At 35.8% G+C, this 121,014-nt stretch overlaps 2 protein-coding genes across 18 annotated transcripts; one reads left to right on the forward strand and one right to left on the reverse strand.

The window, feature by feature from the left end:
- The first annotated feature begins 2,104 nt into the window (after window positions 1-2,104).
- Window positions 2,105-31,654, forward strand: LOC128205521 (uncharacterized). Its single transcript, XM_052907249.1, has 7 exons — window positions 2,105-2,231; window positions 8,711-8,778; window positions 14,996-16,611; window positions 17,823-17,956; window positions 18,836-18,992; window positions 22,205-22,432; window positions 27,223-31,654. The coding sequence occupies exons 3-7, from the start codon at window positions 15,276-15,278 to the stop codon at window positions 27,456-27,458; spliced, it is 2,091 nt and encodes a 696-aa protein (XP_052763209.1). The 5' UTR covers window positions 2,105-2,231; window positions 8,711-8,778; window positions 14,996-15,275; the 3' UTR covers window positions 27,459-31,654.
- Window positions 31,655-34,705: 3,051 nt separating this feature from the next.
- Window positions 34,706-117,565, reverse strand: LOC128205520 (protein scribble homolog). Of its 17 annotated transcripts, XM_052907231.1 has the most exons (42): window positions 117,256-117,565; window positions 117,042-117,159; window positions 112,853-112,934; window positions 109,649-109,738; window positions 105,646-105,766; window positions 96,541-96,615; window positions 93,199-93,343; window positions 92,691-92,763; window positions 91,788-91,833; window positions 90,017-90,100; window positions 88,536-88,651; window positions 87,559-87,731; window positions 86,447-86,548; window positions 81,098-81,246; window positions 80,181-80,297; window positions 78,105-78,240; window positions 77,421-77,713; window positions 76,229-76,429; window positions 75,675-75,791; window positions 75,215-75,292; window positions 74,400-74,567; window positions 73,586-73,786; window positions 72,332-72,352; window positions 71,325-71,405; window positions 69,896-70,954; window positions 68,418-68,594; window positions 66,314-66,424; window positions 63,126-63,224; window positions 62,675-62,866; window positions 61,118-61,174; window positions 60,000-60,077; window positions 58,419-58,814; window positions 56,640-56,918; window positions 52,918-53,029; window positions 50,227-50,256; window positions 47,697-47,781; window positions 46,175-46,186; window positions 43,162-43,320; window positions 41,618-41,729; window positions 40,769-40,975; window positions 39,797-39,864; window positions 34,706-39,435 (listed from the first exon to the last, which is right to left on the reverse strand). In XM_052907231.1, exons 1-42 carry the CDS (start codon window positions 117,415-117,417, stop codon window positions 39,432-39,434), a joined length of 6,186 nt encoding a protein of 2,061 aa, XP_052763191.1. In that variant the 5' UTR covers window positions 117,418-117,565; the 3' UTR covers window positions 34,706-39,431. The 17 variants fall into 17 exon arrangements, with proteins under 17 accessions (XP_052763191.1, XP_052763197.1, XP_052763193.1 ...); XM_052907237.1 differs by lacking the exon at window positions 86,447-86,548; XM_052907233.1 differs by lacking the exon at window positions 72,332-72,352.
- Window positions 117,566-121,014: the final 3,449 nt, after the last annotated feature.

Genomic DNA, 121,014 nt, shown 5'->3' on the forward strand with positions numbered 1-121,014 from the left:
TCACTTAAAGGTGCCCTTTTAAAATGTGTGGGTTTTCCAAGTTCAATTTTGATAGTAGAAAGAAGAAACTATTTATGATATCTGAAACCCTGCTCTAGAAAGTTATTTCGACATAAGTTTACTGATCTAGCGAATGTTATCAACTGTGCAATAAAAACACCATATGATGGTGAACTAGGAACATCTTCATCTAAAGAAGGGTAATTAATTATTAAAAATTAAAATCATAACGTTTAACCAATTATTAAATACACCCGATAGTTTGCATTGCCACTTGAAGGGATGAATAAAGTTACGAATTGTATTCATTTTAATTCTTCATATTTTTTTGCGAACAAATATTGACATTTCATTGTGCGTGATTTTTTTAATTTTGATTATGGGTGATAATACAACAAATCGTTAGTGTCTGACTGTGAAAGAACGTATCGAGTGTATTCAGTTATTAGATGACGGCAGGACATTTTTATTTTATGGACACTAGTTAAAACATTTGCCTTACAACGCTCACAGAGTGAAATGCTGAAAACGATAATGTCGGCATAGGTTCTTTTAAATTCATGCACTTTAGATTAGGGACTGGTTTGAAGCAAATGAAAATGACGGAATACTTTAAAAAGTGAACTTGTTGATGTAGTTGTGCTTGTATTCGTGGGCTAAATTAGTGATTTTTTGTTATCAATTGCGTATAAACATTTATCTACTACATCCTACTTTTATAATTTTGGACTAAAGTTATTTTTGTCTACATTTGACTTGGTTTACATTTTATTGACCGCTCCAAGGCGGCACCTAAACTCCTTAATAAACATACATAGTTTTTTTAATATAATATATATGCACTGTGTTGTTTGTGGAGTTTTGTGCTTTTGTTCCATGTTTCTTGTTTGTGATTTTTTTGTTCTTGTGTTCTATGTCTTTGGCGTTTACCCGGTGGCATTAAATGGGGTTTATGTTTAAACATTTGGCTACTGAGTTTGTTTCTGTATTTGTTCACATAAATGTTGGATATAAACAGCTATCATGATAATGATCATCAGATGGTGGTGTGGGGTGGTTGTTAAGATATATGATCGACCTCCAGTGTTAAAACAAAGCCTCGGTGGCGGAAAATTCCCACCTGGACTAAGTGGTCACCTGTCTTAAGGAGCCACTTCGACCTTCTCCCGCAGGTGGCCACTTAATACAATGCACATACACTTGAACTATTTCATATAATATATATTATAATTTATATGGTGTTGAAGACTTTCAAGTCGGAAATTACGGTCTTTCTTAACCATTTGTATGATCAAGATAAATACGGTTATCGGCTCAGAATGTTTGATGATGCATAAATATATAGATGGCACCTACATTTGTAGGAGTAGGAGTATTTGTTATTGATCCAAGATAGCACCAGTCCCTCGACCACCTTTATGAACAAGATCAGTATGTTTCTGTCTACGCTAGTTTTGGAGTCGGGGCAGTTTCAGTTTGGCAAGCATCTTTGATTCCCCGCCCGGCTCCCATTTTCATTCATCATAGGTTTCATGCTTCTGTCGAGCTAAGTTATGAATATTACGGCTTGTCTCTGGACACATTCAGGGTTTGCCTAGATATGGGTCCCAGGTGATGGATATACTGCCCAAGAATGATCTACCTAGAGGTTTATATGCTGTCTTCATGCAGTCGAATAGGCAAGTATTCCTTCTAAAAACATGGTCAAATTAACCCTTTGGATGAATTAATTGATATAAGATGGCTATTTGGGATCTTGGGAAATGTTTATTTCTAGATCTGGATGTTTTTTTTTCTAACTTATTTCAATATCATGTTCACACAAGTTATGTTAACTAGTGCGACCTGGGACCAATTTACGACCACCAATTTATCCTACTCCCTGGTGGGACGATTTGAAGTTCAATGGCCTAATAAGAATGGAATTTGTATGGCACGGTAAGTGTAATTCATTTCAACTTTCTTAAATTTCCTTTTACAAAATTTCTGGGATAATTTGAATTCTTGCACATGTTTGTTTTCTAAGCTCGGCCTGCGTCGTATTCGAGTTTGGGGATAAAGAAAATGAGACACGCCGTCTGTAAAGTGTCCGTTTTGACTATATCGAAAATTCATGTCACACTCGAAAGGTAAACATCAACAAATATTTATGTAAATTTCCAATATTTAAACCTTTTGAATGATACTGCCACGGACTGTGATACTGCGATGGAACTTTAAACAAAAACATGGTATGTCACAGAACATGTCTATCTTAAATTTAAAAGTTATCTTCAATTATGTAGTACAATTTACATGCTTGCACAAGCCACATTGATAACAGGTATCTGTGCATTTATGACAGTGGCTCGATTTATGTAAATAAAATAATATTATTGACTATAAATGTGGTGTAACCATGATCGAAGTAATTTTTCACCATTTCATCAACAAATAAATGAGTATTTATGCAATATCAAAATGTATGTGCCGGGTTAGTCTAAAATAATAGACGTGTTGTATACGGGATTCTTCCAATCCCTAACGTCTGAACGGGAATGTGCAAAAAACGGGGGTGTTTTAAAAATATTGAAATTGTTTTAAGTGAAGTATTTTATGGTTGAAATTGATCATAAAGAGTTATATTCATATTTTACTATGTAAGTGAAATGTTATTTTGCACTAAACAAGCATTTAGTGCATTAAAACAAGTTGTTTACCTTTCCAATAAAACGAAAGTTGACTGACACAGACAACAATTATGCGAAGGGGAACAACTCGATACAATCGTAATAGCTCGGCCTCCTCCAACAAAGCTTCGACATAGACCTCGTTATACAATCATAACAACTCGGCCATGGCCGAAATGTTCCGAGCGATTTAAAACTGTGCCCTAAAGCCTTGCAGGTACCCTTCATGTATACCCTATTATATCATGTATAGGACGCTAGCATAGATAGGACGCAGGCAAAAAAATAGTTGAGAAAACGGGTAAAAACCCTTAATATATAAGATAGGACGCAGCGGAAAAATGTCAAAATTGGAGCCGAAAAATTCAGGTTGGTCAAGTATTTATAACATATATATTGAAGTAAAAAACAAACAAAAAATTGTATATAAGGCATATTTTGATAACTGTCTTGTGTATTTCGATAATTATCGTCGTATTTTGGTAATTTAGCGTACACAACAATGATATATGTTTTGACATTTTGAGAACATTTACGCATATTATAAGACTTATACAAATGCCGTAATAGTCCCGACTGACAGTCAACCGTTGCAACCGTTGCAATAGTCTCGACATGCCTTCTGAATGACAGTCAACAGTTGCAACCGTTGCAATCGCAACAAAACTGATGATTGTTTTGATAAGGCTTGTCGCTGTGCGGATTAAAGCATGTCGGCATAATTAAGTGTCGGTAATTAGCCTTGCCAGCGGAAGGCACATCGGGTAAAGTGCGAACAAACAACCATAAGGTATTACCATCACAATAGTTTGTTCTATTGATGTTTTTCTAATGACAGACAGCGGGTGTTTTTCACACCTTCGCACATTTGAAAAGATTTGATAGTGACAATAATGCTACTTTGCGTTATGCACATTCCTTTATCAATTTTTTAAAACAGTTACATACAAAATGTTTTGTAAAATATCGAAACATTAAAATCATAAACAACGATTAATTGATATTTACCTCCTTTCCCGATTTCCGTTACCGTTATAACTCAATCCAGTTAAAGTGCTGACTCACATCGAGATTTTGTGAGTAGCGTCCCTTTTATAAAAAAGTAAACACTCGTGTTTTTTTCAATTTATTTCTCAATAAATCATTTTAAAGTAAACATTCAATATATTTCTGCGTGTGTTCACTTGCGTGATTTTACCTATGTCAGTTGTTCTTTTCGGTGACGCAGTACAGATACTTACTATTACCGCGTTCTTCCCTGGTCCGATATTTTCGACCTGAAATGGACTTGGAAAAAAACAGATGAAATTCTAATAGCATAGAAAGGACGCAGGCAATTTTTAAGACGAGAATTGGGGGTAAAAAAGTGCGTCCTATGCATGATATAATACGGTATATCGTTATGTTTTGTCAAAATGAAATGAAAAAAAGCCGTCAAACTCATAATTATAAGTTGGATTTTTATTTTTTTGTGTACGGAACTAATATAAAATAACATTATCTGGTAATATTTCTTGTTTTTATGATATTTTATAGACGCTATATGCTTTAACCCGGAATCCTGATCGGAACAACTACCCACTTTTGATACTAAACAATTTGTATGTGAAGGATTTGCCATATCAAAAATCTAAAAAAAATCTGTCAACGTACAATTATTTGGACTATGTGCCGGGTATGCAGTCATCGAAATTAGACTTTTAGATGAACAAGCCCGAATTCTTATACTATTGCATGGAATCATATTTTTGAACAAGCCCTGCTATATAAAATTCAGAATTTGAGCAAGCCCGCAAGACATTTTACCAGTGAAGGGCTTGTGCTAATTTCGATCACTGGGTATGAACAGAATGCATACTCTTTTTACCCTAATATGCTCGTTAAAGGAACTTTTTTAACATTCAGACATTCATTATGTTACCTCCTAAACTAAAACAAAAAATTGTCCAAGACTCTGAAGCAGCTTTTTATATAGACTACCCTTTCACCAGAAAATAGTTTTCCTCCAATACAGATCGCAAACACTCTGAAAATTTGACCATTTCAGTCATGAAAAATATGGATCTTTATAATTGAAATTAAATACCTCTTGATTTTGATATATACCAGCATGCTATATGAGTTTTTATGTTTCATTTGTTATATTAACCATATGCAATCGGTAATCATTTCTAGTGGTTTAAATATTGTGACAAAATCACCAACCTTGAATTGGTTTATACAAATGTAGGTCTGTGACAAAATGAATCATTGATTAGTATTTATTTGTAGTATCATCTAATTATTTTGCGCCAAACATCATTGTTTACATCTCTAAAATTCTTTTAAAGTCATGTTTCCACATTTACACATCATTAATGAATACATTTATAGTGAATTTATAATTATACATTGTGGTGTTCATTGCTTTGTTATGTCAATTTCTCTACTTATCTTTAATCTTACTGGTGACCTTTCTTAGTCTTAGATCAAATTATGTTTGCACATTCATTTACATATTGAAGGATGAAAGGAAGTAAGTACTTGTTACATGCCATTGTTAAAGATAAATCATTTCTGGTTAAGTCGATACCAGAATGGTGTACATGTATGTTGCATCCCACATACTCGTGGTGTATGACTCTTCTTAAAATCTTGCATGACTCTTTTATGTGTTTACATTTTAGTTAGAAGATTCTCTCTCAAATTTATCATAACATTAACCATTATTTCGCTGAACTTCTTTACATCAATAAAACAAAAAAAAATCGATGCAACATGTTATGTGCAGAATTAAGTGTTCACACAATATGCTAACTATGGGTCTTGGAAAGGCTTTTTTCCACACTAAGGCATGTATATATTTATGTTTGGTACACATTTTTATACAGTCTAAAATAATAGACGATTTGCCATAAAAAATATTCATAATTTAAATTCCTTCCATGTACAGTTAGAAAGACTAATTTTTATATTGCTTAAACTTATATATTCAAGTTCTTATACAATAAAGAATGGTACTTAATTCCTCTTGTTTAAAAAGACTTCTTGTCTTGTACCTGCAAAAACATCATTTGACCACATTGTTTTTCAGCACAATCAACATTCAAACAAAAAAGCTGTATTAAAGCAAATATTTTCGGTTAAAGGGAATCCCTCATGTTTTCGCACCGAAAACAATTTTCCTGGTAATGCATCTGTATATTATAATAATTTTACTTTGATACCGAAATTGCAGAAAAAAATACAATCAAGTATAAAAAACAACAACCTGGTTGAAGTGGGGTGTGATCTCAAGCCGGTACAGTCAATATTTCTTTTAGAAAACTGATCCACTCGCCAACAGAGACTGTTACTAAGCAGACGGATATTTTAAACCTTTATTGAAATCATTGGTAGCATCACGTGATAATCATTGGTAGTATCACGTGATAATCATTGGTAGTATCACATGATAATCATTGGTAGTATCACGTGATAATCATTGGTAGTATCATGTGATAATCATTGCTAGCATCATGTGATAATCATTGGTAGCATCATGTGATAATCATTGGTAGTATCACGTGATAATCATTGCTAGCATCATGTGATAATCATTGGTAGTATCACATGATAATCATTGGTAGCATCACGTGATAATCATTGGTAGTATCACGTGATAATCATTGGTAGTATCACATTATAATCATTGCTAGCATCATGTGATAATCATTGGTAGTATCACATGATAATCATTGGTAGTATCACGTGATAATCATTGCTAGCATCATGTGATAATCATTGGTAGTATCACATGATAATCATTGGTAGCATCACGTGATAATCATTGGTAGTATCACGTGATAATCATTGGTAGTATCTTATAATAATTATTGGAAGCATCACATGATAATCATTGGTACATCAGTGATAATCATTGGTAGTATCATGTGATAATCATTGGTAGCATCATGTGATAATCATTGGTAGTATCACATGATAATCATTGGAAGCATCACGTGATGATCATTGCTAGCATCATGTGATAATCATTGGTACATCACATGATTATCATTGGTACATCACATGATAATCATTGGTAGTATCACGTGATAATGATTGGTTGTATCACATGATAATCATTGGTAGTATCCCGTGATAATCATTGGTAGCATCACGTGATAATCATTGGTACATCACATGATAATCATTGGTAACATCACGTGATAATGTCAATCAACCAATCAACCTACAGCCTATTGTTGAGAAGTGTTTGTTACATATTTTGAAGTTGTTGACAATATTTGAGCATATATAGATGTGAGACAGAGTTTAAGCTGCCAAGCTTCCTTCTCAATTCTGTTTGTTTTGTTTATTATTACCACTTGTCTAGTTTTCACGTATAATTACCACAGTAAAACCTTTGATCATGCTTTGAAGTTGTCATTCTTTCTAAAGGATTGATCAAAATAAATATTTTTTTCAATTTATACTAAAAACCAGCTATTTCAAAATGGACATTTGCACGTTGGAATCCAGTCATTTATTTAACATACTTGCCAACATCACCCCTTCAAATGATAACAAATTAACAGTGGGTCTACAGGTATCAAATTTTAACATAATGGTTAATGGACCTACCAGAGAATTAGCTTATTGGCACTCCCTGGAAAGGGGCAACCTCTATTTAAGACCTTTTACGCGCTGGATATAGGAGGCCGGTTCATTAATAAATTTTGTAGAAATTTATTTAATTAATTGTACATTATATTTGTTAAAGTTTATTGATGACAATTTTTGAAACATGACTAGAAAATTGTAAAGAAAGAAACTAAATGTTTGTTAATGTCTGTTGGTTACATAAAAATGAACTACTAAGTCATCTTATTAAGATGATATGAAACATTTTACATTTCCTTTTTGTTAAACGTATTTAGCCTGATACCAAAAGCTGAAGATGATCAATATTATTTCTGGACAAATAAGATCGCATCAGCTATCTTCACATAACTTCTTTCAGTGTAACAAACAGTGAATGGGGATGACTGAATATCAAAAACTGATGATGGTCGATATTATTTCTGGACGGATCAGAGGCAGTATTTTTTACAATACTTAGTTCAATGTACCAAACAGTGAATGGAAATGACTTAATATCAAAAACACATGATGGTCAATATTTTTTCTGGACTGATGAGAGGCAGTATTTTTTACAATACTTACATGTAGTTCAATGTACCAGACTGTGAATGGAAATAACTCAATTCCGAAAACAGTGGCTGGTCAATATTATTTCTGGACTGATGAGAGGCAGTTTTTTTTTACAATACTTAGTTCAATGTACCAAACTGTGAATGGAAATGACTAAATACCGAAAACTGTGGCTGGTCGATATTATCGACATTAAATGTTTATGGACTGATAGAGGCAGTGTTTTTCACAATACGTAGTTCAGTGTACCAAACTGTGAATGTGGCTGTCACTCTACATCCCTAAATGCATTTTTGTACAAATTGTATCACACAAAATACTTGTATAACAAATGAAAACCATTACTGAACAATTGGAAGGCATGTATTTGAAAATTATGGCTGCTTTTTATATAAATATGTGACATTGTAGTACTATCTACGTGCGTTTGCATTCCTGGATATTCATCTCGAAGTGTTCTCGGAAACTATGAAAAACATGAATGGTGATCAATACAGCCATCGAAAGACTAAGCAATGCATTCCTTTTTGTGTTACATTAGTAAATTCTCGTGTATATATATCAAAATTGGTAAGAAACTTACATGAGTTGACAATCAATCGGGCAAAAATACAACTGGCTTTTGCATTTGTAGTCACATGACTTTTTTGTTTATCACACGTGACAACTAATTCTTGCTTTCAGACTACATGTCTGGTATCACATCTTAGTCATTTTACCTTTATGTTTCCCATGTTTTGTTTTCAAAAGGTCTTAGCAATTAATTCCATAAAACATGGACCTATACAGTTTACACATATTAGAATTCCATTTTCTGGAAGATGTATAACAGTACCTAATTACCCATAACTGTTTTGTTGTATTTTCAGACCTGAAGTCCTGAATGGTTGAGTTCCTTGAACAGAATCTGAACGATTTGAAACTTTAGCCTGCATCGGTAATAAATGATATAGTATGTCTTAAAAGAATTAATAGTATGTGAGTTGGAATTTGATGTGTAACACAAATAAGCATTACATCATAGAGTGATATATTTCTTAAAATAATTAATAGTATGTGAGTTGGAATTTGATGTGTAACACAAATAAGCATTACATCATGTAGTGATATATGTCTTAAAAAGAATTAATAGTATGTGAGTTGGAATTTGATGTGTAACACAAATAAGCATTACATCTTAGAGTGATATATATGTCTTAAAAATAATTAATAGTATGTGAGTTGGAATTTGATGTGTAATACAAATAAGCATTACATCAAAGAGTGATATATGTCTTAAAAAGAATTAATAGTATGTGAGTTGAAATTTGATCTGTAATACAAATAAGCATTACATCTTAGAGTGATATATATGTCGTAAAAAGAATTAATAGTATGTGAGTTGGAATTTGATGTGTAACACAAATAAGCATTGCATAATAGAGTGATATATGTCTTTAAAGAATTAATAGTATGTGAGTTGGAATTTGATGTGTAACACAAATAAGCATTACATCATAGAGTGATATATGTCTTAAAAAGAATTAATAGTATGTGAGTTGGTATTTTATGTGTAACACAAATAAGCATTACATCATAGAGTGATATATGTCTTAAAAATAATTAATAGTATGTGAGTTGGAATTTGATGTGTAACACAAATAAGCATTACATCATAGAGTGATATATGTCTTTAAAAGAATTAATAGTATGTGAGTTGGAATTTGATGTGTAACACAAATAAGCATTACATCATGTAGTGATATATGTCTTAAAAAGAATTAATAGTATGTGAGTTGGAATTTGATGTGTAACACAAATAAGCATTACATCTTAGAGTGATATATATGTCTTAAAAATAATTAATAGTATGTGAGTTGGAATTTGATGTGTAATACAAATAAGCATTACATCAAAGAGTGATATATGTCTTAAAAAGAATTAATAGTATGTGAGTTGAAATTTGATCTGTAATACAAATAAGCATTACATCTTAGAGTGATATATATGTCGTAAAAAGAATTAATAGTATGTGAGTTGGAATTTGATGTGTAACACAAATAAGCATTGCATAATAGAGTGATATATGTCTTTAAAAGAATTAATAGTATGTGAGTTGGAATTTGATGTGTAACACAAATAAGCATTACATCATAGAGTGATATATGTCTTAAAAAGAATTAATAGTATGTGAGTTGGTATTTTATGTGTAACACAAATAAGCATTACATCATAGAGTGATATATGTCTTAAAAATAATTAATAGTATGTGAGTTGGAATTTGATGTGTAACACAAATAAGCATTACATGATAGAGTGATATATGTCTTTAAAAGAATTAATAGTATGTGAGTTGGAATTTGATGTGTAACACAAATAAGCATTACATCAAAGAGTGATATATGTCTTAAAAAGAATTAATAGTATGTGAGTTGGAATTTGATGTGTAACACAAATAAGCATTACATCATAGAGTGATATATGTCTTAAAAAGAATTAATAGTATGTGAGTTGGAATTTGATGTGTAACACAAATAAGCATTACATGATAGAGTGATATATGTCTTAAAAAGAATTAATAGTATGTTAGTTGGAATTTGATGTGTAACACAAATAAGCATTACATAATAGAGTGATATATGTCTTAAAAAGAATTAATAGTATGTGAGTTGGAATTTGATGTGTAACACAAATAAGCATTACATCATAGAGTGATATATGTCTTAAAAAGAATTAATAGTATGTGAGTTGGAATTTGATGTGTAACACAAATAAGCATTACATCATAGAGTGATATATGTCTTAAAAAGAATTAATAGTATGTGAGTTGGAATTTGATGTGTAACACAAATAAGCATTACATCATAGAGTGATATATGTCTTAAAAAGAATTAATAGTATGTGAGTTGGAATTTGATGTGTAACACAAATAAGCATTACATGATAGAGTGATATATGTCTTAAAAAGAATTAATAGTATGTGAGTTGGAATTTGATGTGTAACACAAATAAGCATTACATCATAGAGTGATTTATGTCTTAAAAAGAATTAATAGTATGTGAGTTGGAATTTGATGTGTAACACAAATAAGCATTACATCATAGAGTGATATATGTCTTAAAAAGAATTAATAGTATGTGAGTTGGAATTTGATGTGTAACACAAATAAGCATTACATAATAGAGTGATATATGTCTTAAAAAGAATTAATAGTATGTGAGTTGGAATTTGATGTGTAACACAAATAAGCATTACATCATAGAGTGATTTATGTCTTAAAAAGAATTAATAGTATGTGAGTTGGAATTTGATGTGTAACACAAATAAGCATTACATCATAGAGTGATTTATGTCTTAAAAAGAATTAATAGTATGTGAGTTGGAATTTGATGTGTAACACAAATAAGCATTACATCATAGAGTGATATATGTCTTAAAAAGAATTAATAGTATGTGAGTTGGAATTTGATGTGTAACACAAATAAGCATTACATAATAGAGTGATATATGTCTTAAAAAGAATTAATAGTATGTGAGTTGGAATTTGATGTGTAACACAAATAAGCATTACATGATAGAGTGATATATGTCTTAAAAAGAATTAATAGTATGTGAGTTGGAATTTGATGTGTAACACAAATAAGCATTACATAATAGAGTGATATATGTCTTAAAAAGAATTAATAGTATGTGAGTTGGAATTTGATGTGTAACACAAATAAGCATTACATGATAGAGTGATATATGTCTTAAAAAGAATTAATAGTATGTGAGTTGGAATTTGATGTGTAACACAAATAAGCATTACATAATAGAGTGATATATGTCTTAAAAAGAATTAATAGTATGTGAGTTGGAATTTGATGTGTAACACAAATAAGCATTACATCATAGAGTGATATATGTCTTAAAAAGAATTAATAGTATGTGAGTTGGAATTTGATGTGTAACACAAATAAGCATTACATCATAGAGTGATATATGTCTTAAAAAGAATTAATAGTATGTGAGTTGGAATTTGATGTGTAACACAAATAAGCATTACATAATAGAGTGATATATGTCTTAAAAAGAATTAATAGTATGTGAGTTGGAATTTGATGTGTAACACAAATAAGCATTACATCATAGAGTGATATATGTCTTAAAAAGAATAAATAGTATGTGAGTTGGAATTTGATGTGTAACACAAATAAGCATTACATAATAGAGTGATATATGTCTTAAAAAGAATTAATAGTATGTGAGTTGGAATTTGATGTGTAACACAAATAAGCATTACATGATAGAGTGATATATGTCTTAAAAAGAATTAATAGTATGTGAGTTGGAATTTGATGTGTAACACAAATAAGCATTACATAATAGAGTGATATATGTCTTAAAAAGAATTAATAGTATGTGAGTTGGAATTTGATGTGTAACACAAATAAGCATTACATAATAGAGTGATATATGTCTTAAAAAGAATTAATAGTATGTGAGTTGGAATTTGATGTGTAACACAAATAAGCATTACATCATAGAGTGATATATGTCTTAAAAAGAATTAATAGTATGTGAGTTGGAATTTGATGTGTAACACAAATAAGCATTACATAATAGAGTGATATATGTCTTAAAAAGAATTAATAGTATGTGAGTTGGAATTTGATGTGTAACACAAATAAGCATTACATGATAGAGTGATATATGTCTTAAAAAGAATTAATAGTATGTGAGTTGGAATTTGATGTGTAACACAAATAAGCATTACATGATAGAGTGATATATGTCTTAAAAAGAATTAATAGTATGTGAGTTGGAATTTGATGTGTAACACAAATAAGCATTACATGATAGAGTGATATATGTCTTAAAAAGAATTAATAGTATGTGAGTTGGAATTTGATGTGTAACACAAATAAGCATTACATGATAGAGTGATATATGTCTTAAAAAGAATTAATAGTATGTGAGTTGGAATTTGATGTGTAACACAAATAAGCATTACATAATAGAGTGATATATGTCTTAAAAAGAATTAATAGTATGTGAGTTGAAATTTGATGTGTAACACAAATAAGCATTACATCATAGAGTGATATATGTCTTAAAAAGAATTAATAGTATGTGAGTTGGAATTTGATGTGTAACACAAATAAGCATTACATAATAGAGTGATATATGTCTTAAAAAGAATTAATAGTATGTGAGTTGGAATTTGATGTGTAACACAAATAAGCATTACATGATAGAGTGATATATGTCTTAAAAAGAATTAATAGTATGTGAGTTGGAATTTGATGTGTAACACAAATAAGCATTACATGATAGAGTGATATATGTCTTAAAAAGAATTAATAGTATGTGAGTTGGAATTTGATGTGTAACACAAATAAGCATTACATGATAGAGTGATATATGTCTTAAAAAGAATTAATAGTATGTGAGTTGGAATTTGATGTGTAACACAAATAAGCATTACATGATAGAGTGATATATGTCTTAAAAAGAATTAATAGTATGTGAGTTGGAATTTGATGTGTAACACAAATAAGCATTACATGATAGAGTGATATATGTCTTAAAAAGAATTAATAGTATGTGAGTTGGAATTTGATGTGTAACACAAATAAGCATTACATAATAGAGTGATATATGTCTTAAAAAGAATTAATAGTATGTGAGTTGGAATTTGATGTGTAACACAAATAAGCATTACATGATAGAGTGATATATGTCTTAAAAAGAATTAATAGTATGTGAGTTGGAATTTGATGTGTAACACAAATAAGCATTACATAATAGAGTGATATATGTCTTAAAAAGAATTAATAGTATGTGAGTTGGAATTTGATGTGTAACACAAATAAGCATTACATGATAGAGTGATATATGTCTTAAAAAGAATTAATAGTATGTGAGTTGGAATTTGATGTGTAACACAAATAAGCATTACATGATAGAGTGATATATGTCTTAAAAAGAATTAATAGTATGTGAGTTGGAATTTGATGTGTAACACAAATAAGCATTACATGATAGAGTGATATATGTCTTAAAAAGAATTAATAGTATGTGAGTTGGAATTTGATGTGTAACACAAATAAGCATTACATGATAGAGTGATATATGTCTTAAAAAGAATTAATAGTATGTGAGTTGGAATTTGATGTGTAACACAAATAAGCATTACATGATAGAGTGATATATGTCTTAAAAAGAATTAATAGTATGTGAGTTGGAATTTGATGTGTAACACAAATAAGCATTACATGATAGAGTGATATATGTCTTAAAAGAATTAATGGTATGTGAGTTGGAATTTGATGTGTAACACAAATAAGCATTACATGATAGAGTGATATATGTCTTAAAAAGAATTAATAGTATGTGTGTTGGAATTTGATGTGTAATACAAATAAGCATTACATGATAGAGTGAAGAATTATCCAAACCATGGTTGAATCAAGTGTACTTTTGCTTTGAAAGTTGCATATTGGAAGCCATTGTAAAAACTGTAAATTCTTAGTGTAAACAGGGGATCTAAAGTTCAGGACTAATCCTTAAACCAGGATTGAGAGCTTTTAATTTCAGACTATTGTACAGTTGTAACGATTGTTGTTTTTTCTCTTAGACATTTGCATTAAAAAAAACTGTATGAACCAACTTGAAATGAAAATATAAATGACTTTGGAAACAATTAAAAAAGGTTCAATTAGCCCTTTTTCCCTTTTTTTTTTGTGGGGGGGGGGGGGGGGGGTCATGAATCCCTCATCCTCAAGCATACCCCAACTTTTTTTCATTAGCAACAATTATCAGCTGCTAGAACTTCTGTGAAAAAGACATAGTATTGTGTTTTCGAGCAAGAGACATTTAGCTACTTGTAATAAACGGACTTGCGTATTGAACATGTACTTAAAAGTAATTAAATACAATTACCGGTACTAAAATAACATCAATAAACTTTAATCAATTTTTTTTAGAATTACAGACACACTTAAAATGTGACTCCTTGCTTAGAAACAATAACATTTTACTGTCTGGTTATTGATCAAAAGTTTATTTACTGTCAGCAAGTCTGTTGATAGCAATAGCTTGATAAGAATGTAGGTATGAACCTCCCTCATATATGAAGTTACATAAAATATGGATGTTGGACGTTAATGTGATATATATCTTTCTATTTCAGAGCCATAGTTGCTATTCCAGGTGACAGTTGGTGATAGACTCACAGAGACCAGATTCTATACAAAAATATAAGAAAGTAAAACAATCACCTGAATTTGTAGAGATCTTTCAAGTTATGAAATACCTTCATTGTTATTAAAAGTAATGCCAGTTTTAATTGGCTCAGTTGCATTTGAATGTCGCGGACAAGACAATTTTCTATTCAAAAGCAAGCCAGTTTAGTTCACAGTTGACAATTGAAATCAAAAGTCTCTGTCAGAGACAATATTTCTATAAAGGAAATGGAATACTCGGATTTTTTCATATTGCTAAATTCTAGGCGGATTTTTGTGGACGAAGAAGTAGATTTGGACAGAATAATTCTTGATCGTCTCATAAAAGACAATGTTCCACACTCTCGAACATTCACCAGTATGGTCGACAGATGTTTTCTTCCTAGCCCACAGAATCAGTTTGAAATAAAAAATAGACAGATGTCAATTAACCAGTCAAAGCATGGTGAATCACACGTAGGAAAGAACAAGTCTGGTGTCACTCAATATGATGATGTTCCCAACAGAAGTGGAGGACAACCAGGTCGGAGTAGCTTTCAAGAGTCCAAAGAGGCTACATTTTCACAAGGTCCAAGAAACTTTTGTAATAAGCTTTCTATGGAAGGAAACACTAGCTCCCTTGATCCTAACACTGGAACTTTTACCAAAGCTTCTATCAAACATGAGACTAATGGCTTTGATAACAATGATCAAATGCATGGAACTTCATCCATGCACGCAAATGGTACACTGGAAGCATCATGTAACATTTCAAATGTGTCTGACCAAAAATTACTGAAGTCACGACATCAAAGTCATAAAAAAATGAGCGGTAGCCATACTGGCGATGGCTTGAACACGTTACTGTATGGGGGACCGAAATATACTGGTACATTGAAAGAACATTCACTTCAAGAGAATCTGCATGGACAAAACGATCAAAAATACTTCACTTCCTCATCAGCCCACTATCCCTCTTCCTCCTTGGCTGGGGTCAATCCATCAAAACCTCATACGCGAGGTTTGAAAAGTGAAAAATTACTTAAATTGCTTTCAACGAGCCCATCTGAAATGAGGCAGTGTAGTAAAAACCCTGAGATACAGCAGGACACTGAGAGAAAGAAAGAGAAACAACACCTGATTGATAATAATGAACTATCTGGACATATTCAAAGTGATGATGTTAAAACAAATAATTTCCAGAGTACTAGTTCTTTTCAAGGAGAAGCTGATTTAACAACATTTAAACATGCTGGTGCTGAGACAATGACTAACAATCGGGCTGAAAAAATGACTAATGCTGTTGCTAAGATAATGACTAATGTTGGTGTTAAGACAATGATTAATGTTGATGCTAAGACAACGACTCATGTTAGTGCTGAGACAAACAGGAAAGAACATGCTCAGAAAGGTGTGAGCCAGGATACTAGATATCATGTAGGACCGGCTTCTTGCAAGGACACAAACATTGTCATATCAAAACGTCCTCTTCAAAGGGAGGATCAAAGTGAACATGGACACTCATCTCTTGGTACAGACATGTGCTCAGAGGCAAAAAATGTCCGCCGAACCCAGCCTGTCTATGGTAAGAAAATTTTCTTAATATGTACATGTGAACAAGTATTTTAAAGTAATAAGCTATTCATGTTGTGTACGTATAAAAAGTGTGAAATGTTCATATTGTTGACATTGGTACATGATTTGAGAGGTTTTATCAGACTATTAATAAGCAATGTATTTTTTCACGACAACTACCACTGTGACACTGTTATATGGCTGGTTTCTTTACAGATTTTTGGTTTTAAACCTTTTTTTAGTCCTTTCTCAATAAAGGAATCCAATCTCCTTGTACAAAATTGACATTGGTCATATGAATAAGGCAATTTACATTGGTCATATGAATAAGGCAATTTACATTGGTTAGATGAATAAGGCAATTTACTTTGGTCAGATGAATAAGGCAATTTACATTGGTCAGATGAATAAGGCAATTTACATTGGTCAGATGAATAAGGCAATTTACATTGGTCATATGAATAAGGCAATTTACATTGGTCAGATGAATAAGGCAATTTACATTGGTCATATGAATAAGGCAATTTACATTGGTCAGATGAATAAGGCAATTTACTTTGGTCAGATGAATAAGGCAATTTACTTTGGTCAGATGAATAAGGCAATTTACATTGGTCATATGAATAAGGCAATTTACTTTGGTCATATGAATATGGCAATTTACATAGGTCAGATGAATAAGGCAATTTACATAGGTCATATGAATAAGGCAATTTACATTGGTCATATGAATAAGGCAATTTACATAGGTCATATGAATAAGGCAATTTACATTGGTCAGATGAATAAGGCAATTTACATAGGTCATATGAATAAGGCAATTTACATTGGTCAGATGAATAAGGCAATTTACATAGGTCATATGAATAAGGCAATTTACATTGGTCAGATGAATAAGGCAATTTACATAGGTCATATGAATAAGGCAATTTACATTGGTCATATGAATAAGGCAATTTACATAGGTCATATGAATAAGGCAATTTACATTGGTCAGATGAATAAGGCAATTTACATTGGTCTTCTGAATAAGGCAATTTACCTTTCCAACAAACCGGTTGACAATTGTGCTTATGAAACATATTCTCATTCAAAGTCGGAGACACGAGTCTGCGATGAGGAAAGAAATCAGCCATTATATTAAAATGGTCTGATACAGTGGTAGCTAAGTAAGAATCAATGTACGATAATGCAGATCCAACATGTTCTTGTCTCTTTCAGGGGATCCAGACGAATTGGAGAAGATTGTTCACAGTCTTACTCAAGCGAATGATATCTACACAGAATTTCCATTCCAGAAACAGTCGAGTGGAATGCCAGAGGGTTCAACATCCATGACCAATGCGTCGGGAGAGGTGATACTTCAGTTCAATTTCAGCTTACAACTTTGTTGTGTTTTTTTTCACCTCCAAAATTAGAATCCAATCATCACAATATTTCCAAATTTTCTCCTCAAAATTGAGCTTATTTGTTGAAAAGATGATGGAAAGTATTAGGATTTCATTTTATGTGGTCTAAATAGAATTTTAAAAAATGCAAGGATACAAGAATGAAAGCAATGATTTTTTTCTTAATTTTTCCACTTTAATACATAAGAAGATTTTTCAAATGCCCTATTTCCTGTTAAATGATAATTATATTAATAATGACCCCCATAATATTATATTTAATTCAACAACTCTTGTCATGTATTTTGAGCAGAGTATATTGTCACGTTTTCTTTCAAATTAGGTCATACATATGACATCACATAAATTGTTATGTCATTAATATTATATATAATAATATAGGGTTTTACCAGGTTTTCAAAAGGACAGGGTGCTGCAGAAAAAGGACAGGATGCTAAGGGAAAAAAGAGCACATTTGTGTCTGTCAGTGAAAAAATAGAACATTATTAATTTCATAAAAAAATTGTAGAAATCATGCCTAATGACAGTAATAGCAAGTCTATACTACCAAAAGAGTCTGTTTGTATGAATTTATAATAAAATTTAAAGCTTCAATCAAAACAAAAGAAATATTTGATTATCGTAAGCATTTAACTCTTTGAAGGCAGGAGGGTGCACATTCTAGTCTCCACGAGGGCAGAAGGTTGTTACCAAAATAGGACATTATGCAACACACTTCCATAACTCTTTTAACTAAAAGCCTATATAGCATTAAACATCCAAAATTATGAAAATGATTTTTTTACTCATACGTGTGTGTGTATTAAAATATAATTTTCATTACAGCCAAACTTCGAAATGGACGTCAATGAAATGCGGCGACAGATCCTTGAAAAAAGTGTTGGATACATCCACTTGAAAATTGTGGAGACTGTGAAATTCTCAAAACATATTCCAGGATTTCGAGATCTTGAAATTGATGACCAGTCAACCTTGATTCGAGGCAAGTTTACCTGCAATTTGGTATGGTCCCAAGACAAATTGCAATTTTAGCTTTTTAATTCTTGAATTTAAACATGTATTATAAATTTTTGAACTGAAACCATTGACTGTCATACTAGACTATTGTTTTTTAGCAAAATAACTTTTGGAGAAAAGAAATTATCATGTTCATGTTTATTTTAGTTTGATTTATCAGTTAGTCTTTCAAACAAAAACGTATGCATGGTTAAAGTGGTCTCATGGGATAGGTGTCCACCTCTCATGCAAGATGAGGTTGGTTTGATCCCCACCGGAGTGAGACCAGTCTGGCTATAGGTGTCCCCCCTCTCACCCAAGAATTTGTGGGTTTGATCCCCACCAGAGTGAGACTAATCTGGCTTTAGGTGTCCACCTCTCACGCAAGATGTTGTGGGTTTGATCCCCACCGGAGTGAGACCAGTCTGGCTTTAGGTGTCCACCTCTCACCCAAGAATTTGTGGGTTTGATTCCCACCAGAGTGAGACCAGTCTGGCTTTAGGTGTCCACCTCTCACGCAATATGTTGTTGGTTTGATCCCCCCGGAGTGAGACCAGTCTGGCTATAGGTGTCCACCTCTCACGCAAGATGTTATTGGTTTGATCCCCACCAGAGTGAGACCAGTCTGGGTATAGGTGTCCACCTCTCACGCAAGATGTTATTGTTTTGATCCCCACCAGAGTGAGACCAGTCTGGCTATAGGTGTCCACCTCTCACGCAATATGTTGTTGGTTTGATCCCCACCGGAGTGAGACCAGTCTGGCTATAGGTGTCCACCTCTCACGCAAGATGTTGTTGGTTTGATCCCCACCAGAGTGAGACCAGTCTGGCTATAGGTGTCCACCTCTCACGCAATATGTTGTTGGTTTGATCCCCACCGGAGTGAGACCAGTCTGGCTATAGGTGTCCCCCCCTCTCACCCAAGATGTTGTTGGTTTGATCCCCATTAGAATGGCAGCAGTTTTGTGGTATAGGTGTCCACCTCTCATGCAAGATGTTGTGAGTTTGATCCCCACTAGGATGGCAGCAGTTTTGTGGTATAAGTGTCCACCTCTCACCCAAGAATTTGTTGGTTTGATCCCCACCAGAGTGAGACCAGTCTGGCTATAGGTGTCCCCCCTCTCACCCAAGAATTTGTGGGTTTGATCCCCACCAGAGTGAAACCAGTCTGGCTATAGGTGTCCACCTCTCACGCAATATGTTGTTGGTTTGATCCCCACCGGAGTAAGACCAGTCTGGCTATAGGTGTCCACCTCTCACGCAATATGTTGTTGGTTTGATCCCCACCGGAGTGAGACCAATCTGGCTATGGGTGTCCCCCCTCTCACCCAAGATGTTGTTGGTTTGATCCCCATTAGAATGGCAGCAGTTTTGTGGTATAGGTGTCCACCTCTCATTCAAGATGTTGTGAGTTTGATCCCCACTAGGATGGCAGCAGTTTTGTGGTATAAGTGTCCACCTCTCACCCAAGAATTTGTAGGTTTGATCCCCACCAGAGTGAGACCAGTATGGCTATAGGTGTCCCCCCTCTCACCCAAGAATTTGTGGGTTTGATCCCCACCAGGGTGAGACCAGTCTGGCTATAGGTGTCCCCCCTCTCACCCGAGAATTTGTGGGTTTGATCCCCACCAGAGTGAGACCAGTCTGGCTATAGGTGTCCCCCCTCTCACCCAAGAATTTGTGGGTTTGATCCCCACCAGAGTGATACCAGTCTGGCTATAGGTGTCCCCCCTCTCACCCAAGAATTTGTGGGTTTGATCCCCACCAGAGTGAGACCAGTCTGGCTATAGGTGTCCCCCCTCTCACCCAAGAATTTGTGGGTTTGATCCCCACCAGAGTGAGACCAGTCTGGCTATAGGTGTCCCCCCTCTCACCCAAGAATTTGTGGGTTTGATCTCCACTAGGGATACTTCCTCACGACCTCTCAAATGGACACAGTACTGGTTTCTACCCAGGCCCCAATTTCTAGAGATCTAAGCTTAACAGGCTTAAGTAGCTTATTGCAATTAGCCAAAATACACTTGAATTGAATCTTGATCAATGAAAAACGGTTTAACGTGATTTTCGTAATGATAATTCCTATCCAAAGTATGAAAACTCTTAAAGAAGTTAATATTATGCAATTTATAGTAAACCAAAAATAGTGAGCTTAATTAACTTAATCCTGTTATAAGGGACTTAAGAAGTTTCAAGAAATCAGGGCCAGGAAGCGGACTTGTACATGTATCAGCTTTCCTCACAGTCAAGGCAATAGAAATCGTATAACCTAAACTGTAGGAAAATGTTGAGGTAATTTTATATCCCATATCTCTGGCTTCATCACTTGGCTATGTGTTCATTTATTTGGCTTCTGTTGACAGTTTTTAGCTTGAAGAATAAGGAGAGCTATACTACTCACCCTAGCGAGCGTCACACATTGGTTAAGGTTTTGCATGTAAGCACTTTTAAGTAAAAATCTCAGCTAATGCTTAATGTATTGCTTTGGAACTTAGGGCAAGTATTCCAATCATCCAACCTATTTAATTGAGTTAGATAACTCTAAAATATGCAAATTATGGCCTTTTATTATTTGACTTGAAAATTCTGATAAGGATTTTGCATGAAGCACACAAAAGTATATATCTTTGACAAGTGTCAATATTACACTACTCAGTCATCTAACCTACTTAAATAATCAAGTTAGCTTACTTTATTTTGCATTTAAGGCAAGTTATTACCCTTCATTTTGATTTGGAAATTATTTTTAAGGTTTTACATGTTACCACATTTAAATCAATATCCCAGCAAATAATTCATGTATTACAATGAAACTTTAGACATGTGTTCCATCTACCCAACCTTCTTATTAAATCAAAGATAACTCGATTTTGAATATAATGCAAATGATGGCCCTTTATTCTATGACTTAGAGATTCTTGTTAAGGTTTTATATGTAAGCTTGCATAATTCAATATCACAGCAACAACTTGATGTATTGTATTGAAACTTCATACAAGAGCTCCAAACGATTCAAACTACGGTACCTAACTTATCAAGTCAGATAATTATCTTGCATGCAATAAAAATGATTGCCCATTTTATTTGACTTACGAATTTGGGTTAAAAGTGGTGAAATAGTAGAGTATGCCGTCTCTGTAACAGATTTTATTTCACTTCTAAATATTACATAAAATATAGAAAATTGTGTGTGAATTGCAGAATCACGAACTGAGACTGGTCTTATCGGAGGAATGCGGAGTCTTAACCACGGAGCTAAGACATTCACGCTGCGAGATTCCAAACAAAGCATCAACTTTCAAGCCATGCGGCTAGTCTACAGTGAAGATTTGCTTATGTCCAAATTTAAGCTGTCAAAGAAAATACTCACACTGAAATTGAGCAAATGTGAGGAAGCGTTACTCCGGGCTATTGCAATAATTTCCCCTGGTAGGTGTTATATTTAAAGGATTGATAGTTTCCATATAAATTTCTTGAAATTTAATTGTTTTTGAGAAGCATTTATACTTTTTATAATTACTTATTTAAGGTTCAAAATATTTTTATATGAAAATCTCCTCACCTATAAATGCAGACATATTGTTTTTTTTGTCCAAGTTGTTCTGTCTATCTGTCCAGTCCTACCCTGCCCTGCCCTACCCTGCCCTTCCCTGCCCTGCCTTCAAAAAGTAGGCATTATGTATAACAAAACAGTTGAAGATTACAACTCATAGTTTGTTTAGCCTTTTACTTGACTGACACACAAACATACCACCTTTTTAACCTGAGTTTTTGTCCCTACCTATTTGTCTATCAAAAACCCACTCACCCTTCCTACATGCTATTCCATCAAAACCCCACTCACCCTCCCTACATGCCCATCTATTAAATCCCCACTCACTCCCGTAACATGCCCATCTATCAAAAACACACTCACTGTCCCTATATGCCCATCTATCATAAACACACTCACCCTCCCTAAAAAAACACTCACCCTCCCTACATGCCCATCTATCAAATACCAACTCACCCTCCCTTCATGCCAATCCATCAAAAACCCACTCACCCTCCCTACATGCACATCATTCAAAAACCCACTTACCCTTCGTACATGTCCATCTATCAAAAAAACACTTACCCTCCCTACATGCCCATCTATCAAAACCCCACACACCCTCCCTTCATGCCCATCTATCAACAACCCACTCACCCTCGCTACATGCCCATCTATCAAAACCCCACACACCCTCCCTTCATGCCCATCTATCAACAACCCACTCACCCTCCCTTCATGCCCATCTATCAACAACCCACTCACCCTCCCTACATGCCCATCTATCAAAACCCCACTCACCCTCGCTACATGCCCATCAATCATAAACCCACTCACCCTCCCTACATGCCCATCTATTAAAAACCCATTCACCCTTCCTACATGTCCATCCATCAAATTCACAACTCACCTTCCTTACATTCCCATCTATCAAAAACCAACTCACACTCCCTACATGCCCATCTATCAAAAACCCACTCACCCTCCCTACATGCGCATCTATCAAAACCCCACTCACCCTCCCTACATGCGCATCTACCAAAACACCACTCACCCTCCCTACATGCCCATCAATCATAAACCCACTCACCCTCCCTACATGCCCATCTATCAAAAACCCATTCACCCTTCCTACATGTCCATCCATCAAATTCACAACTCACCCTTCCTACATGCCCATATATCAAATCCCCTCACTCTCTCAACATGCCCATCCATCAAAAACTCTCACTCTCCCAAAATGGCCATCCATCAAAAACCCACTCACCCTTCGTACATGCCCATCAATCAAAAACCCTCACTCTTCCAACATGGCCATCCATCAAAAACCCACTCACCCTTCGTACATGCCCATCAATCAAATCCCTTCACTCTCCCAACATGGCCATCCATCAAAAACCCACTCACCCTTCGTACATGCCCATCAATCAAAAACCCTCACTCTCCCAACATGGCCATCCATCAAAAACCTACTCACCCTTCCTACATGCCCATCAATCAAATCCCTTCACTCTCCCAACATGGCCATCCATCAAAAACCCACTCACCCTTCGTACATGCCCATCAATCAAATCCCTTCACTCTCCCAACATGCCCATCCATCAAAAACCCACTCACCCTTCGTACATGCCCATCATTCAAATCCCCTCACTCTCCCAACATGGCCATCCATCAAAAACCCACTCACCCTTCGTACATGCCCATCAATCAAATCCCTTCACTCTCCCAACATGGCCATCCATCAAAAACCCACTCACCCTTCGTACATGCCCATCAATCAAATCCCTTCACTCTCCCAACATGCCCATCCATCAAAAACCCACTCATCCTTCGTACATGCCAATCAATCAAATCCCTTCACTCTCCCAACATGCCCATCCATCAAAAACCCACTCACCCTTCGTACATGCCCATCAATCAAATCCCCTCACTCTCCCAACATGGCCATCCATCAAAAACCCACTCACCCTTCGTACATGCCCATCAATCAAATCCCTTCACTCTCCCAACATGGCCATCCATCAAAAACCCACTCACTCTTCGTACATGCCCATCAATCAAATCCCTTCACTCTCCCAACATGCCCATCCATCAAAAACCCACTCACCCTTCCTACATGCCCATTAATCAAATCCCTTCACTCTCCCAACATGGCCATCCATCAAAAACCCACTCACCCTTTGTACATGCCCATCAATCAAAAACCCTCACTCTCCCAACATGGCCATCCATCAAAAACCCACTCACCCTTCCTACATGCCCATCAGATTAATCCCCTCACCCTTCCTACATGCCCATCCATCAAAAACCCACTCAACCTCCCTACATGCCAATCAATCAAATCCCCCCACTCTCCCTACATGTCCATCTATCAAAAACCCACTCACCCTCCCTACATGCTCATCTATCAAACCCCTCACTCTCCCTACATGCCCATCCATCAAAACCCCACTTACCCTCCCTACATGACCATCAATCAAACCCCTTACTCTCCCTACATGCCCATCCATCAAACCCCCACTTACCCTCCCTACATGCCCATCAATCAAATCCCCTCACTCTCCCTACATGCCCATCAATCAAATCCCCTTACTCTCCCTACATGCCCATCCATCAAAAACCCACTCACCCTCCCTACATGCTCATCTATCAAATCCCCTCACTCTCCCTACATGCCAATCCATCAAAAACCCACTCACCCTCCCTACATGCTCATCTATCAAATCCCCTCACTCTCCCTACATGCCCATCCATCAAAAACCCACTCACCCTCCCTACATGCCCATCAATCAAATCCCCTCACTCTCCCTACATGCCCATCCATCAAAAACCCACTCACCTTTCCTACATGCCCATCTATCAAATCCCCTCACTCTCCCTACATGCCCATCAATCAAATCCCCTCACTCTCCCTACATGCCCATCAATCAAATCCTCTCACTCTCCCTACATGCCCATCAATCAAATCCCCTTACTCTCCCTACATGCCCATCCATCAAAAACCCACTCACCTTTCCTTCATGCCCATCTATCAAATCCCCTCACTCTCCCTACATGCCCATCCATCAAAAACCCACTCACCCTACCTACATGCTCATCTATCAAATCCCCTTACTCTCCCTACATGCCCATCCATCAAAAACCCACTCACCCTCCCTACATGCCCATCAATCAAATCCCCTCACTCTCCCTACATGCCCATCCATCAAAAACCCACTCACCTTTCGTACATGCCCATCTATCAAATCCCCTCACTCTCCCTACATGCCCATCAATCAAATCCTCTCACTCTCCCTACATGCCCAACAATCAAATCCCCTCACTCTCCCTACATGCCCATCCATCAAAAACCCACTCACCCTACCTACATGCTCATCTATCAAATCCCCTCACTCTCACTACATGCCCATCCATCAAAAATCCACTCACTCTCCTTACATGCCCATCTATCAAAAACCCACTCACCCTCCCTACATGCTCATCTATCAAATCCCCGCTCACTCTCCCAACATGCAAATCATTTAAAACCCCACTCACCCTCCCTACCAAAATCCACTCACTCTTCCTACATGTCCATCTATCAAAAACCCACTCACTCTTCCTCCATGCCCATCAATCAAATCCGCGCTCACCCTTCCTACATGCCAATCCATCAAAACCCACTCACTCTCCCAACATGCTCATCTATCATCAATCAAATCCGCGCTCACCCTTCCTACATGCCAATCCATCAAAAACCCACTCACTCTCCCAACATGCTTATCTATCAAATCCCCACTCACCCTCCCTACCAAAACCCAATCACCCTCGCTACATGCCCATCTATCAAATACCCACTCACCCTTCTTACATGCCCATCCATCAAAAACCCACTCACTCTCCCAACATGCTCATCTATCAAATCCCCACTCACCCTCCCTACCAAAACCCACTCACTCTTCCTACATGCTCATCTATCAAATTCCCACTCACCCTCCCTACCAAAACCCACTCACTCTCGCAACATGCTCATCTATCAAATCCCCACTCATTCTCCCTACCAAAACCCACTCACTCTCCCAACATGCTCATCTATCAAATTCCCACTCACCCTCCCTACCAAAACCCACTCACTCTTCCTACATGCCCATCAATCAAATCCGCGCTCACCCTTCCTACATGCCAATCCATCAAAAACCCACTCACTCTCCCAACATGCTTATCTATCAAATCCCCACTCACCCTCCCTACCAAAACCTAATCACCCTCGCTACATGCCCATCTATCAAATACCCACTCACCCTTCTTACATGCCCATCCATCAAATACCCACTCACTCTCCCTACATGCTCATCTATCAAATCCCCACTCACTCTCCCTACATGCCCATCCATCAAATACCCACTCACTCTCCCAACATGCCCATCATTCAAAAACCCACTCACCCTTTCTACCAGAACCCACTCACCCTTCCTACATGCCCATCTATCAAATACCCACTCACCCTTCCTACATGCCCATCTATCAAATACCCACTCACCCTCTCTACATGCCCATCCATCAAAACCCCACTCACCCTTCCTACATGTACCTACCCATCTATCAAAATGTGTTTGCCGGTCTGTCCTATTTGTGTCCAGTCCATACCTTTCTCATTCATGGTCAGATTTTATTATTTTGTGGCCTTATTGTTTTTATTTGTTTTCAGATCGGTGTACTCTCAAAGACCCAGAAGCAGTGGAGCGAATACATAACAAGTTGGTTTCCTGTCTGGTCTATGTGATAAACAGAGATACCCCTGGCTGTTTGAAAAGATTAGGACATCTTGTTGACATCCTTATTGCTCTGCGAGATGTCACAGAAATTGATATGAATGAAGTTAAAAACATTTTTATGAAGTGGCCAGAAATTTCCAACTATGACCTTGTGAAAGAGTTCTTGTGATTTAGTCATTATTTTGTCTTGGACTTTGAGCAGTTTGTTTTTAGTGGCTACATGCTTTTTGTCTTTCATTCTGAATTGCATTACTTTTGTGTAATAAAGTAAAAATAAAAATAAATGTCATTAATGCTTTTGAAGAAACAAGGATACCGGTTATACTTATTTCAATTTTCAAAATGATGCCAAAATTCACCAGATAGTCAGGATAAATCTTATTTTCAAGTTTTTTTTCAGATTATGTTTTAAAATACTGTCAATTTTCAAGCGTAATACGATAAAATTGGCCCTCGCTGTGTATTGTGTTACCACGGTGTTTTAACCTCTCATTCTGTTTTTATCATTTTATCTTAAAGGGACTAGACACCAGATGCCAAAGCAGCAAAATCAGTATTTCCTCAAAACAAGCATAGAGCTGTCAATATAAGCTAGCATGAGGCCGATACTACACCATTTTACATGATAAAAAGAATATTTTGTTGCTGTTTCAGTTGACCCATTTTGAAATGGTGCATAATGGTTTTCCAGTTCATAGTGTTTATTCTTAACATGTATAAGTCAAGTGATAGTACAGTTACTTATACCATCATGCTAGCTTTGAATTTACTGCTATATTTATACGTGGTAGACAACCCAGTAAATTTCGAGTTGGAAAAATTTGCAAAATCTGTGAAAGATACAAAAGTCTTAAGAGACGTGATGAATCAGTAAGTAAGATTAAATGCATTGTGCACAACATTATCAATTTTATTTACGTTTTTGACAATTTTCTTTTTTTCTTGCAATTGTAGCATTTGGTGTCTAGTTCCTTTAAAACTCTTTATCAGTCTTATGTATAAAGGTTCCAGTTTGCAATTTGGAAGAGTACTATTATTATTCCTCAGTAATTAAAATGTGTTTTTTGTTGGAAAACATTATCTTGGATTACCCGTCCTTTTTATTTTTTTGTATTTTTTTGCACTGAACAAGGAAGTATCAAGTTAGAAGTTAAAATGGAAGATGAAAAACCACTTCTTATAAAACAAGGTTTGTAGTAACAAGTGATCTTAATTCAAAAACATGCTGTTTATGAAGCAGAAAACATGGCAAAGAATGAAAGAATTCTCCACTTTGACCTCTATTGGACTCATTATGGCCTTTTGCTGGGGATATCACATATACTATGCTATACATATCAACTGTCAACTGAATCATGTATAGGTCACATGTTTATTGTGTCATTTTAAATCACTAGTTTTCCAATAGAATGATGATTGATTCACACAGGTTGTGTTGTGGAGTGTCTCATTTTTTATTGCACACACACGCAACAAAATTTGAAGGCAGGTGTATTGGAGTCACCATACAGTTACAAAAAGTTTTTGGAGCTTATTTCTACTACTGATTTTGACGGATTATTCTGAAACTTGGTACACATTATCACCTTGACGTGATTTGAACATGTTTTATCAGTTTTTCAAGAGTTATGGCCCTTTTACTACAAAAGTACATTGGGTATGTATGTGGACGCCTTCCACAGTTTATGAGAGAATGATCTGAAACTTAACAGGTATGATCAGAATAAGAGAACTAGTGACTAATGTATTTGTCATCAGTTAGAGCAATTTGCTTCAAGAATTATGAGCCCTTTAACTAAGATCTACTCTGTTGGTGTATTGAAGTTAATAGGGATTGTTTTGAAACTTTATTCTTATTGTCACCATAAAGTTTATCAATGCTTGTCATATTTTTTTTTGTTCAGCGACATATTCATAATTGTTAGTGTTGTGTGCCCCCATACTTCAATTTTACTTTACCTATATTGGACTTTGTGGCACAAACTTCTCCCACAATTTTAGAGACTACACTTGGACACCAATGGATTACACATCTTAGAGTTAACTGCCCTTGGTACACATTATCACCATCATGTGTTGTAGTGCCTGACATACTTAATGTGACTAATGGATTACACATCTTAGAGTTACCTGCCCTTGGTACACATTAGCACCATGATGTTTGTAATGCCTGACATACTTTTCATAAGAAATGACCATCTCCTCATAGAGCTATGTGCCTTATCATGATGTGTTTTATAATAAAGTGTATTTAGAGGCATGTCGCTGCTCTGAAAAAAATTCTTGTGTCAGATTATGCCTTACCAAATTGTTTCTATGTTAGGCATCCCCGGACGGATAGGTGTTGGGCTTCATATTTGGGGAAAAAACACCAACATTTTATATGATAAACGCTTTTAAGGAATATTTTTTATTTCCTTTAACTATGATTTCAACTACAAAACACTAGTGTAAGGAACATGTTTAATACTTTGAACTTGTATTCTTGGCATTTTGATATCAGAAAATGATTCACTCTGTCTGATTCCCATGATCAACACACTTGAGTACAAGTTTTATTTGAACTCACTTTGCAGTGGAAATCTATATAACAAATGAGAATGGTCCAGAATGGAATAAGGAGGCTCTGGTGTATATGGTTTTAATAGGATGCCACTCATTTAGTATTTCAGGGGTTTGTTTGTATTTTTGGGATAGCTAGATAGGGTTTCATAAAGTGTTGATGCTAAACACGAAAACAATTATTTATGGCCTGAGCTTGGAAACATTTTTAGGTTAGTCTTATTGATTATGTATGAATGTATACCCTGATACATATTCAAATATGTTATTGAACTCTCAAATGCGTATTTTTCATGTTAAAGTGGGAATGTTTGTTATAAACACGGTTTTATTGTAAAGTTGTGTGTTTAATGTTGTATATTATTTATATTGTGCCTCTGTGTACATTGTTATGGGCCGGTGGCCCTACTGCCAAAGCAAATAAATGCTTAAAAAACAAGAGAATGAATACAAATGTGATAATCTCTAATGTTAAATATCTGAATTATGATTTGGGTTGTTCTAATTTTTGAATGTTTAAAATTATGGTTTGTTTTATAATTTATTTAAATACAAATCACACTTTGAAATGATATTGATATCACAATAGGACTGCACATAATAAAAATATGACATTATGGTTAATGGGATGCCCTTAGCAACACATCAACAATTCGTTGGTCAGACTTCTATGGGGTAAAAAAATTAAAAACTTTTATATCTGTTTTTCAGAGTTACAGACCTTTTATATTTTTTTAACATGCAGTGCACATAGAGATTCTTGTCTAAATGCAGTCACCAGAACATAATTGCATTGCTTTCTTTTACCTTGCCTCACTCACATAACAGTTAATAAACCCTAGACTGTTCATTTTTTTTGGAGTTTGTGTTGCATCTTTACACTATTTGGCACTTATAGTCATGAGCACTTGTGGTGCTTGACATTAATAATTTTCCAATCGGATTCAAAATGGCTGACTGGCAGCCATATTGGATTTTCTCTTATTTTTGCTTAAAAAAACAAAACAAAAAGAAATATTCATCATTTCTTACATTACGCAAGTCATATTTCACACACTTTTTAGCATTCACATTTTGCCACCAATTGATCATGAATGATCTCCTTTTTTCTGTTGTACCATCTCAGTAACCACTGGCCAGGATCACTTCGTTTTTTATTCATTGATTCTTAGTGAATTAATTTGTAACTTTATTTTAAACACATTTGTTTTTTTAACTCTGTTTCAAAGGGGTTTTTGCATGTGAAAAGTAATAAAAAAAATGTGATATATGTGTTCTCTATGTATTTTTTGGCTGTATAATAAAATATGTTGTTGTATTGTGGTTTATTTTTAGTTCTTAGTTTTGTGCTCGGGGTATTTTCTGTTATTTGGTGTTCCAAATATTTCACAATCTAGACTACAGGGGCCATGATTATGAACAATCTCATGTCTGAGTTCAGATTCAAGCAGCAAAACTGCAGATCTTCATTTTATTGTAACTTTGCTTCTAGATGGGTATTGATGTTGAAATTTGCTGAATTTAATTTCTAGTGATGTAATTAAACAAATGGAATAAAAATGATTCTTTGTAATTTAAATAAGTGCTTTTCTGTGTCTTAATCTAGAATCAGACTTGTGGCTGTTTATAATAAAGGACCTGGAACAACAGAAAACATGGCTTAAATAGCAATGTTGTATGTCAAAGAGCCTTAAATATGATGTTTTTAATCCATTGTTAAAAATAGAATAATCGGCACAATAATTCCAGTTACCCCTAAACATACTGTCTTTATCTTTTTAATGTGCGCCAACAATAAATACTCCCAAAGTGTACTTGAATTGTTTTCTGTTGTATGCTTGGTGAACAGGAATAACAACAAGGTCATATAACATATTGCTAGGTCACCTGAACACAGATTTTGTTTCCATGCGGAAATCTGGTTGCCATGACAAAGAAAGGAAAAATATTTTTCTCAGAAACTGCTGCCCTGATTTCAAAATTATTTCTCATAATGTTCCTTAAGTGACCCTGTATCAAATTCCTTTAATTTATTTTGGTTTGGAAAACAAGAAAGAAAACTCTTCTCAGAAACTGCGGGCCCAATTATAAAATAGGGCTACTTTTCACGTTTTATGTCTTCATAGAAACTTTGAAAAACTTCTCTTCCTGATTCCTTCAATTAAAATGATTCCAAGCAGAAGTCTGGCAACCAAAAAGAAAATCTCAGAAACTGCTGATCTGTTTTCAAAATTATTTCACATAAATGATTCTATGGTGACCCTCTATCAAATTTCTTTATGTTGATTTGAAAATAAACAATCTGGCCGCCAAGGGAGCAGAGCTACTTTTCACTAAATATATCTAGAATTTGGAAAGCTTTCAAAATCTTCTCAGAATCTGCTGGGCTAATTTTAAAAAAAAAATCACAAAAAAGATCCTTAGGTGACCCTCTATCAAATTTCAACCTCATGTTGACTTATAAAAAACATGGCCTCCAGGGTGTGTGGCTTCTTTTCACTATATGTATGTCGAGGGGTGAAAGCGAAAAGGTTCTATCTGCTTCTTTATTTAATGTCACTTAGAACCTTTTCGCATTCACCCCTCGATGTATATATGTGGAAAACTTTGAAAATCTTCTCCTCAGAATAGGCAGTTCCAATTTTAAAATAATTTTACTGCATGTTCCTTAGGTGACCTATCAAATTCCTCACCCATGTTGATTTGTGGAACATGGCCGCCAGGGGCTGGGCTACTTTTCACTAAAAGTCCTTATATAGAACTTCTTAGTGTTCCTAAGGTGGTCCTCTTGCCAAATTCAGCATCCAGTATGTTATCTGATAAATAACCTTATAACCCTTTGTCCAATCATGACCGAATTATATGGGCATAATATATTTGACAAGTTCAATAACCAGCCATATCGCTCGAGTTTCTCCATAGTTAGTGGCCTTTAATTACAGTCCACTCGCTATGTCAACATCTGATATCTCTATTTTCCAGTTGTGTCAAACTTTTTCCCTGGTCCTGAATTTATTCCTTCTTATTCTATATAAAACAATTCTGACGGTTTGCTGCATGGCACTAAATTACTGTGCATGTCAAAATAACAAACTGTCATAATTGGAGGATAGTTGGTTAAGTGTGAATATTGAAAGTTGTTTGTTTAGGTTTTTATTAAAGAGACATTTATTGCCAGCTTGTGTGTTTTTCATTCTTGTATAAAACATAGATTTAATTGATTTGATAACAATCTGAAATAGACACAGAAAGTTCCACTGCACTGGTCGACCTTTTCATAGAAGTTACCGGTATACAACACAAATAATTCATTTTTTTAAATAAAAAGACCATTGAATTGCAGACGAAACATTAGACATTAACCAGACTCAAATGTGTTTGGTGCTATTGTTTGTACTTTGGATATGTCGAATATTCGTTATCTCGAACTTTTTTCCTAGGTCCTGACGACTTGAACATATCAAGTTTAGACTGTATAGAAATTACCTAAAATTGGTCTTATGCGAACAATCACTTTATAAGCATTTTTCCAATCATCTCCAAAATTTGGTCAGAACATATATGGGCATAAAACCTCAGAAGAGTTCAGTAACTAGCCAAATTGCTTAAGTCTCCAAAGAGTTATTGCCCTTTAATTATAGAATTGCCTAAAATTGCTCTTGTCCAGTCAATAACTCTACAAGCATTAGTCCAATCATCACCAAATTTGTCCAGAATGTGAATGGAGATATTATCTTGGTAAGGTTTGATAACCAGTCATGTGTTATGATCCTTGAATCGGCAGAAACTGTATTTACAATGGCTGGTATGTTTCTTATCAATTACTAAGAACACTGGGGCCCAAGGACCTCAACTTAGTAGGCAGGTTGAGCCTGACCAGCAGTTGAACACTATTGATTTTGTAGTCAGTGGGTCAAAAGTCAAGTTTGTGGAGTCCTTAAGGTGAAAATGTGTTTCTGATCAACAGCTAAAGTGCCAGGGCCTAGGGACTTCAAACTTGGTAGGCAGGTTGGTCATGAGCAGTAGATGAACCCTAACATTTTTGAGGTCAGTGGGTCAAAGGTTAAGGTCAATAACTGATAAAAACTTGGGCCTATGAACCTCATACTTGGTAGGCAGTTTGAACACTAACAGGGGATGATCCCTTTTATAATGGATACAAGGATTTCAATACGGTAAACATGATAAAGCCATTCACCTACATCATTCAATTGAAAGATATCTAGTGCTCGTTATTCTCTTGCAGTGACTATCTCCTGTTTATACCACACTCTTTATAAATGGTAGCAATTAATATTTCCAAACTGCATGGGGAGGTTGTTATGAAAATGTTATATACTAAAGGCTATCTAACTCACGCCTCCATCATAAATGACACAGCGCAATTGGTCAAGGACTGGTTACATGGTGACCCAATATTTTTCCATATTGGGTCATTAAACCTAAATGGTACCAAAATGGCATCTCTTTTCCAATTTGATGTGATCTATATAGTGTTACACGGTTAGTAGGCGAGACGATATGGGAAATACTGGCACAGGAAACCATATTTAATATGCCCCATATATCCCATATCGAGTCACTTACTAAACCCATATTTAGTACCCACTTATAGTATAGGCCCAAATAATGGCTATATGTCGAATTCCTTTGACAGCTCTTGTTTTCAAGAGCTTTTACTTCTTAACAATTGATGAACAATGGCTAGGCATGTTATTTGTTCTATAGCATGTAAGAACGTCTTCCTTTCCGTTAAGTGTCCTCTGAAGCCATTTTTTAAAGTGTCAAGGAGAGATGAAATTAGAATGGTTTCTTTCTGGATACAAAACCAGGACCATATATACAACAACATGCTTGGATCATAATATTTTATTGATTTTAACTGTACAGATCTACATGTATTATAATAGTAATCATCATGATAATAGAGCATAACATATGGCCACACCCGAGCATGTCAATGACAAACAAGAACAGGCCCCAGTTTCTCGAAACTTCTCAAGTCCCTTATAACAGGATTAAGCTAAGCTCGCTATTTTGGGTTTCTATTATTTGTGTAATATTTACTTGGTTAAGAGTTTTGGGACAATACACCATTTTTATTATCAGAATCAAATGCATTTAGCTAATTGAACAAAGTTACTTAAATTCTTTAAGCTTAGGAAGCTTCGAGAAATTGGGGCCAGGGGTTAAATCCTCTAAAAATCTTGAAAACAACCAGTTTAAACCCTTTCAAAAAATCTATTTTAAACCCAATTTCTCTGAACATAATTAAGTTGGCTGCAATTATCTTAACAGTAAAATGGCTTAAAGGTACATGTTAAAAACATTTTGGGATTAGTTTAACCAAGCCATCTAACAGTACTATAACAGATTTAAGATTATTCGAGAAATCAGCCCAAGACCAGATTGAAGTAACACATGGAAATGTTCCGACATGCTACATGTTTTTAGGGCACAGAACATGCACTCATGATGTACATGGATCAGACATTGTATTTTAAGTATATTTTTTCTGAATTATATAATCCTCATTACAAAGTAAAACATGATTTATATATGGGTAAAATATTGCATCTTCAGAGCTTTGAATTTTATAATCTTTTTCAGAAAAAAACATGATTTAAATAATAAGAAATGTTATGTATTTTTTTTTTTTCTATTCTGTTTAAAAACAATATGATTACTGAAATGATGAAACGAATTGATGTATATCATATGATTTTTTAATAAATGCCAATTAAATGTGACATATTTTTATAATGTTAAGTATACAGGAAAGTTGCTGAATTTCGGTGCAAAATCAAAACTGATTTCACTCGGGACCACATAAATTTATATGTTATGTGCTATGATCACCCAGTGAAATAAACTTCAATCTTACACAGAAATTCACCTTATATGCTCTATGGATCTTCATTGATTTTCTCAACTCTACAATCCTTATAATGAAATAACACATGATCTCTCAGATCTTAAGTCTTTGCCTGTACTTTCTGGTAATAATGTCAAAAAAAGGTACAATCTGTACAGGCAGTTGTAGAGGTTAGAAAACAGACATGGCAGTGCTTATGGAATAAACTAGTACTGTCTGTGTCATACAAAAGTATAATTTCTTACAAAAGATCCTATATTCCTTATAAGATTGAATCACACAAACATAGTCCATTCCATCACATGGATACTCTTACACGGCATGTTACGTTACAAATATTTTATTCATTTTTAAACAACAAAAAAGGCTTATAATCATGAACATGTACCAAACAGAAAAACTTTGGGCCTGTTCCATTAAAGATCATCATACAGGTATTTAAGTGTCCTCTGATCACTATTTTGCAAATTCAAAACAAGTCAGGGAAATGGAAAACGAATCAATGCTTTTTTGTCTGTTAATCAAGATGATGATCCTAAACGGGCCACAGGAGATAACTGATTAATAATTGAGAAAAGCCAGAATGTTAAGAAGACATATAATGTATTCCAGGTCATATGTAATTTTGTTTTGCGAGGGTTAAAACAAGAAAGCACGATGAAGGACACAACCATTACAAATAACTGATTACCAATCTCTATAGTAGCATAATAATCTGACCCCAAATTTTCGAAACATCTTAACTGCCTTGTAACAGTGTTCCTTTTTTGTTTGTATTGATTTGTGTAGTATTCTCATTTTGAAGAGTTCTGAGATATTTTTAAAAAATAATCATATTCAAGATAATTTTTTATTTTTTAAAGTCATGCTGAAGTTAGTAAATTGGCTTAATTGAACAAGATACTACGCTTGTTACGCTTTAGATGTGTCAAGAAAATGGGCCCAGACTGCATCTTCATCAAGACTACAAGCTGAGAATTCTGGCCTAGAAGATATTTTCAACAGTGCAGTACAACATTTACTCTTGAAAATCTCTCCTAGAAAAGAGATCTTGGGTTGGAATCTATATGATGGACCCCTTGCCTAGCATATAAGCCAAAAGAAGTTCTTTTTTTTCACATTTTCGAAAAATGGAAATTAAGAAAATGATGCTAAATACAACTAAAAGCAAAAGAAAACAAAATAATTGTTTAACAATGTAAAAATCTCATAAAAATGTATGCAAAATAAGTACAATAGATCTTGATTGCATTATATTTTAATTTTAACAGTATGAAGAAATTCTGACCCATTCAATTGATCTTAAACGCTATAGAAATTTCCAGCCTTTAAATTTCAATCAAAATGCAGAACATACCATTAGTTATGTTGTTTTTCAACCTATATTCATACTTTAGTACAATATGTTCCAACACCAAAATGTAAATGCAGCTTATTAGGATTTCTGACAAAAAGTGAAACCACATATTAAACAGAATAATAAACAATCTAGATTACTTCACATATACTCTTATTTAAAATTCTGCTGAAAATGAGCCAGTAAACCAATTCTACAGGGTTGTTTCTAAAACAATTAAAGGACATAAACTAAATGCAAATACAGAAATAAAGGGCTTCTATACACAAGCAAAATATGCAATACTTTCTGATAATTTGATATGTTTCTTTGTTCATGACTGATTTGTGCCTTTTCCTCAAGATTGTGTCAGATATTATAAGTTGCTATCTCCTACACAAAATAAAACGTACAATAATCATGACAATCATATTGACTCTTAAAGCTAAGGAATGAAAAATCTTTCTTTCAATGGCTGTTTATTCTTTGACTTGAAATGGGAATAAAAATCGGGGTAAAATCTTCACCATGATTATCAACCATATATGATAATAGGATAAAACAACTAAATCATAAAAAAATAAAATTAAAATACAATTTAAAATAAAGAAGTTGTTAAATAAATAACTTTTGCATTATATAACTGTAAATAATTTGTAACATATGAATAAAAGAGTGAACGTCATCTGTGAATCAGTTAGTGGACACGATTTCCGCATGATTTTGTGGACTAGACTGAAATATATGGTTGTTTTAGGCCAGCAGTATATGGCTAGGGTTTATATAACTTGAAGTAAGGATCAGGCTTTTAAGCATACAATTAAAATATTGCAGAAAGTATATGAAGTGAATGTGAAATCTTACACTAACATTTTGAATTTTCTTAATAGACATGCCTTTGGCCCTATATCTTTGGTTATTACCTAACACAGCTGAACCTAAGAACATTGTCGATTACATTTCTCATTTCATGTGTATTTTTACATTTTTTAATTTGAAAAAAAGTGTTGTTATATCTTAGGTATATCTTGAATACAGTTAAAATACTGACTGCCACAAATTCCTATTCATAAAACTATGTGGTTAATGCAATAATATGTCTACAAAATTAGTTTTTACCATCAAAAATAAAATGACTTCAGTCGATTAAATTGCAGGAAATTCATCAAATGTGTTCAAATGAAAGACATCAGCCAATCAGATTGCAGGAAATTCATCAAATGTGTTCAAATGAAAGACATCAGCCAATCAGATCGCAGAAATTTCATTAACTATGTTCAAAATCATCAACATCAACCAATCAGATTACAGGAAATTCTTTAAATGTGTAAATATGAAGTTACATCATCTTTCTGAAAGGTAATAACATAAGTAACTATGATATTTAGGAACCAAATTCCTTAGTCAAACAAAACACAAACTCAAACATTGCAAAAACCTTGAAAACAGATCACAAAAGTCTAAATGAATAGTAGATATAAATAGGGGTATAAAATATGTCCAAAAATATCACATAAATGTAATATTTATACATCATAATCCTTTCATCACCTTTGAACACAAAAAACACTGTCATATTTAAGTCTTTTCCATCATATGCTTGTGCTGACCAGTATATGCAGCTCAATTTAAGTAAGATTCAATACAAAAATAACTGCAGTTGACATGATAACTACAAGATAAGCTTAAAAGCTTACTTAACACAGTTTTTTTTCCATATAAAACTATTTTCTGGGTCCATATTCATTAAAATTTTAAGTCTAAGCTTGAGACTGAAGACTCAAAACTGATATTCTTCATAACATTTGATTGGAAGAACATTAACTTGTTTAACAGAACATGTTCTAAGGTTGTTTGAATATTTTATGACAAAATAAAGCATATAAAAATATTTTGAAATATTTAAGAATTTGTTTGTCTCAAACTTAGCTTCAAGACATCAGTGAAAATGGCCCCAGCAAGCACAGGATGTTTAAAGAATAACAACTGCACACCATTCAACGTAGCATGAAGTAGGCCACAACATAACTTTCCATCCAACTCTAAAATAGCTTTAAAATCGCCCCCAAACCTCTTTGTCAAACAAATCTGCTTCAACCAAAAACAACAAGTGGAATATATTTGAACACCAAACATTAATCAACCTAGTCCTGTTGTATTTTTTAGTGAAATTTCAAATTTCACATATTCATGAATGCAAATAAAACCCTACGAAATTCTTCTTATTGCAAACGTCCCTTTTCGAAACACTCTCTTGTAGACTTGCAGCAGCTGATATGCCTTCTTGGTGAACAACTGCTTATGAACCATTTGGCTGGCATTCACTCAATGTAGAAAATCAACATTCATACCAATATATACAGCTGTTACTACCTGAAAGGTAAAAGACTGTTAAGATAAATGCATCATCATCATCATCATTTGATGATGATCATTATCATCATCATCATCATTTGATCATAGTCTCAATTATCATAATTCATTTTATAATAATCTTGACGATGATGATGATGATGTTGATGAAGATGAATATCATCATCATCATCATCATCATCATCATCATCATCATCATCATCATCATCATCATCATTGTGTTTATCACCATTAGCAACAATTGTTTATACAAGTAACCATAATTAAGAAAGTTTAAAGTAATATGCATGCTGCAGTCTCATGTTTCGACTGCTCTAAGCCTTTATGTTTGTCAAAGATTCCAGTACAGGTTTACTCTTACCTATTTTCACTAGGATTGTTTGAATCATCTAAATTGAGCTCAATAATTTGTCTTTTGGTGACCTCTACCTGGAAATAGATATGTGAGGGATACATGTTGTGTAAAATAGGCAAGCATGCACCCATAGTGTGCCATTTTAACATTCTGATACAAGAAATATGTGTAAGCTGCAATATATAAAGTAGGATTAATCGTAAGTTGCGTTTGAAAATGTCTTAAACTTGCAATATTTTTCTTTCGAAATATAAGCACCATTACAAAACAAATCACCATAAGATCTACACTAAAGCCACACACCACATGCATGATGATTTGATGGACAGATACTAGATCACACTGAAAATGGCTTCATAATGAAAGCATTACATACAGAAATATTACTTGTTTAAGTTCATTTGCATTGGTCTAGTTAGCATCTTCAAATTGAAACAAATTTTTAGCTTAGAAAAGTGCACTGGTTTTTTATTCTAACTGTCCAAAAAAAAAGGTTAAAGAATGATCAGATATTTTGTGTGTGAATTTTTTGTAAATAAGATACTTGCTGATATTTGTCATGACATTGTGTGTGAAACCAAACATGACCCTAATAAAAGAAATCTTTAAGCCAGCATATACAACAAACACGCTTTCTTATATTTTTTTTATATTTTTACTTTTTTTCAATGATTTTACACCAAAAACAAGCACGAGGCTGTGAAGAGATACATATAAAGGAAATATTGGCCACAACAAACACAGATACTGAAAAGGAAATTTCGAGTTTCTGCAGCAAACAAGGTCAAATACTACCTTTAACAGTAAAAAGCTGTACAAAAGACAAATGAATTAAACATCTGAAAACCATGAAGCACAAAAGATTTATTTACAATAAAGCAAAGCTTGACTGAGAGGTCCCATGCTGACCCGAACATTGGGAAACAAATGATGAGGATTAACAACCCAAAGCGCCCTGTTTTCCATCAAAATTCACACCTCAGTTTCTATAACTTTCTGCACAAGTTGCAGAGTCTGTATGGTAGGTCTGCCAGTCTTTTCGTCCATAACCTCGACAGTTTTATGCGAGACTTTCTCGTCGAGGACACGGGAAGATTCCCGGACAGAGGTGTCTCCCGTGCGTCGGGTTATTACAAGCTTAGGGGAGTCGCCAGGGGTGCTCATGCAAGTTACCTTGTTACTGGCCTGGGGTTAGTGTTGGCATGCGAAGAAATACACATAAAAAATACACGTCTAGCTCTTGTGATATTATAATTGTTATGATGGTTAAATAGGTTGTGAGAAAAGGCATCAGATATTGTGTAAAGATTTAACTGATTTCTATTCATTCTTAAAATCTGTGCAGCAAGGACCATTTTTTATCTCCATGAATGTTTTGTGCAGTTTTATTCAATAAGGTTATCATATGTTAAAACATCAAGATGGAGTTCTCAGAACACAACATGCTAGATAAATTTTACATACAAAAAAAAAGAGATGATTTGAAAGATAGATATAATTTGTAACTTGCAATCATAAGAAAGCATACAAAGTTTTCACAGTATGTACAATGACTTTGCACAGCCAGAACGGAGGATTGGTGGCATGCTAACTGCACGATGTAAATTTATATCTTTGGAAACACGTTATAGACATTAAATATACATAACTACCTCCAGCCAATGGTATAATACCTGTTATAAAATAATAACTACTAACCAATCAACTCGATTAAATGAGTCAACAAGCCAATAGATTATCTGTGAACATCTTATCCAAGCGTTTTATACAATTGGCTGCTGGTTTATAACAATCATGTGAGACTTTAACCGCTGTGCTTATACTCACATTTGACTCGCCATTCTGATTTGTGGTGGACTTGGAGCTATCATTCTGAAGTTCCTGAGCTTTCGCGATGACAGCCTGTGCTCTTATAGCATCATCCTCAAGGTCCTTCATTCTGAAAGATGAAACCATGAACTTCAAAGATGAGACCTTGACCTTCAAAGACTAGACCTTGACCTTTGAAGATGAGACCTTGACCTTCAAAGACTATACCTTGACTTATAAATACTTTTATTATGGTAAAATACTTGCATCATTGTTTGAGATCAATACATGAATTGGATGTTAATATTTTTGTCATTTTTATGCTGATATTTTACCAGTTTTTGTACTAATATTTCACATTAATAAAATTGTATTGTGTGTGAACTCTTCTGCTGATACTTTTATCATCTAAAGTAAGGACAAAGGTTTGTGATACTTTTTAAGCAACTCTTAAATTCCCTTTGTGGAACACTTATTTTCCTAGTTTATGCTTTAGAAATGCCATTTTATCTAAACAAAAAACTAACAAAAAATGTCATTCAGTAAAATCAAACACAAAAAAAATATTCTGTATGGTAACTATCTGTATACAAAGTAATATATATTAATATTTCTGAATAAGCTGACAACGGGCACAGACAATAATACACAGTTGGGAACACAAAGACATACAGGACAGGGGCAAAAACAGCAAAAAACAGGGAGACAGTTGTAGTACAACAATCAGACAACATCCATACAACATCTGTACTGACATGGCATTGCTAGTTATATCATGCACCAGTTGTATTACCCATTCACACTGCAAACATTGAATACATTAGTAGGCAAAAATACAGAGTTACAATCAACTATTAATCTATATTTCCATCAAAAGTTCCTATGTTACCCATCTATAGCAATGATGCTAAAACTGGAATTAATTATGAACATATTTTACAAAATTCTTCCATTTCGGCCATTGACTTGCTTTTTAAAATAACTGGAATATAACATCTTACAATTCCAGGGATGTGATTGACCTGAAGGGCTAAAACCATTTTGGCAATGGGTTTTGGGGGGCTTTAGGCCCCCTATTGGATTCAAAGGGGGTGAAGCACATTGCTGCTGAAGCAAAACTGGCTTTTTAGAAGCCCTTATAAGTCCCCCTCCCCCTCCACTTCAAATTTATAAAAATGGGGTGTTCAACAAATAAAGAAACAACCAAAAACAACCAGTTCACTTTTTTTTTAAATTAGTTTTTTTTAAAAATCCAGGGACCCTGGAGCTATTAGATCTATGAAAATCAAAGGACAAATCACATCCCTGAATTCTACATTATCACCCATTTATGGTGCTTAATGCAATTCTGACATTTTTTCTCACTGCTTCCTAGAAATGGTCTGTATGATATTTCTAGGAAACTACCTAATCACACAACTATATTGCCTAGGGTGACAATGCCAGCAATAAAAAGTCGCAAAAGCTTGTCATTTTCTTTCCCCTATAATATAAGACGAGCTAAATATCTTAAATCTCTACAAAGAGAAACTCAAACTCAAATCTATAAATAGCACACAGACCTGGCCTGCCTAGATGCGGACCGCATTTCCGCTAACCGTGCACGTTCTTCTGAAGGCGACAATTTATAATCCGGGTTAGTACCCGCGGACAAAGACTCCTGTGTGTTATTTGCAGGTGTATATGTGCTTGGGCCCAATGTGCGCATCACGTTCAGGGGACTAAGGCAGGCAAAAAACAGAAAAATACATCACAAAACGGAAGAATAATGCTACACTATAGAACACATTGTCAAGTTTTGTAAAACTCATGCGAAAGTTATAAATAGCTATACAATTGTCAATAAGATAAAGATGCAGATGAAAACATTCTAATAATATTCTACAAAGTTGTACCAACTGACATCTCATTGTAGTATAATTACTTTAATAACCATTCCTATATCTGCTCCTGAACTAACAGTTTTTACATTGTGCAAATTGAAAAAAAATAATTCTGATTTACCAAAGCAAGTCTGTTCCTAAACTAACAGTTTTTGCATTGTGCAAATTGAAATAGCCAATTTTTTCTTTCTGATTTAGCAAAGCAAATCCTTAAATAAGTTTATTGTTCCAACAAATAACAAGATTTAGTGAAAGTCATCTAAACAAATATGCAAAATAAAAACAGCATCAAAGCGTATGTAAAAACAACATGACTAGCCATGAATGTGGATGACAGTGCGTTTTGGTGGACTACAATGACCAGTGTTCGACACTAACGGGGTCCCGGGATCCCAAGGACACCAATATTTCGGGAGGAACACCTGAACTTCAAATTCCGGTATTCCGTCGGGACACTTAAATTTTGACCGATAAAAGCTAAATATCAATAAATAAATAGCGTTTCATGAATTAATTACCTAAATTTGGGTCCCCCTAACTTTCTTGACAGTGCATGTTGCACACACTAAAGCGAAAGTATGGCTGACCTTTTCACTATAATTACGTCATGAATCTATAAATAAACAGGTCATTTCACAGTGCGCATGCGGTTTGATGCTTCTGCTTTGTTATTTACATTATCAACAAGGTCAGAGGTGACAGACTTTAATAATCGGTACAATAATAATGGTGTCAGAGGTGACGGACTTTTATAATCGGTACAATAATTATGGTGAACTTGTTTGCTCATATGTCAGAACCGCCCAAAAAGATGCCAAAACTGCTGACTTTGATGCCTTAATGATGCGACCATCGAGTTGTTACAGTAACATTTACGGAACAAAAGACTGGCATCCAACGGAACTAGTTTACTGGGAAGCCATCCTACTATTCAGCATTCTTTGTTTTATGCCTTGATCAAAACATTTAAGAAATAAAATTCCCAAAGTTTTATTATTTATCTTCAATCAATAGATAAAAAAATAATGACATTTTGGCGCGAAAATAAACATACACTATTTTCCAGTTGTCTGCTCTTCCAGCATGCACTACACTTGTTGGGCAGTCTGATTGATTCACAAGCCAGATGTAATATTCCTACTGTTTTTCAATCAAAAGCAATGACATTTGACAAGACCCTGAACCATGGCATTTTTAATGCGTATTTTCCGAATATCTAAAAATAGTAACAACATCAAGTTTTTGTTTACATTGTACCCATTGTGTGACTTAGACATTCTACCACTTTTGAACCCAATCTACCGACTTAAGACCCAAATCTTCCTCTCTGCCATTGCCAGAGGTTCACATGGGTGACATTGTGCTATAACTAACTTGTCATTGCATGCTGTTGAAAACATGTATAATATGGTGTATACTTGAATTACAAATTGAAAAGTAAAAGGCACTGGATTTGTATGTTCAATTTAATATTAAAACATTAATGAAAAAAATGAAAAAAATGGAAGGGACTCTTAATTTCAGGAAGGGACACCTGATTTCAGATGTTGGTGTCACTTCGGGATCCCTTGGGAAAATGGTTAGTGTCGACCCCTGATGACATTGGTGTAAATAGCATGCAGGGAAGTGCAATGCCTTTTGTACTGAATTCTTATACGATTCTTTTTCATGCACTTTATAAGCTCCGAAAATCTTTAGTAAGTCTATATCTACAAAATAAGGATCTTCATCTACATGTCTATACAAGCTCTAATATTTCTTACTGAAAAAAATGAAAATGTCAGATGAAGTTCATGCAAAAAAAATAAATGTATTCTATCCAAAACTCATATGACAATTAAATGCAAGACTGTCTGCATGCATTTGTATAAAACTGGATAACTTTCGACTAGTTTGCACATAAAAGCAATTTGATTTGTCCTTTGGATAAATATTGACCAATCAATAAATATTTTGGCCAACTTTAACCAAACCCAAGACTTAACTTTGGCAGTCGATTCTATCTAAGGATATTCCTTATGTTATATTAGATTCATTTTATTTGACGAAAAAAAATAAACTAATTTCAACATTTTTTATCCATTATGGCATGATGGTTATTCACCAAGTCAGTGGTCTTTGAAGTAATACATTTAAGATCATAAATTGATCAACTTCCATAAAAAAGAAATAGAACATGAACTCTGTTCACGCCTATATCAAACATGGTTGAATAAGTTAGTACAGTATCAGATGTTGCGGGGTTAGTAAGCGAGCTGGTATGGAATATACCAGGGAAAGGAAACCAAACTGGGTGAGAGCGAAGTCTGCTGGAGATGTTATATTTCGGGTAAAACATTCCAATATTCTCACTTTTTGTTATTGATTTTTCTTTAAAGAGAATGCTTATGGCAGATAATTTTAAAGCCATGTCCATTTTGGAGCAAGACGATGTAGATCGATTGAATAAGCATTATAGCTTTAATGTAAAGTTCAAAGTTTGAATGGATTTGGCTTATAATGATTTTGGTACCCATTCTAGACCACAAGTAAGTAATAAATGTAGATCATGCAATTTCAAGTCAACACGGCTGCACATACATGTACATAATGAGACAGGAACAGAATTAATATGCTGGAAAATCAAAAAGGAAAGCATGCATAAATGTGACTGTGAAATATACGGCAACAGAGCGCCAAACTTCTGCGTTACCTTATTCCCAGACTGCACGAAGAGTTGAAAAGGGAGGTAAAACAGTGAATGTTAGTAAAATATAGAGTTATCTTTTCTTGGTTACAGACACTACTTTTTCTACTACAACGGTGAACAATATTAGTATTTGTCATGTCGGGAATTGTGAAGGTAAGATTATTAAAATATTTGGAAATATATTCTAAGAGATTCTAAAACAAGATGAACACTGAATAAAAAGACTAGCTCAATCCAGTTTTTCATGTAAAATGCTTGACTGGCCTAGTATTTAAGGAAAGGGTTTTTAATACTTTTTCTGCTAGATTTTTATTCTTAAAATTCAGCTAACATTTTAAAATCTTATATCTATCAAACTAAAATTGATACAAAGAAATAATAAATCGGGCACAAACGAAACAATAAATTAGTTACATATATGGATAATCATTTTCAACGGAGATTGTTAGCTTTTTCCAACAATAAACTTCACAAACACAAACATTCACAACAGAACTAACAATATCACAGAGTGACTATATAGAACACAACCATTATCAAGTTTGCTGGAGTAATCAGTCATGTCAGGGATCAGTCATGTATGTCAGGGATCAGTCATGTCAGGGATCAGTCATGTATGTCAGGGATCAGTCATGTCAGGGATCAAGCTAAACTTCATTAAGACAATAAGGTCTCAATTTATTTTTTCTCAATTTATTTTGTGCTGACATATATAAGACTTCAGAAGATAAAGAGCCCTTGAATTGCCCAATCTATGTCCATGCTGACATTTAGCTTGATCCCAGTATACAGGGCTTTCATTGACCTCAGAATGATGCAGATATTAAAAATTGCAACACCTCGGCCATTTTCCATCTGAAACAACCTTGGATGTATGCTGGTACATAATTAGAAGTATTTTGTGAAGTTAATAATAATATTTTTAATCAATTGTAGTGTTTTAACGAGAACTATGCACTACAAAGTTTGAATTGATTCACAATGAAGCGTTTTACTCCTAAATTGTACTTACTAAGCAATCTACTTGCAATGTAGTTAAATATAAAGAATTCTAAATTCATTTTAAACCGTCCATATACATCCAAGGTTGATTTCAAAGAAAATGACCAAGTTGCTCCGATTGTGACATTAGACTTTTCACACTAGAAAACTGCTTGCATTGTGCTGCATTTATTCATTAGCGCTATATTTAAAAATTTTAAAGCAAGACTGTTCTCATTATTTTGGCCAGTCCAGTAACAGGACTAAATAAAAGCCCTGTGTTCAGGTCACATGCCTATCCCCTGCCCCCCAAACCAGTTAACTTCGACCGATAATGGAGTATGCATGCCCTGACATTTTATAGATTTGATTTCCTTTTCCTGTTTAATATCAAAATTAAGGTCAATATCTTGTCTTGATGTTGTTGGGCAATACTTCTATTCATTTCCAGGAAAAAATGTCACTCTTTGTGAAGGCTTTGGGCAACCAGGGTCGGGTCACGATCGGGCCAGATAACACAGTCCACGTTCGAGGGAGTACTCACCTGGAGAGAACCTTGTTGTACTCCTCATCGCCGGTACTCGCATTAGACAGCAGTTCTTCCTGGCTCAGGTTAAGGGCTTTCTCAGCTGGAGAGGAAAATGAGAAATGATAAGAAACATTCTTGAAATACAGTTTTTCAAGCACTTTCTATATAGAAAATATCTGTCAAAATCTTCATTAATCATAATCTTTTGATTTTTTCAAAAGCCCTAAAACTTATTTACCAGACTTTTTACCTTGGGCAAATGGTGACCACTGAAAAAAGAGAATTGAGAAAAAATATCACTTATGTTCCATTTGGTATTTTGATCTGACCCTACTCCTCAACATATTTCTCTTGCTTAACAAGAATTTCAGTCGGCCTTGCTATAAGGGAAAAAACATTTAACAAGCATCATAGAAAGCAGATATATTGCTGCACACATATATTGGGTATTTTCAACAATTGTAACAAGCTGTATTTGAAAAAATTGGACATTTCAGATTGATGTTCAACGTGTAATGCCTGATAAGATTTTAATGAAAGCTTAAACAAGACCAAGGCTAGGACAATAAATACACAGTTTTCATCACAGAATATGAGCTGAGGGAGGATATCTAATATCTGGCTTAAAAAAAAATGTCTGATTTCTGTAACTTTTCTGTCCAATTACATATTTTCTTATGTTGCTTGAACAATCAATTTACACTCATTTTTTTGAATAAATCATGATACTCATATCCTTAAATAAAGCAGTAATTTACTTCATTAAGAAATCTAGGATATACAGTAGTATTTCTGAATACAAGAATGCTGCAGAGTGAACGCCAATGCCCATCTGTTGATTTTCAGTCAAAAAGGGGCATTACTCAATACTTATAGAAGCCAGAGTTATGGCATTTGCTTATCACATGAATAGCTTTTGGAAACACGTGTATCAAGGTTTGTTTTTTTAATAAACGTTTTTTTTCAGTTGACAACAAGGCTATCACAAAACCTCTGAAAAACAGACAAGCTTAAAACTGGAGGCTGCATTATAGTGTAAGGTTTTGTGGTTTGGGCTCAAGCAATGTGAAATGAAAAACAATCTGCTCAATAGTGAAAGGGCAAAAAATACTCTTAAGGAATGTACATTGTGCTTATTTTATACAACATATAATAATGTGGGTGTAGTTCAAATCTGTAACAGTAGAGAGCATCACGGTGGAATGAGCGCCAACAGCCCAACACTCGTCTGATATAAAAAAATATTAAAGAAGTAGCATGACTCAATTATTAAAGCCAGAGTTATGAGTCTTGCTGTTCATGTATGTATGGTCTCTGGCAACATATGTACCAAGTTTTATTTGAGTATATTCAATGGTTTAAGTTTTTGCATGGCGACAAAGCCAAGAATGACACCAAGACTATGATATTCATTTTCTAACTGTTGTTTCAAATATTATAAAACATTAAATGCTGTGCCATAAATGAAGTCCATGGCATTCCTTTAGACCAGTAACTTCTACACATGCGCAAAACACACCGCTGAAATAGAATTTACTTTGACCAGTCAGAAGCATTTCGGACATAACAATACTGCTCTAACCTTCATCATTTCAATGATTATTATAATACCAATTAAATTAATTAATATCATATGCAATCACCATTATAATTAATCAGGTCATACCCAAACCCATGTACAGTTTAATGTCTACACCTAGCCTCACCCAGTCTGGTCAAAGCAATGTTTCTCTGCCCTTTTAAAACATCTAGATCACTTTCACCACACTTATATATTGTATAAATACAAACATGGCTCTGGTAAAAGAACATTTTGTTTGAAATAATGCACCAATATGGAATTAATCAGACTGAACACATCTTTAATAAAAATGGATTTAATTTCAATTTTAAGATTTTTGTTACAACCTTTCCGTGTAAGTAATTATCTTTCAGACAAAATGTTCTGTTGGGGATTTTTCAAGGTTGTTTATTCCACTGTCTCTTTTTATAAATGGGCTAAATCAGGCTTATTTTAAATTGGTATCCATGGTTACCAATTTAATCCTGGGAGACCAATTCACATTATAGCAGGATAGACAGGCAGACTCTAGTAGCAAATAACATTACAGCTGCATATAAAACTGTCTCGCAGACAAAATATAACCCCCAAAAAGAAACTGATATCACAGAGACATTATAATGCAGTATAAATCTACTGAAACCAATTCGGCTATAATTGTTATGGATTTTTTATCGCTAATATTATTTCCTTTTAACGATGTCACGTGCAACCACAAATGTATGAGGAGGGATAGATAGATAGCTGCATAACCCTTTAGCCCACACAGTGGCATAGAAATTGAACCAAAATTCCAGTTTCCTTAATAGAATGTAAGGAAAGGTTAGGTTAAACAAGCAACATTGAACTAATAAGTATGATTTCCATGTGTTTATCCACTTTGTAAAGTCTAAAAATGATCACAATATCTTAACATTGTGACATACTTAACATTAAAGCCAGGAAAGCCTAATTTAGCCCTAAAAACACAAGACAACAAATTACCTTTCACATTCCGTTTGTTATGTGAAAACGCTGTAAACAGACATGATACAAGACTTATGAAATAAGTCTGCAATAATAGCCATACCAAATGTATCTTTTTGACTACAGTTGTTTTTGAAATATTTTTAAATAAGGAAAAAAGCAACAAGATGGCCCTTTATCGCTCAAAGGAGTACCATGCCAATTTGGCTTAATTTCACTAATGTGCCAATGAGTTGTCATTGGGTACTCAAAAAAACTGAGAAACACTCTTGATTAGTTTCCATGAGCATCCAAGGAAAAGCAAGAAGTTTTTCATTGCCATGGAAACCCGACTTCAATCTGCATTGAATTTAATTATTACAGTAATTTTCAATGGAGACCATCCAAAGATTATTCTGGTAAAGTTTGATTGAAATCTACCCACCGGTTAAAGAGATGTCCATTAAGATAAAATGTTGAACTATGATGATATACACAGAGTGATCCTAATAGCTCCCTCTAGGCACTTTGTGCCAAGATAAGCTCAAATTTAGAGGAGCAAACTTCACTGAGCCATTCTGTATTGATCTTTTTTGAAATGGTTATCATTTATTTGTCATCAAATTAAGTCAAATGTAGTCAATAAGGGTTTAATACTGGTATGGCTATAAAGCATTTGCTAGAACTACCACAGTAGTCATCACTACCCCCGCACACCGCCTTGGATCAGGATGTTGTTGATTAAAACAGATAAACATTGAATAAAAGTTAACAATAGATGTTTAAAAATTATTTCACTGTGACTTATTCTTATATGCCTAATCAAGATCAATCTAAAATGTTCAATACAGTCAAAGTGTTTAACTGATGTTTCAAAGGCATATAACTTGGGAGTTGACCAGGGTCAATTGAAACGAGGTAAGCTTTCAAGGTCACATTAATCTAAGACAAAATGGCCGTAGGTCACGAAAAATATGCCAGGCACTTACCCTTGGTGGTACCTGTTAAAATGTGGGAAAACTTGGCTTAATTAACTCCAATATAGCCAAAGTGTGAAAATCAAATTCAAGGGCACTTCACCAAAAGACAAAATGGACGTCGGTCATGAAAAAATACATCTCAGTGATAACTCTTAATTAAAGTGGTAACTCTTACATTGTTAGAGGAGTTTGCTCCATAAACTTTTGCCAACAGACTGACATACCAACTGACTGATAGTGACTCCAATATATCCATCCGACAAACTTTGTTTGTGGGGGATATAATAAAACAACATACAAATTACACAGCACAAAAGGTTAACATCATTGTAGTCTTTCTGCCATAAAATATTTTTGTAAGTATTGACAGTGTAAATCAAGGTATTCTTTACTTAATTTTATCAAAACTATTTGAAGGAACATGCATTAATTCCATTTGACATTAGCTCTACTCATTAAAGTTCAGAAATCTATCGATAAATTAAATAAGTAATGTTGAATGACAAATATCTCATGCATCCAACAGAAATATTCAAAGCAAGTATGTTTTCAAATCAAGAAAACTAACATGCTAATTTCAAAATAATACAGTCAAGTACCAAAATACTTTGTAAGACTGGACATAAAATTAAAATTCAAGTTTACAATAGATGCAGACCTTCCTCTCGTCTCATATTTGCCAGCTCATGTTCCGAAAAAAATCTGAACGGTTTTGCTGCATGCGAGAAAGATTCATAAAATGAACAATTAAAACATTGACTGTGGCATATGACATTAATCAATTATTAAATAAAAATAGTGCTTTTTCTGTTTGTCAATATTGAATATTCTTAAATTTTTCATTTAATATATGAAAGATTGTTAACCTAATTTATTAACTATAAAAAAAGATGATTTCTGATGCTTAAAAATAAATTAGGTTTTACAGTCGAATCCTGATGGCTTAATGTTCTTAATGGCTCGAACTGGATGTAAAGGACCGATTTCATTCTACTTAAGGTAAGCATTTCTGCTTGGCTCTAATTTCCAGAGGCTAAAGGTATTTTCCTAGGTCCCTTGGAGTTTGAGCCAAAGGGGTTCGACTGTATCTTTGTCATTCCATTTCAAAACTGAGCTAAACAATACTACTACAAATCGACGGAAGATAACGGTTTGGTCAGTACCTGTTCTCCACACACCGGCTCTACGCCCATAATTATTACTAAATCCAGACTTACAACGTTGGACCTGTTTGTTCACACACTCGCCCCACCCCCTTAATTAATACAAAATCCAGATATACAATGTTGGACCTGTTTGTTCACACACTCGCCCCACCCCCTCACTTCTTACTGAATCCAGACATACAACGTTGGACCTGTTTGTTCACACACTCGCCCCACCCCCTCACTTCTTACTGAATCCAGACATACAACGTTGGACCTGTTTGTTCACACACTCGCCCCACCCCCTCACTTCTTACTGAATCCAGACTTACAACGTTGGACCTGTTTGTTCACACACTCGCCCCACCCCCTCACTTCTTACTGAATCCAGACTTACAACGTTGGACCTGTTTGTTCACACACTCGCCCCACCCCCTCACTTCTTACTGAATCCAGACATACAACGTTGGACCTGTTTGTTCACACACTCGCCCCACCCCCTCACTTCTTACTGAATCCAGACTTACAACGTTGGACCTGTTTGTTCACACACTCGCCCCACCCCCTCACTTCTTACTGAATCCAGACATACAAGCCCAACTTACCCTGAGTTTTTTCAGCTTCTTTCGATTGCTCAACAATCTCGTGCTCGAAGAAGCGTTTCTTGGTGTTGAACGACGCACCATGAGCAATTGGTTTTGATCCGCTGCCATACACCTATAAATACATACAAATAAATGGTTTCAAATCTTAACAAGCTGAAATTATGTTAGTACCAATGTGAATAATATTCCTGTCAACCCGCTTAGGATTTAATGTGATATATATAAAAGAAATATCTGCGACAGGCAAAATGTCAAGAACATTATTATAGAAATGATTACCCAACACCATCACATGAAACTTATGAAATCAATAGTTTCATGTAAAAACAAAATCAAATAAAGAATGTTTTTCCTGATCAATAAAAAAACTGAATCTGGTCAATTCAGACGGAATGATCATACATGTCGCCTTCCACCACACAAACTGTTGACACCCAACCCTAGCACACAAACACAAATGTACCTCTGCTTTGAAGTCAGCCATTTTTTGAAGTCCTCTAAATATACTGAATCTTAAATGGTTAACACAGTTCCGAAATTGCCTTACATAAAAACTCCCAGAAAAAAACGAGCATATCTTTTCATAAAATATTCCAATATCTTTGGCCAAATTTGGAAGGCTTGCGGCGCACAGTCAACTTTTCAGTCCCATTCTAGAGCAGAAACTTCTCCAATATTCCAATGAGTCAGAAACAGATATAATTCCAATACAAGACCGACCCTCCTTTCTCCCAAAATTATCAGGCTGAAAAGTTTCTTGGGACATAAATGGACTTTTCTTTGCTCATACATAACTCCTCTAGCATGACTTTTTGGTCAATAAATGCCCAGGGAAATCATTTCAAAGCAGGCCTTGTCATAAAATATTGCACTCTTCTTCATAATGAATAATACGCTACACTTACTTTCCTTTGAAAGTTAATAAAGAGGCTTAGTCGAGAAATGCAACAGCAATCTGATTATGTAAAAATTATTATTACAATGAACCATATGGCCTGATATGAAACTTACAATTAATACAAATACACTGAATATTTGCTAGTCAAAGATAAAAAAAATAAATATTTACACATGATACTTCAACCGAAATATTAAAACAAACGGACAGACACCTGAATGTTTTTATGAAGTCAACCGAAATATTAAAACAAACGGACAGACACCTGAATGTTTTTATGAAGTCAACCGAAATATTAAAACAAACGGACAGACACCTGAATGTTTTTATGAAGTCAACCGAAATATTCAAACAAACGGACAGACACCTGAATGTTTTTATGAAGTCAACCGAAATATTAAAACAAACGGACAGACACCTTTAAAAGTTTTCTTAAAGCCAACCCAAATATACAAACAAACGGACAGACACCTTTAAATGTTTTCATACAGTCAACCAAAATATTAAAACAACCGGACAGACACCTGAATGTTTTTATGAAGTCAACCAAAATATTAAAACAAACGGACAGACACCTGAATGTTTTTATGAAGTCAACCAAAATATTAAAACAACCGGACAGACACCTGAATGTTTTTATGAAGTCAACCGAAATATTAAAACAAACGGACAGACACCTGAATGTTTTTATGAAGTCAACCGAAATATTAAAACAAATCGACAGACACCTGAATGTTTTTATGAAGTCAACCGAAATATTCAAACAAACGGACAGACACCTTTAAAAGTTTTCTTAAAGCCAACCCAAATATACAAACAAACGGACAGACACCTTTAAATGTTTTCATACAGTCAACCAAAATATTAAAACAACCGGACAGACACCTGAATGTTTTTATGAAGTCAACCGAAATATTAAAACAAACGGACAGACACCTGAATGTTTTTATGATGTCAACCGAAATATTAAAACAAACGGACAGACACCTGAATGTTTTTATGAAGTCAACCGAAATATTAAAACAAATCGACAGACACCTGAATGTTTTTATGAAGTCAACCGAAATATTAAAACAAACGGACAGACACCTGAAGGTTTTTATGAAGTCAACCGAAATATTAAAACAAACGGACAGACACCTGAAGGTTTTTATGAAGTCAACCGAAATATTAAAACAAACGGACAGACACCTGAAGGTTTTTATGAAGTCAACCGAAATATTAAAACAAACGGACAGACACCTGAAGGTTTTTATGAAGTCAACCGAAATATTAAAACAAATGGACAGACACCTGAAGGTTTTTATGAAGTCAACCGAAATATTAAAACAAACGGACAGACACCTGAAGGTTTTTATGAAGTCAACCGAAATATTAAAACAAACGGACAGACACCTGAATGTTTTTATGAAGTCAACCGAAATATTAAAACAAACGGACAGACACCTGAATGTTTTTATGAAGTCAACCGAAATATTAAAACAAACGGACAGACACCTGAATGTTTTTATGAAGTCAACCGAAATATTAAAACAAACGGACAGACACCTGAATGTTTTTATGAAGTCAACCGAAATATTAAAACAAACGGACAGACACCTGAATGATTTTATGAAGTCAACCGAAATATTAAAACAAACGGACAGACACCTGAATGTTTTTATGAAGTCAACCGAAATATTAAAACAAACGGACAGACACCTGAATGTTTTTATGAAGTCAACCGAAATATTAAAACAAACGGACAAACACCTGAATGTTTTTATGAAGTCAACCGAAATATTAAAACAAACGGACAGACACCTGAATGTTTTTATGAAGTCAACCGAAATATTAAAACAAACAGACAGACACCTGAAGGTTTTTATGAAGTCAACCGAAATATTAAAACAAACGGACAGACACCTGAAGGTTTTTATGAAGTCAACCGAAATATTCAAACAAACGGACAGACACCTGAATGTTTTTATGAAGTCAACCGAAATATTAAAACAAACGGACAGACACCTGAATGTTTTTATGAAGTCAACTGAAATATTTTAACAATTGGACTGACTTCTTTAAATGTTTTCCTAAAGTCAACTGAAATATTAAAACAATCGGACTGACTTCTTTAAATGTTTTCCTAAAGTCAACTGAAATATTAAAACAAAGGAGACAATTGCAATCAACACCCTTCAACTATGAATACCACCTCGCCCCACACTGCAACCATAACTGCAATGTTTCAGAATGTCATCCAGTATTTCCTTATCACACATTCTATTTACATGACCTCAATATGCATGCAAAGTGAGTTTTTTGGGGGGTTTTATTATTAGGCTTTTTGTCAGATTGATATTGTCGTCATTGGGGAATGGCGAAAAAGTAATATTCAGTATAAAGCTGTTGAAACTACATATTTAAACACACAATGTCTTTTTTTTGTATTTTTTTTAAGACAAGTTGTTTTTTTAATCTCACATACTTAAGCGCCTATTTCATAGATAGGGCTGCTCAGGTGACAAGAACCAGAAGTATTTATTATTAGACCTAATGACTTAAACCGTTTGAACAACCTATAAAAACCTACAATACAATTAAGTTTAACTGTCAAGGCAATACGGGAGCCTGTCAATACACTTTATAAAACCTAAGGCTGTTAAAGTAAATAAAAGAAACTATAAAAAGCCAATAATTACATGCCAAAGAAAGAATAAGGACACACATTCTGTGCAATTTAGTTCATGCCTCACGATGCATTACTTCAACCAGACTGATCATGTCAGAATCAGAACAAGAACTAGACAACTTATTATCTCTTGAATTACACAGCTAACTTTACCGGTTTCTCTGGCATTTTTGGCTTTTCTACCACCACGCCTTCGTCTATTTTTGCACTAGGTACGCGTGACTGTCGCAGTAAATTGTCAATGCCCGACCTCGGGGTAATGCTGCCTGGCTTTGGCGGTAACGTTGGTGGCTTGTTTGATTTTGGTGTCAGTTTTGGTGAATCTGACATCTTAGGTCCGTCATGGTTATCTGGTGCCGGTTTTGTAGTAGGCTTCGGGGGAACCGGAGGGGTAGGCTTTGGTTTAGTGATGACCGGTTTTGAACTCGGAGACTGGTGAATGAGAGTGTAAGACACAAGGCTAGATATACATGCAGAAAACTTTTCATGCTTTTTGTGTTTTTCATGAAAAATATATAAATATTAAAAATAAAAGGAACATTAACTCTAATATCACCACCTTCATATTAAAAGAAAACAAGAGATGTTAGTGAAACATTTATGCCCCCTTGGGAGCCAAATTGTTAGTAGGATTTGGACACTTAAATAAAAAATTGTTAGTAGGATTTGGACACTTAAATAAAAAATTGTTAGTAGGATTTGGACACTTAAATAAAATATGGACGATCAGAAAACCTTTTTTCAGCTTACAGTCACACTGACCTTGACCTTTGACCCACTGACCTCAAAATCAATAGGGTTCATCTGCTGGTCATGACCAATAAGCCTACCTAGTATGAGGTCCCTGGGTCAAAGCGTTCTCAAGTTATTGATCGGAAACCGTTTTTCATGTTAAGGTCACACTGACCTTGACCTTTGACCCACTGACCTCAAAATCAATAGGGTTCATCTGCTGGTCATGACCAATACACCTACCAAGTATGAGGTTCCTGGGTCAAAGCGTTCTCAAGTTATTGATCGGAAACCGTTTTTCATGTAAAGGTCACACTGACCTTGACCTTTGACCCACTGACCTCAAAATCAATAGGGTTCATCTGCTGGTCATGACCAATACACCTACCAAGTATGAGGTTCCTGGGTCAAAGCGTTCTCAAGTTATTGATCGGAAACCGTTTTTCATGTAAAGGTCACACTGACCTTGACCTTTGACCCACTGACCTCAAAATCAATAGGGTTCATCTGCTGGTCATGACCAATACACCTACCAAGTATGAGGTTCCTGGGTCAAAGCGTTCTCAAGTTATTGATCGGAAACCGTTTTTCATGTAAAGGTCACACTGACCTTGACCTTTGACCCACTGACCTCAAAATCAATAGGGTTCATCTGCTGGTGATGACCAATACACATACCAAGTATGAGGTCCCTCGGTCAAAGCGTTCTCAAGTTATTGATCGGAAACCATTTGGTATTCCGACCGACCGACCGACAGACAGACAGACAGACAGACAGACCGACCGACATGTGCAAAACAATATACCCCACTTTTTTCAAAAGGGGGCATAAAAATGCACATCCCTTATATAAAGTCAACCAAACACGATAAACTTTCTACCATGCAAAAATAGCCTGTTTCCAATCAAACTAACTTGGAATGGATATTTATTGTTTGAAAGCTGAATACTCCTTCAGTTTGAAAAGCTGTATACTTAATAATTTTAGATTTCAAAATAATAACTTAGAAAGCAAAAACATTTTATTATATACATGTAAAACAACCCAGCAGTATGGTGATACATAAAAGATGGAATAAATTTTATATTTTCAGAGTATATTTTCCTTACCTTGATATTTCCCTCTCTTGATTCTTTAAGTTTGAATATTCCATTATCCAAAGTATTTGAAAACTGTAAGCACACTTTCCTATAACTTACCGGAGCTGCAGGTTTAGTGGGTGTGACCTTGGCATGGGCTAGGTCATGGGCAATCTTGGCTGCTGAGGGCGGGGCCCGAACTACTGGGGGTGCAGTGATAGTCGCAGTAGGCTGGGGTAGCACTTCCACAGGGGGAGGTGCTGCTACTGTCTTTGTTGGCAGGGTTACTGAAGCAGTGGGTGGGGCTTCCATCTTGTCCATCCTTGATGGAGGGGGAGGGGGAGTGAATGATGGCCGGCCCTTTGATGACTTATAGGTCATTGAGGGTGTGGCTTGGTGTGGGATGGACGTCGCTTGTGGAGATACTGCAGGCCGGGCCTGCTCAGTGATGGGTGGAGCAGCCACATAATGGGGTGGAGCTACCACAGGCACTTGGGGTACTATGATAGAACTTAGCTGAAAATCCACATGCAGTTAATGAGAAAAAGAAATCAAATTGTCATTCAAAAACGTTAACAAAGAAAACACATGCAAATGGCTTTTCATAACCATATTTTTTGGAAGCTATAAAAGATGACAAAATCCTGAATAGATAGCCTTACACTTATTGAAACAATTACAAGCCTTTCAGAATTTCCAGACAAATAAATCAATTGAAAATGATTATTCTTTAAAAAAAGTCCTCAATATGATAAAAATATCCATGAATTTTTCAAGGTTATAATAAGCCACCACATGCTCAAATGATTAAACAAAGAACTGAGAAAGCATTCAACAATAACATTCAAAATACTATTTTTTGGCATTCCTAAAGACATACAGAAATTTGCATTGCTCATGCAAAAAGCTCTTACAAAATAAGATTAATGAATAAGGAGTGAATAGTCTCCGAGACCAAGGTTTTTGGCCCTTTTTTTCCATAGAAACTCAAATATATGAACACACATTCTTACATCTACACAACTAGTACAATGTACACGTGCCTGGATGACATAGTACACAAAAAGGAGTCCCAACTTCCAACTATCACTTTCTACGTGCTATCACACAACTGGTACAATGTACACGTGTCTGTATGACATAGTACACAAAAAGGAGTCCCAACTTACAACTATCACTTTATAAGTGCTATCACACATGAAATTCCATTCGGAACTCCTCGGCCATTTTTTTCAAAAACAACCTCGGATGTATGCAGGTACATCAGTTGAAGTAGTTCGTAAAATTTTGAAATATATCATTAATTAAATCTAGTGTTTTAGAGTTGTATTTATTGATCTAAGTTTAAATTGATTGCCATTGAATTGTTTTATTGCAAACATATTTAAGAATCCCAAGAGTAATGTCACAAAGTTTAACTGCTAAATAAAATTACTACGCGATCTACTTGCAGCGGACTTAAACGTACCACTTTTTGAGTATGTAAACCGTCCAAGTACATCCGAGGTTGTTTTTGAAAAAAAAAATGGCCGAGGAGTTCCGAATGATGAAATTCTAATCTGGTACAATGTGCACATGCCTGGATGACATAGTACACAAAAAGTAGTCCCCACATACAACTATTTGTACAAATAGTGTTTTATTGCCTCTCTTATAACTAGTACTACAAGTGCAGAGTTATCTGCTGTATCATGGATGTACCTGGTTATCATTGTCTGTGTTGGCTCTCTCCTCCTCCAATCTCCTTGCTGCCTCCTCCCGCTCCTCTCTCATCTTCTCCTGCAACCAATTATAAATACATGTCAGGTAAACAAATCAGACATCATAAATGTCAAATTAAGTCAAAGAAAACTGGCAGTGGCGACCTTATTCTTTTATGTATCTTCAAAGCAGCATATATACTTACTTTATACAGCAATTCAGCAACATTTACTTGTACTCAGTTGTAAGAAACTACATGTGTGTAGGAATTGGTACTCCAAAAAGCAGCATTTATTCTACCTGATTAAATGTTAATTATATGGCAATTATTCTTCCATGGACAAGGGAGGTTATCATTAATCTTTTAAGGGAGGAAGCAATGTAAGATGATGGAAGTTATGTACTCACCTTAAAAGGGATGTTACAACTATTAAGCAACATGCATTTTCAAAGGGAAGAAGATAAGAAATTTATCCATTTTCAAAGGGAGGTAAAAAGTGAAGTCATTTTTCCATTTTTGAAGGGAAGTTACAAGTGAAGTAAGTCATCCATTTTCAGAGGGAGGTAACAATTGAAGTTATTTATCTAATTTCAAAGGGAGGTAACAAGTGAAGACAAGGGAAGCAATTTATTCATTTTCAAAGGGAGGTAACAAGTGAAGACAAGGGAAAAGATTCATCGATTTTCAAAGGGAGGTAACCAGAAAATACACCGTTAAGTAATTTATCCATTTTCAAAAAAAGGTAACAAGTGAAGACAAGGAAAGTGATATAGCTATTTTCAAAGGGAGGTAACAAGTGAAGACAAGGAAAGTGATATAGCTATTTTCAAAGTGAGGTAACAAGTGAAGACAAGGAAAGTGATATAGCTATTTTCAAAGGGAGGTAACCAGAAAAGACACTAATTTATCCATTTTCAAAGGGAGGTAGCAAGTGAAGACAAGGAAAGTGATATATCTATTTTCAAAGGTAGGTAACCAGAAAAGACACTAATTTATCCATTTTCAAAGGGAGGTAATAAATGAAGACAAATGAAGTGTTTTATGCATTTCCAAAGGGAGGTAACAAGTGAAGACAAGGGAAGTAACTGATCCATTTCCAAAGGGAGGCAACACCTACCAGTTTAGCCAACTCCTCCCTCTCCCACTGCTTGGTTTCTTGTACCATCTCTTTCTCCTACAGTTAGCAAGGTGGGTACAGATTGGTTTACATATTAGTACAAGGTAGTAGCAGGGTACATAACTCACTACTGACTTGGCATGGATAGATTCACACTTTGTACACTTTCATTTATTTTTTCTACTTTCAAGACGGACTTGGAGCAGTGTTGCCCTTTTCCAAGTTAATTCTGCAAACAAACACTACAAACAAACACTACAAACTTCAAAGCAACATTTCAAAAAAACTTGGTTAGAACAGTTAATTTCAAGTCATCATGCCAGGTCAGTAAGCAAGAGGAACATCAGTGCAAACAATAAGGCAGAATTTCAATCACCACGCGTTTGTCAGTGCTTTCATCTCAGTCATTGTGCTTACATTTGTGCTTTAATATCAGTCACCGTGCTTACGCTTGTGCTTAAACTTCAGTGACTCAGCTTTGTTTAAAAAGTTTGAATCCTCCTTCCCAATTATGGGATTAAAAAAAAAAAATTGAAAATAGAAATGCTCCGAAAAGATAAAGATGTTTCACCGTACCCCATAAATAATCCCAGTCTAGAAATTGCTTCTGTGTATTTTATGTCTATGTATCTTGTTAAGCTTCTGATAGAGAATGGGTCTTGTAATTGCACAGAATAATGCCTTACTGCTTTAAATGTTAACAGAAAATGTGGTGAATAACTCGTTATGACAATGTTTGTTACAAATTAAAAGAAAACATAATTGTTTTCAAGCTGATATCATGAGTATGATTACTTGATTTAATATTGATTTGATATAAGGGAAAACAATAAAATCAGGAGAAGTAACAAAGCAAAATAAAGTTATTATTGTATCAACTTAGTTAATAACATTAAACAAGGCTTGTTCCTAGCGGCTTGAACTACTGTTTCAATATCATGCATGCAAACAGTGCAGTTAAACAATGCTTTACAGAATCAGCTCTCAGACGATCATTTGCCCGATCGTTCTAAACTTTGTTTAAGTTAACAACATAATTAACAACAACATTTTAAACTTTTAAAGGTTAAATATTTTTGATGTGCTCATATATTTATATATATATATATATATATATATATATATAAGCAAAACATTTACATCTAAAACAGGTGTCTTGAACCTCAGTCAGCTTTTTAGAAACACCGCAGATCACAAATATATCTGTTTTAATTCCAGAGCATTAAAAGTTAACAATGTTGTTAACTCAAGGTTCTGAACAATCAATTGTCATAGAAATTGTATAACCATTATATAAGTGGACATATAACTAGTTTCTGTTTTTACTAAGCTTATCAAATACAAAATTTACCAAACAAAGAACAAAAAAAATACTTGAGACAAGCATCATTTTGCACAGTGATTCTGACAGTAATTCTGAACATGTTAATTATATATTTTAACCTCTTTCTGAGAGCTAATTCATCAAAATAAGAGCATTTCCTGCAAATCTGGACACTCCTGAAACACTGGAAGCCATCAACCTATACACCTCACCAAACCACACAGTCACCGTACCTTCATGATAAGTAGATGTTCAGCATCCTCTTTGTCAATACTGGAGACGGAGGCCTTCCTCATCTGGGGTATGTAGCCCAGGGGTGAGCTCGGGGTGTCTGGGGAGGGTTCATCCAAGGTGGCTGGGTCAAAGCCCTCACATATCATGATCACAAGGCGGTCTCCCACACTTCTAAGGGCTCGCACTGCCTCCTGTTAGGATAACATTTTAAACATAAGTTAATAATTTAAAGTCTCAAAAGTCTCCATCACAAGAATGACGATTGAAACTTTACCATACGAGCGAAATAATTACTTCCCCTTAGAATTACTGCATTTTATCTGATACAATTTTTAAATCACATGCCCTGAGCTTACATCATTAAACAAATGCCCATTATCGCACCCAGACAGATCAAACTTCACACACTCCTGTGACAGTAGGACAGTAGGCATCACAATCCCTACTCACCTGGTGTGAGGCTCCCAGCAGACTCTGGCCATTCACCTCCAGTATCCGCTGTCCGACCTTCAATCTGCTGTCACGTGCAACTGCTCCATCATCCGTTATCTACAGATAGAAAAGGAGAGGTATTAGCTGTTATGTTGGCTTACATTAAAAAAAAAATGAAAAAAAATGAAATGTTGTCAGGCTGTTGGCACGACAAGCATGATTCTAGTTATTATTAAAAAATTAATCCAAAAAATATGGATAATGGGAGTTAATCTGTAGACGAAACCAAAAAGAAAACAAAAGGCCCAAAAGGGCCTATGCTCTACTGGCATGGCTTTTGTGGTCATATCAATCCAGAGCATGTATGTATGGGTAAAAGGCAACAGACATATAGTTTATGTTTTGTGTTTGGGTTACCTGAAAACGTAGCACGTTCAACATCTGAGCCCAGAAAGTATTGTAAGCAGATTAGTTGCATGAACTATTTTAATATGTGCCAAGTAAAAGTCATCTGACAAAAAAAATGCTTTCAAAACTGTACTCATAGTAAAATTTTCTGTAGTTTTAAAAGTTAAAAAAAGTTGGTCAAAAGGTCAAAGTCAAGGGCATCCTAGGACAACATTGATCAATTTGAACAAACATTCACAATCAATTGTGCTGAGATGGATGCACGAACACACAAAAAGATTTTCAAACCTTTCCAGATTTATGTTTACCAAACCTGTGAACCCTGGGTGTGGCCAGTAATGACACCTAGTGTTTTAGCTAAAGCGGAATGGAAGGGCGGCCCGCCCTGCCCTTTTTTGACCCCGCCCCGTTGCCCCTTTTTACACGCCCTGTCATATTTTTCCCGCCCCCTTGCGCCCTTCTGGCCATTCAGATCGTTGTTTATCACAGTTACGCCCTAAAAGTATTTCATTGGTCAATGTCGCCGTTTCCTAATCTGTCACAGATCAGTGCGTTCTAAGGCACATGACCGTCATCACCGCGGGTCTGATTAACGGTAGTTCACGCTTCTAATCAGGGTGCTAATTGCTGTTCATTATGACACATTATTCCTTGTCTGAGACATCGAAGTTGTACCTCTAAATGTCGATCTTTGATGCCGATGTTGTTACAAATTTAATTAATTTAGCAATTAATAATCGGTAATCTCCTAATCACACAATTGGGTCGTCTATCATCCAATTATCAAAACGTCCCATTTTAACCAATCAGAGAAGACACTGGTAAAATGATTAAAAGTTTGTTAAATTGCGATAGAAAACGCGAAGAAAGAATGAAAAATGTTGTCAAGTATTAGTAAACAATTGATACTTGCAGTGTAAAAACAAGGCACACTTTTTAGAACAGTGTTTCGTTTGAAGCAGACGGTCATTGAAAAACAGACGGTGGCGCTAAGAAAATCAAATACTTGACTTCATGACCAATATTTGATAGTTTTTGTGTTGAATGTTCGTAATGAAAATTTGTTTTGATATCTCAAAACTTTTTTATTTGCTTTATATAGCGTTTACTTAGAGTATTTTCCTCATTTGTACGATGTTTAAAAGTAGAAGATTCGGCGAGTCACCGCCATTTTGTCATAACATTTTTCGGAGTTTATTTTTCGATTTTCTAGTTCTATTATTAAGTATTAGTGAGTTTTTCATGAAGGATAGAGATTTTAAATGTCATTTTGTTTTAAAATGTCAGCATATTAAAATTTATTTAACCAAAGACAAGTAAACAACAGCAAAGCTGAATGTGACATTCGTACCCTATCCTGATCATACCAAAACAAGATTCGCCCCCTGCACTTAAATGTTTTTAACAGCTCATATATAAGGCCATTCTGATTTTTTGTAATGGTATTTTTTTTAAATGTCTTTGTTTTTATTTTATACACTTTTTTGGAGGTAAACTTTACATTGCAAAAAGGAGACTCTAGACAAGTACACTTTTGATAGGCCAAACAAGAACACTTTTTTAACATTCCATCTAGTAAAAGCAATCAAAGTAAATGTGAATTTAAAGTTTTGTGGCATGGCACAATATTTATCTCAGGTTTAAAGATAAGTATTTCGTCTCCTTAAAGTCTCCCCACTTCTCCCTAATTTGACTGGTGGGAGAAGTGACTTCCCCAAAAAAATCAGCCTTGTGAGAGCCCTGGTGACAACAACCCGAGATGGTAAAGAAAGTGTCTGAAGTGAAAATGAACAAGAAAAAAGAATTAAGAGTATTCTGTAGGGATATTACTACAATGTGTGCATGAACATGCATGTACTTTGATAAGGTACATGGTTGTTTTACAACAATACAAAGCTAATATTGTGCGCATTGTTTTCCCATTTAAGAAAGCACCATGCCCCTATTTTAGCCCACCCTGCCCTTTTTTTGGCCCACCCTGCCCTTTTTAATTCCTGGCTAAAACACTAGACACCAGGTGCATAACTTAAACATTCACAACCAATTTTGTTAAGATGAATGCGCAATCTACAGAACTTAAAGCTAAAAAATGGCCTTTGGGCTTTCAACAAGAACAAGGCAGAGTATTTCACAAAATCAACTGCAGAAGCAAAAAGCAAATTTTCTCTCAAAATCCTAGACTTGCAAATTGTCTCCCTTAACTCTAGACTTGAATTAACATATACATGTAAACTTGGCTAAAAATAGAATTCGCTCATGCAGACCTGGCTAAAAATAGAAAGCATTTCTTTAAAACTTTCATGGCCCATAATCTAGGCATTCATGGGCGGATCTTGCTGGTTTTCGAAAGGAACCAAGCTTTAATGGATATCTAGATACTGTACAAGTTTCATCAAGATATAATCAAAACTGAAGACTGTATCGTGTTCACAACCAATTGTTTACACAATAGCATTTTTTATACTATCAAGGGCCATAATCTAGGCATGCATGGGCGGATCTGGCTGGTTTTCGAAAGGAACCAAGCTCTAATGGATATCTAGATACTGTACAAGTTTCATCGAGATACAATCAAAACTGAAGACTGTATCGTGTTCACAAGCAATTGTTTACAGACGCACGGATGCACATACTACGTACACATTACCATCGCATAAGCTCTTCTGGCCTTTGGCCAGTAGAGCTAAAAACTCCCCAAAATGGTAGCAATTCAAGACCAAAGCCTTGAAAATGCTATCCCCTCACCTGTACCAGCAGCATAACTGAAGAAGAATAGACTGTAGAACACAACAACTTACCCTTGAGATGTAGATCCCCTCGTCACTGTTTTCATCCCCGGGGAAATTCTTCATCCCGCCCTTGATGGACATACCCAGTTTCTCCCCAGGACGCTTGTTTATAGACACCTCCTGTAATAGTAAGCCCATTTAATCAAGAGATGAAAAACACAATAAGCAAAGTCTGAGAAAAGCCTGTTAAGCCTCACCGCCATCCAGAAATTTTACAATCAAATACAAACAAAGAACACCACAGCAAGTTATTGTTATGTTCCATCAGGGACCTCTTTGTAATAATATTACTGTTAAAGTCAGCAAGTAACATACTGTAAACCTTTTTTTTTTAAAGGAATATACTGAATCCAAGTCCACATGCATTTGTTTGACCACAGTTAACATGTGAATTATACATCTCTTTCTTAACAGTTTACTATATTATATTTTCTATAAAGTGTTTTGCAATTATATGAACTGTCTGCAGGTCTACAGTTCCTTGATTATTAATAGTAAGAACATACTAGGCTAAATCTTAATGATAAAGAAGGGTGGAGCAATCGAGCCCTTTTAAATCATTAAGATTTGACCTAATATGTTCACAATGACTTGGATAGTAAGCTGTTTTTCAGCAGGCAGCGAAGCAAATTGTGATGTCATGTCTGTCTGTCTGCCATGTCAAACTACAATTCTTAACAATAAAAGCGAGATACTGCCAATAGGCAATTTTACAGGCTAAATATGCAAGATGTTCATGTGAATCTGTAAGGCAAATACTTGATTGTATAATTGCAATGGAATGGCACGTTGGGTTGGGCTGCATATCTTTCATGGTACAGTGCTTAAGGTTTGTATGCAATTTTTTGGGGTTAGTTGGCATATTTTTCATTGTGTGACACTTTGGGTGGAGCAGTGCATCTTTTAAATGGGTTGAATTGCATATTTTTTATGGTTAAAAATACTTTGGATTGTATTGTAAATTTTTCATGGTATTGTACTTCGGATTGGTTTGCATATTTTTCAGTGCTTTAGGTTGGATTGCATAGCTGTCATGGTTCGTTACATTGGGCAAGCTATGAATGTGTGCCTTGTAATGAACTTGATATACTTTAAATTTATACTGAGTATATGAACATAAAGGTCCATTCATAGCTATGACTGGCTTTAATTGTCCATTGTATATAACTGGTTACATCACATATAGAATACTTACAGTCATATTCTGTCAATGAAAAAAATTCATAGCCTGATTTTATGATCGATTGTAGATCATCCTGAACACTTCATTATGATATGTAGATAAATCATTTACCAGAATGACAAAACCTAATGTAGTAGCAGATCTACTTTCAGTAACAATAACAAAGCATTACTCTTTATATTTTACATTTTCCGAAAAATTAACAGATCAAGAATTTGAGTAAATTCTGATTTGAAATTTTAACAAATTAAAAAACTTGTTTAAGTAAAACATTAAAAGTTTCTTCAATTGTATATCAAGTCATGAGCCTAACTGTACTTTTATCAAATAGTTTGTACAGTACAGTTGGGATATTTCAGTCAAAATTCTTATTCTACATCCTCGGCACCCCAGCGTATCGTAACCTATATGATAACCTGGGTAAATCAGCTGTAAAAATCTCGTACTTGTACTGAATAATTAATAAGGTGAAATCCAGCCACTTCATTGGTCACATGAGACACACCTCATGCGGTGCAGAAATGACCGAGAAGTTAGAGATGTAATCTCGGTTTGAAATAATCCAATGAGATCACAACTTACAAATCGTTTTAGACAGGATATTGTTAAATATGCCGATAGCTCTTCACAAAGGAGATTCTTTCCTTTTTGTTATCGGCTATTTCATTGGTGGGAAAATGCTTATGAACATTCAATATTTACGAAGTTTCCCTAGCCAATTTGCCCAGGGTATCATATAGGTTATGATACGCGGGGGTTCGAGGATGCTTATTCTAGTGCTTGGCATCAATATTTTTAACAAGCCTTGCTATATGAAATACAAAATTTGAGTAGGTCACAAAAGCATTTTACCAGTGAAGGGTTTGCGATCTTGAACAAATATCGATTACTGAAAGAAAAGCTTGCAATTACAGCTTTATCAGCCCTTACCTGAAGTCCCTTGGGTGGTGGGTCATGCCGGACTTTCACTCTGATTTCATATGTAGGTGCTATTAGGGCCATAACAGCCTCTTGATGGGTAGCACTCGTCATGTTTCGACCGTTAACCTCCAGAATGCGGTCTCCTATATGAAGGTTTGTCTTGGAGGCCGCCCCGTCTGGTATAATCTAGGAAAAACAGAACATTAATATTAAATCTAAATCTACACTGTGTTCTCCATCATTTTGTAAATGGGACCAGGGGCCGTATTTATAAAACATATAAGTGAAAATTTTCAACTAAGTGATAAAGTGCTTATATTCTGAGCTGAATTTTAAGAAAACCAGGGCTTTTTCTGACCATTTTGGGAAAAAGACCCTAGACATTTTGGGAAATTTTGCGTCGTGAAAATGTGGAAATTGGGAAATTTTACAGTGAAAAGAAATAGCTGTCTAGTCTCCTGTGAATTAGGAAATGATTTAATATTAGTTTATTTTCACTTTAAAAGACCCACAATGGCTGAAATATCAATCCTTGGGGTGTAAATATCTATTGCAATAAATCATGACAGATAATATTTCATATCTCTGAATGTAATGAAAACAATGATTTCTGAGTTCAATTACTAAAAAAACTTCACATCACATAATTTATTAGGATGTTGAAAATGAACCAGTACAGGTAAAAAGAATTTCTGAAAAAAAAAAAAAAAAAATTTTTTTTTTTTTTTTTTTTTTGGTTGGGATTTTTTGCTGAAGATTGGGAAAAATATCTTATAGTTTTCTTTGGGAATGGGTCCGATAGTCGGACCCGTGGGTACTATAGAAAAAGCCCTGAAAACTAACACTGTTCTTATACCAGAAATATGAAGACCCCCCCCCCCCTCCCCCCCCCCCCCAAATAAATCAATTGATTAAAAGGATGAAAAATTGTGGGTATTCAATATATCCATTGTAAAAAAAAATTTTTTAAATTCACTTGAAAATGCCAAAAATGGTGGATTTATCACAGTTTATTTCAAACAAGGGAGCTAAGTAAAGCCCTAAGACCATGGATCTGAAGAATTTTAAGATAATAAAACTGCTTTTAAACGTATCTGTGCCAGTTTTACTTGTTCAGTGTAAAAAAAATATATTTGTTTTTTTAGCTTTAATTGGATTGTGAATTTTGAATCTAATATTGTGGAAAACTTAACTTTTTGGGATTGTAAATGGAACCAAATTTCAGCCAAATTTTTTGCTGATAAAAAAACACTGCATCACCATTCATAAGTCAACCTTCAATCTCAAGTACTTCATGAATTGACTCTAGTACATCAGGACAGAAATTGAAAAACACTTGAAAACATCACTTAATTTCAAACTAAAACAATTCAAAAGCCAATTTGATTTTTGATAGCTTTTTATCTACTTCTGTATAAAAAAAAATCATTCACTATAAAACATCATGACATTTCAATTATCTTAAATTCTAGAATGTATTAGGTTACCTTGGAAACAAATATTCCAGGTTCTTCCTCCCCGAATGGTGAACTAGAATGATCACTGCCACCCACTATGCTCAGCCCTAGCGGCCCGCCTGCTTTCACTATCACACAGTCTTCTAATGGGTACTTTTCCTCGTTATTATTACTAGAGTCTTTTTCTACATGATTGGCTACAGGTTCCGGTTTTGCCGGCATTGTTAAACTCTGCCGTTCTACTGTCACAGTTCTATGCCCAGAATGGGTTTCCCTATCACTAAATTTGTTACTGTCAGTTACATCCCTAGATTCGCTATGTACACTCGAGTTTAATACACTATAATCCCCAGCAGGTTTTGGAGTACCACTAACACTAGAGCCGACATTAGGACTTGAGTCTCTTTTAGTTGCACCAGTAGAGTCTCTGTTTTGTTCCGTGGCTGATGATCGTGACCCGGGTCGTTTGATTCCGGGATATTGGAATTTTGGGGGCTGGATGGCGGCAGGTGGAGAACTCCAGTCGGATGACAATGTTCGCGGACTGAGCGAGGGGGATGAGGCCTGCTGCAATGTCTGTGCAGGGGGAGATGACTGAGAGGGGTAGTTGTACGAGGCCGGTATCGCATGGGTATAGGGGGAGGGGGAGTGGTGTTGTTGTTTTGGGGCAGGGGAGAGGGTTGGAACTGGTACAGAGGGGAGAGGGGGTGGCGACGGTGAGGGTGGTGATGGGGGCCGCTGCTGCTGCTGTTGTTGCAATGGTGGTGGTGGTGACACTGGGGATACTTTTGATGGTGGATAGTTTTGATTGTTTTCAAAAGCGTCCACATCCACTACTTCATTGTATGCTGGAGGAGCAGAGCTAAACGTGATCGTTTCAGCAGGAATTGTTGTAGCAACAGTTTTATTCCAGATGATCCTGGGTTGGGTGAAGTTCACAACTTTTTCACCCTTGGGCGGATGCTTTTCTGCCTCCTCCTTTTTAACAATGTTTTCCCGATAAACAACAAGCCTAATCTCCTTGTCTGGGCCGGTCAGGAGATTCACTGCCTGGTCATGGCGGGCATCAGTTAGGTCCACACCGTTGATCTGTAACAAAGTGTGCATGGATACATTATCCAGGATAACCTACAAAGATATATATTTTTCATAGAAGCATTTTGAGGGCTCTCCTGACTTAAAGTATTCTGAGGGTTTCCTGGCGATAAATTTGGGAGTGATTTTCCTGTTGGACTCTTGAGCCATTGGATTTGTAGGAAACAAGAAATTTGTGGAAATCTCATCCCTTTCTTAGAGTAAATATTTATATTTGATGTCTTGCTAACATACAAGTTGTAGCACGAAGATAGTACAGGCAATGAATCTACCAGCACCAAGCTTCAAAAACAATATATTATTTTTCTTCAATAGGTAAGCCAGTTAATATAACAATACCACTGTACAAAGGGAGGCAACTTACTGATATAATCTTGTCACCGACCAGCAGTTTACTGTCCCTGTCTGCCTGTCCACTCTCCACAATACGAGATATATAGATCGCCTGAAACGGAGATGAATTGCTGAATTTACATTTCATTTAAAGGCAGTAACTGACACAGGTCTGACTCAGAAATATTGAACATAATCTGGGCCTGTTAGCTCAGTTGGTAGAGCACCTGACTTGCAATCAGTGTACCAGTTTCAATCCAGGGACTGGCGCCACACTTTTTCCGAGACAGTGACATTAATACTCTTAAGCGATGTGTAACTTGTATATGCAAGTTCCCACTGCCTGCCTTAGAACTTTGATGAAAGTAAACTCAAATACTACTTTTTTTATAAGAGATTATCTCACTTGGTTAATAAAACAGTTTGTTTTGGGTTTCATTTTTTCCTGAGGTCAAACACTCGCTTGAAATCATTCTTCTGTTTATTACAATTTTTAATATCTGAATGTCATGCATTCTTTCATGCATCTGATAAAACCTCTAACACATGCTTTGACTTTATTTGCCATGCATTTTTTAATCATAAAGTTATCATCATAACTTCAAGTGTTATGGTTAAGGTAAACTTCTTTCTGATGTTTTTTCTTTTCTTTTCTGTCTTCAAATGTAATTCAGTGGTCAAAATAAGGTCAAGCCCCCAAACTCTGCACTAGTAAAATGCTCTCCGGGCTAGCATAAATTCGAGCATTTAGGAAGCAGAGCTTGTTATTTTTTATGTCAAGCAAAAATTCTTTTATTTTATAAACTGTTAAACTAACCAAGGCTTTAACTGCACGTTATGAGTTAGTATTTCATAAGCCGTTTACATTTAATGTCAAACAATGGGGACAAATCATACCTAGTCAATCAGGTTACAGGGCTTAAAGGCATCCCTGTTCAAAAACTTAGATGGCAAAATCAAAATAAAAGAAATAATAACTGAAAATAAAAATAAAATAATGCATTCTCGAGCAATTTTATTCTTGCATCTTATACAAACCTCAAGAAATGAATAAAATCGCTGTAAAGAGGAAAACAAATGTGATTTGTATTGAAACAAGAGATGTTTGTGAAACATTATGCCCCCTGAGCGCCAAGTTGCCAGAAATATTTGGACAATTGAATGAAATATGCATGGACTGAAATGACAGCTGATTTGTCATTGGATGCATATGAGGCAGGTCATCTACTGGTCATACCTAATCTTCATGTCAAGTTTGATGACCATAGGTCCGGGAATTGTTGAGTTATCACTCGGACAAGCTTTGGTCTTCCAACAGACCGACCGACATGTGCAAAGCAATTATATAACCCCTCTGCTTCGAAGGGGGGCATAATTAAACTAGATGTTCACTGAAAACTGATACTTCAACTCATGCATTTAGTGACATATAAATTTCTACTGTCTACTATATAAGAAAATAAAATATGGACAATCAGAAAACCTTTTTTCAGCTTACAGTCACACTGACCTTGACCTTTGACCCACTGACCTCAAAATCAATAGGGTTCATCTGCTGGTCATGACCAATAAGCCTACCAAGTATGAGGTCCCTGGGTCAAAGCGTTCTCAAGTTATTGATCGGAAACCGTTTTTCATGTTAAGGTCACACTGACCTTGACCTTTGACCCACTGACCTCAAAATCAATAGGGTTCATCTGCTGGTCATGACCAATACACCTACCAAGTATGAGGTTCCTGGGTCAAAGCGTTCTCAAGTTATTGATCGGAAACCGTTTTTCATGTAAAGGTCACACTGACCTTGACCTTTGACCCACTGACCTCAAAATCAATAGGGTTCATCTGCTGGTGATGACCAATACACATACCAAGTATGAGGTCCCTCGGTCAAAGCGTTCTCAAGTTATTGATCGGAAACCATTTGGTATTCCGACCGACCGACAGACAGACAGACAGACAGACAGACCGACCGACATGTGCAAAACAATATACCCCACTTTTTTCAAAAGGGGGCATAAATATAGGTACAATTCTCTATATGTATGTCTGTCACCTTTCAAAAACAAATACTTGAATCTCTTACAATCGGAAAATAGCTCATTGAGCTAATGCTTCTAGTTTGCATTTACCCGACTTAAAAAAGATTCTTGTATCTTGTACATATACCTCTTCTTAAATATTTTCTACATACATGTAGTTTTCTATACAACAACCCAAATTCCTTAAAGTTCCCCAAAATACAAATCTAGATTAAACCACCTGTATGATTCTAACCACGCTATCACAACTCACGTTATCATTCCCTTTGTACGGCACAGATCCCCGACCTCCAGCGATGCTGAAACCCAGCCCGCCCTCGTTCCTGTACAGGGTTGTCTCCACCTGTTCTCCGTACACCTCGGTTCCTGGCTCCGGCTCGAAAGTCACAGTTGCGAAACTGGCCGGGGGAACCGGCTCCGAGATGGCCTCACGCTCCTCTTCTTCCTTGTTAGCCTGGAACCAGAATCATCAGATTTAAATTGTAAAGAGTGAACAAATTTCAGTAACTGGATTTGTTGTCAAACCATTAAGACAGAGATTTCATTTAGTTTTAAGATTATCGGCAAAATTAATCTGGGGCGGTATTCAATAAGCATCTTAGTGAAAATTTTCAACTAAGTGAGAATTTCGTAATTTTTGACAACAATTATTTTAAATACACGCTACTTTTCAGCAGATTTATTCATATGCATATATTGTTTAGAACATTTTCTTGCTTAATTACATATTTTTGGTCACTAAAATGGTGTATAAGCATTGTTCGTTTCCTTAAAATTCAAATTAGAAAAAAGGCATTTTTTCACTAAGTTGAAAATTGTTACTAAGATGCTTATTAAATACAGCCCCTGAACAATAAGTTGATCAAAGAACAGAACATTTTACTTTAGAAAAGTTATTTTTTTTACTATTGATTAGTGATGATTAACCCAAATAATAAAATCAAAGCATTAAGGATTCCTGTCAAAAAGCACCTAATTCTCAAAATGTTGAACAATTAGGATCAAGATTATGTCTGTCATGTCCTCCCATACATCATGTTCAAGAACAATCTCTCTATTGACCCCACCTCTATTTCTTCAGTTTCCTCCTCTTCCTCTTCTTCTTCTTCCTCCACTTCAGATTTTTTAGGAACAATGGATTCCCGTCCAACCACCATGGTGATGTCATTACCGCTGCTTTTCAACACATCAACAGCTTCATAGTGGTCAGAGTCATGGAGGGTGACACCATTAACCTAAAAGAGGGATAGCAGGTTTGGAAAATTGTATGATGTAAGCAGAATAGCGGTCTTCAAAATTAAACTTTTGGAAGGACAAGTCCAAATGTTTACAGTAGTACTTGGAATAATTTTTTACAACAAACCCTGCTAAATAAAAATTTAGCATTTAACTAGCGCAGGGCTTGTGGGCTCATGCTATTTTCGACCACTGGAAAAGTTTTAACTTTTGGTTTGTGGTCACCAAGCTGAACATGTGGGCATTCTTCGAGAACTTTTGTTTCCCCTGGCCCAAGTTTCTTCAAGTCCCTTAAAACAGGATCAAGTTTATATCACTCTTTGTTTTGATATAATTTGTGGAATAATTTGATTTTAAACGGACTTATCATTGTGATAATCAATATTTTTTATTTTGTTAAGTTAGGCAGATTTCAATATAACTGCAAGATACTTAAAAACATTAACAAGTGCTGTCATAGTAAGTGACAATTGTCTTTGAAGTATCTCAAGTGTTATTCAAAAGTGACTGTACAATTAAGTCTGAAGTCTCACCTTCAGGATTAATCCTAAACTTTAGAACCCCAGAAATGAAAAATAAGCAATCAAGCTCAAGTGTTTAACCAATGAAAATGACTCGACCACCAACTAATGCTTTAAGTACTCACAGAAAGTAGTTTATCCCCGACCCGAATGCCCGCCTGGCCGGCTGGTCCATCTTCCGTCACCCGCGAAATGAAGATGCTCTACAAATACACAAAATGAAGCTCTTTTGTTTTACCCTTCATACAATAGATAAGGATCAAACAAGTTAAAGGTACCCAATTAAGACAGCTTAGCTATGATATTAGATTAGATAAACAAACTATAAGCCTATGAGCAGAGACCAAAAGTGACTGCTTTTACTGAACTCTTTACTTTCAAAATAAATTGTAAGAGATCTTTTTACCAGAACCATTCCAGTTTTACCAAAGTGTGTTTGTGATTCAGTTGACCTATGCAAAGACAATGCTTGCTCATTCATGAAGAATCATTCAACAAAAGAAAATATTCTAAGTAAAGCTACCCTCTTGCTTTGATGAAAATGTTATCCTGACTACAACCCTGTACATATCAAGTATTGCCTACCTCGTCCATGCCTCTGAAGGGTGTGGATCCCTTGCCCCCAGCTATAGATATACCCAGCCCCATGCCAGGTTGTCTGTGAATGGACACACGGATTTCTTCCTCAACTACCTCTGTCTCCTATAAGTAAATGGAAAAAATGTGAACAAAACCTTTACATGAACCATACATGTGCATTTGATTCAGAAAATCTTCATCTCAACAACTTTCCCCTAATGTTTCAAGACTCTTGGACAAATGTTTTTGGAGTTTTGAATGACACAAGTTCACATAATACTTATGGACAGAATCATGCACAGGCGAACAGACATAAATGGCAAATCTATATGCCCCTTGGGGCATAAAAATACATACAAATAAATTCACTGCAGACCAATGGTACATTGTATACTTTTAATGCACAACTTCCTTAATATCAATTACTAACAGTGATTACAAATGAGCATCATTAACATGTATTTACGGAAACAAAAACTTGACAGAACCAGAGACAAATTGACTATATAAGATCCACTTTCAGCTATGGTTGCAAAGTCTGATACTGGCCAGTCACTTACATTATCCTGTTTCTTTTGTGCCAGTATTTCAAGGACCTTGTCCTTGGCGTCATCAGTAATGACGATTCTCTTCCCCTTCTTGTGATGTGGTGTGTCTCGTCGACGTAGCGGCGTCTTACGATCGTCCTCTTCGAAGTCAAGATCAGATGCGAAGCCGACACGCTTCTCCTGGTACAAGTCATCACTGTCTTCTTCATCGTCCTGGGAGCAGAAATATGGATATATAAAACCCTAAATATGGATATGAAAAACATTCATTATGCAAAGACATTCAATGCGGATACTGAGAAAATTATTTATATATTTATTATTATCTTATAAAGGATTTATAGATTATCCCCATTCAAGTAGAATTAAAGAATATTCCCGTTCAAGTTACATTACTTTCATACTCATAAGTGCATAAACATATAACATCAGTAATATCACGAAGTAATAAATAGCTGCAAAACAATAAAGTTTCATCACAAGAAATAACAAAGTATTTGATAACAACTTATACAGAAATATAATTTAAGCAATACAGCTTACATGTTTCATCCTCCAGAATTCTTGATTTAATTTATACATTTTCCAAACGTTCCTATCAAGGCAACCCTGACTTAAATTTTCACATAATGATCCATGAAGCTTTGAATGATTAAGGAAATCCCTTCCTTTAAATTCAGTTAATAAATATTTGTTTTCACTTTGCTGTTCGCATGTATTTCGTCATTATAAATAGACTTCAAATTAGTTGTTCATGCAGTTGTAATTATAACTATTAATTGTTTGATATAAAATACATGATCACTCAAGAAAGATATCCTTGATTAACTTCCTGTACTATCTTCAGCTTCTGACCACTTCAATGTTTCCTGTGAAACAGAGTGGGTACATGCTTCAGGCCACTTATAAACAGATCAAAACTCAAAACCTGAATGAAAAACCAAGTTCCGGACAATTAACAATGCATAAGATGTAACGGAAACAGTGATAACACTTTCTTAAAATGAGTTTTTAAAAATCAACAATTCATAAGAATGTCAATTACAAATCGTCCTCACAGGAAGTAACATTTTAGGTTACATTTAACCATTACTAAATGAAAACCAAACACTGAAACCTTGGCAACATGCGATACTTTGGTATGAAGCCAAATAGTGGGCATATTCCTTACTAGCCGTGTCACTACAATATCTTCAACACTTACCACCTCATCGTCATGCTGATCGTCTCGATCATCCTCATCCTCATCTTTCTCATCTTCCTCTTCATCCTCATCTGAATCCTCATTTTCCTCCTCATCCGCATCACGATCCTCCTCCAAGGCGGCGGGCTGCGGAATCGTCATTGTGGTTGTCACTATGGTTACCTCACGTAGCAATGGCTGGGATTCTTTTGGTGGGTCCTCCTCTTCACTTTCATAATCGTCTGCTGGTGTTTTCTCTTCGATGTATTTACTGCGGGGTTCTGAATCCAGTCGTTTTGTCTCCAGTTCTGGAGCTGAAGTATACATGAATTGTTACAGACTTAAAATGTATACATACAAGGAGATCTACTTTGCCTAAATTTGTGGCTCTAAGTTTCCAGTTCAGGAGATGAAATTAAATCTGGTACAATTACAGGTATAAATCTTACTTAAATGTTATGAAAGATTGAAGCCTATTTTTGAATTTGAATATCGTTTTCTGACCAGTGCTCCCATAATACCAGTAATTTTAACATCAATTCAGACAATCTCCAGACAAATTTCAAATTGAAAAACAGATATAAGTCAAATGGCAGATATAAGGTCAACTTCAAACTACAAGTTTTTTCTGAGCATCTAAACTTATACATATTTGAGAGGATAAATTCATTGACAAGCAAATTACACACTGTAAGCTTCACAAACCTCTGACAACGACAGGTTCTTCCCGGATGGAGGATTTTCTCTCTGGTGGGTGAGGTCTCTCCCGTTTTGGTGGTGGAATCTCCATCGTCATGTCAGCCAGGGCGTAACTCTCACGCTGGGGGACGAATGAGCTCACCTGGAGTGGTAAATAACAGTGAAACATGAAACATAAGCTAAGTTGGTATATTATAGTTTAGGCCAGGAGAATGTACCCTGCTGAGTCTCAAACCCTGGACTTTTTAGCTAGAGATGGACAATTATATCGAGATGGACAATTATATCACTAGACCACTCATTGTAGCTTTTTTTTAGTGTACACCAATGCAAAAATATCCTAAGATCAGGAAATTCAGCCCCAGCCTAAAATTGGTTTATGATTTTAACTTGTAAATTCAAATAAACCTAGTTTAACATTTCCATTTGATAAGATGGCCCCTTAATTGGCAACTAGTATGAGGTCCCTGGGTCAAAGCGTTCTCAAGTTATTGATCGGAAACCGTTTTTCATGTTAAGGTCACACTGACCTTGACCTTTGACCCACTGACCTCAAAATCAATAGGGTTCATCTGCTGGTCATGACCAATACACCTACCAAGTATGAGGTCCCTGGGTCAAAGCGTTCTCAAGTTATTGATCGGAAACCGTTTTTCATGTAAAGGTCACACTGACCTTGACCTTTGACCCACTGACCTCAAAATCAATAGGGTTCATCTGCTGGTCATGACCAATAAGCCTACCTAGTATGAGGTCCCTGGGTCAAAGCGTTCTCAAGTTATTGATCGGAAACCGTTTTTCATGTTAAGGTCACACTGACCTTGACCTTTGACCCACTGACCTCAAAATCAATAGGGTTCATCTGCTGGTCATGACCAATACACCTACCAAGTATGAGGTCCCTGGGTCAAAGCGTTCTCAAGTTATTGATCGGAAACCGTTTTTCATGTAAAGGTCACACTGACCTTGACCTTTGACCCACTGACCTCAAAATCAATAGGGTTCATCTGCTGGTCATGACCAATAAGCCTACCTAGTATGAGGTCCCTGGGTCAAAGCGTTCTCAAGTTATTGATCGGAAACCGTTTTTCATGTTAAGGTCACACTGACCTTGACCTTTGACCCACTGACCTCAAAATCAATAGGGTTCATCTGCTGGTCATGACCAATACACCTACCAAGTATGAGGTTCCTGGGTCAAAGCGTTCCCAAGTTATTGATCGGAAACCGTTTTTCATGTAAAGGTCACACTGACCTTGACCTTTGACCCACTGACCTCAAAATCAATAGGGTTCATCTGCTGGTGATGACCAATACACATACCAAGTATGAGGTCCCTCGGTCAAAGCGTTCTCAAGTTATTGATCGGAAACCATTTGGTATTCCGACCGACCGACCGACCGACCGACCGACAGACAGACAGACCGACCGACCGACCGACCGACATGTGCAAAACAATATACCCCACTTTTTTCAAAAGGGGGCATAATAAACTCGTTCACCATGACAATTTGACATAATGGCACAACATTTTTAGATCTTGGCTGTATAATTTACAATTATATTTCATACCAGTTTCATATTGTCATGATCATGCCATGGTAACTAAGACAATATGCTCACTACTGCCTTCATAGCTGTAGATTATAATAAATACTAAATGTAGGGCTTTGGCCAGGTTTTAAAAAGGACAGGAGGCTGCAGGAATGGGACAGTATGCTGAGGGACAAAAAGGCACATTGTATTGGGCAGTGAATAATTAAAGCATTATGAAATTCATAGAAAAATGTTATAAAGTGTGCATATTTAAACATTAGGTTTCAACTACTAAATATGTAGTGTGTTTGAATTCATAATCATATTTCAAGTTTTAATCAAAAGAAAAGAAATATATTTGATTATCTTAAGCATTTAATTCCTTGAAGGCAGGAGGGTGCACATTCTGGTCTCCAAGGGGGCAGAAGGGTGCTTCCAAAAACAACAGGGTGCAGCACCCTCCCATATATTCCTTCTATAAACCTCCTAAAATCTGACAACGTAAGTGAGCTTAGATTAACAAAAATGCCAGCTTATTGCGCCTACCTGTTTGGCATCTTCATGATGTGGGATCACATGCCCGTCAATGCCCTTGGTGGCCTTGAACTTGGGATGCTTGCCCTTCAGCTCCTTTGGATGGGGCGTGTCATGGCGGACGAACGGCTGAAAACAAAATACTGGTCACTTCAATTTCAAGTTAACAAATGAATAAAATGAAATACTGGTCACTTTACTTTCAAGTAAAAAAATGGCTGAAAGGTCAACTGATTAAATACTAGTTAACAACATATTCAACATCTGTTCAATTCAAATCAATGAGGTAAATAAATGAAGGATCCTAAAAAACTATTCTGGTTTAAATATGTAAATAAAAACTTCAGTGGTATTCATCAATGCCCAATCCTACATACTTGTGTGAACACTATTAAAACCTGAGCTTTTGTTTGAGAAAATTGTCTACAACTCCATAAGTTCATTCAAAACTAAGCTGCTACTGAACATTATTTTGTTAAGAATCGTCTTCGGTTTTAAATAAAATCTCCTCATTTAGGCTTTTATCTTTGTAGAAATGACCGACAGTAATTCTGATACAAGTCATAGTTTGTAATAGCAGGCATTAACCACTTGATAATGGCAAGGACATTAATTTGAGTATAACTTACAGCAGAGTTATGAAACTTCAATGATAAGCTTTTTATTCTTACTAATTATAATAAAAATAAATGATGTCTTTTTTATTATCTTTAGGATATTTATCCTGATGTGAATTTCGGACACCAGTTTGCTTGATTCTGACTCTGACTATTTTGAGTAAGAACGATTGTCTAATTCCTTTTTATAAAAAATAAACTTGCACTTTATTTTTCTTTAAAAATTATATATTTCAAAACAAAAAGAATAAAAGCTGATCCTTTACAAAACATGAGTAGAATATTTCTTCCATAATCCAAAACCAATGTCACCTTGTCAAAGTCACTATCATCACTCTCCTCTTCATCATCGTTGGTCTCGGCAAACCTGATGACACTTTCCCGTACTTTCTCAGGCCTGTCATCCTTCCAGCTCAGTCGGCTGTCCTTATCAGTAGCTATAGAGCCCTGCAGCAGGTTCTCTGTAAATACAGGGGAGTTCACTCATAAAATCATTGTCGACAATGTGTTAAGTGATTTAACAGACCAAAGTATCCCAATTCTGAAAATCCTGGCCCCAATTTCTCGAAACTTCTAAACAGGCTTAAGTAGCTTATTTCAATTAGCCAAAATAATACTTAGATTAAATTTTGATAAATGAAAAATGGTTTAATGTAATTAACATATAGTCAATTCCTTTTGAAAGTTAAAAAACTCTTAAAGAAGTAAATATTATACAAATTATTTAAAAACAAAAATAGTGAGTTTAGCTTAATCCTGCTATCAGGGACTTAGGAAGTTTGGAGAAATTGGGGCCAGAAAATTATGTTTAAGCATGAAGGATTCAGGCCCAATGCAGGAATACCTTACACCATTGCTGAAATTGTTTCAAAAGTCATTTACATCCATTCGAAGGTACTTTTTACTATTTTTGATGCCAATACCCAGCCTTATCAGACTTAATTAACAAGTTGTAGGATAGTTGTAGGATAGTCTGAATTTGAATGCTTCCAATTCTGATTGCATTTGGTCATCCCTGTACAATGTACGATATTAAAATACTGTAGAAAAATTACTTTTGTAATAAGTAGGTCAGGCAGCTGGAAAAATACTCTAATTTTACTAAATTATGCCTACAGAATAGAGAAATGTGCATTGGTCAGTGTCCATGCAATACCTATACTATTTTTATCTGCTAACAATACAAACACTACAGTTCGATGAAAAAAACATTGTTCTTTTACATCTATGAACAGTTGTCATTTAGAACCTCTTATAAAGCTTCCTTTTTATCATAATTCTGATATCACTCCTCGCTCAAAAAACTGAAATCTCCATATTCCAGGAGTAAGAAAAAATCAATTGATTAAGGAAATCTTCTAAGTATTTAAGGGGATTCCTATGAATGAAGACCTTAATTAAACAAAATAAATTGATCTTTATTTCAAAGAACTAATGAGCATTTTCCCCAAAAGTACCAACTTAATGTGATCTGGCAAACTTGCATCCTGAATACACATAATAACACCTCCTGTCACACCATCGATAAGAGACACTTTCAGTAATGTTCATGTATGCAAAATAAGGCCATCTTCTACGTGATCAAATTTAATTTCATACTTTCTGGAAGTGTGAGAAACAATTTTTTTTTATAAATTGATAGAAAATGCAGTATTTTTAATAATCCAGTATTACTCGTGTGTTTCCATTTAATGTTAACCATAGAAAACACAGACAGCACAGTTTCAAATGCTTAAGAATATTGATTTTGTATGGAAATAAAAATTGTCATTTTTTTTTTATCATTTTAATAATAAGAAGCCATGTGAAACTACTTAAAATGATTCCAAAAACTTCCATTCATTGAAACCCTTTACCTATGCTTTAACTTATTTTATATATAAAGGAAACGCAACAACTCTATTCATGTAAGAAGGAAATGCATCAACTCTATTCATGTAAGAAGGAAATGCATCAACTCTATTCATGTCAGAAGGAAATGCATTAACTCTTATTCATGTGTAAAAAGGAAATGCATCAACTCTATTCATGTAAAAAGGAAATGCATTAACTCTATACATGTAAGAAGGAAATGCATTAACTCTATTCATGTAAGAAGGAAATGCATTAACTCTATACATGTAAGAAGGAAATGCATTAACTCTTTACATGTAAGAAGGAAATGCATTAACTCTATTCATGTAAGAAGGAAATGCATCAACTCTATACATGTAAGAAGGAAATGCATCAACTCTATTCATGTAAGAAGGAAATGCATCAACTCTATTCATGTAAAAAGGAAATGCATCAACTCTATTCATGTAAAAAGGAAATGCATCAACTCTATTCATGTAAGAAGGAAATGCATTAACTCTATACATGTAAGAAGGAAATGCATTAACTCTATACATGTAAGAAGGAAATGCATTAACTCTATACATGTAAGAAGGAAATGCATTAACTCTATTCATGTAAAAAGGAAATGCATTAACTCTATACATGTAAGAAGGAAATGCATCAACTCTATACATGTAAGAAGGAAATGCATCAACTCTATACATGTAAGAAGGAAATGCATCAACTCTATACATGTAAGAAGGAAATGCATTAACACTATTCATGTGTAAAAACGAAATGCTTAAACTCATTTTCATGTATAAAGGAAAAAGCGTTAAAGGCATAAGGAAAACAGGAAAAAGCAACAGTCAACAGTTGGACTGTTATATTGCCGGTCAAAATAACATACAAACAAAAGATGTGAAGAAATGTTCTTGCCAATAAAAACCTAAAATTCATACAGAAACACAGATATATTTAGAAGCTGAAAAATAATGATGCTTAATGGATTTGTAACCCTTAAACATTTGTAACTAAAAAACATGGAGACAAATCCATACATTTAATGCTTTAGAAAACCATATCCATGATTCTATGATAAACGAGGGGTGTTCAGAGTTTTGTGACTGTGTTTTATGTTGACAGGCCGCATTATCACAAAAATACTTAAGTCAAATCTCAGTCTCAATCTCCACTCATCTTATCATTTCTCAAGTACACTTTAAAAAGAAGTGACTTTTTCCTCTAGCACTATCTTTCAATGAAATGTTGACAAATGTTTTCCATCAACATACTTGACGTGAAAAAAACATATTAAAAATAGTAACAACATTCAAAATTTTAAAACATACTAATATGCTTTTATGTGGTGTGTGAGAACCACTTACTTGATTGTCTCTTATTATTATTACGGTAGTTTGTATAAAGACTCAGTCTCAAAACTTCCCTAGCAACCCTCGTATATGTACATGTATGTTATATGCAGGAATAAGTGAAACATATGGGATTTATGAATGACATTAACAAAATGCAAATATGCAAAGTGATACAATGTTAAGACTGCACTAAAAAATATCTGGTAAACTAAACAAATTAAAACTCCTTTACGTAAAACTAATGCTATTAGTAAATTTTTCAGGTTTTATTTGTTGAAAGTCCACCATGCCTTATGTGGAGTCATTAGATCTGCAGTAATCTGCAAATCCTTGGACAAATCACTTGCCTTAAAGCCTAGTCTATGGACTGACCTTTGACCTATTCCCCGCAAATTTAAAAGGGGACATCTACTGACCATTACTAATGTGCATACCATGTTTGTGGACATCACAACAAATTTGTTCAAAAGAAATTGATAAGAAATAAAAAGTGACGCTGCAGACGAGGACAATGCCTGACAAAAAAATCCCTATTTGCCTACTAGGCTTCGCAGGCAACACAATAATGATAACATACAATTTGTCCATGAAACACTAAGCCTAGTCTATTCACTCAGACTACAAATTACTCTTACAAACAAGATACAAATAAATGAATTCTATCTGCCATTTAGTTGTTATCGATGTAATGCTTTTACGACATACAGGAATAATACCATATACTTGATTTATAATGTTTCCTGAACTAGACAAATATCCTCACCATGATAAAGATCTACCTTGCTTTCCTCTAATTAACTGACTCGACAGAATCCAGTCAGTAAAACACAACTCATTAGCAGTTCAGAATTGTTAAGATGTTTTATTTGCTATAGGTTGTAGGAAAATTTCTAAACATGGCTGCATGCCATAAATAACATCTCATGTCTCGATAATGCTATAATTATGTCTGCAAGTATCGGGTACACTTGTTCCTCTCTCCCACGCAACAAAAGACAAGGACAATCAGTTCCACACAACAACAGACAAGGGACATAACTCTTTTGCAACAACTGACAAGGGACATCACTCTTTTGCAACAACAGACAAGGGACATCACTCTTTTGCAACAACAGACAAGGGACAGCACTCTTTTGCAACAACAGACAAGGGACATCACTCTTTTGCAACAACAGACAAGGGACAGCACTCTTTTGCAACAACAGACAAGGGACAGCACTCTTTTGCAACAACAGACAAGGGACATCACTCTTTTGCAACAACAGACAAGGGACATCACTCTTTTGCAACAACAGACAAGGGACAGCACTCTTTTGCAACAACAGACAAGGGACATCACTCTTTTGCAACAACAGACAAGGGACAGCACTCTTTTGCAACAACAGACAAGGGACATCACTCTTTTGCAACAACAGACAAGGGACAGCATTCTTTTGCAACAACAGACAAGGGACATCACTCTTTTGCAACAACAGACAAGGGACATCACTCTTTTGCAACAACAGACAAGGGACATCACTCTTTTGCAACAACAGACAAGGGACATCACTCTTTTGCAACAACAGACAAGGGACAGCACTCTTTTGCAACAACAGACAAGGGACATCACTCTTTTGCAACAACAGACAAGGGACATCACTCTATTGCAACAACAGACAAGGGACATCACTCTTTTGCAACAACAGACAAGGCACATCACTCTATTGCAACAACAGACAAGGCACATCACTCTATTGCAACAATGGACAAGGGACAGCACTCTTTTGCAACAACAGACAAGGCACATCGCTCTATTGCAACAACAGACAAGGGACATCACTCTATTGCAACAACAGACAAGGGACAGCACTCTTTTGCAACAACAGACAAGGGACATCACTCTATTGCAACAATGGACAAGGAACATCACAACAATACATATAGAATATTAATGTAAAACTAGAAGCAATAGTTCTCTTTGGTGAAAACTGTTTCCTTATAACAGAGAATAAATAACTTATTTATTACTCTGACATTAGCATGATGTATGGTGAATTTAAAAGCCTTTTAAAATATTGGCAAAACAATTTCAAAATTTCATTATGTTGGCTCAGCTTAAACTATTGCTCCTAGTCTGGAAGTCTTATCTTTCAAACATATACATTTATCATACATGTGCATAAATGCGTTACCATCAATATCAATGAAACAGTTCGAATGTTAAAACTTCTGATTTCCGATTACATAGTTGATTGTAATATAGGGTTCATAACTTTAGAACACTATCAACGCAAGAATTACATGTAGCATTTGAACTGTTTCACCGTAAACTCCCCAGTATTTAGAGCTACATGTCCAACTGTGGTCTAGCATCCTTCAATCAAAGACTACAAAATTATAACTCATGAATATTAATCCTCATATATGGGCTAAATGCAGTGTTATCAGAACAGGGCTACATAAAACCAGTCGGGGCCATTCCACCACATACCCGCTGGCCCTTTTCCCAAAATAAGGGCCCCTCTTGCCCCAAATCGAGCCCTGTTGGCAAGCTCCATCCGCACAATAGGGTCCATTGTATCCACCTCATCAACTGTCAGAATTTTGGGGTTGGAGAGTTAAACATTACACCAATTTCTTATTTACAAGGTGTTTACACTAATGACAAGATATAAAGCACTGACCCCCTTTCTCGAAACATCTTAAGTCACTTATAACAGGATTAAGATGAGCTCATTCTTTTTGTTTTGGTATAGTTTGTGTTATATTTACATCCTTTAGAATTTTTGGACTATTTTAGGTCTAAAATCTTTTTAATAGTCAAGATCAACTAATTTTGTTATAGTAAAACTAACATTAAGTGAGAAATTTGGCTTAATGAAATAAGCTACTTATCCTGTTACGCTTCAGAACTTTCGAAAAATTGGGCTGGGGTTTCTGATTAACAACCATACAAATAACAATTTGGCCTTTTCATAATACATTTTGTAAATTAATATGACTACAGCAAGAGACTGCATTTTTGTTCTCATTTGTGACTGCACTTGTTGAAAAAAATGCATCTTAACATAATCCTACCAACTTTTCATGCTTCTTAACAAAGCTGATATCTTGGAGACATACACTAGAACAAGAGTTATAGAATTTTGAAAAACTCCCTGCCTATATTTAAATTATTTATCCCCACATCCCTCCCCACCCCAGTAAAACATATACACACAATCAACTACAGAATACTCCCCTCCCTTATACCCATACCCCATTATTAACACACCATCTGGTCTGCCCTGATCCCCACCTCCACCCTCACACACCATCTCCTACAGTGATACCCGCCCATGCTCTCAGTGTAAAAGGCCTGTTGTGGCAGGAGGTACAAGTGAGGACCTTCCAGCCCATCCCACCCCATAATATGCACGCCCCCACCCCATCACACACACAAATGCCATGTTCTACAGTGTTACCCACCCATGCTCTCGGTGTGGAAGGCCTGTAGAGGCAGAAGGAAGCAGGTGAGGACCTTCTGGCCCATCCCACCCCCCTAATATGCCCGCCCCACCCAATCATATACACACAAACTCCATGTCCTACAGTGTTACCCACCCATGCTCTCGGTGTGGAAGGCCTGTTGTGGCAGAAGGAAGCAGGTGAGGACCTTCTGGCCCGTCCGCTCATCAAAGTCTGTCTGGAACTTCAACATGGGCTGGGCCTGGTTCTCTGATAACCACAGGGCACGCAGATTCAGGTTGGTGACAGTGATAGGAAGGTACTCCAGTCTGGAATGGTAGGTTACATTATACTAATTTGTTATAGTTTAGCGCAAACTAAAAATGGCTGCACATGGTTCTCAGATACTTACAGGACATGTAGATTAATTTAGAGAACAAACTGATTTGTTTTAAAGTATTCGAAAAGTGTCATTTTTGTCAAGAAGCTATTTAATTATACTAGTTCAGTTACATTATGACTTTTAAATGCATTTGTCTTGTTTAAGCTGATCGAAATGCCATTTCCTGGTTTTGACCATTTTTGCCTGCTTTGGGAAGTGAAGGTAAGGAATTCCAATAGCTTAGCCCAGAACTATAGATATTCTGTACAAGTGTATTGTAAGCCCTTGTGTAAATATTCATGTGTAAGGTACACCTTAGCTTCACTCAATAAAATGTTATGGCGATTGTTAAAATGTAATGACACATTAAAGTGCAAACACAAATGTATATTTTACATACACAATAGGCTTGATCCTAAAAGCAGAGCTTAACTGATTAAAAACACTGCATAGTGCTTCCTTCCTTTGTATTAAACACAATGCTTGACAAGGGAAATCACTGCATAGAAATTGAAGTGATTCTATACCATATCTTTGATTAGGTCAAAACAGTTGTACCCACAATGGTCGTAAAATCATCTTTGTAATGGCATGCACTGACAACAATTTTAGTATCATGTTTGATTTTATATAGAAAATGACACACATTATTTTATTCCAAACTTTAACCCTAATCTGTAACTCTGCTAGTCCGAATACTACAACATACATTCGAGATAAAGCTGGATTACCCAGAGACCAGACTAGTTACCTGTTTCCGGAGACATCAAGGACATGTAACTCTTTCAGGTAGCCAAGTTCCTGTGGCAGACGGAGGAGGAGGTTGTCCCGCATTGACAGGATGTCGAGTTTCTTACATCGACCAATCTGGGGAAAATAATAACAATGCAATGACATTTTCTAGTTTTAAGCATACAGCATCACTTCGAATATATTGCATTGCCTTATAGCTGGATTAAAAGGTCATATAACAATTATTCTTATTCTTATTTCATGTCATGCGAACATAATGTTTGTAACAATGATAAAACATCTACAAAAGTTAAAATTAGCTATATTGTTTATAATTATTTAAAAATGTGACAGTAGATGCTAGTGATGAAACGATAATTGAGTACAATCGATAAATCGTCGCTGACAATGCTTTGTCGGCGACAATCAATAGTGGTTGTCCAAAATCGATGTCCCTAATGTTACTTCCAGTAACTCAATTTTTTTGTTGTGGTAAAAGTTCAGTAAATGTCAATATTTGTTTCCGGTAAATTCTCCTTAAAGTCATTTTAACATGGAAGGTCACTCTCTTAAACAAATGTGGTGAATGTAAACACTTTTGCTTAAAAACTTACAAACTCTCCCAAAATCACAAATTGTTTTTATTTGTTTATATATTTCATAAAACCTTCTTCAAATGCTTGGTCCGATTTGATTTGATTATCGATAGCAAATGGAGTCCGATTTTCAAACACTAGTAGATGCTTTACTTTGGCGAACAGCGATAGTAAAGCCATTGTAAATGGAATCAGTTTAGACTTGGGTTAACTAAATTTCAGTTGAAATGAGTAACCGACAGTTGCAGTTTGGTCTTTGTTCACCAAGGTAAATAATATAGCTCAATTTTAACAACTTCAAATAGAAAATTGTTGCCAACATTAAATCTGCTAACAGGCTAAAGTTTAGTCAGCTTTAAACATTTCACTTATTAAAGTGCAATGTCACACTTAAGACCCTTCATTTCAATTTTAGTTATAACAAGAGATGATTGTCAAACATTATGCCCCCCCTCCCCTGAGCCCCATGTTGTCAAGAATATTTGTGCAATTGAATGAAATTTGCATGGACTGAAATGACAGCCGATTTGTCATTGGATGCCTTTGGGGCAGTTTTAAGATTATGACCAATGAAAGTGTGAGGATAGTAGGTACTTTTTAATCATTTTCAGATGATAGCTGATATTTGCAGATAAACATGTATCCTCTTAGGAGCAAGGAATATGTAAATATGAAGAAATTTTAATAACTATGAGTTGTGACCTTGACCTTTGACATTAAGACCTTAGGGTTTGAGGGCCATGGGTGCAGGCATTGTCAAGTTATCACAGACAATATTTTTGCGTTCAAGGTCACTGTGACCTTCAAAGGTGTGCAATATTACTAAGTTAGCATTGCACTATGAACAGTTGTACACCACATTAAATATTTAGTTAATATGGAGTATACTGAATGGTTAACATACATCTGTGGGAATCTCTGTGAGCCGGTTTCTATCCACATTGAAGTTGGTTAATTTCCGCAGCTCCCCGATTGTGTGGGGCAGCTCCTGAAGGGAAACAAAGCATACACATGTAACAAGCTATCAATGTAAGGGCAACAGTTACCAACATCATAACAAACATTCACAGATACCCAAGCAGAACATTCTCAAATACCCTAGCAGAACATTCTCAAATACCCAAGCAGAACATTCTCAGATACCCAAGCAGAACATTCTCAGATACCCAAGCAGAACATTCTCAAATACCCAAGCAGAACATTCTCAGATACCCAAGCAGAACATTCTCAGATACCCAAGCAGAACATTCTCAGATACCCAAGCAGAACATTCTTAGATACCCAAGCAGATCTTTATAAAAGTTCTCAGATACTCAAGCAGATCTTTATAAAAGTTCTTAGATACCCAAGCAGATCATTATAAATGTTCTTAGATACCCAAACAGATCATTATAAACATTCTTAGATACACAAGCAGATCATTATAAATGTTCTTAGAAACCCAAGCAGATCATTATAAATGTTCTTAGAAACCCAAGCAGATCATTATAAACGTTCTTAGAAACCCAAGCAGATCATTATAAACGTTCTTAGATACCTAAGCAGATCTTTATAAAAGTTCTTAGATACCCAAGCAGATCATTATAAATGTTCTTAGATACCCAAGCAGATCATTATAAACGTTCTTAGATACCCAAGCAGATCATTATTTACGTTCTTAGATACCCAAGCAGATCATTATAAACGTTCTTAGATACCCAAGCAGATCATTATTTACGTTCTTAGATACCCAAGCAGATCATTATTTACGTTCTTAGATACCCAAGCAGATCATTATAAACGTTCTTAGATACCCAAGCAGATCATTATAAACGTTCTTAAATACCCAAGCAGATCATTATTTACGTTCTTAGATACCCAAGCAGATCATTATAAACATTCTTAGATACCCAAGCAGATCATTATAAACGTTCTTAGATACCCAAGCAGATCATTATAAATGTTCTTAGAAACCAAGCAGATCATTATAAAAGCTCTTAGATACCCAAGCAGATCATTATAAACGTTCTTAGATACCCAAGCAGATCATTATTTACGTTCTTAGATACCCAAGCAGATCATTATAAACGTTCTTAGAAATCCAAGCAGATCATTATAAATGTTCTTAGATACCCAAGCAGATCATTATAAATGTTCTTAGAAACCCAAGCAGATCATTATAAACATTCTTAGATACCCAAGCAGATCATTATTTACGTTCTTATACAGAATATTACATTTTACAAAGTCAATGAAGAAATCCTCATTATGCACTGCCAGAGACAGTATAATCAATAGCATTTTACAAATCTAGGCTTTATGGTTCTTCTTATTTAATGGTAATTGTTTTCATCTCTAACTCCATTATAATTCAATACATCAGCATAATAAGTTTATCCACTTATCCAGCCTGACATTCAAACTTAATCATTGGGCTTTTTAATGAAATCAAAATACTTCAAAATGTATTGCTTGTTATTTAACAGGAAGCATTCAATGCAAAATTCCTAATTTCTGAAAATGTCAAAATCGAAACTTTCTCTAGTTAATATCCTGCAAAAAGTAAACTCTTATAAAACCAATATATTCCCTGAAATGATGATTACATCAAAATTCTGACATTTAATACAGTGCAAAATGTATTATATAACCGCAAATTTTAATAGATTATAACACACATAAATACCAATACGTACAGAGAGTAGGTTTTCTGTTAAGATGAGCTCTTCTAGGCTTTCACAGCTGAAAGAGATAAATTTGGAACAAATGTAACAAGATACCGGACAGTTTTCATTTCCTACATATCACATTAATTTTAGATATATATATTTTTTTTACCAATTATGCAATCAATATTAGATTTTGGATGAACAAACCCGAATTCCGACACTAGTTCTTGGCATCAACCAGCTATATAAAATTTAGAAATTGTGCAAGCCCGGCAAGCTTTTATCAGGGCAGGGCTTGTGGGCTGTGCTAATTTCGACCACTGATTAAGGGCATAATTCCACTCCCATTTCCATAGCCAAAAAGTTCACCATCAAATGAAAATATTAAAGATGATATTTTCAAAAAAAATATATAGCTGAAAAATAATTTCAGCAGCTAACTGAACATCCTTTTTCACTCCTACGCACAGGGTACAGAAGGTAGAAAATTCAGCTCTCTATATGCTTATCAAATAATGCTCAATATGAGCCAATTTCTGACCACTGTTTTTTTTAAAAAGAAGCCTTCAAACCATCTTTTACATTCTATGTCCATTCTTACATCATTTTTGTATAGAAAAAAAATGAAAATTGCCATATATAGTAAAATTGACCCAAAGCCGTGTTGTCATCTTTCAAATTCCTAAGCATTGTACAGGACTGATTGGGCCTTTTTTTAGCAGTCATTTTAAAATACTATTTAAAAGGCAGTTGCTGATATATATATATATATATATATATATATATATACAGAAGCTGTTATAAGACCGCAAAGCAAGCTGATCATGTTTACTTCATTCCTTGACTAAGAAAATGCGTTTCCTATGGTGATTGGTACAACATTAAGTATTCAAGTGGACAGCTGGTAACTGCACCGTTGAGTGTACTTACTATCCTATTTGTGGAGTGAGCTCGATCAACTGATTACAGTCCACCTTCAGGATGCCAAGTTTCTTCAACTGACCTGAAATCAAGACCATGTGAATCAATAAAGATCAAGACAATTGTCAAGAAAATATCAGTGATTCAATGACGATGTTTTGTCATGATCTTTTTAACCAAAAAAAAAATCACTCATGGTATGACGCTTAATTTGGTTGTCTGAGACTACCAGATTTTTGGTTGAATAGTATTTTTTTTAAACCTACACGGAAAAGTATTTTTGCTTTATGTAGTGAACACCAGAAGGAAATATTTCACTCATGACTACAACACTCATGAAATATACCTTTTGGTGCTCACGCAGTGAAATATATTGCAAATTTACTCTTAAACAATCAATCATCTTCTATATGCTATATAACATTACAAACTATTTATCAACACATTTGATTGATTGATTAATAACACTGTCTGTTTATGGGAGATACTGAATAAAACATGAGGCCCCAAATGTTACCTATGCCCTCTGGGAGCCTCTCCAGCTTGTTCTGGGAGAGACACAAGTCCGTGAGGTTGGACAGGCCAGCTATCTCCTCCGGCAGATACTCGAGTTCGTTCTCGGACACATCAAGCTGTGTAAGCTTCTTCAGGTTACCGAGCTCCTGGAGACACAGATAATAAACACAATGGGTGGATTGTTCTGAAGTTTGTTAAAGTTTACAACGCGATAAATGACATCATTGTTAACTTTTAAACATGATTTTTTTTATGTGATCACATACATGCTTACATAATTAAATAGAAACAAGTACAGCTGAAACAGCTGTCTGTAATTTTGATAGAATTACTTCAGATCACAAGAGTAAACATTAGACTTCCAGAGCTGTACCATTTTGAAAGTTAACAACAATGACGTAATTAATGTTGTTAACTTTAACAATCAGCTGACGTTAGTGTATTGTACACAAATATTGTACTCCATGGTAGATGGATTCTTGCAATGATTTGGCACGCAACTTTCGGCAAATATTTAATCACCTGACTGAAGAGGCTCAATCCAACAAATAATGCTATTTTCAAACTTTTAATGTACTAAGTGCTTCCTAATGATCACTCTCCCAATTTTCGTATTGTCAATCTATTATAACAGCTGATGTGTAGAGTGTTATCTGGTGGCTGCTTTTTATAATCTTGTCATTTGTGATCATTGAATAAAGCATTCTCATTCTGGGAAATAGAGCACGGCTGTACATTGTGCATCCTTATTCTTGTGTCAGGGGCTTTAGGCCTTTATCACCAAAAACCAGTGTCTTGTTATAGAGTATATTCTTGGAGCACTTGAGAGCTAACAGCTTAAGAACCCCCACCCCGACCGACCCAATCCCCCCATGAAGTACAGATATATATACAAATGTGCTCTAGTTAACAGATATATAGTAAACATTATTTTTCAGAATACTATTGGCACTCTTCTTGTTTGCAACCTGGTAGTGCGCCAGGATAACATCATATTAACCCAATATCTTTAGAAAAAAGAAGTTACCAATGCAGCGCCATAGTTTAAATGTAACCTTCAGAGTTTCATCAGTGCATAAGATCATGAATAGCTACAATTTCTAATATTTGCATAGCAATCACGTCATCTGTTTTCTTGCAGACTTATTGCAATAAAACCCCGCCACAGCAATACAAACATTAAACCCACAATCTGTGGGCTTTGTCAAGCTGAAATGACAAACCTCTCTTGAGCATGTTTCAATAATTTACAGGAAATTACTCGTTATCCAAGAGAGAAAGAATTATGGAGTGGAACTTGTCATTGCAATGTCACAATTTTCTCCCATACTCATTTTTTGGGCCATTAGAACGTTTTATTTTCTGTTTAAACAGTACGTTCGTGATTAAAACATTCATTTCCTAACCAAAGCAGTTTCATACACGTTGCTTTTACAGCAGGTTTAGTGGGATAGACGCAGAAAAAAAATCTTAGCATCTTTTGCCCTTAAAAGTGCTGTTGCACTATAACAGTATCACACCTAACTAAGAGTTAGTGAATATTTCAGGTTTTCTAAATTATTAGGTCAACAAGCAGGCACAGACAAACTGGACTAATTGTTTAGAAGACCAAATATAAATGCTTTCTTAGTGTTTAGTGTGAAATGCCACACATACCGTATTTGCCCACCTTTAAGGCGATCTGCTTATAAGACAACCCCTTACTTTGCCCTTGAAATCTTGTGTTTTTGTCTTACTCGTATATTAGACTGGGTAAATTTTTAAAGCAAATCAAGCACTTTAAATTCTCCAAGTCTGTGATAATGTTCAAGCTTAGCTGTCAATTATCAACTAAATTTGTTGATTTGCTTGAAGAAAATCACTGATTTTTGTCAACTTTGAGCTCTCTAAATTATGTCGAGGTAAATAAATAATAAGAACAAGGTAACGCGGTTAAGGTGGCAGGATTTGTTTTGCAATTACTTATTTTTGTACACCCAAAGGCCCCTTCATATTTGTAGTGAATTCAAACATTTCGGCCACAATTTGAAGGTTCTCAACAACTATGATTATAATTTTTCTCATCATATGGTAATTTCTAACCAACCTAGACGAAAACATGGTTATAAAATGGGATCATAAGGTTTTCGACTGACAGATTTATATACAATACATTGCCATCCGCCTCACAAAGTGTACCATTTGATCTGCAGCTGACACATATCAATACATGTGTAAATAAGTTCAACTTTCACAGGTGTTTGTTTGGATTGCAGTTGATGGGACTTACATTTGGCAAAATAAAGAACCATCGATAATTGCGGATAAATTAATGTAATGATTAATGAAATGTGTTTTGAAACCTGCCATTTAGCCTGCATGATATACGCAAAGCCTAATCGTAAGATAAAAAGAAGTTTTATTTCCAACATAGAAAAAATAACCTGATGACCAATATTCTAAATATTTACAAATTAGTCAGCAAAATGTGTCTCCTGTGATCATGCGACAAAGTGTTTGGACCGATAACAAGCATTTGCCAATCTGCTTATAAAGAAGACATCAAGTGTTCATCAAAGCGAAACAAAGCAGATGGTCGCCTTAATCCGATGGTCGTGTTATTGTCACTTTTATTGGGATGTCAACAACAGACAATAAATAGGTCAGTCAAATACCGCATGATGAAGAATCCTTATTCTGACTTGATTATTTCTTAATTTCTTATAGCCTCACAAGACGACCCTACTTTCAGGTTTAATTTCGGGACTCAATTTCCTCATTTGATGCCTTTAAATAAGTGAAAATACACAATTGATGACTATTTTAATACTAAATAGAAATTTAGCAGATGTTTTTGGTTCAAAATGGAAATTTGACATTTGAAATCTGCTCAATGAATTTTTGGTTGTCAGAGCTCTTTTAAATGATTAAATGAGAATTATATAATGTTCAGTGATCCAATTGCATACATGCCATATTTCTGGGAGGCTTCCCAGGGGATTTTGGTCTGAATTCCAGGGGATTTTGATATTACACCAGGGGATTTTTACGCGGGGAAAACTTGAGCAATATCTGCATTTATAATATAATAATTAATACAGAAATACACTCAAATTACAATAATTTTTGGACTTAGTCATCATGGTCCTTCATGGAATTTCACACTCATAATATAATTGATGCTTTCCACTGTCAACCTTAAGCAATTTTTTTTAATTCCAGGGGATATGGATCCCCCGGCGGGGGACCAGGGGATGGGTTGAAATTCCGGGGGATTTTTCCCCCCGCCGGGGGATATGGCATGTATGAATTGGAGGAGGCAACAGCCAGAACACTAGTGAATGATGCTGAATGTATAACTTACAGGAGGTAGTTGTTGAAGGTCATTACAGTCCAGCCAGAGTTCTTGAAGACTTGGTAGAGAGCCCACACACTCGGCCTGCAATTTATACAATATCGTTAATATACGCTTCTTCATGCTCAAAGGCCTGGTTTTGGGGATGTCTGGCTGATAAATCCTAAGCTTTGCATCCCCTGTTTATTGCCCTGATGTCAGAGCATGGTACCATGCAAACTTCCTGAGTATTGTTCTTTGGCTTTTTGGCTTTTAGACTATCTTCAGAGGAAAAGGGCTGCAACGGTTATGGGGGAGGGTACAAGGCCTTTAGGACATGTTATAGATCAACATGAGAAAATATCCTAAAGTGTAACCAGGTATTTGATATAATATAGCAGCACTAATACTGTCTAACAATCGAGATCATGCCTTAGAGCATCAGCTTGTGTAGCGAGGGGGTCATGTGTTCAACCCCCACTAGACACACAAAACGATTTGTATCTAGTCCATTACTCAATTAACAATGTTACAATTGATTCTAATCCTTCTTATAAACAAATTTAACAAGAGAGAGTTGTGCCCTGACTGGAAAATGAGCCCAGAACCTCTTTCTAAGCAAACCAAACTAGAGCTGTCACAAGAGTGACGAATACCCCCAAATGCCGCCTGGACACAGGAATGGCAAACCATTCCTTTGAAAAGAGGCCATAACTCCAAGGTTACTGCACACTGCATCTTCTTTTATCATGCATGTATTGTTTGTCCGGAAACCGTTTTTCTATTTTCGTAACAGTGCACAAAACCTTTACTCCACTGGCCCCATTTTCAATCACAAGCATTGTCTTCACAGAGGCTGCCTATACAGCAAGTTTCATCACAATATCTCATGCCAAATTAAAGTTATGAAGCAGAAACCATTTTTCTATTTTTAGTAACAGTGACCATGACCTTGGCCCCACCAGCCCCAATATCGAACTTGACCTGTATCTTCTGATGTTACACCTGTGTACCAAAAAATGTTCAAATCTGTCAAGCCTTTCATGAGTTATGGTCCGGAAACCATTTATCTATTTTTAGTAACAGTGACCTTGACCCCACCAGCCCCAATATCGAACTTGATCTGTATCTTCTGATGTTACACCTGTGTACCAAAAATTGTTCAAATCCGTTTACCCTTTCATGAGTTTTCGTCCGGAAACTGTTTTTCTTTTTTAGTAACAGTGACCTTGACCTTGGCCCCACCAGCCCCAAAATCGAACTTGACCTGTATCTTCTGATGTTACACCTGTGTACCAAAAAAATTTCAAATCTGTCAAGCCTTTCTTGAGTTATCGTCCGGAAACCGTTTTTCTATTTTTAGTAACAGTGACCTTGACCTTGGCCCCACCAGCCCCAATATCGAACTTGACCTGTATCTTCTGATGTTACACCTGTGTACCAAAATTTTTTCAAATCTGTCAAGCCTTTCATGAGTTGCCGTCCGGAAACCGTTTTTCTATTTTTAGTAACAGTGACCTTGACCTTGACCCCACCAGCCCCAATATCAAACTTGACCTGTATCTTCTGATGTTACACCTGTGTACCAAAAAATTTTCAAATCTGTCAAGCCTTTCATGAGTTATCGTCCGGAAACCGTTTTTCTATTTTTAGCAACAGTGACCTTGACCATGGCCCCACCAGCCCCAATATCGAACTTGACCTGTATCTTCTGATGTTAAACCTGTGTACCAAATCTGTCTAGCCTTTCATGAGTTATCGTCCGGAAACCATGAAAACCGACAGACCGACCGACCGACCGACCGACCGACCGACAAGCTCACTCCTATATACCCCCTCAAACTTCGTTTGTGTTGGTATAATAAGTTTGCTTCTGAGGGAGGGCAGCCCCTGACAGTTGACATAACAAGAGCCGTCAGAAGACAGCGCGCTCGACTACGCCGCTTTGACTTACAATACAATAACAATGTAATAATACCAAGTTTGGTCTCTTTATGTCAAACCTAACTAAAATTATTTGATACATAAGGTGACTTTGATGCTGCCCTCCCACCAGCCCGCCCAAACAATGACGCAAGCCATTCAAATAACTTGATTTCCCATTATGAAAATGTGGTTAAGAATATACAAATATGCCTTTCAAAGGAAATTAAAAAAAAATCAAAACAAAAAAAAAAAAAAAATATCAAATAACTTGATTTCCCATTATGAAAATGTGGTTAAGAATATACAAATATGCCTTTCAAAGGAAATAAAAAAATAAAAAAATCAAGGGCCATAACTTGTATTTAGGCTTAAAAAGGAGTTATGTTTCTTGTTGTAGGATGGTCGTAAATAATTTTGAATTTTATTAAATGCATTTAATGAACGGTATAGAAGTTTTTTTTATTAAAATCCCAACTTGCCATTAACTTGCCTAAAACTTTAACCTAAGTCAATCAGGGGCCATAACTTGTATTAAGGATATGGAGTTATGTAATCTCATTGGGTGATGGTCCTGAACAATTGTGTGAAGTATTAAGTCAATTGAATGAAGGGTATAGAAGTTATTAAACAATATCCCAACCTGCCCTAAAACTTTAACCTAAGTTCCATAGTCAATCAGGGGCCATAATTTGTATAAAAGATAATATGGAGTAATCTAACCTCATTATGTGATAGCTCTGAACATCTGTGTGAAGTATTAAGTCAATTGAATGAATGGTATTGGACTTATAAGTGAAAATCCCAACTTGCCCTAAAACTTTAACCGGACGCCGACGCCAACGCTGGGGCGAGTAGTATAGCCCACCTATTCTTCGAATAGTCGAGCTAAAAATTCTTTGGTTTGTCTAGCATGGTTCTTTAAACCATTATAATAATATTACAGAGGCAACATAACATGAGCATAAAGAAGTTATAATCCTTTTAAAAGCATAAACCAAAAAACTCGTGAACTCTGGGTTGTCAATAAATTTCTGTTGAACTCTCTCAAATAGTTAAGTAACTGACCCGCTCAGACTTAATGTTCACTTATTTTTTCATGTTTGAACAGGTCAAATAGCCATTTGAACTGGCCCAATTGTCATTTGAACCCTTCTTTTGGCAGGCAGCCTGATCTTATTGAGAACACTGTGAACTTTTAGCTAAATCAAAGTGTATCCCATAAAGAATATGGTTGTGGAAAATATTATCATACAAAATTGACCGGGAACTATTGGCACTTCTGTTAAAAAGCATTAGCATGATTGTCTTGAGAGGATAAGATCCCAGAGAGACGGAGAGCCAGAGTATCACACAAGTCCTGGAGCATATGCATTGCTTCAACAGGACGACAAATTCAATTTTCAACAAGACTCAGGGCTCTTTATTTGATCTGGTGGATTCATTTTGGTTTGAAGTAATGCAGAGATGGGAAATATTTGATAGAGCATTTTTGAGAAGTGCCTGCAAGACTGCAGTAACTGCCTGAATTTACAGAAGGACTAACTGTAGTCTGGCAGGCACCCCTTGGTTTCATGGTCAATTTTGAAAGTATCCTTTTAAAATCAATAATATTCAATGTTACAAGGACTGACAGCAAATTTGGAACAGTTAAAACAGACCTATATATTGGTATGAATAAAAGGCTAAAAGCTCATACAATCGTATGAATAATTTCATTTTAATACAAAAGCATACAAGAATATAATATCATTTAATGTCAATCGTCTATCACAACAAACTTTCTATTTATGTTTAACGAAAGAAAAAAAAACTAACAAAATGTAGATATAGTGATATAGATCAAACACATTAAGCAAAGATATCTCACTAATAATTCTTTTCATGGAAACAAGCATCACCTAACTGTTACCACAAATGATGATAGACAAGCATTAATTACAACTTAAGACCACCATTAATGAAAAGGCGTTAAGTGCATGGCCAAATTTGATAGTGGAGAATGTCTTTCAAGCGATGTCTCTAGACATAAGTACACTTGTCCTTAAAAGACATACATGCCCTAAAACACGTACAGTGTGGACAGTACTTGTCCTTAAAGACGTACATGCTCTAATACACGTACAGTGTGGACAGTACTTGTCCTTAAAGACGTACATGACCTTATACATGTACAGTGAGGACAGTACTCGTCCTTAAAGACGTACATGCCCTAATACATGTGCAGTGTGGACAGTACTCGTCCTTAAAGACGTACATGCCCTAATACATGTGCAGTGTGGACAGTACTCGTCCTTAAAGACGTACATGCCCTAATACATGTACAGTGAGGACAGTACTTGTCCTTAAAGACGTACATGCCCTTATACATGTACAGTGAGGACAGTACTTGTCCTTAAAGACGTACATGCCCTAATATTTGTACAGTGTGGACAGTACTTGTCCTTAAAGACATACATGCCCTTATACACCTGCAGTATGGGGGGCTTTGTTTCTACTTGCCTAATCATGAGACTTGAGCAGTGTTAAACCAGACTCAAAACTAAAAGGATGGCATATTCTGCCATAAACATTGAAATGGCAGCCAATATTGGTATTCTAGCACATCTGATCACTATCTGCATGTAACCCACTACCTCAGTGTAGAACAGTTCTTTCAAAACTAATATTATAAACAACACTTTTTACTAACACTTATGATAAATAGTGAAAACAAAAGTTGTTTATAATAGAAGTAATCATGCTGGAAAGTTCAATTTTACACGCACCCTGTTCACATAATAGGCCAAATACGGTACATACAAACCGCATTGACAGTCAAATACCTCCAGACAACACATAATAACTGAGATGTCAAACTCAATGTTTCCTAGATTTGCTGGTCTATACATTTTGCTAGATTTGCTGGTCCGTACATTTCTCTCATTTCACAGAAAGGAAAAAAGAAAGAGACAAAATCATGCACAAAACAATAAGCACATGAAATCAAGCATGGACAGATAAGCTTACAAGAACGACCGCAGAAATGAGGAGGTAGAAACAGTAAAAATAGACCTTGCTTGCCTTTACATTAATATTTTTTTATCCAAGTCTGCATTTGGATAAATAGCTTTCAGTTCAACTGCTAAACCAATCACTGCATTCAAGAAAACCACGAAGATTATTTTAAATGTCAAACCAATAGAACCTATTGATAACACCACTATGAGCAGTGTCTGTGTTTTTCAGTTCATTTATTATCACACTCCACTTGGGCAAGCCCCATAATATTATGGGAGGTGCTCTGATAAGAAAATTAGTCATATTATGTTTTTGGAGCAAAGTGCACCCTGGTTAGAGCTACCCCTGTTCTTTAACATGCACCAGTGTATTAAAGTACTGTCAGACAGGACCCCCATTTAATGGCCCTCCCCAGAAGACGATTAGAATATTTTCAGTGGTGCAGCAGGGCAGGGAGTTCAACAAGACATTAAAAAAAAAATCATACAAGGACATAAGAAACCAGACCTGAAGAGCCACTCCTCTTAAAGTGCACCTCCTTGTTACTATTAAATAATGAATGTCTAAAGTTATAATCATCCATCTATAAAAATAATATCATGATAGCAAGTTGATGCTGATTTTCTTAAATACATGTACAGAAAAAATACTGACATCCTCCATTGGACAACATATAATTTTGAACACTATATAGTTCAACCAACTATAATAGAAATGTGTGAGTATGCCTTTAACTTAATATCTGCTGTAAACGGAGATAAATCAGCGGAGTGGTTCCTTATTCCGGTAAGTGGAACTGCACGGAACTTGAATACACCCACGCCCACTTGTCAGGTTGGTGGAACGAAACAACCCAATTAGCAATGCCTTTCCTGGCGTTAATATAGAAACTGAGAGAGCATTTCAAGGCTAAGATGATGCCAAAAATAATCTCTGTTGAAGATTAAAGTACAAAACAGACAGTAATTATAAGAAGATATAAAGAGAAAATTCGTTGATATATAATTATGTATTATGATAGCTTGCAACATTTCTAATCCACTTCAGTCAAAGGTTTTTAAGCTCCATGTAAACCAACAATTCCTTTCTAGGAAACTCATATTTTTCCAAAGTGACCCTAGGTAAAGAATATAACCTCCGAGGCCCATTTTAATAAAGGATTTTTACCCGTAACGTCGAAAGTCTCAAATGTCACCAATACAGCATGTTGATTGTGTTCATTTCCTTTGCTTTGGTGTTAAATATGTGGCAAAATATGCAAAATAATGAAAATATGAAACTACAATTTTTTCAGTTTATGTCTAATATCTTGATTGAAACAGGCCACTGAACATAAACTTATCTCATTCAAAATGTTTTCAGTGTGCCAAATGTTTTTAATTGTATGCACTAGTGGTTAGAAGCCCAGATTATTTTTTGGCTAAGCATGGGGAAAGGCACAATTTTACAAGTACTATTTATTTTGTAAACACAAAACATCCTTAAATGTCAAATCCAATATACAGCAGCCATTATGTAATAGATAAAAAACAAGACATGTTTGTCAAACATTATGCCCCCCTGAGCGCCATGTTGTCAGGATTATATGGACAATTGAATGAAATATGCATGGACCGAAATGACAGCTGGTTTGTCATTGGATGCCGTTGAGTGAGTTTTAAGATTATGACCATTCAAAGTGTGAGGAAAGAGTGTGTTATGACCATGACCTTTGACCTCAAAATCCATAAGAGTCATCAGCTGGTCACAAAAAATCTAAATGTCAAGTTTGAGGGCCATGGATGCAGGCATTGACAAGTTATCACACAGACAAGATTTTTTCGTTCAAGGTCACTGTGACCTTGACCTTTGACCACATGACCCCTAAATTCATAAGGGGTCATCTACAGATCAGACGCAACATCAAATCAAGTTTGGGAGCCATGGGTGCAGGCATTGTCGAGTTATCTCTGAAACATTTTCTCATTCAAGGTCACTGTAAACTTGACCTTTGACTCGATAACTCCTAAAATCAATAAGGGTCATCTACTTGTCAGGCCCAACTTCCATATCAAGTTTGATGACCATAGGTCTAGGCATTGTTGAGTTATCACTAGGACAAGCTTTAAAATTATTTACCATTAAAGGTCACTGTGACCTTGACCTTTGACCCAATGAGCCCTTAACTCAATAGGGGTCATATACTGGTCAGGCCCAACCTTCATGTCAAGTTTGATGACCATACGTCCAGGAATTGTTGAGTTATCACTTGGACAAGCTTTGGTCTACCGACATACCGACCGGCTGACATGTGCAAAGCAATATAGACTTTTTTGGAACTTTCACAGTAGTTTACCTTTCATGAAGGATGGCTGGACTTCAAACATGTTTTTCTACGGTCCATTCTAGTATTGCAGTTTTCATTCATAGTGGCAGAAGCTCTGCCCAAGCCACCTTGGTGAGTGAATACTATCACCATTAGGACTGTGTATAATAAGCTACTGTGAAATCATTTATTTTTGTTGGCATGAAATTTCGTGGTTTTCCCAAATTTTATATTTTCGTGGGTACTTAAATTCATGGTTTTTTATCCTGAAAAAAAATCCGAAACTGCGATCATCCTAAATCGTCTGCATTATCTCCATGCGCTCGGGGCACATGATTTCCCTCTTTTACGTCATACGGTTTATGACACTCGCAATAGTGGTACAACATGCCAATTAGTGCATATACCCATGTCAATTATAAATTTAATTGAAAATTAAGGTCATAAAAGAAGATGCACCCTGATCAGCGAAGCCATTGAATACTAATTAAGAATTTTGTAAACTGTGAAAACACTGAGAAGGTGCGTATATTTGAGTAAACAATCAATGTAATCGATTGAAAAAAAATGAGTACCGACATTCAAAATGCGCATCTTGTAAACCTGGTGATTTTCATGAATAGCACACGTTACAGCACCTGTTTCTGTCATTTGGTTCATAAAAAAAAACAATGAATTGATTTAGTTTGTTATTTGTTAAAGGCAATTATAATATATTAACAAAACAATAATAGTAAGATATACTGTTAGTTCGATATTTACGCTGTATACCGCTGTATACCGCTGTATACAGTGACCTCACTAAAGAAAATACTATGTACGTACATAACATAGTATGGTCATAACAAGGCAATTAAATAGGTGAATAAAATAATTATATTTCGTGGATCACCCCACCCACAAAAACCACGAACATTAATGTCCCACGAACATTAATGATTTCACAGTATGTTTGTAAAACATGTATGCCCCCATATAAATGGCAGTACCTTATTCATTCCGCATAAATTGTCTGTAGGGCAATTTAAGGTCATGACTGACATCCCTTCCAAGTTTAATGATAGTATGTTTAGTTATGGTTCGATCAGTTCTAAATGTTTCCAGTAAAACATGTATGTGTTTTCGCGATAGCAGTGAATTTGCTATTAAAAATTGATAGTATAAGGTTAAGAATACAGGCAATGCAAATTATACAAATATACACATAGCTGCTTAATGGTTTAAAGTGGTAACCAATTTGTTTATAATAATATGGCAATGGTCAATTACTTTCGAGCAAAACATTGGACTTATTAATAATCATTGTTGTTGTTTTTTAAATACCTGCTTTGAAGATGACCATGATTGTGGTCAATCTTGTGAACTTGACCAGTGATATGTAGAAGTAAAAATTAATAGGGATCTACAATTGGACACTTCATGTCATGACAACCACCCGACAAAGTCAAACAACCGTTGGTCCAAGTATTCTCTTCATATTGATTGGACAAGATCTTCAGGTTCAAGGTCAATGTGAGCTTGATCTTTGACATGTAAACCTCAAAATCAAAAGCCTCATCTGCAGGTCAATCGCTCCTCCAACTTCGAGGACCTTTGGCCCACACCAACTCTAGTTATCAATTGGACATTTTTTTGTGTTCAAGGTCACCATGATTGTGACCTTTGACCAACTGACCTCAAAATCATGACCAACCTCTCTATCAAAGTTGAAGACCATACATGTAAACATACTCCAGCTATAAATCAAAAGAGCTTATTGTGCAAAAGGTCACCAAGACTGTGACCCCTTACTAGAACATCAAACAGTAAATGGTTGATCAATCAACTGACTGACCCACCAAGATATGCATTTAGCAATATACCCCTGCTACTAGGTATCATTTCATGTCTAAGGGGTTTCTACATACCAGTTCATCAATCTCGTTGCTCCCCAGGTCTAGACTTTCCAGCTTCACGAGGAAGGACATGGACGCTGGAAGCTGGCGTAGCATGTTTTCCCGTAGCTCCAGGTGGGCCAGGCTACTGAGGCTGGAATATAAAAGACAACAGTGTGTATATACACTATAACATAAACACAACAGTATGTAAACTCTCTATAACACAATATAATGTAAACTCTATAACACAACAGTGTCAGTGTGCATTTATACATTCTATAACACAAAAGTGTGTATAGATTATAAAAACAGTATATAAAACAACTGTGTGTATACACTTTATAACACGACAGTGTGTATACACTCTATAACACGACAGTGTGTATACACTCTATAACACGACAGTGTGTGGAGACTTTATAACACAGCAGTGTGTATACACTCTATAACACAGCAACATGTATACACTCTATAACACAGCAACGTGTATACACTCTATAACACAGCAGTGTGTATACACTCTATAACACAGCAGTGTGTATACACTCTATAACACAGCAGTGTGTATACAATCTATAACACAACAGTGAAACAACTTCTCTGTATAAATGTTCATCAAAATAACGCATGATAACCCAAAATATATTTGGAAAATGACCTCAAAGTCATCATAACAAATTCAAATTTCTAACAATACCACATCTAATTGTTCTCAGAATTCATATTATCAATTCTTGACTGTTTCCCCTGCTAAATTCTTGTAAACATCATCACAAATATTTAATGAAATTGCAAGATGAACAGCCTGAGTTTTGTGCAAACACAATACATTTTTAGGCTCATCAACTTTCTATTTATATGAATCTCAATCAGTGATGTTGCAGAAAATTTAAAAACCAGATGTTCTGAAAATGAGACACCTTGCTGCTACCAATGACTTGTTTTTTTCTCCTTGTTCTTGCAAACTATAGCTCATGTTATAATTGCATGCTCAATCATATTTTAATAAGATCAGTTTAAGACATTTCTAAACATTTTCCGAGGAAGCAAATGGCTTTCCTTCTTTTTTAAATAGAGTTCTTTCAACCTCTGTTAAATACCAGCGAAATAATATGTTAACATTCCTTTTACATTAAGAAATCCTATGGCCAATAATTCTGTCAGGGATGCGATTGACCTGTCCGATGAAGGGAAGGTTTTCGGGCCGCTTCAGGCCTCCAATGAGGTAAAAGCAGCATGTCCAGAGGCAAAACTAGCTTTAAGAACCTCTTTTGAATGGTTTTCATATTGTTTGGTGAGGTGGGGGGGGGGGGGGGGGGGGAGATCCTTGGAAATCAGAGAATCCCCAGACAAATCATATCCTTATGGGGCCTTGAAAGAACATTATTGCCAACAGTATTTGATGAAGTAACAAGCTTACTTGTTCATCAGATACCTTAAATCATGTTAGACACAAAAACAAACCCTGATAATGCAATAACTTTGGGTTGATTACTTTTAAGAACATATCATGATCTGAAAATTTTCTGGTTTTCTTATAAGAGGAATATAAATCAGAGCAATATACATATTATGGCCATCCTTACCAAATTAATGTTTGCAGTATTTTTTAGCAATTAAGTTATGATTTGTATTGAACCAAAGAACAGCAAACCTATAATTTCGATCATTGTTTTTGATGTTATTGATATGCTCACTACTACCATAGTATTGAGAATATTTAAGGCAAAGAAATCACGGAAGAAAACTCACTTGGGGCATTTTCAGTATATCTGGCGAGCCAAAGCAAACAATTTATTATGCATGGCCTTAAACAAAGCACTACAAAATACAGCCCAACAGTTTTCTGTGCAAAAAATATTAACACTAATTACAGAAAGTAATTTCTTCCATGATCAAGACAAAACTGGGCACCCTGTAGACTGGGAATACACCATAATTAAGACGGAGACTCCTGATTTGTCCCCTGGGATGGCAGTTGTTTTGTGTTGATACGATTTATGATTTCTACACATCAATACATACTCTACTGTAGTCTAGTTTGTTCTATGAAGTGCAAAAGTAAGAGTAAGGCATTGTTACAGGCTAACAACTGTTGAAGTGGCAGACTACCATTCAATAAGTTAACTGGTGTTTTTGCAGCTCATCACTAAAAGTCTTCTATCATTTGTTAATGTTCTAAGGCCAAAAAATATAAAGTGGTTTTGACAAGGTTACATCCATTTCAAAAACAGATACTATGGGAAAGAAAGCTTTCTTCTTCTTTTTTATAGGGCTTTATATACACACTTAAATTATTATTTTATTTTTTTGAATTTACCAACTGACTAAAAACGGTAGGGTCAGCGCCTATTTCGTAGGTAGGGTCAGTTTACCTGAACCAAATGTTGGATTTTTTAGGCCTAATTAAAGGAACAGCACTGTTAAGAAAATTATACTATTTTATTTCTCAGGATAATGCATATGCCTTCCTCAAGACAACCTACATGTTCGTACGTTCTTAACTTAACCGTAAATGAGGTAGCAGTTTAAAAAATCCAAGCAGGTTTATTACTACTAGCAGTAACTAACCACTCTTGCTTCTGAAAATCTAAAAAAAGATGGGATTTTTTGGGGGTAATTTTATAGGAAGATCTTATTGTTTCACCATTTACCTGATGAGAATTTTAGGAATGTTTTCAAGATGGTTCATATGTTTATACAATCTAATAACAGTGCACTGATGGTTAACTTGTAAACGTATATACACTTTATATTTATGATAATAATAAGCCTTTCGCACTAAATATGCCTCCTGGCTTATATACTCTGACCTTCGCCAAGCTCAGTCAGAAAAATATCAATTCTTAAACATTTCCAATTAAATGCTTTCTTCCCATAATGAGTTTCAATACATTATTGAGCATATATATCTCAATGCAAATCAAGATTGAGATTTCAACAGTGCACAATTAAGCACAAGCCTCAAGACCTGCAATCGTTAAATGCTTTTCAGGCTTACTTATTTTGCATTTTATATAGCCGGGCTTGTTGACAATTTTTGATGATCACTCTTGTGGAAGAATTCTAGCTTGTCCAAATTTGATGACTATTTAATACAATTGAAGAATACATTTTTAGAGCATTCTTTCAGAAATCACTGTAAATACTTTGCACATTTGTACCTTCTTAAGCATATAAAATAAAAATTTAAGACCAGTTGGTTTAGCAAGACCACCTTAAAAAGGCCAAGGGATAAAAAGACAATATGGGACAGCAACGCATCAAGCAAAAAGGGTAATGTGGAAAGCGCAATTGAAACCAAATGTTCAAATTTAATTCCTTGCCCTAATTTCCCCAAGCTACAGTCACACCAAAGCTAGACCCAACACATACCACCCCAGATTAAAACAGAACACCCTTAATTAAGAGATATATTGATCTGGGGTGGTCCGGGATTGTCCTGAATGAAATTGAGTCGATGGTCCCTCGAAAGTCTCAAAATATCAGAACAGCCCGAACCCAACAAGGCACTTCAAAGGGATGGACATCAAGCTAACACGGATTACCACCACGGCAGTGCCACAAACCGGCCAGGAATGACTTGACCATCCCAGACCAACACAGTGTCAATACAGATGATAACCCGGATAGTACCAGACCAACCCGGATCAACTACAAACTGTCACTGACCTAACACAGACCACCCTCGAGTGATCCATGTCCTACACAACATGCTAAGTCTCCGAGGATCAACATGATCCCGATCGGTCAAATTTAAGTCCATGATTATCCAGTACAATAAGGGTGGTCACTAGGACTAGAACTTAAATTAGCTCATTTCATTAAGCCAAATTCTTACCTTAATATAAAATATTAGTTAGTTGTGATTATCATTTATAAAGATAATTTTTCTTAATGTAAGCATGACTGTTTTTTTAACACAAATGACATTTTACCAGAACAAAAATAGTGAGCTTAGCTTAATCCTGCTATAAGGGACCTAAGCTTAATTTGGGGCCAGTGCAACATGGCAAGGTGTAATATAACATACCTTCCAATGTCCTTTGGCAGCCAAGACAATGAGACATCATTGAGTCCAAGTCTTGTCAAGTTCCGTAACTGCGTAATCCCTGCTGGTAACCTGCAACAGGGGAAAATCATCTTTAAATAAAGGTCAAATTTGAGGGTTATGACATATTGGGGACATAGGGAAATTTGATTCTATGGCTGTGTGCGGTATGTGCCTGTCATGATGAATTTATAACTATAATTTTCTGCATTATTTGCAAAACAGGTACATGATGTCTTTAAATAATAATTTAAACTTTAAAATAATATCTATCAAACATAAACTTATTGGCTATGATCAAAGAATATTCAAAATGATTACTATTTATGAGAAAAACCTCTACCATTTTAAACAGTTCCATTTTTCTTTTTTCGACCACCCAGTCTACATTTCTGCCAAAAAAAAATGTAAAAAGAGGAGTGGCCTTAAGTATTATGTGCTGACACTGACTTACACGCCTCTGTGCAGGTTTGCCAGTGGTTCGGGTCATAGTTCTTAATCCTAACAAAGAGAGAAAAGTATGCACTTTATACTCCATAACATGGCATTACAAGGACTCCGGGAAATGTGAAATTGAACAGCCCATCTCATGTCAAAACCAATATAACACACAATTAGCCCAATCTATACACGATCTGAATGTAATAAGAGTTTTAGCACTCTTGAAAACCTACAAGAGAAGACTTATAAAGTATATTAGGAGAGAGGACAAGAAGGAGACAATCTTCCTATTCGATATTTCTGTCTTACAGTGAACTTTTCTCAGATAATCAGTGTTCTGCCAAGGACACGCCTTTGCGCCATTGGCGCAGAAAAAATCAGGATGGCGCAACAAAATACCTGTAGACCCGCCTGTTTTTCGAAAAGCTGTTTTGACTTAATAGAATTTTCGAAGAGCCGTTTTGACTTAATTGATTTCTTTTTTAGAAGTTTTACAGCACAGCGTTCATTCGATAAAACAACGATTTTCATTGGTCCGTATACGTGTAACTATCCAATTGCAAGGGATAGTATATTTTTTTTACTAAATTGTAAATTATTGTGGTTTCTTCTGAATAAACATTATAAAGATACATTCCCAAACCTACTGACCCTTGCTGAACTAGCTCTGTCTGCGCCAGTACACACAGCAGACTGTGAAAGGGGTTTTAGTGCCCAAAACAGAGTAAAAGCCTCACAGAGGAATAGGCTATCACCAGAGGTTGTGGATGACCTGCTTGTCATGAAATTAGAGGTGGGAGATATGAACAAATTCAATTTCAATGAGGCCTTGGTGCATTGGAGGAATGCAAAACAGAGGAAAATGTTCGTGGGTGGGGAGGGTTATACAACACATTGACATGTGAAACTGTTTATTAACATATAACATTGTGTCTCATTTGTGCCATGTTTAATTTTGTTCTAAATGTTAAATGGTTCTGTCCAATATTTGAGCATACTGATGTCATGTGGATGTTACACCATGTATATAATGGGTAAATAAAACACTTTCATTTTTCCCCTGGAAAGGTCATGGCCCTTCACTTTTGAAAACGGCCCCTAATTTTCATGACTACTGGGCCATTCGGCCCAATCTTTTTCAATCCATGGCAGAACACTGGATAATGTTATAGTCTAATCCTGTATAATGTCCAAAATTGAATTTAACTTCATACACTTAAGGTTTGAAATCAGATTAACTATTTTAATATACATTAAGATAATGGATCCAGACATTTTTTTCATCTATAATGAATCTCATCCAGGTCCATCTTCTTCTGAGTGCATTTGTTATTAGTGTTAAATATAGAAGACTTTTATTTTTGGGTTTAAAGGTGCACTCTCTTTTTAATTACGAAATAAAGTGAGGCAAATCCTAAGGAGTGTTAAAACAAAAATACCAAAAGCTGGAACCCTTCAGTAAAGTTTGATGTTTGCTCAAGTATCGTCTTTGAAGACCACATTTGCGTTTATAACGTGATTGAAAATTAATTATGTCTGTGGTGTTGCATGGTTGATTGACATTATCATGTGATGTTGTCAATGTATCCTTAACAGGTCAACATATCCACCACTTTCTTTAAAGCCCCAGTGGCCATGTGGACTAGCCAGCTGTTTTCTAATTATTTCTTGACTATACCGGCAAAGGTTTGAACCCCACTAAAACCAAAATACTTTTTTAATGCTTTAACTGTATTTTTTTCAGCAACTCCGATATCATAGAGTAAAATAATGATAAAATAAGTGTTTTCTGATGCATTCAACCGGGAAAGCTAATTTTTGGTCCAAAAACATGAACAAATCCCTTTAAAGTATTAATAGTGGGGTACAATTGTAATAAATCTCCAACTTACAGGGGGTTTTCAGACTACATTGGAGCCAGATTTTAGCCCCATTCCCAAATTTAAAACATACTTTTTTTATAACTGTTAACAGCTAACAGATATATATTTTTGTTATATAGTTTAATGTTTTTTTGTTTTAATAAAAAAATTCGACCCCCAAACCACTTTCGTATGGAAAAGTTGTTGTTTTCCTTATTATTTTCTGCCTTTTATTTATATTCTTGTTTGTTTCAAAGTAGAATTGTAGTTTCCACTTTAGTCAAAATGGCGCCTTTTGCCCTACCAGAAAGACCCCAGGCCCATACTATAAATGGAGAGAAAAATAAACACAGCCGCAAAAACACCCATTTGAAGCATGTCTATATTAGCATATATAAAGGCATTAACAGAAAACCTAGTGTTGGGAATCGGTTCCAGTTTGACTATCGATAATCGGTTCCACTCAAGTAACAGATTATCGAAAGTACAATTGGTTTTTGACATTATCTTAATTCTAGTACAATTTTACAATAACTCGTAATCCTCGACTATGCTTATGTTATGCCTATGTTTATGTTGAATTTATTTAGTGTTTTTGTCGCTTTCGGCCATATTGTTAATGATAACAACTGAACACTTCCAAATGAATAAACTAACTAAAACGAGAAAATTGGCAGGAATTAACTGAACGCAAATAATGAAAGGAAAGAAGTAAAACAACACTCAGGTTGAAAACTTGAATTGATGATCGGCTTTGACCAAATAATCGATTGTCCCCAATGTGAGGCCCAACCAATCATTTTTTTATTATAATCGATCATCGGAACATCACTAAGAAAACCACTATACCGTAAGACCTCATTATATGCATACATGTACTTACGGGGCAACAAGTGGGTTGCTGCTGATGTCAAGGACCTGAAGGTTCTTGCAGAACTTGATGTTCTCTGGAATTTCTCCAATGTCTGAAATATACAACACATTATGTCTGAATCTGAATGTCTGAATGCTGTCTGAAAATACAGGGATTTATAACACATTCACAAACTTTACAGTCTAACGACATAATTATACAGCTCATTTTAAAACATGTCTGAAATATACACATCTTACACAGCGATCTAATTGTTGAAGCTGATTTAATACTTTGACCAGTTGAAGCAGGGTTACATTGTATACGGACTCATTGAGAACTGTTTAATTTGGAAAACTTGTCTTACGACCAAGTGTGTAATGGTTTGAATTGGCACAAAAAAAATCTTGATTTCAGAACTTTGTTAATTGAAATTATCTTATGATAGTATCATATTCATAGTTTCATTTTTCTACTTCATAATTATTTGAGTGAATTGAAATTTATTCATTTATTATTAAAAATAAACATAAAGACAATCATTGAAATTAGACTTGTGGATGAACAACCTCGAATTCTTATACTCTTGCTTGGCATCAAATTTTTTAACAAGCCCTGCATTATTTAATTAAAGAGCAAGCCCGGAAGACATTTTACCAGTGCAGGGCTGGTGCGCTTGCTTTAATTTCGACCACTGTAAAGAGATAAAAAAAATCAATATGTTACTATTTATGACTGTTTATAACAAGATACAGTTTTAAGATGAATAAAGTTAGCCCTTAAATCCTTTATTGAAATGGGCCCCAGGTTTTCTTTCAGCTGTATTTGGGTGAACTGTCACATTATGATGCCAATTCTCTGGCCATCCACGATAATAACTTGATGTACCAAATTAGAATTAGATCTCTTCAGAAATTCTTAAATCTAAAAATAAACATCTATTTCAGACATTGGCTTTCAAGAACTAAGAAATTTCAGTTGTGCCAATATTTTAAATTACAATTTGGAGACAGAATAAACGCAAAAACAAATGTTATTCAGAATCTCTCAATCAGAATGATATATATTAAGCACATCTGTAGAATTTTAGCCAGGTTTTAAAAAGGGCAGGTGGCTGCAGAAGAGACACAGGGAGAAAAGGGCACATAGTGTCTAGCTGTGAAAAATTTGAACATTATCAATTTCACAGAAAATGTTTGGAATTCTGCTTAATTGAAGCTTGAATCAAAGGTCTGAACTGCCAAATATGTAAAATTCATAAAGTTTGTATGATTTTATAAAATAATAGTATTTTAAGTCATACTCAAAACAAAGAAATATTTCATTGTCTTCTGCATTAAATTCTATGAAGGCAGAAGGGTGTCCATGCTCGTCTCCATGAGAGCTGAAGGGTGCCACCGAAAAAGGACAGGGAGAAGTACCCTTATATAACTCATTCGCTAAAAACCCTAACATCACAGTCATTGCAATCCGACTTGTGGATTAACAAGCCAAAATTCTAACATTGTTATGAAATTCAAAATTTGCAAAGTTGAGCTTATTTCCCACCCTCACATCTGAATGATAGATATAAATAAGCAGATTATTCAATTCAAGAAAGAAATCATTGTGCCTCATACTCTATAATCATGACAATTGATCATGTGTGTAACATGCAGTGTGTCAGGCACCAAGGCAGTGTATTATAGGTATTATTTACCCATGACATTAACTCATTTCATAAGAATGGACAGGGATGTGATTGACCTGAAAGTTGAATGGCTGAAACCATTATGGCAAGGGCTTTGGGGTGGCACCAAGCTTTTTAGTAGCCATTTTTGGGGCTGTCCTTTCTTCCAATTTCAAAATAACATCAAAATTATTTTTAAAAAAACCTTCACATCCACTGCAATTCATGGACAATAATATCTCTGATGGAGGTCAGACACAGGAATACTTAAGAACAAGCTTGTGTCAAAATGCTGGGATAAATCTCCATCTTTTATCCTAAAAAATACTTGGCATATTCCCTATGGAGCAATAAACTAATTGTTTTCTAACTGCTGGAAACAGTATGCAAATATTAATGATTATTCCTTCCTTAACCAGCAGCTACAATGATTAAAGACCACAATCTGAATCACATCATTCCAATACCAAAACATAATGCTTATAAAGAAGTCACAAAATTCTTTCATTTTTCATGGTATGAATAACCATACTTGGCATTTGTTTTTTTAATAAAATGCATTGTTAAGGTTGAAGAGCACATTTGACAAAAACAAGTTAGAAATGAGTTTAATTGGAATAGTTCTTTGTTTCAACAACCAGATATACTAAGCGTATAATTATTATGTATTTATAATCTTATAATAGTCTTTTTAAACAAAATCATAAAACTAGTTGATTATCTAAAGCATTTAATTCTAATAAGGCAGAAGAGCTATCATGCTGGTGAGTGTGTGGTCTCCCCTTGGTCATTTTGAAACCTTTAAAAGAAATTAAAGACTATTAATGGCACCTTTTCTTTATTATTTTTTCAAGCAATAAGTTTGAATTAGAATTCTTTCATTTGCATTAAAACAATGACTTTCCATCAAAGGTCGCATATCATAAGATGTACCTCATTTTACACACATGAATATACGTGAAGTTGAACACCTCATTGATAACATGCGCGGTGGTTTCAAATTGAGTCAATTGTTAAAAAAATAGTATAAATCACTGAATATTTTCCGCAGTGTAAACATGTGGGGGATATTGATGGTAATATTTTAATAAAACATACCTTCATGCACACTAAACATACATTTCTGGTAAAAATGGGTATATATTTGAATACAATTTATCATGTGTTTCTGGTCAGGATATAAAAATCTGACCTGAGAACATGCATGTTAGCCGCAACACAGCCTGTCCAAGGGTCAGATTTTTCAATATGGACCGGTAAAACATAATTGATATATTTTCTCGCATACCTTAAATTATCAAGTTGAGGAAGAGTTGATGTAAAAAATGCATTTTGGCATATCATCAAAAAGTGTGTGATGTCATGAAGCGCAGAAATTTTAGATCACTTTTGACATCAATATTTAAACAAATTTTGACAATTATTTATTTTCATTTCAATAAAAAGTTTTGAATACTTATTTTGCACTTTATTAAAATGCATGGCTAAATTCAAGAAAGAACGTCTTATCTGCCTGAGTAACCTCAATCACGGTTAACTTAAAGTTTAAGGTTTGCAAGAAACAGAAAATCATGTGTATGAGATCCAGTAAAAGTATCCGGGCCTTTAGCTACAATAATGAGCGATCAGGGATACTTTTTTATTACTTTGACATTTCTTATGTATCCCTGTAACGCTACAACTCTCTACCATTTAACAACGGGCGAAATGATATACTGAAATAATATGCATTGATGTTGAAAAATAATGACAAAGTTGTTCAATTTTTATCCGACAGTGATCTGAACTGGATTAAATTTATCATTAGAGTTGTTATTTTCACATTAATATATTATGGGTCACAAATACCGTTATACATGTACACAACCAGTCAGATTTGTCCCAGATTTACCGATATCGGGATACTTATAAACAATCGACACTTGTAAGTGTTTTATGATAACTTAACATGTTTTTTGGGCATACTGACATAACTTAATATGTGTTTAATAGTAGGCAATAATATTTTCGTAGAAATTTGAATTTATAACGGAGATAATTTCAAAATTGTGGCCGCGAGAATTCTCTGCGCAAGGACCGCTTGCTACTTTTTGCTGGGATGGTGGACATCACGAGTCTGCCATATTAAAAAAATCGTCAAAAGACTTGTTGACGGCCATTTAGGTGGACTACCGGGCCTTGGGCTAATTGAAAAGATGGCAACTCGGCAAGCATCTTTTCAGCTTCCGAACCCGACCTCAGGTAATATATATGAAACCTTATGATCAAGGTGAATTAACTTTTGTTTTATATACATTCAATTATATAACTTGATAATTATAGAAAGATAATGCAAGCATAACATATTTTCACCATAAAATGACCACAATGTCCATTTTCTGATATGAACACCTTAACAAGAACCACCTGTGCTGGTTTGTACCCAGCTTCCTTTTACACCTGGATAATGACACACTCTAGGAAAATCCAATATGGCGGAGACCATAAAATGTAGGTCAATAAAGTGCCGGTGTTTACTAGAAGAGCATACACTTATCCAAGGTTTCATACCATTTCTGCTGATGTCAAGTTCGACCATGTTGACCAGCTGAGCGACGTCAGGGGGCAGTTTGGAAATTTCATTGTCGCTAAGAGTCACAGTTCGCAGTTGAACGAGACGAAAGAAATTCTGAAAATAGAAAATGGTACCCGAGAAATTTCAGCAAAGTTGTGATGAAATGCGAATGAATGCCATTAAAACTATATACCGTTAAAAATGTCAAACCTTCGGCAATTCTCTGATACTGTTTGCATCAAGAAATAACTCCTCTAGCGATCTTGTATAGCGCATTACATCGTCGGGTACAGATTGTAAATTGCAATGTCGTCTATCTATCCACTCCACTTGGCGATTACACGCCTTAAAAATAGGAATACACTTAAACATGGCACTAAAATTCCACTAGGTCACTGCGGGCAACATGTGACTAAATTAAATCAATTAATATATCAACACAAAGAGGGGAAATCGTCACTTTTTACAAGAAATAAGAGGCTACATAACTAAAATTCGAATACTGTATATAGCGTGTGACGTCATAAACAATACCACAATGCATTATTCTTCCTCTATGGGAGGTAACACGATTAATTGGGGCACCTGTCAATTAAAGGTACAACAGTTTCTTCCCTTTACGCATGACATAAAAATGGTTAAAAACACATTTCAAATCGTATCTGTTCATACAATTTTGCAAGTTTAGGATTTTTTTCAATTTTAGTATTTCAGTATACGAACTGAAAAGGGGACCCCAGGAAATTGACTCAATCATTGTTTGGCCGATAACGAGTCATAAAAAGTACCGGGGATTCACTGTTTGCGAGCCGTTTCATTTTTTATGCGCATGACAAATATTTGCGGGTATATTTCTTAAGTAATTGGTCCCAAAATTACTTTAATATCATTTCTGCCCAAACAATGAGGTAAATTCTTATAAAACTAGCTCTTGGTGCATTGGTTCGTATGTGAATGTCACTGCCCCTAGCTGAGTTAAAATTATGATAGTGTCGCGATTAATATAATAATCAGCTAGCAACCTGCCAAGGTTATTTCCGCATGTTCTAATTGTTTGTCATGATACTAATAAAAAGAAGCACATTATCTTTTTTCAGTTTAGTTTAACGGTTTGAAAAAAAAAGATTTGGTTCATCGGTATAAGTGTCGCCTCCGTCACAAAAATACTGACGCCGTTCGAACCCCAAATTGACACCGTGTTCTCAACGTTATTTATTCTGTTTTGAGGCCGGGGTTAAGTACGCATGGCAAGGCAAACTGGTTTCAGGTACCATAAGAAAACAAGCTACCAAAAATGAAAGTAATATAATGTCTTTCATATACAAATAAATCGTCAATTTGGCAACTTTTAAGAGGAATACATCACGGTGGACTTTTTCTCGCGCGAGAGCCCCCAAACCCCAAGTACCACATTTAAACTTTGACGTTTGGCCCATGGAAAGGGGCACATGTTCCCAGTTCTTCGACCCTTCAATAACGGCCAAATTCAAATCTAAGATACGCCGCCAGTCACGTCACGTATATTGGCCTCTCGATCATTATTAACCCAATTATGTATGCCACAATTGAGCTTTTTGATATATTATGCATGGTTACAACTTTCATAACGTAGTCAGTTGTTGTATACTATCTCCTACATACAAGATACAATTAAGATACAATTAAGATACAATCATCTTTATTCAAAAGTCGGGTATATGCTAACAAGAATCGTTAGCTCAATGAGCTAGTTTCCGAAATATATTCTCCATCGTTAAATGTGTCCTTGGTTTGAATTATTCCTAAGTTTAGGCCCGTTGTTATTAAAATTAATAAACGTTTCTTTCCTGACGTGTTCCTTATTTTGGTCAAAACTTTCCATTGATGTCGCCATCATTATCCCCGTTTCGGCGGGTCATTTTTTTACCGGCTCATCTCCGGTCCCTTTAGTTATTGTCGCATTACTAAGTGACTTCGTGCATTGCACGCCACCTTTGTGGGAGTCTGGTGTCCCGAAGTGATTTCTTGGCCTCCAAAATATATATGACGATTAAAAAGTGTTCCCGCGGTCGTGTTTGGCGACCCCTCGACATTTCACCCATTTCCGACGCTGGTATTTTTGCGTGCTACATGTTTGGCATAGTTCGGTCAAGTTTGGGAACATGCTTACCCATCGCATTATGCATTATACCCCATACCATATCCACAACTGACATTTTTCTTGGAACTTAAATATCAGTCCACAATTCAAATGCATTCGACGGTGTAGTGCCCGTATTCGAATTGTGTTGCATAATCGCCAGTTAGTGAAAGTAAAAAAAAAAAAACGTCAGTAACCGGCGTTTCTCGCAGGCGTTGTTTTCCACGATCCGACGGCGGGTCTTTACTAAGTTATCGTCGGTGCCCCGTAAACGTTTGGTGCAATGTATCCTCATCCCGGCTCAATTTTTTTTTCGACCATCGACCCCAAAAGGACACAATGAGATATGAAAACATATCATCACACACTCCCGCTGGTCCGGCGCCATCACCGTGTTCTCGCTGATCCACATGTCATCACAGTGTTCCCGCTGATCCACATGTCATCGCCGTGCTCCCGCTGGTCCACATGTCATCCCCGTGCTCCCGCTGGTCCACATGTCATCCCCGTGCTCCCGTTGGTCCACATGTCATCCCCGTGCTCCCGCTGGTCCACATGTCATCCCCGTGCTCCCGTTGGTCCACATGTCATCCCCGTGCTCCCGCTGGTCCAACGCCATTCCCATGCTCCCGTTGGTCCACATGTCATCCCCGTGCTCCCGCTGGTCCACATGTCATCCCCGTGCTCCCGTTGGTCCACATGTCATCCCCGTGCTCCCGCTGGTCCACATGTCATCGCCGTGCTCCCGTTGGTCCACATGTCATCGCCGTGCTCCCGCTGGTCCAGCGCCATCACCGTGTTCCCGCTGGTCTAACGCCATCAGCGTGCTCCCGCTTGTCCAACGCCATCGTCGTGCACCCGTTGGTCCACATGTCATCGCCGTGCTCCCGTTGGTTCTACGCAACGCCCTCCCCGTGCTTCCGTTTGTCCCGACCGCTCCCCGTGCTCCCGTCGGTCCAGTGCGACCCATCCTCGTACTCCCGCTGACCCAGCGCCCTCCCCATGCTCCCACTGGCCAAACACCCTCCACGTGCTCCCGTTGGTCCCACGCCCTCTACGTGCTACCGTTGGTCCCACGCCCTCTGCGTGCTGCCGTTGGTCCCAAGCCCTCCACGTGCTCCCGTTGGTCCAATGCCCTCCAGGTGCCCCCGTTGGTCCCACGCCCTCCAGGTGCCCCCGTTGGTCCCACGCCCTGTACGAACTCCAGTTGGTTCCACGCATTCCCCGTGCTCCCGTTGGTTATATGCCCTCCCCGTGCTCCCGTTAGTGCAACGCACTATCCGTGGTGCCGTTGATCCCTAGCCCTCTCCGTGCTGCCGTTGGTAATACGCTCTCCCCGTGCTCCCGATGGTACTTCGCCCTCCCGTGCTGCCGTTGGTCCCACGCCCTCCCGTTCTCCCGTTGGTCCCGCACCCTTACGTGCTGGCGTTGGTCACACGCCCTCCGGTGCTGCCGTTGGTCCCACGCCATCCCGTGCTGCCGTTGGTCCCAGCCACTCTCGCGCTGCCGTTGGTCCCTCGCCCTCCCGTGCTTCTGTTGGTCCCACGCCATCTCCGAGCTCCCGTTGGTCCCTCGCCCTCTCCGTGCTCCCGTTGTTCCCACGCCCTTTACGTGCTCCCGTTGGTCCCATGCCCTCTCCGTGCTTCCGTTGGTCCCACGCCCTCCCCGTGCTCCCGTTGGTCCCACGCCCTCTACGTGCTCCCGTTGGTCCTATGCCCTCCCCGTGCTCCCTTTGGTTCCACGCCCTCTACGTGTTCTCGTTGGTCCCACGCCCTCTACGAGCTCCCGTTGGTTCCACGCCCTCCACGTGCTGTCGTTTGTACAACAACCATCCTATGATCCAGTTGTTC

The sequence above is a fragment of the Mya arenaria genome, chromosome 10 (assembly GCF_026914265.1).
Source record: "Mya arenaria isolate MELC-2E11 chromosome 10, ASM2691426v1".
NCBI lineage: Eukaryota > Metazoa > Mollusca > Bivalvia > Myida > Myidae > Mya > Mya arenaria.

Bases quoted from the DNA above. Each gene is read 5' to 3' on its own strand.
- LOC128205521 (XM_052907249.1), top strand. From the start codon at position 15,276: ATGGAATACTCGGATTTTTTCATATTGCTAAATTCTAGGCGGATTTTT. The intron at 16,612-17,822 runs GTAAGAAAATTT...TGTCTCTTTCAG, and splicing joins CCGAACCCAGCCTGTCTATG to GGGATCCAGACGAATTGGAG. The intron at 22,433-27,222 runs GTAGGTGTTATA...ATTTGTTTTCAG, and splicing joins TATTGCAATAATTTCCCCTG to ATCGGTGTACTCTCAAAGAC.
- LOC128205520 (XM_052907231.1), bottom strand. From the start codon at position 117,417: ATGTTTAAGTGTATTCCTATTTTTAAGGCGTGTAATCGCCAAGTGGAG. The intron at 105,767-109,648 runs GTATGTTATATT...TTTATATTCCAG, and splicing joins CTGCCAAAGGACATTGGAAG to CCTCAGTAGCCTGGCCCACC. The intron at 76,430-77,420 runs GTAAGTGTTGAA...TTCTGCTCCCAG, and splicing joins ATCAGCATGACGATGAGGTG to GACGATGAAGAAGACAGTGA.